Source organism: Nicotiana tomentosiformis, chromosome 7, assembly GCF_000390325.3.
Source record: "Nicotiana tomentosiformis chromosome 7, ASM39032v3, whole genome shotgun sequence".
Taxonomy (NCBI): domain Eukaryota; kingdom Viridiplantae; phylum Streptophyta; class Magnoliopsida; order Solanales; family Solanaceae; genus Nicotiana; species Nicotiana tomentosiformis.
Genome location: NC_090818.1, coordinates 18,157,984 through 18,302,162, shown reverse-complemented (window position 1 = coordinate 18,302,162; position 144,179 = coordinate 18,157,984). Strand labels below are relative to the sequence as shown.

Below are 144,179 nucleotides of genomic sequence, written 5' to 3'. Positions count from 1 at the left end.
TTAATATAACAACTTTGGAGAACCCGCGTTCAGAGCTTGATAATTCTGGAAGTGGAGAAAATTCTAGTGAATCTTATGATGGAGGGTTAAGTACTCCAAATAATTCTAATTTACAAAGTTTAGTGCTAACTTTGCAGAAACAGTTGAAGGAACAGAATGATCTTATAGAGCAGATACTAGGTATACCACCCATAATCAAAGGGGTGGATATTGACAAGTATTCACAACAACCCTTGCCAAGTGCGGTACCTTTACCAATTTTTAAAAGTTTAAAATGCCTGATATTCCCAAATATGACGGAACAACTAACCCTCGAGATCACATAACTGCGTTCACTACTGGTGTGAAAGGCAATGACTTAACCAAACAGGAAATCGAATCGGTTTTAGTTAAAACATTTGATGAAACACTCACAAAGAGAGCGTTAATGTGGTATTCTCTTTTACCCAAAAATTCTATTGATTATTTTACTGAGCTTGCACATTCATTTATAAAAGCACATTCGGGGGCTCAAAAAGTTGAAAAAATGATGGAATACATCTTTAAGGTTAAACAAGAGAGTACAGAATTGCTTATGGAATTCGTAGATAGATTCCAGCGGGAGAGGATGATGTTACCTTGAGTACCTGATAATTGGGCGGCTATGGCATTCGTGAGCAACTTGAACGAGAAAAGTTCAGAAGCCACGAGGAGGCAGAAAGAAAGTTTGCGAGAATTTCCAACAACAACTTAGAACGATGTGTACAACAGGTACAGTACAAAGTTGCGGATATAAGAAGATATGGTCGCACAGCCAAGGGCCGATGAGAGGCCAGGATCGAGACATTCAGAATCAGAAAGAAGGCCCGGTAAAAATAGCTATGAGCCATACATGGGACCCGCAGGGCGAGACTCTCGATCTAAACAGGAGAGTGCATGATTCGATTCAAGACTAAGACAAAAAGACACGAGTTCTTCATCTAAGTTCAAAAAGGAATGAGATGCCCAAAGCAACGATTCCAATACGCAAGCAAGAATATGAGATTACAGTTTTAACATCAGTACCTCCGAGTTAGTGGCTGTTTTAAGAGGTATGGGGGATAAGGTGCGATGACCTAAAGAAATGATATCAGATCCAAGCAAAAGAAATCCAGATTTCTGGTGCGAATTTCATAATGATCATGGCCATAGAATAATAGATTGTAGGCTTCTGCAAGGAGAGGTCGAGCATTTGTTGAAGCAGGGTTATCTTACCGATCTGTTCAGTGAGAAAGGAAGACAATCATACATGAAGAACAGACAAAAGCCCCAAAAACCTCCATCACCAAAAAGAACAGCCAACGTAATAACTGGGGGAGATGAGGTCAATGGAGTAACATATACAGCCGCAAAAAAGACATCAAAAGTCACGGTCTATTAAAACATAAAACTTCCTCAAATTATCTCTATTTTCATGTCTACTTCATGTTTTATATATTTGCACCAATATGAAGATGAGATGTCATCTTCATCAGTGTCGTTAATATAAAAGGGCCCTCTTTTATAAAAACCCATGTATATCGAAGTCACGATCTATTAAAGCATTTTTAAGTACAAGAGAAAGCTCAAATACTAAAAGGGCAGAAAGCATAATATGCGGCAAAAGAAATAAATATATTTATATCATAACCCAAAAATACATGGGTAGAAAAAACAAACCTTCCAAAAAAGTTGTCCAAAAAACATAAGGGAGTTCCAAGCAAAAACCAACAAACAAACACTTTTGACAAAAAGTCTAGAAAAGAGGAAAAGCTAAGGAGCATCATCAACAGTAGAAGAAGGATCAACTCGGGGAGAAGAGGGTTGAACATCAGCTTCACCAGGAATAAATCCATCTCCATTACCCTTAGAACCTTCATCTTTAGGTCTGGAAAAGCTTTGACGTTGCTGAGTTTGTTTAATTTCTTCTCTGGCCTTAGCAATCTCAGCGTTAATGTCAAAACCTTCCTGATTGGCTTCAGTTAAAGTCTCGAGGCGAGTGTTCAAAAAAGCACATCTAACATCCAGGGATGACTTATCCTCGAGGGCTTCATATTTTTTCTCCCACTGATCAATTTCAGCTCTCAGCTCTTCTTTTTTTACTTCCGAGGCTTCATAAGTTGTCTTCAAAGGAGCAAGAGAACTTTCCAAGAAATTAATTTTATCTGTAGAGGTGCGGAGATCTTCCTGATCTTGGGTAAGAATTTAAACCAATTCACCCGCGTAAACCTCTTTTTGATTGAGGAGTTCTTTCAAACCTCTTATCTACTCAGTAGCCTTGGAAAGTTGTTCAACAAAAGAGGATTCTAGTCTATCCTTATCCTTCTCAACTTGACTAGAAGAAGCTTTTAGAACTGCTAACACAGCAGATATCATTCCCATTTGATGTTCCAAAGCTTTTTTCTCTTCTGCAAGAACGTCCTTTTCCAGCTGAAGACCTTCAAATTGTTCTCTCCAGTTATCAGACTTAGTACGCAATTCAATTAGTTGTTGATCAGTCCAAGAGACCCTTTTCATAAGCTTTGTGCCTATCAAATTAATATATAAAAAAGAAGGAAGTTACGAATGAGGTAAAAGAAGGAAGGGAATGTAAGTAAATTTATACCTTAAAAGAAGAATGAACAATATCATTCATTAAGGTTAAGAAACTGTGACCCTCTAACTTCTTCTTCTCCACGGGTCCTAACAATGGCTTCAACCACATGTCAGCTTGTCCAGACTTCCTCAATAAATTTGCACCCTCGGGGACATCAATCACAATTTTTTTCATTTCCCGCCTGCTCCTAGAAGGCTCAGCTTCTACATGAGAAGTGGCAGCGGGAGAAACCACTAGAGTAACACCGGGAAAAGACATAGGGGTTTAACAGTAGATAAAACTGGAAAGGAAGCAAGTGGCAATTCTTCAAAAATAGGCCTGAGGCCTTCTTCACCCTCAAAGCCATGGGAGAATAACCTTTCAACAGGACTTGATAGGGGATTAGCTGTGTTACCAGCATCTTCATCAGAAATTTCTAAAGGGGCATTCTCTGGCTCATCAATGAGTCTGAAGGGAATTGAACTTGATGGGGGATCATGAGAGACAGGGGTTTGATCATTAGAAACCACGCGTCTCCTGACACGCGGTTTTCTCACCAAAGAACCTTATTCTATATCCTCTTCATCATCAGACCCACGGGCGTCGATAGTTTTCCTCTTGGAGGAAGAAGCACTCAAAATCCGTTCTTGAGCAAGACTTACAAAAAGCCTGGTTGATGGAACAGATGCGGGACTAATGCCACGAATAGAAAACCCTAATAAAAAGGGGGGAATGATGAAAATTTTATGTATAAGCAAGTAAAAGAGGAGAGGAACTGCAAAGATAAAGAGTACCGTGAGTCTTCACTTTCCAAGATCTTTTGTCCATAGGAGCAGCAGTCAACATTTTTTCTACCCAAGTACGGAAGTCAGGAATTTCGTCGAATACTTCCATGGTTGCTGAAAAATAAATATGTGGTTACATAAAGGAATTCAAGGTAACAAACAAAACAAACCTTACATGCAAAGTTCCATTTTTTCTGAAAAAGGCATGTTTTCTTCACCCACTAGTGGGGGCAGCAACAAAGCAGACGTACCAGCCATGGTCACGGTCATCCTTGGAGGTGACTAAAACCCTTTTAATTCTAACCACGAGGGAAAAGATTCATTCACGAAACAACTTAGGAGAGTTAAGATGAAGTGAGTGACAGAAGTTAAAAGGAGCAAAAACCAAATCCGACAAATAGCGAAAGCATGCCACAGCCCTCCACACAATGGGACCAATCTGGCCAAGGCAAACATTAAAATAGCGACAAAACTCGATGATCACGGGATCAATGGGAGGCTTAAACACTAAAGTGAAAGGGTAGGTATAAACGAAAGAAAAGCCAGCATAGTAAGAGGTGATTCTTTGATTGGCACCAGGAATTAAAATTGGGAAATTTGGTTTCCAATAACATTCTCGTCGAACTAAAAAAAGAAGACTAGGAGTGATTAAACTTGGGTAACGTTCAGCAGGGTTAAGGGAAGCTATAGAAGAAACTTGATTGTTCATGGTCTCACAATCTAACACAAAGAAAGCGCTTAAGGAACAATCTAAGAAACCGTAGGCTAACGCATAGTTTCATTCAGGTCCCACCCAAATTTTAGAAGAAGATCTAAGGGTCAAAGGAGCCCTAGGTATAGAAGAAGATGGCCTGGCAGAACTACTTTGAGAAGTAGAACCATGAGTAGATAACGAACCAAGGCTGTGAACTATACCACCTCTCCTACTCCTAGTAGGGGCAGTAGAAGGAGCAAGCTCGTCAAGGATCACAACTTTGCGAGGGTCTGGTATTGAAGAAGACATGTTTAACAAAGAAAATACAGAGGAAAGGTACAGAAATACGAAGAAGAGTTAAGATGGTGGATAAAGAGAAGAAGGAAGAAGGTTTCAAAAAATCAAAAAGGATGAAGTATATATAAGGAGATACAACCGTCGTTAAAATTGGTCATTATGAAGTGTCATAATGGAACCATCACTTCATGACTGATGCAGCCGCAGAAAAAACCCTAAAAAGCATTGAGAAACTACAGAACCAATCATAAGAAGCCATGTAGCATGGACATTAAATGAATGTGACATACGTCACATCGATTCTGAATGAGACATAATGATACTCGAGAAACGGGGGTAAAGAATTCCCGCCATAAAAACTTACCACTTCCCGAATATTCAGTTGAGAATATTCAGAAAGTGGGGGGAGTATCTATATTGGTGGAAAAAGACATTACATGTGGACTATCAATAAGTTGACGGGGCATGGTATGTGGAACATCGATGTAAGGACAAGTGGTGTTCTTAATAGACGAGTTAAAGAATGCGAAAAAGGCACAAAAGAAACACCCACGGGGTTACACTGAGAAAAAAAACGGACCTGACAGATGTAAAAGGAGAAATAGAAAAAATGAATAAAGACTGTGAAGAAGTGAAGATACACCAACCGGTCATAAATAAGTAAGGGAAATCGGTGCAGTTACAGGGAATCTTTAATCATAAATGTTTCCATTACGGTTGTACATGGTAACAGGCAATCAAGGCAATTAATATCGTTAGTGATCCCAAATTAAGTAAAGGAACCGTTACAATTGTATGCTCCTATATAAGGAATGAAATCTCATTCGTAATGGAAAGAAACAATTATTATTGAAATTTATACAGCTATTCTTTGCTTTACTCTCAAATTTCTAAGTTGTAATTTTGGGAGTGATTATCTGTTCATTTCATATTTTCTTTGTCAATTATTTTTATTCCTTGATCTATTTTTTCAAATTTTTGGGAAAGTGAAGTAAATCTTGGTTATCAGTAGCCCGATTCCTTCTGGATATTGACTTTGACCGAGAAATCTATTTTTGGGTTAAATAGATATAAAATAACTATATTAAAAATTATGCAATTTGACTATGTATACGGATAAAACCGAGGCTAATGAGCACCCTGATTTCCCGATGAAGCAAACGAAGCAAGGACATGACTGCAAGGAATCGGAATTAGACCCAGGAGCCTCTCGTATCAGGGCTTGAGAAAAACACCTGTCATCGGAGCCATCGAGACCACGCCCTCGGGTCCGGTTCAAGTTCCAAGACCTCGGAGAGCATTACCGAATCACCACACACGATTAACAAAGGGTCGTGATATCCGTGCCCAATCAGATATCACGGTGTGAATCTTGGCCCGTATCGGTAGTAAAACAGTGATTAGCGAAAAGGAGGATTTTTATCTTTCTTAGAACTGTACTTAGGGTAAAACTCCCGTACTATATAAAGGGAAAGCTGATTATTCATTAGGGGAATTGTAACACGCATACCAGGCAATCCACATCTATTTTCTCTGTTTCTAAAGTTATTCAAGATTCTTAATTTTGTTCAAAGTTCTTCACAAGTGTTTGGCTCCTAACCGAAAGGCAGATTAATTGTTAAGCTTATAACCGATCCCGAATATAATATTGCTACTGGTTTGGTCATTTATCGTGTCTTTAATTCGCTTATCTAATGTTATTAATCAATTATATTGAATTATTCCACATATTCTTAAAATCGCGTATAAATTCAATTTTTATCCATTTTTAAGGGTAAACAGTTTGGCGCCCACCGTGGGGCTAAGGATAATAGTAGTAGTTTGATATAAATTTCCATAACACAATATATTTTATGCTTGTTCTTTGAGATTTTAATTTCAGATCTACCTAAGGATGTCAAACTCTCAGTCTGCTCACTTCAACATTGATGTTGAGTCTGGTCATCATGGCGAAAATAACAATATAGCACCTAGCAGCGAGGTGCCCCCTACTGATCCCAACGGGGTCCTAGATGCAGATCCGATCGATGCCAACTTGCATATGACCATCGACGCCAACCTGTCAACCGACCCTGAGAACAGCGTTCGTGGAGGAGCCCGACCAACAACTCGAGGTACGCACGAAGGTGAAGGCGACGGGATCAATTTGCGGGTGATCTTCAAAATGTTATAAGCCCAACAGGTGGCAATAGCACAGCTGCAGAACCAAAGTCGCACCCCTAGAAAAGTTGAGTCCTAACAATCCCGGGAAAACACCCGAAGGAATGAGCAAGTCACGGAAATCCCGGGAGAAGTTGAGCCAGGACCAACCCCAAAATAATAAAGATGCTTGAGGAACTGACAAATCGGGTGGAATTGGGGGAGAAGAAAATTGAGGCCAACGACAAAAAAGTGGAGACCTATAACTTTAGAGTTGATCAAATCCCAGGAGCGCCCCCGATATTGAAAGGCCTGGCCTCCAAGAAATTTGTCCAGAAACCTTTCCCTTCGAGCGCGGCACCAAAGCCAATCCCGAAGAAGTTCTGTATGCCCGATATTCCGAAATATATAGGAGCCATGGATCTAAATGAGTTCGTGACCTCCTACACATGTGCCATTAAGGGAAATGACTTAGAACTTAGAAGATGACGAAATCGAGTCGGTTTTGCTGAAAATATTCAGACAAACCTTGTCAAAATGAGAGATGATATGGTATCACAACTTGACCCCAAATTCTATTGATTCATTTCCTATACTTGCAGATGCCTTTGTAAAAGCACATGTCGGGGCTATCAAGGACGAGACCAGAAAATCGAACCTTTTTAAATTAAAACAAAGAGATAACGAAATGCTCAGGGAATTCGTGTCGAGGTTTCAAATGGAACGAATGGATCTACCTCTGGTTGCGGACGATTGGGCCGTTCAACCATTCACTCAAGGACTCAACCCCCGAAGTTCCTTAGCTTCACAGCACTTGAAACAAAATTTGATAGAATACCCGACGGTAACTTGGGTTGATGTCCATAACAGGTACCAATCAAAAATCAGAGTCGAGGACGAACAGCTCGGGGCCCCCTCCGGGTTCGTTTATACCGTCAGAACTAATGAAAGGTCTAAAAGAGTCGTCGATCATGAACCAAGACCGAACAGAGAACAGTATCAACTGTATAATGGAGATCGAAGGGGTAGCGGATATGAGCGTAACCCTACGAAAAGTGAAAAAAGGAACGATCGAGGCTAGAGTAGCCGGAGACTCGTGAGCAAAAACGATTTCGATAGGACACTCCGGGCCAGGGAGGCACAAAGGTTATCAGAATACAACTTCAATGTCGATAATGCTAGCATAGTATATGCTATCGGGCACATCAAAGACACCAAGTGGCCACGACCATTGCAGTCCGACCCTACCCAGAGAGACCCTAACTTAATGTGTAAGTATCATGGCACTTATGGCCATAGAACCGAGGACTGTCAACAGTTAAGAGAAGAAGTGGCCCAGTTATTCAATAACGGGCATCTCTGGGAATTTCTGAGTGATCGAGCCAAAAATCACTTCAGGAATAGGGACTCCAACAAACAGACCAAACAAGAGGAACCTCAGTATGTCATCAACATGATCATTGGTAGAGTCGACGTTCCCCATAGACCAATGCTAAAGCGCACCAAGGTGTTCATCACAAGAGAAAAACGAACCCAAGATTATATCTCGGAGGGAAACATTTCGTTCAACGATGAGGATGTCGAAGGCATCGTAGAACCGCATAGTGATGGACTAGTAATATTCATACTTATAAATAAATCTCAAGTTAAACGTGTGTTGATTGATCCAGGTAGCTCAGCCAACATCATCAGATCGAGGGTCGTAGAACAGTTGGGTCTACAAGACCAAATAGTGCCAACAGTTCGAGTTCTAAATAGATTCAACATGGCATGCAAAACTACCAAAGGAGAAATAACCCTGCCAGTAAATACTATCGGGACAGTTCAAGATACCAAATTTTACGTGATCGAGGGAGACATGAGGTATAGCACCTTATTTAGAAGGCCTTGGGTTCACAACATGAGAGCAGTACCCTCGACACTACACCAGGCACTAAATTTCCCCACTCCGGGAGGAATCAAGACGGTCTACGGAGAGCAGCCGGCCGCAAAATAAATGTTTGCAGTCGATGAAGTGATTCCGATTTCCGCACTCTCGACATAAAAGAACACGGAGCCGGTCAGGAGAAAAGAAAATAAATAGCAATCACCGACACCGGCTGGAGCAAGTCGTATTGATCAAACACTTGCCCGATCGGAAGGTATACTTGGGCACGGGGTTAACTCCCGAGCTCAGGAAAAAACTCATTAAATTCCTTATAGCTAACATAGATTATTTCGCTTGGTCCCATCTTGATATGATAGGTATCCCGCTGGAGATAACCACTCACATGCTGAATTTGAATCCGAAGTTCCTCCCGCTTAAACAGAAGAGGAGACCTCAGTACGAAGTCAAGCATGCATTCATCAAAGACAATTTGAAACATTGACGACATGTTAGTTAAGTCTTTGCGAGGAAAGGACCATTTGAAGCATTTGTAGAAAACCTTTGACATATTGAAGAGATACAATATGAAGCTGAATCCCGGTAAATGCGCATTCGGAGTCGGGTATAGAAAATTCATTGGGTTCATGGTGTCCAACCGAGGGATCGAGATCAATTCTGATAAAATCAAAGCTATAGAAGACATCACCGTGGTGGATAATGTTAAGGTCGTTTAGAGGTTGACCAGGCATATAGACTCCATGGTCCGGTTCATATCGAGATCCTCAGACAAAAGCCATCGATTATTCTCATTATTGAAGAAGAAGAATAACTTTTCTTGGACCCCGGAATGCTAACAAGCTTTGGAAGAACTCAAACGGTACTTTTCGAGTCCACCCTTGCTCCACACTCCGAAGGAGGATGAGCAGTTGTACCGAAGGAGGTAAGTGGAGTCCTAGTCTAGGAAGAGGAAGGTACGCAATTTCCTATTTACTATGTTAGTAGAACTCTAGGTGAGGCCGAAATAAGGTTTCCTCACCTGGAAAAATTGGCGCTCGCTTTGCTAAGTGCCTCCAGAAAGTTAAGGTCGTATTTTCAATGCCACCATGTATGTGTCGTAACTTCTTACCCACTAAGAAATATTATTCGCAAATCCGAGCTCTCGGTCCGGTTGGCCAAATGGGCCGTAGAAATCAGCAGGTACGATATCGAATATCGACCCTAAACCGCCATCAAATCATAAATTTTGGCAGATATCGTGGCCGATTTTACACCGGCCTTAATACCTGAAGTCAAAAAGGAATTGTTGTTATCCTAGGGGACTTCCTCGGGAATCTGGACCCTCTTTACGGATGGTTCTTCGAATGCCAAGGGATCCGGACTTGGCATCGTATTAAAGTCGTCTATGGGTAACATAGGCAGTTTATTAGAACTGTGAAACTGACTAACAACGAGGCCGAGTATGAGGCCATGATTGTAGGTCTCAAACTGGCTAAAAGCCTTGGGGCTGAGGTGGTCGAAGTTAAGTCTGATTGCCTCCTTGTGGTAAATCAAGTTAATGGGATGTTCAAAGTAAAAAAGGAATGAATGCGAAGGTATTTAGACAAATTGTAGGTAGTTCTGCATCAATTCAAGGAATGGACCCTTGAGCACGTGCCTCAAGATCAAAATAGTGAGGCTGATGCTCTGGCTAACTTGGGGTCATCAATTGATGATGATGAATTCAGCTCAGGAACATTCGTACAACTCATAAAATCGGTAGTGGAGGAAGGCCACGCCGAAATAAATTCAATAAGCTTAACTTGGGATTGGAGAAACAAGTACATAAACTACTTGAAGACTAGGAAGCTGCCCTCGAATCCTAAAGAATTGAGAGCTTTATGCATGAAGGTGACCAGGTTCAGCCTGTCCGAAGGTACTCTATTCAGAAGAACATTCGATGGCCCACTCGCCATATTCTTGGGGCCGGGAGACACCGAATACGTCTTGAGAGACGTTCACAAAGTCACCTGCAAAAACCATTCGGGCGTAGAATCTTTGGTTCGGAAGATAATCAGGGTTGGCTATTACTGGATCGACATGGAGAAAGATGCAAAGGACTTAGTACGAATATGTGATGGCTGCCAAAGATACTCGCCGATGATCCATCTACCTAGAGAGCTACTACATTCAGTCTTGTCCTCACGGCCGTTCATGAAGTGGGAATGTACATCGTCGGTCCCCTGTTGTAGGCACCTGGTAAGGCTCAATTCACACTGTTTATGACCGATTATTTCTCTAAATTGGTCGAAGCTCAAGCGTTCGAGAAGGTCTGGGAAAAAGAAATCATTGACTTCATTTGGGACCATATAATATGTCAGTTCGGGATACCGGCCGAGATAGTGTGTGATAACAGGAAGCAGTTCATCGGCAGCAAGGTAAACAAGTTTTTTGAAGATCAAAAAGATCTTGTCAATACCCTATAACCCTAGTGGGAACGGACATGCGGAATCAACAAACAAGACCATACTTCAAAACCTAAAAAAGAGATTGACTGATACCAAAGGTATTAGAAGGAAATTCTGCCCGAAGTCTTGTGGGCAAACCGTACAACCTCAAAATCTAGTACCAGGGCCACTCTCTTTTCATTGGTTTACGGTGCCGAAGCACTAATATCGATCGAAGATGGAGAACCGAGCCTCAGGTTCCGATATGCGACCGAAGAATCAAATGGTGAGACCATGAGCGTGAGCCTAGAATTATTGGATGAAAGGCACGAGGCCGCCCAAGTCTAGTTGGCCGCCCAGAAACAGCGGATAGAAAGGTATTACAACCGAAGAGCCAACCTCTGAAACTTCAATATCGGGGACTTTGTGTTAAGAAAAGTAACACTATACACCCAAAACCCGAACGAGGGGAAGCTGGGGCCAAATTAGGAAGGACCATATCGAGTCATCGGGATGACCGGCAAAGGCTCATATAAACTTGAAACAGGAAATTTGGTGCACAGCTACCGAACAACTAGAACGTGTCGCACTTAAAGCGGTACTACTGCTAAGGTACGATCTCATTTACCTTTTATAATATTATGAATCACACTAACACTTGCAAGCAACAACAAATAGTGGAGTGCCTATTAGGTCTGAAAGCACGCGTTGCACTCTTTTTCCTTGAACCGATTTTGTCCCAAATGGGTTTTTGGCAAGGTTTTTAACAAGGCAATAGTAAATCGTGCTAACTTAGATTCAAAGATCGGTTTTAAATCGGAGTCAATGGTCGTATCAATAGTATCTGATCCCTCTCAAGATCGACCTCGAGTACTGGAGGTTGTCACCCTCGAGTTAGACTTCTTAGCAAGGAAAGAAGGAAATTCTATACTTGAACAGGTTAGGCTCAGTGGTTAGGATTTATTGTAAGGGACAAACGGTCAAGTGAACACTAACGCTTGCAGGCAACAGCCAACAGTGGAGTGCCTATTAGGTTTGAAAGCACGCGTTGCACTCTTTTTCTCTTGAACTGATTTTGTCCCAAATGAGTTTTCTGGCAAGGTTTTTAACAAGGCAACAGTAAATCGTGCTAACTTAGATTCAAATATCGGTTTTAAATCGGAGTCAATGGTCGTATCAACAATATTCTAGCCCTCTCAAGATCGACCTCGAATACTAGGGGTCGTCACCCTCGATTTAGACTTCTTACCAAGGAAAGAAGGAAATTCTATACTTGAACAGGTTAGGCTCGGTAGTTAGGATTTATTGTAAGGGCCAAACGGTCAAGTGAACAGTGCCCGCATAGGCCACCTTAGCCATAATACAAGCTTTTACACACTTTCGATCATGTACTTTACTCACATAAATGAAAGAAAGTTCCCACCTTGCTATTACATATCTTTGCCTCTTAAAGCATCGAGCCTAAGGGTTATCCCTATTCGGGGACTATCAAACCCAAGGGCTACCCCTATCCGAGCCTAAGGTCTATCCCTATTCGAGGACTATCAGGCCCAAGGGCTACCTAGCTCGGGGACTATCATCCGAAATAAGTCCAGACAACTTGGGCTATTAAATCCCAGGGGCGCAAAACCTATTAGGTAGTGCCAAAACCCAAAAGCCTACGGCCACACTAAAAAATGGCTCGGAGACGTCCGAAGCCCATAATCAAAACATAAGGCCTTCATAAAAATCCAAAACCTACTATGAGGTTACCCTTGGCAAAAACATCGTCTAAAAATACTTAAGCATCTTAGAAAACTTTTGTTTACTCCGAGTTATTCAAAGCCTCAAGCAAACAAAAGTTGCATAAAAGTCAGGCTCTGTTCGGACCTCTGAAAAACAAATGACTTATTACTACGTTTGATTTTATGTTAAGGCATTAGAAATATTTCCAAGAACAGAAAAGATGCTAAAAAGTGAAGACTCGAAATTGCCAAAAAGGGAAAATTTATATATTCCGGAATGTCTTTACAAATTCCCAAAAAAAACGGCCTCAAAATAAACAAAAAATATACACAACACAAAAACAAAAAAAAACAACAAAAACAATTTCCTAAAGCATTCATGCCTGATCTTCGCCGGGGCCCGATTCGGCACCAAAATTGTCGGAGCCTTCGGATTCCTCAAAACCTTCGGAGTCCTCTGCACCCTCGGGCTCAGAAAGTTTCTTTGCCTCGGCCTCAAGCTTTTTATCCTCCTCGATCTCGGCCGACAGGTCGAAGCCTCGAACATGGATCTCTTCGAGGGACTCCCTTCGGGACAACTGCCTCATATATTCAGCATTGGTCTTCAGCCGAGCCTCGGTTGCTTCGACATCGGCCTTATACTGGGCCACCATCTCTTCGGCATCAGAGGAAGTCGTGTCCAACTTGGACTTTATTGCCTTATATTCCTTACTGAGGGCGTCCCGTTATGTTAGAGCACATCTCAGTTGTGCTCGGAGTTCGTCATTCATCCGAGACTGCTTGTCGGCTTTCTCCGTCACTACCTGAAGTTGAACCTCTACTGATGCCAGCTTTTCTTGGGCGGTTTCCTTCTCCAAAGCCCGCCGGTCCATTTTTGCTCTTCCAACCATCATCCATGGCTTGGACCTTGTTCATTTCAACTTGGAGTTGGTCAATCAGGTCGATCTTCTACTGGACCTGCAAGGTTTGGACGTTAGTCGCCATGACTAATTCCTTGTTCCTACCTTCAAAAACCTTTACCTTTTCGACCAGGTAAGAATGCTCCCGCCTCAGGGCCGAAGCTTCCTTCTGAGCTCTGTCAAGCTCGGCCTAAAGGTCCTTGATGGCCCCACCTTGTTGCTCATTAAGGAGCTTATACATGTCCCTTTTTTGGTCCTGCTCCTTGACCTCGAGCTCGAGCTGATTGACCTCGACCCGATACTGGAGAAAGCTCTCATGATGAAGTACTGAGGCCTACAAAATAATGAAAGACGTGAGAGACATCAAAACTTAAGTAAAATTCAAAAAGGCATAATAATGCCTTACTCGGTTCAGCGCCTACTGCACCTCATTGAGAAGGAACGACATATTTACCCCGTTCATTTTTGCATAGTATTCCTTGGTCACCAGGCATCACAGGTAGCTGGCTATCCCCACGGGAGCAAACAAAACCTGGGCATCCTCTATAATGGTAAGAATAATCGATCTCTTGCGACTAAGGTCCACACTCGGAGAAGGGAACTGATTGATTAATTTTGGGCTCGAACTCGACCCACCAGCTTCCGAGGATGACTCATTCTTCGGAACTTCCAGGTCGCCCAGCCCAAAAAAGTCTTCCAAAGCGGACGAGTTCATACCATCATAAAAGGAATGAAGGGGATCGTCAGTGCCATGGACCCTTTTATTGGACTTCTCCTTTCCTTCTTGGGCCTCTTCGAGCATGGACTCGGTGTAGGAGGGTGTCCCTATAATTTCTATTACACCGAGCGCTTCCTTCGGAGAGAATCCGGTGTCCCAGGGGGTCTCAGCCCCAGTCTCCACGACAATCTCCCGAGTCTGAGGGAGGTCAGCCTCACAAATCTCCCCCTCAGCTGCCGCCCGCTCCCCAGGAAGGGTCGATCCATCTGCAATAAAAATGTCGTCTTCTTCGGACTCGTCCCTGAGCCAAAGAAGCGAATCAGAATCCAGCACCCGGGAGCTGGAACTCTTCTTAGGCTTATGAGCCAATCTTTTCTTTGGCTTCACCACGGGGCTCGGGGAACCCGAAGCCTTTCTTTTCTTCTTCTTCTTCCCTACGGAAGCCAGGGGATGTCTCGTGACAGAGGGATCAACGGGCAATGACACGTCTTCGTCCCCTTCCAAAAGCCTAAGTTCGGTGGTCTTTTGCCTTTCCATTTGTAGTCCTCTCGGACCATGGGAAAGACGTCCTCGGTAATGGAGCATATGTATCTCGATGCCCCATCACCCCAGTCCTGTTTCGATGAGGGCTTCTCAATCTTGAAGTCGTCCACAATAGAATAACCCCCGGGAATAAACACTTTCAAGGGGGCTCGGGAACCGGTTCGACGGCTTCTGACTTGGTGGCAGCCACTTCGGGAGTAGCCGCCTCGAGGACAACTATTTCGGGATCGACCGCCTCAGTACTAGTGGCCGGTTGGGAAGATGAAGAAGTATCATGTTGGGGAACTGATTTGGAAGTTTTAGATATTGTTGGCTGGTAAAATTTGAAGATTTGAAGAAGAAGTATAGAGATTTGGAAGAAAGAGTTTGAAGGCTGAACATCGGAGTATGAAGAATTTAAGAAGATCTGGGCAAGAATCTAAGAACAATTATGAAGATTTGAAGATCAAACGATGAAAGTATGAAGGTTTGAAGGAAGATGATGACAGTTGGGAAGCTCGAAGGTAAAAGATTGATCGAAAAGTGGAAAAAAAACTAAGGATGGAAGATTTTATAGGGAAATAGGCAACGCTTCGCATTCGGGGGCAACCAGACGATGATTGAGATGTGTCCGAAGTCAGAACGGTGCGACTGATGGGGCGTTTTGGCTCCTTCGTTGTAACGTACGGTGGAAGGAACCGGAGAACATCTTTAGTTTCACATCGTTCCGGCAAACCTACACTTTGAGAAACGAGAGGACTATCTGTATACGTGTAAAACCGAGGCTAATGAGCACCCCAATTTTCCGATGAGGCAAACAAAGCAAGGACATGACTGCAAGGAATCGAAATCAGAGCCAGGAGCCTCTCGTATTAGGGCCCGAGCAAAACATCTGCTCTCGGAGCCATCGAACCACGCCTCCGAGTCCGGTTCGAGTTCCAAGACCTCAGAGAGCATTACCAAACGACCGTGCACGATTAACAAAGGGTTGTGATATTCGTGCCCAACCTGATATCACGGCGTGAATCTCGGCCCGTATCAGCAGTAAATCAGTGATTAGTGAAAAGGAGGATTTTTACCTTTCTTAGAATTGTACTTAGGGTAAAAAAACCCTACTATATAAAAGGGAAGTTGATTATTCATTAGGGATATTGTAACACGCATACCAAGGCAATCCACATCTGTTTTCTCTGTTTCTAAAATTATTCACAGTTCTTAATTTTGTTCATAGTTCTTCACAAGTGTTTGGCTCTGAACCGAAGGCAGATTACTTGTTAAGCTTATAACCGATCCCGGACACAATATTGCTATTGGTTTGGCCATTTATCCTGTCTTTAATTCGCTTATCTAACGTCATTAATCACATGTATTGAATTATTTCGCATATCTTTAAAACCATGTATAAATTTAATTGTTATCCATTTTTAAGCGTAAACAGACTATATTATATTCTTCTTCATATATGAATGGATTCAAATCTTGTGGGAGTTAACAGGTAACCCATGGAATTAGTCGAGGTGCACACAAGCTAGCCCGAATATCATGGTTATCAAAAAAAGGAAAAGAAGAAAAGATTCAAATATTAGATTTTACTTATGATCTAGGAAAGTAGAATCTGTCTCGCTTCTATTAAACTACTAAAAGAAGCAAAAGCACATTAATTAATGGATATGTTCTTGGGATCCAAGGCATAAGGTTGCAGAGAATAGGAAAAAACAAACAAAAAATCTAACAGAGATGTAGAAGTAATATGTTTGTTTTCCAAACTCGTTTTACTTTTTTGTTTGTTTATTTGGAGGTTTTTGGGACTCTAAAAGTGTTAGTGAGGAAGGATTTGTTGACTAAACCCGGTTTTTTCTGCAAATTCAGCAGTTGAAGTAGAGCACGACTCACGTGATGGATATTTATGTAATATTTGATTCCACATCAATATAGTATATCACTTTAACAGCTGACATTGATACACGTGACAATCAATCCAAAGCAGTGCATAAAGGGTGTTTGGATGGGCTTAAAAGCTGGTCAAACTAGTTTTTAAGTATTTTTTTATTTTTTAGAGTGTTTGGCAAAAAAAGGCTAAAAAGTGCTTTAAAAAAGTCAAAAGCAACAAGTTGGCTGACCCCAACTTTTCCGATTTTGGCTTAAAAGCCATTTTAGTTTGACCAATAAAGTTACTTTCTTGTCCTTCATAATAACAAATTACCCTCAGTCAAAAAAACCCTAAAACATTTTACTTTTCCTATTTCCTTCACTTCTTAAGACAACCGTTCCTTTTCTTTCCTTTTCCTCTCTGCTTCATCTTCATTTTTCTGCACTTTTCCTCAAGCATTTCAGTGGAAATCAATCCTCGTTATTTTTTGACTCAAAACATGACGTTGAACAGCCTACCTTCTAAATGAGTTACTAGTTAGCAAAAAAACATATTAAAAACAAGGACCCATTACTGCTGCTAATTATCGTATTGGAATCAAGGACCCATAACTGCTTTTTCCATTCATCACGCCCAATTGTATTCACTCAAAGCCGATTTTAAATGCATATTGTCTTTCCTAAATCACTTAGGACAAAAGAACAAACATGACACAGAATATTAACATGCCCGAAATCCACAGCTTTTAGTATATATTTGTTTAATTTATTGAAATATTTTTATTAAGAGAGAAATTTCTTCTATGTATTTGTCATGAGTAAATGGACAAAAAGTATCACGACCCAAAATCCTACCACAGGAGTCGTGATGGCACCTAGTCTCTAAGACTAGGTAAGCCGATTTCCATTGCATTTTTGAAGCCATTTTTTTTTGAATTAAATAAGTAACCAAAACTAACAACGGAAATAATTACAATATACAACCTCCCAAGACTGGTAGTACTGAGTCACGAACTCTAACTGAATACATAGAATAATTATGAGGACCGAATATATAATACTGTTTTATTACAAGTTAACAGTACAATGAAATGAAAGGACTCCAAGGAACTGCGACGACCAAGCAGCTCTACCTTGAATCCTTACGATCCCGCTTTAACTCTGCTCAAGTCCGTTATCTTCAATACCTGGCTCTGCACAAAAATGTGCAGAAGTGTAGAGTGAGTACACCACAGCGGTGCCCAGTAAGTATCAAGACTAACCTCAATTGAGTAGAGACGAGGTACAGTCAAGACACTCACTAGTCTAATAACATGTACAATATAATATACAAAATAATAGGAAACAAATAATAATAATAATAAGGGCAGGATAAAACAACCAGTGATATGCACAACAGACAACAAGAATACCATTAATATCACTCAACAATTAATAAACACAATTACATCCAATTAAATCAAGCCCTTCAAATAAATATATTTCACATAGTTCTTCCAGATAACTCTCTTTCAAATATAATTTTCTCAAATAATTATTTCTCAAATATAGTTCTTTCAATAAATTTTTTTAAATACAATTTGCTCAAATAAATATCTTTCAATATACAATTCTTTTATATAATACTTTCTAAATAAAAATTCTTCCAAATAAACATTTTGAATATAATCCTTTCAATTAAAAAGTCACCATGTGACACCTCATTTCAAAATTATAAAAAAAAAATACGAGTCTCAGCCCATTTTTATATTTTTCGTAAATACGGGTCTCAGCCCATTTTTATATTTTCACGGCACCTCGTGCCCATAATTAAATCATCATATTTGCCCGGCACCTCGTGCCCTCATTTCATATCACAACTGCACGGACAATTCACGTGTCAAATATCATTATCATTTTATCACAGCACCTCATGCCCACATTTTTATATCACAACTGCACGGACAATTCACGTGCCAATATCTCTATCTCATATCACAATTCACGGCACCTCGTGCCCACATTTTATTTTATAAACCGCCTGGCAATAGCCACAGGCTCCCAATTTCAATATAAATCAGATTATTATCAATTTACTAACAACTAGACAAGTTGCACAAGGTATAAAAATAAACACAAGAAAATCACATCACATGAAAATTGTCAACACCACAACCCCACATCATCACATATCGTCCCTAACAATAGCCACCCTTATCGCTCCTATTGCCACCCTTATCGCTCCTATAGCCACCCTTATCGCTCCGCCCAGGCAATATCAATAGCAAACCCTTATCGCTCCTATTGCCACCCTTATCGCTCCGCCCAGATAATATCAATAGCCAACGAACACAACAGTGAAATGCCACCCTTATAACCATATAATATCAACGATGAAATGCCACCCTTATCTTCCCAAAATAACAACTCACACAACATAACAATTTACACAGAAAATTATCACAACAACATAACAAAAATTAATTCATATCACAATTTGCCCAATGGACACAACCAAATTTCAAAGCTACAACCAAGTCAATTAATTTCACAGCAAATAGTCAAATACTCCACACAATGTGTACAACACCCAAAAACAATCAATAGAGATAGAAATTACTCAACATAAAACAAAGTCTTCATAAAAGATCAAATTTTTAATAATTATATAAACACCTCTTCTTAAGCTCATTTAATTAATTATTTGCAGAGGGAAAAATCCAAAATAAAATTAAATTCCAATAATTATCAAACCAAAAAATTCACGAAATTTCATAAATAATCAAATAACAATCACATCATATTGTCATATAACAACAGAGTCAACAACAAGGGTTTAGGCACGACAAGTAGATGATTAAATATATGCCAATAATTATTTAATTTACTACACAATATGTTCAAGACTTTAACTCAATAAAATTTACACATATAAACCAAGTACGTACTCGTCACCTCGCGTACATGGTTTTCAATTACCCAAGTTGCACATAAGACTCAATGCCTAAGAGGAATTTTCCCCACTCGAGGTTAAGCAAGACACTTACCTCTTTGAAGTTATGCCGATATTCCAAAATCGCCTTCTTGCTTGAATTGACCTCCGGGCCATTCAAATCTATCCAAATTAATTATATAACTTCATTAAAATTCATCGAAAATAATTTCGGATAATAATACGTCGACTTAAAAATTTATTCCAAAAAGTCAACAAAAGTCAACGCGGGACCCACCTCTCGGAACCCGACATAATTTTCATAAAATCCGAACACCCATTCCGATACGAGTTCAACCATACCAATTTTATCGAATTCCAATAACAAATCGACCTCCAAATCTTAAATTTTCGTTTTTGGAAGATTTTACAAAAAACTTGATTTTTCTTCCATTAAATCCGAATTAAATAATGGATTCAAAGACATAATCATGGAAATTAATCAAAACTCGATAAGAATCACTTACCCCAAACACCCACGCAAGAATCTCTCCAAAAATCGCCTTCTACCAAGCTCCCAATTTGATTTTGAGTTATGAACTCAAACCCCCATTTTTGGGACTTTTAATTCTGCCCAGATACACCTTCTTCGCGTTCGCGACTATTCCTTCAAGTTCGCGAAGGCCAAAAATCCAGCTGCCTCCAATCCTTCTTCGCGTTCGCGTGACAAGCGTCGCGTTCACGAAGGCCAACTGCTTCTGTCCCATCATTTCCTCTTCGCGTTCGCGAAGTCCTCGTCGCGTTCGCGATGACTAGCTGACCAACTCTTTCGCGTTCGTGCTCCAAGCTTCGCGTTCGCGAAGGCCAAACGACCCCAGGCCCCTATCTTCCTTTTCTTCTTCGCCTTCGCGTTGCCTGGGCCGCGTTCGCGAAGGCTTGCCCTGCTCCTTCTTCGCGTTCGTGTTCACAACTTTGCATTCGCGAAGGACAAATCATCAGCCCCTCAAACTCCTCTTCGCGAACGCTGGACTTCCTTCGCGTTCGCGAAGAAGGAAACCAGACTTCAGCAACAGTAGTCCAAACAGCTCCAATTTGGTCTTAAACCACTCCGAAACACACCTGAGCCCCTCGGGACCCCGTCCAATCATGCTAACCAGTCCCATAACATATCACGGACTGGCTCGAGGTTTCAAATCACATCAAATTACGCCAAAAATACAAATCGCACCACAAATCGAACTTATGAACTTCAAAAACTTTAAACTTCTAAAACTCGTGCCGAAACCTATCAAACCAACCCGGAATGACGTCAAATTTTGCAGGCAAGTCCAAAATAACATAACAGAGATGTTCCAACTCTCGGAATCACATTCCGACCCCGATATCAAAAAGTTAACCCCTCGGTCAAACTTTCCAAAATTTTGAGTTTCGCCATTTCAAGCTTAATTCCACTACGGACCTCCAAATGATTTTTCGGACACGTTCCTAAGTCCAAAATCATCATACGGAGCTAACGGAACTGACGGAACTCCATTCCGGAGTCATCTTCATACAGTTCCAACTACGGTCAAAATCCTAAGACTTAAGCTCTTTATTTAGGAACTAAGTGTCCCAAATCACTCTGAATCATCCGTAATTCAAACTCGATCACACACGCGGGTCATAATACATATTGCGAGACTGCTCGAAACCTTAAGTCACTGAACGGGACGTAAATTCTTAAAACGACAAGTCAGGTCGTTACATTCTCCACCTCTTAAACAAACGTTCGTCCTCGAACGTGCTAAGAATCTTTCTGAGGACTTTAAATTACTAAGTATATTCTTGCACACATACTTGTGAGTGATTTTACATTCCCGCAATTTAACACGGGTCCGAAAACACCGTCTCAATTGATATTATTTCTTTTCTCCATTCTTATAAGCTTTAAAGGAAAATCCCTAACTCTCCAATCATTTCCAAAAATGCCTGAATTCTCACAACAACGCACAGTATTAGTCTCAACTGGCTATAGCAACTCGTGCCTATGCACATATAACTTTTCTCAATAGTGTTGAAGTAATTCAAAACTTCCTTTAGGGTGCTACATTATTCCCCGCTTAGGATCATTCGCCCTCCAACACATAACATAATTTATCTCTTCCTTTGCAAATCTCAATCCCCCAAATTTTTACTAACTCCCAAATTTTTTAGAAATTTCGGCAGAGTCTCCCCTGTAATTGGGCCTATCCACCTGCCAGAGTAACACCCATATAACTCCTAACAACATATCCACAATCCAACAAAATAGCACAGGGTATATATCAATAACATTAATCTCAGCATTGCCTGATCATAATGATATCAGGACATGAAGCACATTATATGTATGCTCATCACCACATCTCTGGTCTTAAAAGCTGTTCATAATTAATTCCAACATCATCAATTAATCTCATATTAATCATCACCTCGTTTCAAATTTTTACAACACTGACAACAGAACGTAAGGCATAAAGACCTCATAATTACTTACTCGGATTAATGAGTCACACTTAACGCCACCTGGGCACTCACCTCATAGGCTAAAACTCAATATTTACAACACAAAAATGGATGAATATGAACAGAAAATATACAAGCATTATCAAATAAGCCTAACATGCATGACTCCCTATTAATATTATTGCACAAATTAAATTTCACAAGGGAGAATTTTAAACTCATAAATATTTCACCACAAGGACCTCGTCCTTACATAACTTCCACCGCCGTTTGTAGCCCGGTTTAATTATTTTACATCATATATAAAATGTGAGGATCTCGTCCTCAACTTCGAATCACAAGTATTTTGCACATTGTGCCAACTGAAATTTCAACTTTCCTTTCTTTCTTCTTTTCAATATATTTCATAAAGAATTTTTACAACATATAATGAACCCAAATTGAGCCCAAGTTGGTGATGTGGCATCGGCTGGTATACCTTCTTCATTAGTTTGCCACCACCGGTACGCTGCGTCTGATAGTTAAAATATAGTAAAGGAAACTCCGCTCACTTTCACAATACCCATGGTGCGGAGAATACGGTGATGATTTTCCAGAAATCCTTGGGCATTCTCTGTAGTTGTTCCACTGAAAGTTGGTGGATCATATTTCTTAAACCTTTCAAGTCTCTTTTGTTCTTCTTCTGATGCCTCAGGCCTGACCTCAGGCCGAACCGAAATAACAGGTTGTACTGGTACTACACCCGGAACCTGACCAACGTGAACCTGCTGCTCTGGAGTTGTGATAGGAGTCTGAGCTACTCCCCCAACCCGCGGAATATTTGGTGCAACAGAGATCAATCCCGCCTGAGTTAATGTACCAAACACACTCAGGAACTGTGCTAAAGTCTCCTGAAGTCCTAGGGTAACAACAGGTACTTCTGGTACCTGTCCCCCAACTGGAGCTACTAGTGGCTCCCCAAATGTTGTTCTGACAGGTGCTCTAGTCGCAGAACGTGCCCTTCCTCGAGCTCGACCTCGGCCTCTGCCTCTTGCAGCCCTAGCAGTATGTGTGGATGCTTGCTTAGCTAACCCAGTAGCACGTGTCCTCACCATCTATGAGAGAATGGAGATACAAAGGTTCAAATTCCAAATTCAACAAATTCCGTATGACAGGAATGAAAGAAAAGGAAATTTCCTAACAGATCCGTAGCCTCTCGAAGATAAGTACAAACGTCTCCGTACCGATCCGCAAGACTCTACTAGACTCGTTCGTGACCCGTAGAACCTATGAACCTAGAGCTTTGATACCAACTTGTCACGACCCAAAATCCCACCACAGGAGTCGTGATGGCACCTAGTCTCTAAGACTGGGTAAGCCGATTTCCATTGCATTTTTGAAGCACGTGAATTATCCGTGTAGTTGTGATATAAAAATGTGGGCACGAGGTGCTGTGATGAAATGATAATGATATTTGGCACATGAATTGTCCGTGCAGTTGTGATATGAAATGAGAGCACGAGGTGCCGGGCAAATATAATTATTTAATTATGGGCATGAGATGCCGTGAAAATATAAAAATGAGCTGAGACCCATATTTACGAAAAATATAAAAATAGGCTGAGACCCATATTTTTTTATGATTTTGAAATGAGGTTGCACAAGGTATAAAAATAAATACAAGAAAATCACATCACATGAAAATTGTCAACACCACAACCCCACATCATCACATATCGTCCCTGACAATAGCCACCCTTATCGCTCCTATTGCCACCCTTATTGCTCCTATAGCTACCTTTATCGCTCCGCCCAGGCAATATCAATAGCCACCCTTATCGCTCCTATTGTCACTCTTATCGCTCCGCGCAAATAATATCAATAGCCAACAAACATAACAGTGAAATGCCACCCTTATAACCACATAATATCAACGATGAAATGCCACCCTTATCTCCCCAAAATAACAACTCACACAACACAACAATTTACACGGAAAATTATCACAACAACATAATAAAAATCAATTCATATCACAATTTGCCCAATGGCCACAACCAAATTTCAAAACTACAACCAAGTCAATTAATTTCACAGCAAATAGCCAAATGCTCCACACAATGTGTACAACACCCAAAAACAATCAATAGAGATACAAATTACTCAACATAAAGCAAAGTCTTCATAAAAGATCAAATTTTCAATAATTATATAAACACCTCTTCTTAAGCTCATTTAATTAATTATTTGCAGAGGAAAAATCCAAAATGAAATTAAATTCCAATAATTATTAAACCAGCAAATTCATGAAATTTCATAAATAATCAAATAACAATCACATCACATTGTCATATAACAACAGAGTCAACAACAAGGGTTTAGGCATGACAAGTAGATGATTAAATATATGCCAACAATTATCCAATTTACTACACAATATGTTCAAGACTTTAACTCAATAAAATTTGCACAAATAAACCAAGTACGTACTCGTCACCTCGCGTACATGGTTTTCAATTACCCAAGTTGCACATAAGACTCAATGCCTAAGGGGAATTTCTCCCACTCGAGGTTAAGCAAGATACTTACCTCTTTGAAGTTATGCCGATATTCCAAAATCGCCTTCTTGCTTGAATTGACCACCGGGCCGTTCAAATCTATCCAAATTAATTATATAACTTCATTAAAATTCATCGGAAATAATTTCGGATAATAATACGTCGACTTAAAAATTTATTCCAAAAAGTCAACAAAAGTCAATGCAGGACCTGCCTCTCAGAACCCAACATAATTTTCATGAAATCCGAACACCCATTACGATACGAGTTCAACCATACCAATTTTATCAAATTCCAATAACAATTCGACCTCCAAATCTTAAATTTTTGTTTTTGGAAGATTTTACAAAAATTTTGATTTTTCTTCCATTAAATCCGAATTAAATGATGGATTCAAAGAAATAATCATGAAAATTAATCAAAACTGGATAAGAATCACTTACCCCAAATACCCACGCAAGAATCTCTCCAAAAATCGCCTTCTACCGAGCTCCCAATTTGATTTTGAGTTATGAACTCAAACCCCCGTTTTTGGGACTTTTAATTTTGCCCAGATACACCTTTTTCGCATTCGCGACCATTCCTTCGCGCTCGCGAAGGCCAAAAATCCAGCTGCCTCCAATCCTTCTTCGCGTTCGCGTGACAAGCATCGCATTCGCGAAGGCCAACTACTTCTGCCCCATCATTTCCTCTTCGCGTTCGTGAAGTCCTCGTCGAGTTCGCGATGACCAGCTGACCAACTCCTTTGCGTTCGCGTTCCAAGCTTCGCGTTCGCGAAGGCCAAACGATCCCAGGCCTTATCTTCCTTTTCTTCTTCACATTCGCGTTGCCTGGGCCGCGTTCGCGAAGGCTTGCCCTGCTCCTTCTTTGCGTTCGCATTCAGAGCTTCGTGTTTGCGAAGGACAAATCATCAGCCCCTCAAAATCCTCTTCGCGGACGCGGGACTTTCTTCGCATTGGCGAAGAAGGAAACCAGACTTCAGACACAGCAGTCTAAACAACTCCAATTTGGTCCAAAACCTCTCCGAAACACACCCGAGCCCCTCGGGACCCCGTCCAATCATGCTAACCAGTCCTATAACATATCACGGACTCGCTCGAGGTTTCAAATCACATCAAATTATGCCAAAAATACAAATCGCACAACAAATAGAACTTATGAATTTCAAAAACTTCCAACTTCTAAAACTCGTGCCGAAACCTATCAAACTAACCAGGAATGACGTCAAATTTTGCACGCAAGTCCGAAATAACATAACTGAGCTGTTCCAACTCTCGGAATTGCATTCCGACCCCGATATCAAAAAGTCAACCCCCCGGTCAAACTTTCCAAAATTTTAAGTTTCGCCATTTCAAGCTTAATTCCGCTACGGACCTCCAAATAATTTTTTGGACACGCTCCTAAGTCTAAAAGTATCATACGGAGCTAACGGAACCAACGGAACTCCATTCCGGAGTCGTCTTCATACAGTTCCGACTACGGTCAAAATCCTAAGACTTAAGCTCCCTTTTTAGGAACTAAGTGTCCCAAATCACTCTGAATCATCTGTAATTCAAACTCGACCACACACGTGGGTCATAATACATATTGCGAGGCTGCTCGAAATCTTAAGTCACTGAACGGGACGTAAATTCTTAAAATAACAAGTCGGGTTGTTATAAAAAGGGAAAGAGGAATTCAATAAAATAATTTGGTATTTTAAATAGATTGAGACTTTTATGGAAGTTTACTTGATTGAAAGTGGTGAAAAATGAGCATTCAAGAATTATATTTATAAAAATTATCTAAAGTAATCAATTAAATTGAAATTAAATTAAAATATAAATTATTTTTTTCATTAATTCATAATTAAATATATTATAGTAATCAACTCCTTTATAATGTTAACAGCTTTAAGGATATTTTTATCTTTTTAATAGAAAAAAGTGCTTACCATCACTTGTTTACCAAATACTTCAACAGCTTTTTTTAAGCTTCACCACTTTTATCCAAACAAGTAACTGCTTATTTATAAAACAAGCTCCAGCACTTAAAAGCTGCTTTTAAGCACTTGTGCTTAAAAGTCACTTTTTTTAAGTCAACCCAAACGGGATCTTAGCTCTCTAGCTTTTAGATCGCGGAATCTTACAATGCAATGACTACTTGGACCAGTGGCACAGCGACGACACTCTTTAGTAAAGGTGTCATATGACACGGTATTGCAAAATGTTTTGGAAAAATACATAAGTATCCCTGACCTATAGCCGGATTTTTAACTATACACTTAAACTTTGCGGGGTGCTATTATCTCCCTGAACTATTTTAAAGTAAAATAAATATCCCCTTGAGAGATGACGTAGCACAGAAAGTATGTTAAATTTCTTTAAGGTGTGTGAGAGCATAAAACTGCCTTAGAATTTTATTAAATGTCTACATATGTCTTTTTACTATTGGATACTTTACATTTAGTTATATTTTATTAGTAAAACAATCTCTAACACATTTCACTATTTCCGGTCACTGTAAGGGATTCCCACAAGAACTTCGGCGAACTCCTCACCGGAAAAAATGGAGTCCGGCTCACCATATTTATCTTCCTTCACTTTTATTTTTACCTGTACATCCCCATTTTGCACCAACAATAAAAACCCAGTAAAAACTACCAACTATTGAATTAAATATGAAGATAATAATGGTTTAACAACTCTAAAACTTGAGAGTAACAAAACCACCGGCGACGGTTTTGTCTCCGGCATGTAATATAAGATGAAGAGTGTTTACCTACAGATGCCTTATTAGTCGACTTGAAACTTCCCTTAGCCAACCTGTTTGAAATAGAATGTCTACTAGTAAATCCCTCTTCAGTCGACTTATAGCTGTTAAAATTGGGAGTCAACTTTGATCGATCAAAGTAGTGACCGGAGGATTTGTGAAAGTCGATTATTTATTTGCGAAGCTCATAATTCTCTTCTTGAAATAAGTTGTTATTCACCAGATTTTCTTCAAGCTGAATATCCTAGTCTTTCTTTTTATTTCACAACTTGTTATATTCTTCAAGTTGGATCTCCCAATCTTCCTTCTCTTTTCTCAGCTTATTATATTCATTAAAAACTTTTTCAAGGTCGTTGAGAACCAATTCAATATTTTCCTACAATTCATCACATTTATCGCAATACGTAATAGGAGTAAAACATACCTTGTCAATTTCTCCCATTTTCATGAAACATAGGTTCTCCATTCTTTCGTGATCATTTTCTTCTTCAGATTCATCCTCGTCACTCCAAGTTGAGATTTTATGATTCTTCTTCTTGAACTTAGGACATTTTAATTTTATATGTCCAGGTTTACCATATTAGTGGCAGTATATGTTCTCTTGTTGTTGAACCACATTCTTGTGGTTCTTTTGATGATTCTGGATGAATTGAGATTTTCTATTCTGCTTCTTTCCACTCTTCTTTTTTTCATCCTGGGTATCAAGGCCAAGTCTTCTCGATCTTCACCATTTTAAGATTCTTTAAGAGTTAACTTGGATTCAATTTTCTTAACTTTGATGGTGTCCCCATGGATATTTTTCAATTTGTCCCATATAGCTTTAGCAGTCTCACATGTGGATATTTTCTTATATTCTTCTTCACTGATCGCACAATAGAGCATGTTGATTTCTCTAGCATTTGTTTGCATAATATCCAACTGTTCTTTTGTGTAGTTGAATATGGATTCCCCTTTTATAGGCTTCTTTCCATCATTGTTGTTCGGAATAAGCCTTGGTCTATTCTGAATAACTAGCCAGGCTCGATAATCTATTGATTGAACATAAACCTTCATTCTTTTTTTCCAATGGCTATAGTATTGACTATTGAAGTACGATGGCCTTCTTGTTGAGTAACCCTCTTGAAGTACGGTTTCAGTAATTTGATGACCTGCCATGGATCTTTTCTCACTTATTGTTAAGCAAAAATAAAGATGTAAGACCTACTATGATACCAATTGAAAGCACAAGAGGGGAGGGGTGAATTGTACACCTATTAAAAGATTGGCCGACTACGGTATAGGCTTAGTAGACTGATACGAATATAGCCTGCATAAAATTGTTAGTCCTTTTGATTTAAACAAGTGTAAATCACAATAAACAGTAAAGGCACAGAATATAATATGAGAGCAATAAAGTAAATGACATCAGAAATTTTTATACTACTTTGGAACCAATGTGGTATCCTAATCCAGTCCTCTTGGATTATAAGAGTATTATAGTTTAGAGCTTTTTGTAAATTGAATTGAGTACATCCTTTGTGGTTTTCAGCGATCATCACCAACATTTATAAGGTTGGCTTTCACTCGCTCACTAACAACGAACAAGAGTTGATTTTGACACGCTCACCAATAACGTATAAGATTGGTTTTCACTTGCTCACCAATAACGACACTTTGGTTTTCACTCGCTCACCAAAGAAACGAACAATGACATAACCTCTCAGTATTTTCTCTTTCTTTCTATCTTTTATGACACTTGTAAACTTAAGAATATAGTGTTTGACTAAGGTGTAGAAAGAGTAGGAAAGTTGTCTGCGAAGCTGGTGTGTTCTTCATTGTCAAAAAGCTCCTTTTATAGAATTCTTGAATCTCTGACCGTTGCTCCATATGGTACTTCTCTGAGATATAAATCTCCTTGATTTCTGGACAATCTCTTCCTTGAATTCTTTGTAGTTGCTGCTATATTCTCACAGGAAGATTATTTCCATACCTTGTGTCAAAAATAACTTTTCCTTCTTTAAGGAATTTTGAGGAATCTTCTTTCATATATTCTTTCCACAAATTGTGTGAGTCAACATATTATCTTCTAATGTAGAGCCACTTTCCTTTTGATTGTCTTCCCATAATTAATGTTTTTTTTCCTTAATCTCTAGACTTTGACTAGTTATTCCCACTTTTTGAAATTGACACTCAATGTTGCAGATCCTTCTTTGTGCACATATCAAAATTTTTTGATTGACTTTCCATAAGTCTTGTACACTTCCTTATATTAAGTCATCCAGTTGTATAGCAAAAATCTTTCTAGATTATATTCCTCCTTAATAGCAGTACCAAGCCTCCTTTTAGTACTTTTCCTTATTAAGCATTGAACCATCTTTCTTGAATCTCCTTTTTATTCTTTTCCTTTTTTGAGTGTAGTACCAATCTTCTTTCCACTTCGGACTTCTTCCCTTTTTAGAGTAGTACCAATCATCTGTCCAATCTTCCTCTCATAAGGTAGTAGATCTTCAATATAGAAAATACTTTCTCCCTTGGATGTGTAGTAAATCAATACCTTAATTCCATATAGACTTTTCTTGTCTGAAGATTCTCACTTTAAATTTTGGATGGCTAGAGTACGTATCATGGACAAAAATCCATATATTTATTTCATACGCCTAGCTTCTTCTTCAATGCAATCAACCTAGGATAAATTTCAGTTTTCTTTTTTAAACAGTTCTCTTTCTTTGTCGTTGTTCCATGCATCCAAACTTTCCTTCCCAAAACTTGCTTCTAGAAATTGCAAAATATATATCGAAACTTTCCTTTATTGACTCTTGTGACTTTGATATAGAGAATTTCTATCACGTTCAGATCTTCTTGATTTTGGACAAATCTTAGTTGCCTTATACGTCTTCATACATCTTCTTTCCTTTTTGTCCAAATCCTTCCTCAATTAACAAGAATGTATAAAGATAAATTTACCGTAAGTAAATGTTCTTTGATTAAAACTTATGTGCAGTACCTCAAAAAATTTTGAAGTACTTAGGTGCTATTAAGAAAGTTGATGTGCGCTAATTATATTATTTTATATGTAGACGAGAACTATTAATATGATGGATATTAATTGGATATTATAATAAGTGTACGAGGCATATTATAAATGATGTGGGATCTAAGGATAGCCCTAAGTCCAAGTCAGGTTGAAAATTACATGATAGACTAAAGTTCCAAATGAGTACGCACAAGACTAAACTTTCAACGATCATATCTACACACACACACACACACATACATATATTTATATATATATATATATATAAAAGATCTTCGAGTCTAGTTTCTAATGCTTCAAACTGTTTGTCATTTGGACATTCCTACAAGAAGTTATGACCAAATTACCAAAGGCTGGCAGAGGAGTCTGCGGATGCGAAGCATCCGGGGCCGCGTCTGAAAGAAAGACTGGCAGTGAGGTGCTGCCATAGCATCCAGGTCCGCATCCGAGCTTCAAAGAGGAGTGAACTGGGGATGCGAAGCATCCGAGGCAGCGTCCGAAACCCAGAAATCTGGACCTATAAATACAAGGTCGGGGGAGGAGAGTATTTTGAGTATTTGGGGGTTAGGGTTCTTAAGGTGAAGGGGCGATTTTGAGCTCAAATCAAGTTCAACCAACTAAGGTAAGTTGTTAATGATATTTTGGGTTGATTCTTACTCAATATACATAAGTTCTAACATCATTCTTGCATCCAAATGCTAGATTTCATCATCAAATCCTCAAGAACGCTAAAATCGCCAAAGTTGTGATTTTTTAAGATTTATCTACTAGAGGTAATTTCAATGCTTCAAACTCGTTTATTATGAGTAGTTAGAAGCATTTGAAGCATTTGTTACAAGTTTTAATGGTTGAAAGATTGGATTATAAAACTCTAGTTTATGGCATGAATAGTACTTTTGAGAAAATAAGAGAGAAGATGAGTATTAATCTTGGCGATAAAATTGATGAATACAATGAACCTATGGAGTTATTTGTTAGCAAAATTTGGAAGTGATCAACTAAGTAATCACCCGAATTGTATATTTTGCAAGTGTTGATTATGAAAGGCGATGAATAGTAACTTGGTGGCATTGGACAATTGATGTAGTATCATTAATGATTTCGAATGGGTATTAAAATATAAGAATGAAGTTGAATGGTCTAGCTTGTAAATCTATTTGGAGATTTGGGTTGTTGGAGGCTTGTAGCCAACTTATGAGCCATATATGGATATTGATCAATATTTTAGGTCATATTTTGATGTAATTAGGATATCTAATTGTAGATATCGACTTGTTGGTGATGTTTGGATATTTTAATTAATATCGGAATGATGGAAGATGATTGAAAGCTTATGGGAGTTAATAAAGCGAAAGCGAGGTAAGTTGATTAAAACTTACTCTTCTTGAGGGACTTTCTCTAAAAGCATGTTTCAAGTTAATACTTAAGTTGTTTGCAAATGTGCTTCCGTGCTTGTGGGGACAAACAAGTACGGATGTCTCCATGTACTAGAATATTATGTTGCATATGTAGTGTCATGCCGTTTTATAAAATTTTATTTTAAACCTTGTTGGCAAAATGACACTCAAGGTAAATGTTATAAGTTTTTATCAAAACTTATGTATTGACAAGATTATACATATTTGAGTGCTAAAGATAAGTTTTCATGGAAAATATTTCTTTTGGAAATTGACGAACAGAATAACACTTGTGATATCTTTTAAAAATTATGTTAAATTGTTAAAGGCTTTAGCATGTAAAAGGTTGTTTATTTAATTTTTGTTCAAATGATTTAGATTTTATATAAATGTTATGAGTTGATAAAAATAGATCCTTTGAAGCTACTATGCTATGAATCTATTTTTGAAGTATCAAATATTTTGGGAGTTACTTGTGTTCACCGAGATTGACTTCGGATATATTGTGTTCGTTATCATGAAACTACATATGCCGGTATAGGCGTAGATGGTCACTTTGTGGTATAGACTACGGCAGAGTGCTCTCCCTCGAGAGAGTACTATTTTGTGCTATTATTAGCATGGCTGAGTCGATTCGTACGGCACTACGATGAGACGACCTAAGCAAGTAGGGTATATGATACTTACCGCTAGGTACATAACCTAGCTGACCTCCTTATGTCGGTGATGGTATAGTACTCCCACTAAAAGGTAAGGATGATTTTCTGATGTTTAGGCCTAAGGAGCCGAAAGTGATTTCAATGACTTAAAACAAACAGAATGATTTTGTATGATTTTATCCAAAATCTTGGATTGATGTAAATATTTTAAAAGTTTATATTGTGGGTTATATTTCACTTGGTTGTTATTTAAAATGACAAGGGTCATGAATTGATAAAATTTGTTATCGTTTTATATCAAATATTGGTGCATTATTTTTATAAAGTTTGTCCCGAGAACTTAAGTTAGAGAGAGTCTATGACATATATTGAGTATCAATGTGGTGTACTCAACCCTTAGGGGCCCCCTCCAGGGTCCTAATTACTTTACATGTTTCAGAATGAGATATGATACGTGGCATACGGTCAGGGATATGATGACTCTCTTTCCGAGGTATTATGAAGCACGACTTTTATTTCGTGATAGCTATCATGTATATTCTTATTTTCTTTGTTGGAATTACTCCAAGTGTTGGTTCTGTTAGAGGCTCCATAGATAGTTGTGTTGGATTGTAAAAATTAGGATTGTGGACGTCATGCATAAAGGAATAATCATTAAATTTGATTATTATTATTTTTTTTATGAAAAGTTTCATGTATGATTTTGGAAATGAAAACTATGTTGTTACTTGATTTAAAAATGTATAAGATTTTTAATTGGCTTCCACAATTATACTTGGTCTTGACATATGGGATGGTTCGCTCGGGTCGGGTAGTGTGGCGGGTGCCGGTTACGTGAATTTGGGTCGTGACATTATGTTGGTTTGATATCATCAAAATCAATATGTAAATCCTTAGTTCTAACAAGGTAAAAATAAAAATGGTGAAAGTCAAAAAAAAAATTGGAGAAGGTAAAAATATTGTATCTGATGAAGCAGGTATGATAATGGTGATTTTTGGGGTTGTTGATAATGGAGGCGAGAGAAGGAACAGAGAAAGAAAGGAAAAGATTGCAACAAAACTGGAATTTTTTTTAAATTTTAGTGGTAACAAAAATTGAGGCGCGTGTACTCCACCACACAATATAGATGTGGTTGTGACATTTTAATGGTAAATTTATTCCGTTTTAAAATAGTTTAGGGGGTAATAGAACTCCCATAAAATTTAAGTGTATAGTTAGAAATCCGACTATAGGTGTAGGGTACTTATGCATTTTTCCAAAAGTTTTTCTTTTAATGTTGCAAATAGTATTCCTATAGTGAAGTATTTAGTCTGACATCACTTGTAGGTAATACACGTATATATCGATTTTCAAAGAGAAAGTAAAACTCTAAAACCATCAATATCACAAACCAAGCATACAAGTTCATTTATGACAGCAGGCAATCCCATACCCAAATAGGCCAAATAATGACAAGGGCTCGTAGCACTTGCACAAAATCTATCTTACGCTCTAACTTGAATTTGTGCACGATAAAGTAGGAATTACTCAATGATTATGTGAGGTTATACTGTATGATGTTGTTGTAGTTTCTTTTTAGTCTAATTGGTCTTTGTAGGAATACTAATAACAAACTTGCGAAAATTCTACAATGCTAATCTTTTAATTAGTGTTTTGTATTCACAAGGATATCAATTTCTATAAAGTGTAAACGAATACTCCTCATCTACCTTAGATTATTTCATTTCATAGCTCAAAATACCCTTGTACAATAATTAATCATTACGGCCCGGCCCCTTTCAATTTTGAGGTGGGAGACAACATAAGTTTCATCATGATATAGTTATTAAACTTCAACATGGTGTAATAGCTAAACGTAAAAACAAAGGAGACGATAATGAAAACATTTGAGATAAGACAAATCGTTGAACCCACCCCATTACTGGTTACTGGTTAAAGGAAAAACTTTTGATCTAGGGCCTCTTTTAGCATAGTTGAACTCATGAATTGAAATGGCTGTTTTGCTTCATACAATTTGTTTAGAAAAATTATTCGTAAAATTTTCTTTGTTGGTCTCTTCATCAAGAGCCCGTATGGACATAAGAAAGTTTTTTCTTTTTTTTCAAAAAATTTTTACTTTTTTACGAAATCAGCGTTTGTTCATAAAATTTTCAATTTTCACTTGAAAATATATTTTGAAATTCAAAATTTTGAAAATCTCCAAAAACCTGTTTTTCAAAAATTTTACACAGATTACTCACAAAACTTTAAAAATAACCCAAAATTATATTCATGTCCAAACACAACTCTAATTTTCAAATATCATTTTCACGTGAAATTTTTTTTTCACTTTTTTTTTGGAATTTTACAATTCTTATGTCCAAACGCCCACTAAATATACTCAATTCTCTTACTTATAATCTCTGCCTTTTATTTGTTTGTCGTTCGTGAAGTATTTGAAACTTTTAGTTTTATATATTTAAAAGGAAAATAGTAAATTAGATTAAGCAGCATGTAGTACGTCTCAGTTTAAGCTCTTTGTAATTACAACTTGGTTAATCTGCTTCTCTCTCTCTCTCTAATCATCGTCAACTCCAGAAGAGGATATTAGAGGATAAATTTTACCACATTAGAACTTAAATGAGAAATTGTAATAAAAAAGTTACTGCAAGTCTGAAACCCGAGATTCTATGACAACCATATCCACGACTACTTGTATATCTTCTAGTTTTGTTTTCATTTTGAGGTGCATTTACTAATGAATGATACACAACCTAAGTATTGTCTTATTCAGTGACACGTGTCCAACACCCCACGATGGAAAACAACTCAACGAGATAACGCGGGATCGAATTCTATCCAATTAAACAACCAAAGCCGCAGTCATGAAATTTCCTCATGAAACAGTACGCGGTTTAGATGCTAGACGAGGGCGGCAGCGACGAGTTCCACCGCCGGCCAGAGCCGCCGAGCACCGCCATCGACACAACCACTCCCAGGGTGCTAACCATCCTATCCTACGTTCTCGAAAAGCTGGTGGCACGAAATGACCAGCTAATGCTCGACCACCACGATAATGGACTCACCAGCAACGGCGGCGAAGGCGGCCCGGTACTGGGAAAGAACTTTAACGCATTTCACGGAGTGAGAGCGCCGAGTATAAGTATACCGAAGTATTTGGAGAGGTTATACAAATACACGAATTGCAGCCCGTCTTGTTTTGTGGTTGGGTATGTGTATATTGACAGATTGGGGCATAAGTATCCTGATTCTCTTCTCGTTTCTCTCAATGTTCATAGGCTGCTTGTCACCTGTGTCATGGTTGCTTCCAAAATGCTCGACGATGCGTAAGTGTTCTTTCCTCTCAATAATAAATATTCAATGTCAGATATATTTACACAGTTACGACACTTTAACGTGCTAATTGGTAATTTAAAATAAGTAGTTTAAGTATATACTATAAAAGGTTTAATTTATGTTGATGATGTAACAAGTTTCTATTTATAATATTGAATTCGTTCTAATTTGGATTTAAGTTATTTTTTACTTCCTTTCATTTTGTACGATTTTGCAACTTTCAAAAATTCATGTTCATTAGATTATTTAGACGTTAAACTTCATTGTAATAGTTCAATAGCAACCTACCTTGCAATCATTATTTTTGCATTTTTTATACAAGTTATTTTAAAATCTTGAATTTAATGTCCATACAAATAATAAAATAGAGTAGTAGAGTACTTAATTATTAACTTATGTTTCCTAGAGTAGTGTTAGTGGAGGCAGCAATACATTGGAGAACCAGGTAAATTATATCAAAATCTCAGTAACTAGTTGTCTTTTTAGGTAGTGGAATGTAACAGATATGCATAGCACATCTTAAATATAGTGTGTCTATGTGTGGAAGTGGAGTGACAAGAGGGCTTGATCTTCCTTTTCAGAAACAATAGGTAAACTTATGATTAAGAGTGCAAAATGATGCTTACTCCATCCGACCTATTTTATGTGATGTTGTTTGACTGGACATGAAGTTTAAGAAATATAGAAAGACTTTTGAAAGTTATAACCTAAAAAAGTTAAAATGCTTTTAAATATAAAAATTAATCATTCTTTTTTAGACAAACTAAAAAGGGAAAGTCTGCCGGTATTGAAAAGCTTATTAATTATTTCCTGATATCTTTATTGTTGAAATGTACATCAGACACTACAACAACGCATTCTATGCCCGGGTTGGAGGAGTAACCAATGAAGAATTGAACAGGCTAGAATTGGAACTTCTTTTCTTGCTAGATTTTGGAGTTAATGTGAGTTCGCGAGTTTTCGAAAGTTATTGCCAGTATTTGGAGAAGGAAATGTTGAGCAATGGACCAAACCTCAAGATTGAAAGGCCAGTTTCAGTTAGTAGCACTAATGTTGATGATGCAACTGAAATTTCAGTTGAAGATACTAACATTTCTTCACCATCCCAAATCCCAGATTGACTACTTGAATCTGTGATGAAGTTAAAGAAATTCTAACATGGTTCAGAAAAAAAGGAAGAATGTCACACCCGAAATTCAATCCAACCCCATTTCGGACAATGTAACTCTGCTTTTGTTTCAACCTTCATATATCCGTGTAACTTATCTTGTTACTGATATGAGTTTTTGTGCATTAGGAGAAACCTATTGTACCATAACACAATTTAGTGATTTATACCATCGCACATACAAGTTCACAAAAAAAAAAAAAAAAAAAAGGATCATACCATTGTGTTTTGTTTTTCATTTAATCTGTGTTAAAAACATATATTGTTCGAATACTAGTTAGATTGGGGTAATAATTGCAAGAGTTGAATAAGAGTTTACAAATTAACAGCTTGGTTACTAATTAGTTGCAAGGATTAAGGTTCAATATGTTAATGGCCTGTTTGATTTAATTATCAATATTTTTTATGGTTAATTAACTAAAGGAGACTACACTAGCCAAACAGCCTTATTTTGTGTTTACTTTTTTTTGAAGTAGCTGATTTTAGTAATGGTGTTATTATATTTGTCCACTTATTCTGTATTTATTCAAGTGAAAAAGTAGTATATACAGTAAAATAATTGAGGTACACTCAAATTAACTTGAACAATATTGTATTAAAAATATACCTCTTAAATAGTAATAGTGCCGTATAATGTAGAGTTAAGAGTATATAAGAAGGTACTTTATCAATTACTTAATTGTTATCAAAATGAAAATAGAGTAAAGGATCAAGTTGCTTATATACTATTCGAAATTGCTCAGTTTTGTTTTATAATACACTTTTGGTTCATTCGTATTGTTGTTATCCTTAGTAAATCATCTCCAATTTTGCCTTGCAATTAACATAGCTCTTGTATGAAATAAGTGGACTCCATAAATCCAGAAATTTCTAGAAAAAAGTTCAAACTTATTTTCAACTTTTAACTATGATTTAAACTTTAAACTGAAACTTTATTAAGGGGCACGGATAAAAATAAAACTCCTTTCCTAGACACAAAGTAATACTATTTGATTAAAAAATTTGCTCAACTTCAAATACTAAATAAAATAGTGACTCATTTATTTCAAGAAAATAAGATACTACCTATGTTTTAGTTCATACTTATCAATTTTTCTTTAATTGCCAGAAAAATAAAAAGAAACTAAAAAGGAGAATATGCTATCCCCATTCTCCTCGAAGGTTGTGTTTTTTTTTCTTTTTATTTTACCTGGAAATTTCATATTCACCGTTTTTCTCTTTATTTCGATCAAAAACTTGGACTATTAAGTCACGGTGGAGACCACCGGAAAAGCTGAAAGCTTGATTTATCTATCATCGGAAAGCTCAACCCGACGACGACGAAGAACCAAATTTGCTGAATTGATATAATAATAATTACTAGTACAAAATAACATGGCTGATAAAGACGATTTCCTTCAGCTCATCAAGCGATTCGGCGCTTTCTTGACCGTCAAGATTTCTAATCTCCTCCACTCTCTGGTTCTTCCTCTTTCTCTTTCTCTCTCTCCAATTTTAATATGTTTTGCTTGTGAATTAAGCATTGAATAATTTTAATTGATAAAAAGTAAGGTTTTAATATGCTTGAAATCCAGTTATTTATCTTCGATTTCTATAAATTTTAGAAATTCTATCTGGAGTGTGCTAGTTAGGTCACTGAAGTTCTGTTTTGCTTAAGGTAGTTTTGTCTCTTTTGGATGAGAAGTACTACTTAGTATGTACGACCAACGTGAGGAGTGCCTGTCTTATTCTATGAGTTAATAGACGCTTGAATTGGGGAATTCAGATTACGAAGGGTTAATTTTGAAGTGATGAAGAGATGATTATGATCAAATATCTCTAACAATAGTAGCTCAAATGTTATAGGAGTAATATTAAGTTACTATATAATTGCGATAAGGTCGTTTGTCATTTCAAGCTTAGACTGATGTAGATTTGGAAAGCGACCTGTTCATTGAGTTTAGGAGCCAAAGGGTTGGTAGTTAAGCGGAGAAGGGTAGAGGAGCAGGCTCATTATTTCATACCGTACGCTAGTGGCCTGTGGAGATTTCTAGTTAACAAAAGAAAAAATCTTGGTTAAATGTAGTCCCCAAGTTTCTAAATTGATTAAGCTTGTCTAGTGAAAAGTTGCTCCCTATTCTTGATACTAATATTGCTTTCTATTCTTACTGCTAAGTTGTGATTTCTGGTTACAGACTTACAGTTCCAATAGAGTTTCTCCCATTTTTTTCTTAAAAATAAAATGCATTTCATTATTTGATGGGTGTTTGTTTTTCTTTAATTTTGTGTTTTTTTCTCCCCAACTATTGGTCTTTCCATTGTCTTCTCTTCTTCCAGTTCTTGTCTCACGTTGTTCTCTACAGTACTATTTCTTGTTCATCTTCACACGTTTTTTAAGCAGTTCTTTCAAATGCCAAATCCGTTCTTTCTTTATCTTCATGACCTCATTATATCCCTATGCATAACCTCTCCGCTACTTGCGTTCTGGCAATTTAATTAACCTTCCACAATGACCTTGATGCTGGCCAGGCTGATTTGGATGCAAAGATTACGATTCTAGTAGCTGCTAAAGGCAGTTTAAGCTGCCGAAGCTGAGGGTGGAGGAGAAAAACAAGTGAGGGGAAAAAGTTGAGAGACTCGGGTTTCTAATCGTGTGTCACTGGCCCTTGGGAATTTCCCGGTTATAAAAAAAGGAGGAAAAGAAAAAACGGAGAAACACGGGCTTATCCGATAACATTGCTGGTTTCTGGTTTTAGTCTCACAGATTAAGAGATTGGGTGAAGTTATGATTACCAACTATTTTCTTGACTATGACACTTATTGTAGCTTTGTTTGTTCATCAGATTGCAAATAACTTCTTGTTTCCGTTATCTATTTAATTACCATATCCTGAGGTAACCCAGAGAATGATGCCACTCAACGAGGACTCTCTAGTATGTTCAATTGAATTTTATTTTCCATTTTCAATTGCAAAAGTATAGAACTTCAGTTCTGCAATAATATTATGAAATTTTGGTTTGGGCCAATGTGGATAGCCCCCTATTTATCTTTCCAGAGTTTCTTTTTTCCTGGACCGTTTCAATTGTCCTTTTTCTTTTGGGTCGTGGTTTCCCTGTTAAGTGCATTCTTTTGCAATTCTCAGATTGAACATCATCATTAAATGAAATAAAAATGATAGATATTGAAGGGTCAATTAAGCAAGTTACAAATCAAATGGCATGAAGAGTTTTAACTCTAAGCTACACTTTTTAAAGTGTGACTCGCCAAATCGTTCATACATCTTGCAGCATTCTCGAAGGCAGTGCATGTAACATAGGATGCAGAAAGGCAACACTTCTAAAGTGTGGGTGGCCAAATCATTCACACCACTTGCAGAGCTGGGGAAGGCTGTGGGTGTTAACTTAGCAATTTGTGTTCTCCACAATCCAATAATCTGTTATTTCCCTAATTTTTTGCAAATAAAGACTTTCTGGATATAAGTTGCTGTATAACATTTAATATACTCTTCTCCTAGCATTTTGAATAGGTTGGTCTGTTCCTTCATCACATGAAGGATCTATCAAAATGTTGTACTGCTTTTTTCTGTAATATGATGGTAAGAGCTATTTGGTAAATGCAGGATTCAAGATCCGTAGGGGCTATAGCAGGTCTTGCATTTGCAGTAGTTTTCACCTGGAGACTGTGGAGATCACCTAGTGGACCACAAAGGAGGTTTCCAAAGCGACAAGCTGCTACGTCTAGTAGTTCTGGTGTAAGAAATCATTCAAGTGCAAATGTAGCAACTTCAGGAGTTACCCCTTCTTCTGAGGATTCAAATGCTCAAAATGTTATTGATGAGTTCTTTCAGCCAGTAAAGGTAGATAGCAACTGTTCTCCACAATGCCGCAGTATTAACCAATTGTAATTGGTGTATAACTGACTTTTCCTAGTCTTTTTGCAGCCAACACTTGGGCAGATAGTTAGGCAAAGGTTGAGTGAAGGGAGGAAGGTATATTTCTTCATTTCTTCTATTGTTATGTATTAAGTGATTGGATTGAGTACCTCATATTGCATTCCTTCTTTTGTATCCGCAAATAAATAGAAAAATGTATTCGAAATTATTTAATGCATCCAGCCCTTTCAGCTAGCATACAGGTGAGAATACATTACTCTATTGGAAATCCAGGTTTTGCTTGCTTATGATGGATTGGTGATGACAGATTTTTTATGTAACATACATAATATTGATTAAAGAGAGAGTCGGGATTGAGGAGCACATTCTAAAATAATAGCAAAGAAATATGGGATTGTGGAGGAGGAACGGCTAGAGGACTAAAAACATCACACCCCCTTTCGGGTGCGGCCTGTAGAGAAACATTTCGAACGGGTGGGAAGAACTTAGAGGTGACACCACTCTCAAGGTAGAGGAAGGGAGCAGGGTCAATTTTTGGGGACACATGTGATGCTGGAAAAATTCGGAGACTTCGCTTTCGAGCATCTGTAAAATTTATGCCAGGAGGAGATGACATTCCAACAGTCTCTGAGGTTCCAAGGAGAGGAAGTCCAGTGGGACTTAACAGGAGTCTTCAAGGCTGTAGTAGCGGAATTCTGAAATGTTGTTGAATTGCCGAATTAATTAAAGTTTTTCCCCCATGACAACCCAGATTCTTGGAAGTTGGGGGAAGGGTTATGGACTGTTCTGTGTCATCCTTTATCTTTTTGTACCCTTATAGGTACATTGATAAGAATGCTTATATAATTAGCGAATCTGCTCCTGTTACATCTTGAAGTATGTGGTAGGATTGGTCTGTACTTCAATTTGAAGAGAACCATATATTATGCGACCTAATTTTTGGAGAAAGAATCAATCCAGGAGTTCTCTTCAGGCTTAAGTAGATAAGAATCTTTCTTAATAATTTGTTTGGTAATGGTGGATTCTAATGGCTTTCTAGATGGCAGCACCAATAAGACACGTGATTTGGATATGGTTTTTAATTACAGGTGACATGTAGGTTGCTTGGAGTGATCTTGGAGGAAACTAACCCAGAGGAGCTTCAGGTAATTATTACTTCAGGTATTGATTATGGACCGGTGTATAGATGCTGTTGACGTTGTTTATACTATGTCTTGACAGCAACAAGCTACTGTACGATCCTCTGTGCTCGAAGTGTTACTCGAAATCACCAAATTTTGTGACCTTTATCTCATGGAAAGAGTTCTTGATGATGAAAGTGAAGTAAGTGCTCACTCTATATATTATATTTGTTAATTTCTGATTGTTACTGATGTAAACCCTTATTATATCCTGGTTGCCTGTTTCAGAGCGAATAATATTATGGAGAGATTAGAGATGCCATTTTATGTCCTTTTTTCAGAAGAAATGGGTTTGGGGGGGTACCAACTTTTGTGGGCATGATTCATTAGCTTTCTGCACAGAACAAATTAGCTCTCTAAAGTCATCCTAAATTGAAAATCTGAAGAGATGCAATTAGTTTCTTTCAGCAAGATAAAAAAGACTACAGTTCGACAATGGTATAGATCAACCTAGAATCATCCTGCCGTGCCTTTATAGTGGCAAAGACTTCACTTATTGGTCTTTGTTAATTTTCATAAATTTCTTTTCTAGAGCTCAAACTCGAGACCATTTTGTTCTTGCCTAAGTGCCTACCATGAAGCACCGTGCAAGATTTGAGTCAGAGCCAATTGATTCTGAGATGGCATTGTATTTGGCTTTCCTTTTGGGATTTCTCATTTGCAAATTCCTGGTCATGCAACTTTTCTATGTCTGCTCGGAGTTTGGAACATGGACCAATTTTTTTTTTTTTTTTTGATAAGGTAATAAAGTTCATTAATAAGGGCGAAAACAAGCCCGTATACAATAAGTATACCCAAAAAGTAGAAAACCTTACAAAAACATGGACCAAATTCTTAAGAGTGAGACTTAGAGAAATCCTAAAAGGAGAACCAGAACTCAAACTCTAATGTGGGGATGCACAACTTAAGTTTTTCCAATTAGCAGGTACAGTACGTTGTGACTTTCAGTATTTTGCTTTGTTGAACTTGCATGAATCCTCAAACTAGAATTTTAAGATTTATGTTCCTTTTTTAGGATTTCCTCAAGCAAAAGCTTAAATTCATGTTGGGTTGTATATCTTGCACTATGCTTGCTAGCCACCTTGTCATTTTTAGCAGCCACAAATTCTTAAACATGTGGGCATTATTTCAGAATGTGTAAATGCTGTGTATGATGAATCTGCATGTCTATCAACATTTACATTGTTTATTTCTATACATATTCATGGTATGAGCTTATATGTGCAGAGAAAAGTCCTCCTAGCTTTAGAGAATGCTGGAGTATTTACATCTGGCGGCCTGGTCAAAGACAAGGTAGCAGCTAAATAGCTTTTAACCATCTGTAAGAAGAAGCAAACCGTGTTGATACATTGTTAACCTTTCGGTTTCTCTTACGAGAAAAGATCGACTTGTTCCCTTTTCCAACTGTTTGCTGCACATTTAGGGATGCATAGTTGCTTGTGAATGTATGTTCTTTCTCTAATAACCTGAGCTCATCGAAGTTTCATCTATGGTGTGGATAGGTGAACTTTTTTCCAGTTTTGTTTGGCTGGTCGCAATCTATTTTTCCTGTTCTCTTTTCCTTTTTCATCTGAGGGATCTTTTTCTAGCTAGGCAGACATGTTACCTGAAATCCAAGAATGATGAAATCCCTTTATGATCCACCCAAAAAAATGAAAAATGAAAACAAAAAGAAAGAAAGAATAACAGAATCCCATGAATATAAATGAATTCTCTTAAAAAATGTTGATGATGGTAAGTCACACATTCAACTTATGTGGTGTTTCTCTTAAAACTTTTTAGTGGACTAGTGTGAGTTAAACTTTACAGAGTAAGTGCAAGAAGAATATGAATTAACATGAAATTGAAATACCCTCCAGATGGCCCATAGGGCTTTGGTCTAGTGATACGAGCGCAGCGTATGATGTGTGGGTTAGGTGCAGGTCACGAGTTCAAAACCTACTGTAGACATATGGCAGGTATTTAAGTGGAGATGGATAGATGGATGGGTCCATTATCCACCGAGTTTGCAGATACTACATTTTAAATGCAAGGGAATATGTAGAATTGATTACTAAGAAGAAAATGTGTCCGTCTATGTGTGAGTGAGGATTGAATATTTGCAAATTGAATCATCTGAATAGTAATTGATGGCTATTGGCTCAGATGCCATAGTAACTTCTAACGCAAAAGTTAAGGCGCCATAACCTAATAAATGATTGTCAACAGAGTTCATTGGACATCCTTAGTTGGCAGGTACGTACCATTACTCATGTGAATATGTTGGTTTGCAGCTAGGAGGAAGCAAAAGAAAAGGAAGTCTCACAATTTTCACCATATTAATAGTTAAAAGAAGCTCAGATTTTGCCTTTTTTCTTTTTTTTTTTTTTTGGTGTGGGGAAGGGGAGAGCTAAGTGCCTTCACGTCTATCAGTCTTCATTCACAGCTAGTGCCTCTGTTTGTGCCTTCTACTGTTTGTTTTAGTTCCATGTCAAGTTGGCTTTTGTATAGACTACCCTTTTTTTTAACTTCTGTATAGACTACCTTCAGTGATTTTTATTTTTTTTATTTTTTTTTTTTCTGTTGAACTGCCCTTCATCTCCCCAGTAATGACCTAGTGTGATGCAGATTAAGAATAAATGTTCTAATTGATTATCATGTCAAGTTTGACATAGAAGAGTTAAAGATATTGGTTTGAAATGTGAAGAGGTGCAAAAGTAAGTCGGCAGGATGTCACATCAAGAATGTAAATTGCGAGGGAAATTCCATTTCAAAAAAGATTTCTTTTTTCCATTTGAAAAATGTAGATTGCGAGGGAAATTCTGATTTCCTGTGATGCTTTCCATTTTACAAATCTCTATCTTCTAATTGATAGCCGAGGGTCTTTCGGAAACAGCCTCTCTGCTCCTTTGGGGTAGGGGTAAGGTCTGCGTACACACCACCCTCCCCAGACAGTGGAATTTTACTGGGTTGTTGTTGTTGTATCTTCTAATTGATGTCCATCAAGTTCTTGGTCAAAGTAGACTTATTTTTGTCCTCATAATTTTTTTGTCTAGTTTTATGCATCGTATGTTACTGATAAGACTGGAAATGCAGGTTCTATTTTGTAGCACTGAGATTGGACGCACATCCTTTGTTCGACAACTAGAACCTGATTGGCACATAGATACAAATCCGGAAATCACTTTTCAGCTAGCGGTACTCTTCATTTCCTTTGACTAAGAACTTGATCAATGAGCTCATCATCATGTTAATTGTTTGTTCTTTCAATAAAAGTAATTAATCAGCTGAAAAGTGTAAATAGATCAGATGATAAATCCAACCATTGATCTGTTATGTGTTTCTTCTTCTCCGCTTCTCTGTTTGTAATGGTATCATTCTACTACTGCTCTAATTAATTTTGCAATCTCTTTCTACTATTCTACTACTGCTCTAATTAATTTTTGCAATCTCTTTCTACTATTGCTCAAATTAATCTTTAAATTTTCCTTATCCTTCCATACCTTCTGTTAAAGACGCAGTTTGCTAGCAATTTGGATTCAATTCATATTGCAATTGCAGAGGTTATCCATTAGCTATAATTTGTGCACCATGCTGGTTGTAAATGAAATATGTCAGTGCGGGATAAGTATAAAATTTCGAGAATCTCTTTTTTTAAGAACCTCTAATTTGTTTTAATGGATAATTATTGAGTACCGGAATGAAATAGTTCAAATGTTATGGAATGGATGCAGGGATCTATAGCCGATCCTACTAATTTGAGATCAAATAAAATGTCAATGCAAGGATAAGTGTAAGATTTAGAGAACCTCTAATATTTCTTGGAAGATAATTATTGAGTATTGGATGAATGGTCCAACTAGAATGAAATGAATATAGGCACCCAAGGGTATGGCCTAGTGGTCAATTCAGTGGGTGAGAAGTCTCAGGTCCAAATCCCAGCGGAGGCAAAAAACACTAGGTGATTTCTTCCCATTTGTCCAAGCCTTGGTGGTTAGAGTTACCTGGTATCTGTTAATGGTAGAGACGACAGGTATCCCATGGAATTAGTCGAGGTGTGCACAAGTTTGCTCGGACACCACGGTTATAAAAAAAGAATGGAATGAATGTAGAGGATTTGTATAGTCGATCCTATCTAGTTTGAGATTAAAGTGATAGTTGTTGCTCATCGTAAATGAGGAGACCATAATGAAGGAGATATTGGGACTAGATGAGAGGGATAGAGTAGTGGTTTTTGCATTTGAGTATCTTCATTTACGGGAGTGCATGCTGACCAGCATGTGTGCGCAGACAGAAATGTTAAGATTGGTTCCTCAACGTGAAATATTTGAAGACTCAATTTTCCATTTTCTTCCCCTTACCTACTACCCGAAACTTCTTATGCAAATAATGGCACTTTTATACATGTAAGATCATTGATATCAAGTGTGCATGTGTAAGGCATGCATCCATAATCAATATTTTAGGTTGGGAGAAACATGGTTTTATTTTGGATGTATTAAAAATAAAGCTGGTGTTGGTGGAGCAGAAGCAATTTGTTTAGTCTTACAGCGTTCCATGGTACCATTGCTAATGCATTGGTGGGGCAGATAAGCTGCTTAGAGTTGAAACATATTGATATTTTCCGTCTCGACGGCTTACAAACTATTTTGTGACAATGTGAATGCCACATTCGTGTACGAAGTTACTTGTCTTGCTTCTTTACAAAGCGCGTTTGTGATCCAATGTATCTTCTGTTTTGTTCTACCTAATGATGTTTAATTCTTTACTGGTTGCAGAGATTCATCAAATATCAGCTACACGTTTCAGCTACCAAGCCAGAAAGAACAGCAATCAATGTCTTCAACTCAACATCATTGGAGCAGTTCTTTGGAACTGTTTAGATGCAACCAACAAGAGCTCTAGCAAATTTCGTTTATTTTAGTTTTTTTTCTTTTTCTTTTTCTTTTTCCTTTTCTTCTCCTCTTAACTCTCTTCGGCATGTGAGAAATTTCCATATGTTTGACTTCTCATTTTTAATTGTTTTTCTTGGTACCTACAGCTTCATAGTTTGAGGTTAAAGGGCACTATTTGTAACACTGGTATTGTCTGAACAAATCCATCAATTTGCTGTGTATCAATATCTCCTCTTTTTTCAAGCATAGACGTGAGTGCCATTATAATGTACTAGTATTTGTTTTCGCTTACTCTACAAAGTCCCGAACTCGCGCCTACGTTGCTATCTATCCAAATTATTTGGAGATCGTAGGTCCACCCCTACAACTTTAATGTTTTTCTTTTTAAATTCTCACTTCTAAAAAATGATTCCAGTATAGTATTTTAGTTCCGTTAGATTCAGGAGCCAAATCTGTATGTTTAAATTAACTGAAGAAAAAATGTATTTAGTTGAATAATGCAATTAACAAAGCTGACATAAAGAAATAGTTCGATTGTTATTTCGTGTAAAAAGAATTGATCAGCTAGAAAGCATTGAAGGCTAAATGGTACAAGCATAATGCGGTTACCTGGCGTCGGATAGTAGCATTTGCAATTTTGTATGTACCACTAGCGCCAAAAACATTCAGGTATTTATTTTATTTTAGCCACTATAAATTGGAAAAATCTTATCTTCAGTTCCAAACGACCAACTGAATTCACTCTGTTCACTGAATCGATGACCAGCTGCAACCTTATTCCGCTCCCCTCAAAAACCAACCTAAAACATCCTCCAAATTCCCAAGACCCTCGCTCTTTTCGTACAAATAATGTAAACAATCTACGATTCTCTCGTCACTTAAAAGAACAACATTTGCCCAACAAATACCCAAAACACAGCAATTTGCCCAACTTATTATCAGTCCACACAAAGAACCCACATGCCATTTACAAAGACATTCAAAGATTTGCCCACCAAAACAAGCTCAAAGAAGCACTTACCATTCTTGACTATTTAGACCATCGTGGTATTCCCGTAAATCCCACCACATTTGCTTCCCTTATAGCTGCTTGTGTTCGTTTGAAATCCTTAAGTGCTGCTAAAATTGTGCATACCCATATAAGAATTAATGGCCTCGGAAATAATGAGTTTCTACAAACTAAGATTGTCCACATGTATACAGCTTGTGGGTGTGTTGAAGATGCGAAAAAGGTGTTTGATGAAATGCCTGTTAGAAGTGTGTACCCGTGGAATGCATTGCTTAGGGGCAATGTGGTATTGGGTGGACGTAACTATCGTGATGTCCTGGGTACATTTTCGGATATGCGGGTATCGGGAGTGGAGTTGAATGTGTATAGTTTCTCTTGTTTGATCAAGAGTTTTGCTGGTGCTAGTGCGCTTTTTCAAGGTTTGAAAACTCATGGAATTTTGATCAAGAATGGTTTTTTAGGAAGTGACATAATTAGGACTAGTTTGATTGACATGTATTTCAAGTGTGGCAAGGTTAGGCTTGCTCATCGCATGTTTGAGGAGGTTGAGGAGAGGGATGTAGTTATGTGGGGTGCGATGATAGCTGGTTTTGCTCATAATAGGCTGCAAAGGGAGGCATTGGAGTATACAAGATCGATGATAAAGGAAGGGCTAGAGGTGAATTCTGTTATTCTAACAACTATTCTTCCGGTTATTGGAGAAGTATGGGCAAGAAAACTTGGCCAAGAGGTACATGCTTATGTGATCAAGACAAAGGAATACTCTAAGCAGTTGTTCATTCAATCTGCCTTAGTTGATATGTATTCCAAGTGCGGAGATATAGTATCAGGAAGAAAGGTGTTTTATGGGTCAAAAGAGAGGAATGCAATTTCTTGGACTGCTCTAATCTCGGGTTACATCTTAAACGGGAGACTCGAGCAGGCGTTGAGATCAGTTGTGTGGATGCAACAAGAAGGTTTTAAGCCTGATCTTGTAACTGTCGCCACCGTCCTCCCTGTTTGTGGGAAACTGAAAGTATTAAAGCAAGGGAAAGAGATTCATGCTTATGCAGTGAAAAATGGTTTTTTGCCTAATGCATCTGTAGCTACTTCCCTAATGATGATGTACTCAAAGTGTGGTTTGCTTCAATATTCATCTAGAGTTTTTGCGAGCATGGAGAAGAGGAATGTTATATCATGGACAGCCATGATGGATTCATATATTGACTCTGGGTGTCTGGAGGAAGCACTTGCTGTTTTTCGGTCAATGCAGTTGTCAAAGCACCGGGCAGACTCTGTTGCAATGGGAAGGGTTTTAAGTGTTTGTGGAAAATTAAGACTTTTGAAACTTGGGAGAGAAGTACATGGTCAAATTCTGAAGAAAGATATAGCATCTGTACCTTTTGTTTCTGCAGAACTTGTGAAGATGTATGGGGGTTGTGGTGCAATTGATAAATCGAGGATTTCCTTTTATGCGATAGCTGTCAAAGGATCTATGACTTGGACTGCTATTATTGAAGCTTATGGATTGAATGGCCAATATGGAGAAGCAATAAGCGTGTTTAAGCAGATGATATTGAAGGGGTTTAACCCAAACCATTTTACTTTTAAAGTTGTTTTCTCTATTTGTGAGCAAGCTGGATTTGCTGATGAGGGATGTCAATTCTTCACTATGATGACACGAAAATATAAGATAAAGGCATCTGAAGACCATTATACTAGCATTATTAACCTTCTGCATCATGTTGGTCGCATTGAGGAGGCTGAAAAGTTTGTGCTTCTCAAGCAATCCTTGACATGAGTTAGAGGGGAAAATTGTCTTTATTGCATGTTGATGAGACGTGGTTATGCATAAAGTAGACACAAACCATTGGCCTGCAGTAGATTCTGCTGTTCTCTTTCAATCAACATTGGTGGGAAGACTAATAGTTCCTCAAACTGAAAGGTTTCACATAAGGAGCATGAGAAAGGACCTTTGAAATGAGATGCTGTGTTTGGGAATGTGCCACTTCTCATGGCAGTGATTACTTTGATATGTATCTAGTGGAAGATGTTAATGCAGATTCAAATGGTGCTGGTCATACCCTTCCATAGCGCCATTCTAGCAATTCTAGCATAAGCTTTGTTGTATAAAACTCTGTATTTGTAAATCTACTGTCAGCTTCTAAACTTTAAGCCACTTAGTGAGTGACGGCTTAAGGTCAAGAGAAGCAAGCTTAGAAAAATCAGACAGCACCATGATCATATTCGCTTAATTTTGCTGTGAAAATAGCAGGTTGTATAATGTTTGAAATCCACAATGTCATTCATCAAACTAGCGGCGACATCTCTATCATTTTATTCATGCACAATTGTTCATCTATCCTCATTTTTGTGTGCTCATTTGTGTCATAGCGCGAGAAATTTCAATATGCGTAACTTTTATTTTTACTATTAATTTTTCGGTCAAACAATGTGAAAGTACTACGGTTTTTCTTCTAGATGGAGCAAAACTCTAGAGATTACTAAATTACTCCTTTTAATTTTCAACAATAGTGCCAAGATGACTAAAAATATAAGAGAATTCAATTAAATCTCAAAATGATATACCTATTAAAAATAAAAAGAATAATTTTACAGGAAAAATGAAAAATAAAATGAAGTAGAAGGTCACACCCAACACCCTAAGGTGGGTGAAGAACTGTGCTAGTAGGGGTGTTCGTCGGTCAATACGGTACGGCCTTTAGACATTTCGGTTCGATATTTTCGATATTTGGTTTCTTAAAATGCTATACCAATACCGTACCTAATTAAATTCGGTATGGTTCGGTTTTTCTCCTTTTGATTTTGTTACATCACGTATTTTCGTATGTTAAAGTTTCGTCAAAAGTTAATCGACGAAAGTTCGGAAATGGGATTATTTTGAGATTATAAGCATTATGCTATTTCAAACAAATGATGAGTAAATTCGTGAAAGTGAGAGGGGAAGCAAGTCAAAAAAAGTGAATTTTTGTCCAAGTTTGGCATGTTGGGATAAAATACGGTCCGAGCTAAAATACTCGGTATTTATGGACTAGTGTCATATAAGGTACCACATGACCATGATAGTAAGGTGTATAAGGTATGTGAAAAGTGAGAAGTATTTTAAGTAAATGGAAATAATTCTTAATTATATGGGTAATTGGTTATTATTGGAAAATAAGACATTACCTAGTTAATTAATAATTAAGTAGCGGAGTAATTGGAGTTTTGACTAAACTCAAAAACGTGGCAGCAAGCCACTCTTAATCAAATGACTCTTAGTCATTGATTGATTAGGTGGCAAACAAATACAAAATACCTTACTCTTAGTCATTGTTGATTAATCATCTCTAACATCTTCAAATCTAAGACTTTCAACACAACACTTAAGACTTTCACTATAACACAAACAGACGTGAACCTTTGCACCTTAGCCAACGTGATTTCTTATTAATTTCCTACAAATTCCTACAAAAAGCACTACAACCAGACATGATTTCTTCACTTCTAACGCTACAACGTGATTTCTTCAAACAATAAGATTTCTTAGCACAGTAGCAACGTGGGATTTTGTGATTCTAAGGGAGTACGGTGCATGGTGCAACCTTTTCCAAGAATATCATACGGATTTTTTACCTACTCCAGGTATGTTAAGGCTATCCCTTCTTTCTTTTTGGCATGATCTATACGACACAAGCGAAACGAGCAAATACATAACTTTCATAAATGACTCTATTTATAGAAATACTAGGGGTGTCTATATTCTTGATTCCCCATGTGAATTAGTAATTAGTCACAGCACAAGGAAAAAAGAGAGATAACATATAAATATAAGCCATAATTGAGCAATCTATCGCTGAAATAGAAAGAGTCCAGTAAGCTAGACTGTATGCAAGTATACATGATTGTAAAAGCCTTTAAAGCTGTAGAGAAAAGGTTGAATGTACCATCATGTATCGTCTTGCTTCGCTTATATTCTGTTATTGATTCTCTTATCATTGAAATATTTGAGCAGCAAGGCTTAACAACACTAACACAATGGTTTTCCCATATGAAAAAAAATATTATTATCTCTTAATTATTATTATAGCTTTTGTTCATGGGTCTCAGAAAAATACGTATTTGATAAAGTTTATCCGACGGGCATATTATTTTTATGACATTCTGAGAAATCTTATTAACGTATTTCTTATGCATTTCATGCATTTATACATGTACATTGACACATGACCAAATGGCGTTATATACGTGTATATTATATGTATATGGGATATGGGAAAAGGTAATGGCGTTATATACGCACCACCACCTGATCAGCTGGTATACGTTAATGATTTTGCCCACAGTGGCTGAGATGATATGATGGGATGCCCTCAGAGGCCTGATGATGTTATGAAACATGTACATATGCACGATTTAACATTCATACGCATATGCATGACACTATAATTATTTCATGATTTACAGAGTTATCCAGACTTATAGATTGAGTCATTTACTCTATAATTCTTCCATGTCTGTTATGTGCCTTACATACTCGGTACATTATTCGTACTGACGTCCCTTTTGCGTGTGGACGCTGCGTTTCATGCCCGCAGGTCCTGATAGAGAGGTCGAGAGTCTTCCAAGTAGACTATCAGCTCAGCGGAAGGTGTTGGTGCGCTCCATTTGCTCCGGAGTTGCTTATGTGGTTAGTATGATTAGGACATGTACTGATTAGTATGGCGGGGCCCTGTCCCGACCTTTATGATATTTATATACTCTTAAAGGCTTGTAGACATATGTCGTGTACGTGAAAGATTGTACGGACTTGTCGGCCTATGTTTTGAGTTTATAAATGATCATGTTGGCCTATTAGCCCCGTATGTCACGTGTATATGATGATGTAATAAGAAAGATACGTTACGTTAGTACTCGGTTGAGTAAGGTACCGGGTGTTTGTCTCGCCCCCAGGTTCGGGGCATGACAAAAGTGGTATCAGAGCAGTTCTGTCCTAGGGAGTCTACAAGCCGTGTCTAGTAGAGTCTTATTTTATAAGTGTGTTGTGTACCACACTTATAAGCAGGAGGCTACATGGCATTTAGGACTGCCACTCTTTCCTCTTACTCTAGATCGTCACTTATAAGAATTTAAATCCCAAACTTCTATTCGTAATAAGACGATGCCTACATTCAGAAAGACGATCGATAAGAGATATAGCTGTGGAAGTGTTGAGTTAGAGGTAACTCGATTTTGCATCTTGCTTATGATGAGTAAATGAGAGGTCTTCAGCAGATCATGCGTGTACTAAAAGGTATACGGTTCTTGATAAGGAGCTTTTAGGAAAGAATACTTATCCACTCTTACGGTAAAAAGGAATAACGGAATCGAAAGTTAAACACGAGTTGCAACAAGTAAAAGAAGCAAGGTGAAGAAGGGTACGAGGTACCCAGTTAATAAAGATTATCCTTATTTACCATTCAGGAAGAGAGATATAAGCATTTTGAGTTACATTTAACAGTAACAGAGGTATGTATAATTGGCCACACCAATCTGAGTGGGTTAGAGTGAGCTAAAATGGTGGATAAATTGTTTGCGTTAGTTGACATTTCAGAAGGATATTTCAAATGTGCTAATAGATCTCCTTGTGAGACACCCAGATAGTGCACACTAAAATAGTACAGCTAGATATGAGTACTACAAAGATAGGAACTAAAAACCTTGAAGGGATAAATATTACCTTAGTATGGCTCCCGTCCCTAGTAGAGGGAGAATGTTAGGCAGCCCGAAGAGCCAGTAGATAGAGCAAGGGAAGGTAAAAAGTGAAAGAATGTCTTGTTAAAGTTTTCAGGATAAAGTGATAAATAAAAATATTAGCAGGGAAGTACGAAGAGGGATAATGAAGCATTATGAGTGAGATGTGATACATGGATGGCAACAGTAGAGTGTTACAAAATCTATAGTCAAATGAAAAAAGGAGACGGGAGGTGATGGTCCTTAAGACAACAAGAGAGTATAGGCTATACAGTCACATCCTCATTTCGAGAAATAAGTTCGCGACTCTAACGTGATTAACAGAAGAAAAAGTTAGACCCCAAAGTAATAGAAACCAGTATGGATTGGTGAAAAAGATAAACTAAACATGAATTAGGAACTGAGTGATTTGATAATAGTCGGCATCATGAGAATTTTAGATTTAGTTCCGCAGATAAAAGAATGGACAACAGAAGAATATTCATGAGGAATTCAGAGAAAGGTCATTCAGGAGGACGCTTTCCTAAAAGGAAGCAATGTGAGCAAAGTTAAGCTTAAAGGACTAAGTGTGCCAGTTACATTAAGTGTCACCCTCGTGGGTAAGGAATTTTGTTGTCCTTAGTGTAGAAGGATTACCGCAAGGCGGGTAAGAGTCGTAGATAATGTGAAAAGATGACAATGAGGTAAAACATCTATACATAGATCATCGTAGCGCTAAATCCTAGTACTTCCCTAAAGGGGGGATTCAGCCTCGTAGTTATGACATTATAATACTCGAGATATATTCTATTCATATGGGGGGAGTTAAAAAGGTACCGTATGAGTATTACAGAAATAAAAGAGAATGCCGCTGGGAAGACAGTAAAAATATCAAGTTTAGAGGCAAACCTACAAGCACAAGGGCATGGAGGTAAGTAACTATAGATAATTATAGGCGAGGAAGGACATCAAAAATTCCGTCGGGTAAACAAGGTAATAAGCTCGCAGCCTTGCAAGAATCAGGTGGTCCTCCCTAAGTACTACAATGGAAGACCAGTTGAGGAAATAAAGCAGAAGACTCCAACCTAAGCATAGTAACTTGAAGAAGAAATAGCCTTGTAAAAAAAAAAAAAAAAATCACAACAACATTGTATGCACTCCATAAGAAAATGGAACCTACCATGGCTAATGAACGAAAAGTAAAATCAACAGTGATATTCAAGGTCATATGAGTTGTATGGAATTTCAATATCCGTGGACACTAAGATAAGTTAAGTATGCACGCAAAAAATGGGCAGAAGGACTAGGAAAAGTAATTGCTTACGTTTGAAGAAAGCTGAGATGGAACAAAAAGATTTATTCGATTAATGATCCAGGGTTAGTTACGTTATGGATGCACTTAAGAGTTTGGAGTTTTATACATACAACATATACAGCCGTAGAAGATTTTGGTATACGTTAAAAGAAAGAATTGAGCCCAGGTCATAGACAAAGGATTGAATTGTTAAAGGATTGTATCATGAATATTCCTCAGCGCCCATGAAAGGCTAAACAGAATAACTAATACCATGAACCGCAGATCGGGAGACAACTTAAGCCTACATAAAGGTCGATCAGAAGAAGGAGGAAACTAAAGAGTTACATCGACGAGGTAAATCGGGAATCTGATTATTGGACCCAGAAGTTATAGGAGTCATGATTGAGAACATAGCAGAATCACTCTTAATATCAGAGGTGCAAGAGAGATAGTACAACAACCATATTCTATAACGGCTCTACGATAAAGCCAGTTAGGAAAATACCAGCCTCATAAGAATTCAGTATGGAGCTCCCACCGACTTGTGTATGTACCAAAAGTGCAAGTATTATAATAGAGCTTCAGGTTGTGGAGGTAAATTATACCTATGTGGAAGGGAGGTCATGAAAGAGATAGAAGATACGATGCAAGATTTTAAGGTAGTAAGGTAAAGGTGAACAATGTACGAAATACTCAAGTGTAGAAGGATGTGAATGGTCCATACTTTAGGTAAAAGACTAGAAGCGTTGGGATTCAGTATCCAGGAATGATAGCAGCGTCGTCAGTGGCATATCTTCCAGCCTATGGTTTTTAGGTACTGAGAGGTCTATTTAAGAAAACAAAGAAGAGTTAGAGACGAGGTGATGTCTCGCTTGATATTCCAGAATAAAACAAGGAAGTCTATGGTGCAAAGAAGTTGAAGGAAGGCCGCGAGTAGTATAAATGGATATGTATGGGTCGCAAGCTAAAAGTATGGTAGAGCGACAAGGTTGTAGGAAGACAGGAGTAAGGATAAGAAATAGCGAGTGAGAAGGTGACAAGAATAGATAAGTCCTCAGGATTAAACTCATGAAAACATGAAGAGCTGATAGTTTCTCTAAGTTATATAAAGCTCAGTATAGCCTGAATGAACTCAAAGGAGTCTAAGACCAGTAGCATTTAGAAGAGATGGAATACTGCCCTGATAGTACAATGAGGGTGTAATTGTGTTGGATAAATGATGACCTTTAGGCCTTCGATTGAGTAATGATTTGAAGAGGATTCCATGGAGTGTACAAGATTAAAATACCCACGTAAATGAATCGCATTGGGATGCTATAAAATACGGTCATTGAAGTACAATATCACCCCTAAGTGGATCAGGAAAATCACTTCAAATATTCCTCGATGCAATGTACACTCTAGTGGCAAGGTATAACGTAAGAAGTTTCAAGTTATCAGTAGTATATTGTAGATTAATATTGAGGTGAATTAACAATGGATGGATAAAAGTTCAACAGTATGAGATGAGATTAGACCACCAGTCTTAAGGATAAGCAACGATAGTAACCTGGAGTTGGTTGCAGACATTAGTAACGATAAATCGAAGTAAGAGTTATGGTATAGTATGACCTACATAGATGCAGTAAAGTCATACGAAAGGTTAACCAGGTCTATGAAATAAGATATAGCAATATTCGTAAGTTCGACAAAATACCGAGCGAAGAACTTCAGTAATGGCTAAAAAAAATCGGAGGAAAAAGGAAAAAAGAGACGCATAAGCGCACTTGCAAGATCAGAGTCGTAACGGCTGCATGATAGAAGGTAACCACAGTTACGAGATTGGAAGGATTCCGATCACAAGCCATGGTGTGGGAAAGAGGCCTAAAAGATGGAATGCCCTGACCTTTGGATTTAATCACAGAACAGTTGCCTAGATGGCAAGGAGAGTAATGAAGTATTCGGAAGACAAGCTATGAAAATGATAAGTGCACCAATCAACATTCGAGGACGAATGTTCCAAAGAGGGGAATGATGTTACATCCCGTATTTTCGTATGTTAAAGTTTCGTCGTAAGTTAATCGACGAAAGTTCGGAAATGGGATTATTTTGAGATTATAAGCATTATGCTATTTCAAACAAATGATGAGTAAATTCATGAAAGTGAGAGGGGAAGCAAGTCAAATAAAGTGAATTTTCGTCCAAGTTTGGCATGTTGGGATAAAATACGGCCCGAGCTAAAATACTCGATATTTATGAACTAGTGCCATAAAAGGTACCACATGACCATGATAGTAAGGTGTATAAGGTATGTGAAAAGTGAGAAGTATTTTAAGTAAATGGAAATAATTCTTAATTATATGGGTAATTGGTTATTATTGGAAAATGAGACATTATCTAGTTAATTAATAATTAAGTGGTGGCATAATTGGAGTTTTGACTAAACTAAAAAACGTGGCAGCAAGCCACTCTTAATCAAATGACTCTTAGTCATTGATTGATTAGGTGGAAAACAAATACAAAATACCTTACTCTTAGTCATTGTTGATTAATCATCTCTAACATCTTCAAATCTAAGACTTTCAACACAACACTTAAGACTTTCACAATAACACAAACAGACGTGAACCTTTGAACCTTAGCCAACGTGATTTCTTATTAATTTCCTACAAATTCCTACAAAAAGCACTACAACCAGACATGATTTCTTCACTTCTAACGCTACAACGTGATTTCTCCAAACAATAAGATTTCTTAGCACAATAACAACGTGGGATTTTGTGATTCTAAGGGAGTACGGTGCATGGTGCAACCTTTTCCAAGAATATCATACAGATTTTTACCTACTCCAGGTATGTTAAGGCTATCTCTTCTTTCTTTTTGGCATGATCTATACGACACAAGCGAAACGAGCAAATACACAACTCCCATAGATGACTCTATTTATAGAAATACTAGAGGTGTCTATATTCTTGATTCCCCATGTGAATTAATAATTAGTCACTGAAATGGAAAGAGTCCAGTAAGCTAGACTGTATGCAAGTGTACATGATTGTAAAAGCCTTTAAAGCTGTAGAGAAAAGGTTGAATGTACCATCATCTATCGTCTTGCTTCGCTTATATTCTGTTATTGATTCTATCATTGAAATATTTGAGCAGCAAGGCTTAACAACACTAACACAATGGTTTTCCCATATGAAAAAAAATATATTATTATCTCTTAATTATTATTATAGCTTTTGTTCATGGGTCTTAGAAAAATACGATTTTGATAAAGTTTATCCGACAAGCATATTATTTTTATGACATTCCGAGAATTCTTATTAACGTATTTCATATGCATTTCATACATTTATACATGTACATTGATCCATGACCAAAAGACGTTATATACGCGTATATTATATGTATATGGGATATGGGAAAAGGTAATGGCATTATATACGCACCACCACCTGATCAGCTGGTATACGTTGATAATTTTACCCACAGTGGCCGAGATGATATGATGGGATGTCCTCAGAGGCCTGATGATATTATGAAACATGTACCTATGCACGATATGACATTCATATGCATACGCATGACACTATAATTATTTCATGATTTACAGAGTTATCCAGACTTACAGGTTGAGTCATTTACTCTATAATTCTTCCATGTTTGTTATGTGCCTTACATACTCGGTACATTATTCGTTCTGACGTCCCTTTTGCATGGGGACACTGTGTTTCATGCCCGCAGGTCCTGATAGACAGGTCGAGAGTCCTCCAAGTAGGCTATCAGCTCAGCGGAAGGTGTTGGTGCGCTCCATTTTCTCCGGAGTTGCTTATGTGGTTAGTATGATTAGGACATGTACTGATTAGTATGACGGGGCCCTGTCCCGACCTTTATGACATTTATGTACTCTTAGAGGCTTGTAGACATATGTCGTGTACGTGAAAGATTGTACGGACTTGTCGGCCTATGTTTTGAGTTTATAAATGATCATGTTGGCCTATTAGGCCTGCATGTCATGTGTATATGATGATGTGATAAGAAAGATACGTTATGTTAGTACTCGGTTGAGTAATGTACCGGGTGCCGGTCTCGCCCCGAGGTTCGGGACGTGACAAATTTCGGTTTATTCGGTTCGGTAACTTCGATTTTTTCGGTTTGAATACTAACAAATGCATAAAGTCATAGACTATAATATTCTTAATTAAAAACGTTTGTTGACAAAAGTTTTATCCAAAACCAGCAAATATCAACCTAGTGAGAGAAAACTATATAAATTTGATCACTAGAAATGTCTTCTTACTTGCTCAGAGTTTTTTGATGAACTTAGAAAATAAAGGAAATTAAATTTTTTATGTTATAATTAATAATATATGTTTTGTGTAATATAATATATATTTCGGTACGGTATCAGTATTTCGATATTTTATTTCAAAATACTAAATACCATATCTAATAGTATCATATTTTTTAAAAATATAAACCAAATAACATACTAAATACCAAAATTTTCGATTTGTATATTTAACAAATTATGCACGGCCGTGTGTCTAGTATAGGGTAGGGTATCCGGTAAAATAGTCCCGACGAGACAAAAAAAAAATGTTAATTTAGAGGAAGTCTACTCGATTTTAGTGGGAAAAACGAGTGTACAGTTTAAAGAGGAAACGGCTGAGACGCCGCCATAGCATAGCAGCCGCTAAAACTAAGACGCTGGTTTTTCTACAAATTCCACAGTTCTCTGCCAACAGTCCAATCAATGGAAATAATATGCTCAATCGATAAGCAGTTCTCCGACCAAATTGCCGCACTTCTCAAGCCTCCTCCTCGTCATGAAGTCCAGGCATCAACTCTCGTCTCCTTTTTCACTTTCTTTTGGAGTAAATGTTCAGTTCAAGTGTGTTTTAGTCTGTTAACTGTTTGATAAATGTTCACAGAAGTATTTTGAAGAGCTATTAGCCACTAGACAATGCCGCCGCCTCAAAGTTAAACCTACTGCATATCACGGGAAGGGTAATTTTTTTTCCTTTTCTTAGATTACCGCTGCATCAGTTTTATCAACAGAAAGACTGGATAAAAAAGTTGCATTTAGTGTTGAGACACCTGTTTTATCTTTTATGTGTGTTCTTATGCTAGTAGAAAATATAGAGAACTTCTAGTACTTTTCATTTTTATTTTTATTTTGTACAATGTTGGCATGAGATGAAATTAAATGAGGAAACTGTTAAGTATTGAAGTTTACAGGGAGATTGGAAAAATGTAAAGTAGGGTTCATATTGTTTGAGAAGGTTCGAGAGAACCGACCTCTCTCTATATCTGATGAAAAATGTTTTATCTATCTGTCTTATTACAAAGAATAGGGATGCCACTTATAAATAGTATAGTGGGCCTGACCCGGTGGCCCAACTAATACAGACAAATGGATTCTTTATCTAAGTTACAAGAATGGCCCAAACACTTTAGCCTTTATCTAATATTCCAACAGCCGACCCAACTTGGGAAGATGAAAATGATGAGCAGGTCCAGGAAGGGCCTTGGTAAGAATATCAGCAACTTGAGCATCGCTGGGAACATGATCCAAGCGAATCAGCCCATCACCAATTTTGCCTCTGACAAAATGACAGTCCAGCTCTATATGTTTAGTCCGCTCATGAAATACTGGATTGCGGGCAATGTGCAAGGCTGCCTGGTCGTCACAAAATAAAGGAATGGGAGAAGAAGAAGGAAGGCCAAAATCAGACAACAACCTGGAAAGCCAAGTGACCTCAGCTGCAGCTTTACTCATGGCACTCAGCTTCAGCATAAGAAAGAGAGACCACAGACTGCTTCTTGGATTTCCAGTTCATCAAACAATTACCAAGGAAAACACAGAAACCAGTCACAGATCTTCTACTATCAGCACAAGAAGCCCAATCACTATCACAATATACTGTCAAGGAAAGATTAGGTGAATGACTGAAGAAAAGTCCAATATCAGAAGTGCCCTTCAAATACCTCAATAAGTGTAAAGCATCCTGCATATGGGGAACACAGGGAGTCTGCATGAACTGGCTGAGATGCTGAACTGCAAAGCTAATATCAGGCCTTGTATCGGTCAAGAAGTTCAACTTACCCACCAAGCACCTATACTCTTCATGTTTGGGTAAAGGCTCACCAACAGAAGCCTTCAATTTCTCATTAATAGCAAGAGGATAAACAACAGCAGAAGAAGCAGAAGAAGTAAAAGAATCCAATAAGTCATAAACAAACTTCTTTTAATGAAGAAGAACCCCAGAATCAGAATAGAGAACCTCAATCCCCAAAAAATAATTAAGATAACCAAGGTCCTTAATTCTGAACTGTTCATGCAGAAAGCCTTTTAAGGAAGAAATCTCAGACAAATCAGTCCCAGTAAGGATGATATCATCCACATACACTGCTAAAATGACCAAAGAAGCCCCAGAACCCCTAGTAAATAGGAAGTAATCATTTAAAGAATGAGAATATCCTCTAGAACAAAGGGCTTGAGACAATTTAGCGTACCATTGTCTGGAAGCCTGTCTCAAACCATAGAGGGACTTAAGTAGCTTGCAAACCAAAGGAGAAGAAGAAGAACAAGAAGAAAGAACAGATAAACCAGGAGGTACCTTCATAAAAACCTCCTCATCAAGATCCCCATGTAAGAATGCATTATTAGCATCAAGTTGAAAAATAGGCCAGTGTTGCTTGACAACAACAACAATTAAGGATTTCACAGTGGACATTTTAACAACAGGAGAAAAAGTTTCATGAAAATCAACCCCCTCAACCTGAGTATCACCCCTAACCACCAATCTGGCCTTAAACCTTTCCAGACTCCCATCAGCTCTATATTTTACTTTGTATACCCATTTGCAGCCTATAGGCTTTTTACCAGAGGGTAGCTCAACAATATCCCAAGTTCTATTAGCCTACAAAGCCTCAAACTCCTTTTTCATAGCATCCTGCCACTCAGGGATAGCAGCAGCCTGAGAGTAAGTGTAAGGCTCAGGGATGTGGAGCTGTGTAGTGGTTGCATTAAAGGAAATAGACTCAGAACTAGAAGGAACAGGGACAGATGCAGAAATGGGAAGGGTAGGACATACATAATCCTGAAGATAAGCAGGAACAATATGAGGCCTACTAGATCTTCTAATTTGAGGAGGAGATGAAGGAAGGACAGAAGGGGAAGATGAGCTAGAGGAAGGAGAGAAAATGAAATCAAGGGAACCTTTTTGGCAAAAGGGTAGCCAATGAACACAACATGGAACAGACCTAGGATGGAACTTGTCTCTATGGGGTTTGGGCACAGTTGAGTAGCAAAGGCAGCCAAAGGACCTGAGATGAGAGTATAAAGGGGCCTTGCCAAATAGTAACTCATAAGGACTCTTATGTTTGAGAAGAGGTGAAGGAAATCTGTTTATTAGGTAAGTAGCAGTAAGAAGACAGTCACCCCAGAATTTAATAGGAAGGTGAGATTGAAATAAAAGAGCCCTGGCAGTCTCTAACAAATGCCTATGTTTCCGTTCAACTACACCATTTTGTTGAGGAGTATGAGGGCAAGAAGTTTGGTGAATGATCCCTTTTTCAGAAAAGAAAAGAGAACCAGAAGAACTGGAGCCTAACTCTAAAGCATTGTCACTTCTCACAGTCTGAATTTTAGTGTTAAAGTGTGTTTCAACCGTAAAGATGAAAGCTTTTAACAAATCAAAAACATTGCTTTTTGCTCCCATCAAATGTGTCCAGGTAGCCCTAGTATAGTCATCTACTATAGTAAGAAAATATTTAGAACCAGAATGAGTGGGAGTGGAGTAGGGACCCCAAGTATCTATATGTATAAGCTGAAAAGGATGAGTGAACTGAATGGAGCTATCAGGAAAAGGGAGCCTAGTTTGTCTTGCTAAGGGGCAAATGGGACATATGAAAGACTGCTTGGAGGATAGTCCACAATAAAGACCAAAAATAATTTTCATTTTGGAAAAAGGAATATGCCCAAGTCTATAATGCCAAACAACATCAGATTTATTGATTTTATTTGAGTCACCCATGGTATTTACAGATGAAATGTCAATAGCAGCATTATTAGACACTACAGGTAGAGAACAATCAACAAAAGAACAAGATTTGACATTAACAGATTCAACAGGAGAGGTGACATGTTGGAACAGCTTGTAAAGTCCATTGTCCAGTCTACCAAGTACCACTGGCTTCCTCACTGAAGGGCCCTGGAAAGTGCAAGTAGACTTGGTAAACTGTACAACATCATCACAATGAGACAAAAGCTTGTGGACAGATATGAGATTATGTTTAAAACTAGGGATGTAAAGAACATTATGGAGGATTAAGTCAGGAAATAAAGCTAAAGAACCAACATTGGTAACCTTTACTTTATATCCATTTGGAAGAGACACAAGATAAGGAATAGGAAGAGTGATTATATCAAAAAGTAAACTCCTGATTGAAGTCATATCATCAGTAGCTCCAGAATCTATTATCCAAACAATGCCATTCACACTAGACAACATACAAGCTCCATAAGAAATACCCTCATAAGGCATAAGCTTACCACCAAAGTTAGCAGAAGCCAAGAGATGTGGAGAGTGTGGGGAAGCAGAGATTTGGGATTGTTGTAATAAGATCATCAGCTGAGAGTATTGATCCTTGGTAAGGCCAGGTATTACAGAAGGCTCCCCATTCTCAACAGGGCCATCAGAACCACCAGGCACATAAGAACCACCAGAGGATTCAAGCTCAACATGTGCAGCAGTTCTGCGAGGGGGAGGTCCTTTGTTGAACTTGAAATTGGGAGGATATCCATGCAATTTATAGCATTTATCTATAGAATGCCCAGGTTTCTTGCAATATTTGCAGATGTGAGAAGACCTGGGAGCCTCAAAAGAAACCTTGGAAGGAAATGATGGCTTAGAAGTTCCAACATTGAATGAAGCAGACTGTGTGGAGAATTGGGAGGCAGAAGACACCTGCCTCTGCTTCTCATCAGACAATAAGATGCTTTACACATTTCCAACAGATGGAAGTGGTTTCATCATTAAAATGTTGCTGCGAGTTTGCATGTAGGTATCGTTCAGACCCATAAGGAACTGATAAACCTTCTGCTCTTCATCCTCAGCAGCCTTACCCCCACAAGTACAAACTCTGACCTTATAAGAAGCTATTTCATTCCAGAGTTGTTTGATTTTATTAAAATAAGAAGCTATGTCTAAAGACCCTTGAGAGATATGTGCTAATTCTTTCTTTAGCTCAAAAACTCTGGCCCCATCAGCCTTACCATATCTCTCCTCCAATTCACACCAAATATCTTTAGCATATTCAGAGTATTCTACGCTACGAGATATTTCTTTTGACAAGGAATTAACCAACCAGGACACCACAAGGTCATTACACCGTTGCCACTGACGTGTCAGAGGAGATCCTGGAAGTGGCTTTGTATGGGTGCCACTGATAAAATCAAGTTTATTACGAATGGAGAGAGCAACTAAGATGTTTCTTCTCCAGCTGCCATAACAGCTTCCATCAAATGGGCTAGAGACCAAAGAAGTTCCCAGCACATCTGATGGGTGTACATATAATGGATGACAAGGATGTGTAAAATCATCTTCGTGAAACACGGCACGAGATGCAGTAGATGAAGAAGAAGGTGTAATTACAGGATTATCATTCGTCATTTAGAGGAAGTATATCAACAAGAGACAAACAACGATTCAACAAACAAGTTTATGAAATATGAAGAGAGAACTGGTTTACCCCCTTCTTTTGCAACTGAAAAGAGAACAGCCTTGTGAACAAACTTCCAGCGGCTCAGCTAAACACCGACGAAAAAACCCTAACTCGAATCAAATGAACAAATCAACCAGGTACAGTCAAATATCCAGAGAAATAGTAAAATCCAGTAGAAACGGACGACAATGAGAAGAAATCATATGAACAAACTTCCGGCGGCTCAGCTAAATACCGACGAGAAAACCCTAGCTCGAATCAAATGAACAAATCAACCAGGTACAGTCAAATATCCAGAGAAATAGTAAAATCCAGTAGAAACGGACGACAATGAGAAGAAATCATCTAACGAAACCAAGCAAAACCCTAATCCAGTGCGAATGCAGTCCAAACGAAAAAGTTGATGAAAACTGAAGAGGCTAACATAGATCGGAAGCTAATGATACGATCTACCAGAATCTACGCTCTGATACCATGTTAAGTATTGAAGTTTACAGGGAGATTGGAAAAATGTAAAGTAGGGTTCATATTGTTTGAGAAGGTTCGAGAGAACCGACCTCTCTCTATACCTGATGGAAAATGTTTTATCTATCTGTCTTATTACAAAGAATAGGGATGCCACTTATAAATAGTATAGTGGGCCTGACCCGGTGGCCCAACTAACACAGACAAATGGATTCTTTATCTAAGTTACAAGAATGGCCCAAACACTTTAGCCTTTAACTAATATTCCAACAGAAACATGGTCAATGAGGATTCATATAGCCGAGCCCAACTTGTTTGGGACTGAGGCATAGTTGTTGTATGGTTGTTTGTCCATGGGCACGAATAGAGCAGAATGGATATAGGGGGTTCATATAGCCACGCAAACTAGTTTTGTATTGAGGTGTATTTGATTGATTGATTGTCTAATGTTTGATATACAACTAAAGTTAACTACTTGATAGGGAATTTCAAAATGTGAGTTTGCTTACTAATATTTGGTTTGTCATCTGCTAGTAACATGATTTGGTGGTTACTAAAGTTCAGTTCTTTTGTGAGTTTTATTATTAATGAGCACTATATTGAGACTAGTGGCACTGCAGGGGTTTATGCTGAGACAGACTTCAAAGAGTCGGACCTTGTTTTGAAGGATCAAATACTTGCTGGCGCCCAACATTCTTCAAATAAGGTATTGCTGATTGAACTAGCAATACACATGTTCTTGCTCACAGTAATCATCCAACTTATGTATTTTTTCACTCCCCTTTTGGTTGACAAGCTTCACCTTGATCTTTTGCACGTGGCAGGTAGACTGTTTGGTATGTAGTTATTGCTTCTGCTTTATTGGGTCAATAGAACTTCAAATTGGGAGGAAGCTTTATTTAGAACAGCTGGGTGTCTCCCCAAGCAGTGAGTCTCACATGCAAAAAGATTGTTATAACTCTGGTTCATCTGTTGGTGAAGATGATTCTGATGTAGAAGATCAGCAAGTTTCTGGAGAATGTGCTTCTAGCCCTTCAAAAGATAAAATTCCTCTCCCTAAGGATGTGGTCGAGTCATTGTTTAATGGTGAGATGCAACTACCATATTCTGAGAAGTTCCCATTGCCTCCAATTTTTTCTTGTCCTGGTGGATGTAAAGAGAACTACTATTGCAGGTAGACATTCAGCTATTTTTCCATAATTTGCATAAAAATTTCATTGAATACTGCAAAGCATCAAAATTTCATTTTCTATTGAAATTTGAAATCACATTCTCAGAAGACAATATATATATATATATATATATATATATATATATATATATATATATATATATATTCAGTCAAAACTAACTGTAATATGCCAATGGCGCTGCATGACATGGCATAAAAAGTTCTCGACACATTTTTTTGTCTTGTTGAAGAGGATCTTTTCAACATCATAATGCTGCCATCTTGTGTCAATTGAAGGTTTTTTCTCTCTTCATTGTGTTTCCTTTTCATCGGCTACATTGAGGAACAACTTGCTTTTTTTTTTGAAATAGGTAACAGTATTATAGATCTTCGGCACAAATGCTGCTCTGATAGGAACAACTTGCATGTTGCTATATGAGAATCATTGTTGCAGGGTTTTCTCAGGTGTCTGCCTCAGCCGCTAAAATTGGAATATTGAACTGTAACACTAAATGATAAAACAGATGAACACCTTGGTGCTACATTGTCTCTGGTTGTAACCATATGCTATTCAAAATGTTAGATAGCTTTAGGTATTGAAAACCTCTTCTGTGAGATGAACTTGTTTCTTCATGTTTTTGCTTCTCATAGCACCACTAATGACTCTGTTATTAATTTACTTGACCGTCACTGATTGAATAGTGTGCTAACCTTTTTTTCTTCATTTTCGCAGCAAATCATGCTCTGAGGCTGATTGGGAGTCTTTTCATTCTTTGCTATGTACAGGGGAGGGGTCAAAGTCATTAAGCACAAAAGCGCTTCTGAAATTTATGGAACATGCTAATGGTAAGGCTCTAATGTGGCTGCTACCTGTTATGTAGTCTAGTTTATAACCTGCCTACCCGTATATCTTGTTGTTCAAGCTGTTTCCTTTTCTGGTTTCTTCTGCCAGATACAAACGACATTTTCCTTCTTGCAGCAAAGGTAAGTCCTTTCCTTTTCTTGTTTCCTTTTCCTGTCAATCTGCAAAGCATTTTAGAAGAATAGATCATTTCCAGTCTTTCTTATGTCTTGCATTTTTCCTCTTGTTAATTTTTCATGTTGCAATTCTCCTTGGGAAACTGAGGTGCATATGTGAAGGCATAGATCTCTGTGTTTGTATGTCTTACTACGTGCTGGAAACCTGCTTAAGCAAGTGTTTTGCAAACACGTTCTTGTGTTATAGGTGATTTCTTTCACCATCTTGAGACATAGGAAGTTGAAAGAAAGTCGTCATGAGGGAAAAGGGAAGCAGGTTATTTCAGAAAGCAGGGATTTTTCTTTACTGCTGGAGGCATGGAAGCCAGTGTCCATGGGATACAAGAGAAGGTACTTAAATCTTTTTGTCACTCTTCACAAGTTGCTATCAAATGAAGCTTGACCCCTTTGATGCAAAACCTATGCGGTCGTAATGAAAGTGCGAATTGTAGTCCAAATATTAATATCTTATTTGTCTTCCCCGAATTACATCCTGCATGATGACGGCTAGCATGACTGCAGAACTTGCAGCTATATCAATCCACTTTATGGACCACCTTTGCTAAAAGATTGACTCATAGTCTCCTGTTGCAACAAAGTGGTGAAGAATACTATTCTCACCGTTGATGGTAACATTGAAGTAGGTAAAATATTGCAAATTTGATATAGCTCAAAATTTGGTCAAGTCTCTGAGGGATTAATCATATTTGGTAATGAAACCATTGGCTCTTTTAGTCGTCTTTTTCAAGAACTTCTACGGTTTGCTAATATTAGACCCTTGATGGGCTTTTTCCCTTGGTTTCCCTTCTATAAATTAGGGCAATTACAGATGTCTATACTGGCATACACTTGGTGCTGATACAACAACAAAAACAGCAGCAACAACCCAGTGAAATCCCACAAGTGGGGTCTAGGTCTGCGTACTCACTACCCTCCCCAGACCCCACTTGTGGGATTTCACTAGGTTGTTGTTGTATCAGCATCAAGTGTATGCCAGTATAGACACTTGATGCTGATACATATATATAAAATTTACCTTCTCAAAAAACCAAAATTGGCCCCGACATGAATCAACGTAGAAGCCCTTCCTAAAATGTTGCAGTGCTTCACAAGGATAATAACAACAATAGCCTATAAGCTCCAAGTTAAAATTACTTGTCTTTTAAGGCTCCTGCATTTTTGCCTATGATGAATAACTTGAAATTTTGTGGTGTAACTGTGTTATAAGGGTGACACGTTTATTTTTGTCTTTTGAAATGCTAAAATGTATAAGGGTGACACATTTTTTGTGAATATTATTATAATAAGGCTCAGAGCGCCACAACTTTCTAAAACTGAAAAGTTTTGTTTAACTTTTTGAAATAGTATAATTCTTCTATGAGGAATATCGGGGTTCTGTGCCAGGCTGATGCATGATTATCCTACTTGTCAAGTTGCTCAGTGTAAAGTGACTTTTTTTGTAGGTGGTGGGATTGCATTGCTTTGCCAGGCGATGTTGATGGTTCTGGTCAAGCATCATTTAGAATGCAAATAAAAGAGCTGGCGTTCACGGTAATCTTCCTTGGTAAATTCTGACAGCAACCTGCTTCCGTTTTTAACCGTCACTTCGATCTGCCAGTAATGTGCTGAAGTATCTCTAATTTGTCAGCTTCAGCCTCGTAGGAGTAGTATTGCTACCTGTCATCGATCATCAGTAAATATTGTTATACTGCCCTTCTTGGGGTGGCAAGTGAACTCTTATAGTAGACCAAAAAAGGGCCTGCTTTCTTCTATTTTGGCTGAAATAGATGTATGTGTTGCAGCTCTCCTCTTTATAAGGTCTCTTCCATCTTTGGCCTTCAGGGATCAGTTCGAGCAGGAAAAACCTTCTTCCTTAATTTTATCTAGATGTGAAGAATAGACTGGTTTTTTGTTCTGGAAGATAATGGAGCCTACTATTCCTACAGTAATTGATGTGAAAGCTGCGTGCTACAAACCTCATTCTAAATAAATGTGCAAGATACAGAGAGAGCAATCATAAGCTAAAATTGCATCAATGAATTTTCATTCTGATTATCTCATGCATCATCAGTTTTCTCCTAAGAATCAAGATTGTTCAGATGTTGCCTGGAGTAAACTGTGTATCGCCTAATCTGAGTGCCAGTTTTGACAGAATTATTGTTCAATTGCTTTTCAAGGATGTAATATCACTATGGTCTTAATGTAGCAAGTTAATTGGAAGAAAAGGCTATGTTGTATAAGTCCTGCTTAGAAGTTAAACTTTTGTGCTCTGTTACTGCGTTATAATATGAACCTTAGTACCTGTATATTTTTTTTTCTATTATATCGGCATTTCATTGGTCTTGCTCTTTGCTTTCTATACTGAAATTTGATTTATCAGTTTGTATTATCCAGTCTCTGCAGCTCCTCAAGGCAGCTATCTTTGACGAGGAATGCAAGCCATGTATCCTGATTACTTTTCAATCAGTTGACTGCTCCTCTTATCTGCAGCGTTGTTCTCGATACTTATGTGGTTCAATATGGAATCCTTGACTCTTACCAGTACTCTCCCTTGAAATGTATGGTCATATTATTGGCATGTTTGAGCTGAATAACCTGTAAGTTCATGATCCATCAAACTACCACCTTCATGTTATTTTCAGCATGCATGCAATAAACCTGATGATTGTTTCACTTTTCTGCAACTCGGAAGCATACAAAATAATATTTTACCTCTTCCAAAATGAATGTCCTAATTTGAGTTGCCAAGTTTATTACTATGGCAGGAGAGTTTTTGTTTTTTAATGTATTCTTTGAAATTAGTAGGGCTAGAATAATTAAAAGCATACAAGCCATCTCCAGATAATGTTTGGTTTATATAGTTTGCTCCTCCTCAAAAAGTGGACATTAATTTGGAATAGCGTAAATAGACGGATGATGAGCTTGCAGATATGATTTTTGACTTCTACATGCCCTTTGGAATGCTCTGCGTTTTTATACTTTTTTTTATTCCGTTTAAAGTTTGTTCTTTTATAAATTGTTGTGAACTTACTTGTTAAAGCCTTTGCTTGTTAATAGTGACCTGGTGGTAGAGTCACCAGTGGAGGATTACTTTCTCTACATTGATGATCTTCCTCTCCCTGGAAAGGTTAGAACCAATTTTTTTATGTGCTTGTGAAACTTAGTACCATGCAGAAATTTGACAGCATTACTTTTACGATAATTTGGCAGGAAGAGGCTGAGCAAACTACAAAGCCTATCCTGGATGCTCTTGGTGATGACTATTCGATTTGTTGTCAAGGTAAACTATGATGTGTGACATAGAAAGTAGATATAGAGTTTTTTTCTTTTTTTCTTTTTTCTTTTAATATCTGGGCATAGGAACTGTCATTTTAGGTCCATATTTGAACACAAACCTGCCCCTGGATATCTTCCATACTTTTTTTTTTCTTTTTGATATATAAAAATATCGTCCATCGTTAATATCTAGAAAGGACAAAGTTGTAGTTGGAAATAAATATATGGTGCCAGGGGTGGAGACTGGAGATAATGTACAATTACAGATAACTGTGATTACACAAGCTTAAATATCTGAGTTCTATTTAGAAAGGAGACATCATGTTTTGGAACTGTGTCTGGCTCTTGCATTTTGTGGCAATCTCTTAGCTGATAGGGTGCATTTTCTCTGAGCTGCATTGGTTGTTGAGTTGTGCATTGCTTTTGAATTCTGCAAGATACAAATATTGTTTGTATGCCCTAGGCAATCTTAGAAGTTCGTCCGGGAGAAGGGGTAGACTTTTGCTGCCAGCATTTCAATTGATACAGAAGTTGACAAGGCATGATTAGTACAATGGCGCTTCCTTGCTCCTTCTGCAATATGATAAAGAATATGAAACCCGATTTTCTCTATTTATTAATTTGGAAGTGTTTATACATGTTAGTTGCTTTATTTAGAATAATTATTTGTTGGAAAGTATGTAACCTGCTGCAGGGAATCTTTTTTCAAAGTTATGCGTCTAATTGTGTCAATTATTTTGCTCACCATGCCTACTCTTTACTTTTCTAGTTTGGTTCTACCTAGTTTTTGTGTACTTCTCTGAATCATAACCACAAGCAATCTTTGATAAAAGGTACTGCATTTTTCCCCTTGCAAAGCTGTATGAACCATTCGTGCAGACCTAATGCAAAAGCTTTTAAGCGAGAAGAGGTATGTTCTGATATCTGCAAATTCTGACTTTCTTTTTCTTTTCTCTCAATGGAATAACCTCTTCAAATAGGAAGAAAGAACTAGACGTACAAAAGAAGACTTGATTACAGGCAAAAAATGAAACCTATGAAGCAGAGAAATTGTTAGTGAATTTAATTTTCTGCAAGCAGGCATTGCGTTTGCAACTTGGTTGGGGCCTGTTGCCCCTGTTTCAGTGTTGTTTCCGACATTCTTGAAAGTAGAAAATTTATGGACAAATCATTTTCTGAACACATATCGAAGTAAATAGCAGAGGGTGGAAAGTTATTCTTGGATTACAGTACTTTGAAAATACCTTTAATTTCTCTTCTATTTAGTCAAAATCTGGCTGGATCTTTATAAGCTATGCTTAAATAGGCTTCAAGTTACCTAACCCTTTGCAGTTGATCTTGCTCAATAACATATTCTGCACATATCGGGAAAACATATTTATAAGACAATTGTGAAAATGTTTGATATTGCATTATTAGGATCGGGATGGCCAAGCAACTATAATTGCTCTTCAACCAATTGCCAAAGGAGAAGAGGTAGCTTTAACTTGTTTTTATAGTTACAAATCTCTTATGCTTTGGAGAATTTAATTGTGGATGCACTTCTTTATAAACTCCGCAGTCCGCAGGACAAGGGAAGAGAATTCTAACTATCAAAAGGTGTTGATATATGCAGATAACTATTTCATATATAGACGAGGACCTTCCTTTTGAAGAGAGACAGGCATTACTCGCAGACTATGGTTTTAGATGTCGATGCTCCAAGTGTCTAGAGGAAGCCTAATTAAAGATTAAAGGCAGCTTCTTTGAGAGAATTTCGTATAGTACAAGGGTATTTTTTACCCTTTCCCATTAAACAATTTGTCCTTGATATAACTAGTTAAGCATAAAACTTGATTAACCTATTGTTTGTTTCCTGAGAAAATTGAAAGGGTAGACTGAAGAAAATTTTGTCGAATGAGTTGATTGCAGGAAAGCATATTGGCTAGAAAAATTCCATGAAATTGTAGTAAAACTGTCCGGCTAAAGTTGTTAAGAGAAGATTACAAAGATGTAAGACCCCGGATTTCGTGATTCTTTCTTATGAAATGCATTATTTTTTCGTCACTTGTACTAAATGAATAAAAACTACAGTTTAGAGGCGCAAAATAATAGTTGACAAATTATTTAAGGCACAATAGCTTAGTAGACACTCATACTTGCACCGTTTTGACATCCCGGTCCTCATACTTTACGAGTTTTCATCTAGACACTTTCACTTGATCAAAACCAATTCTTTAAACACCTCTAATCGAGTGTGTTCCTCAATTGCGCCGAGTGGATAACACATTAGCATCCACCTCAGAAAAAAATTATGCCATGTTTAACCCAAAAATAGATTTCTCGGTCAAAGTCAATATCTAGAAGAAATCGGATTATTGATAATCAAGATTTACTTCACTTTCTCAACAATTTGAAGAATAAATCGAGGAATTGAAATAATTGACAAAGAAAATATGAAATAGATTGGTAATCACTCCCAAAATTACGGTTTAGAACTTTGAGAATAAAGTAAAGAATGATTGCATAAATTTCAATAAATGTCTAATGCCATTACAAATGAGATTTCAGTCCTTATATAGGAGCATACAATTATAACGATTTCCGTACTTAATTCAGGCTCACTAATGGTATTAATTGCCTTGATTGCCCGTTACCATATACAACTGTAACAGAAATATTTATGATTAAAGATTTCTTGTAACCGTACCGATTTTCCTTCCTTATTTATGACAGGTTCGTGTATCTTTCCTTCTTTACAGCCTTATTCATTTCGTTCATGTTTCCCCTTTTACAGCTGTCATGTGGTTTTTTCCTTAGTATAACCCCGTGGGTGTTTCTCCCGTGCCTTTTCCGCATTCTTTAACTTATCTAATTAAGAATGCCACTTGTCATTATATCGATGTTCCATGTACCATGCCCTGTCACCTTATTGATAGTCCACGCGTCATGTCTTTTTTTCACCAATACAGATAGCCCCCCCACTTTCTGAATATTCAAGAAGTGGTAACTGGTAAGTATTTATGGCGGGAATTCTTTGCTGCCGTTTCTCGAGTATCATTATGCCCTCTTCAGAATCGATGCGATGTATGTCACATTCATTTAATTCACATGCCACGTGGCTTCACATGATTGGTTCTGCAGTTTCTCAACGCTTTTTTAGGGTTTTTTCTGCGGCTGCGACTGCGTCAGTCACGAAGTGACGGTTCTATTATGACACTTCATAATGATCAATTTTGATGACAGTCGCATCTTCTTATAAATAATTCATCCTCTTTGATTTCTTGAAACCTTCTTCATTCTTCTCTGTATCCATCATCTTAACCTTCCTTCGTAGTTTTGTACCTTTCCTCTGTATTTTCTTTGTTAAACATGTCTTCTTCAACACCAGACCCTCGCAAAGTTGTGATCGTCGATGAGCTTGCTCCTTCTACTGCCCCTACTAGGAGTAGGAGATGTGGTAGACTCCGCAGCCCTGGTTCGTTATCTACTCGTAGTTCTACTTCTCAAAGTAGTTCCACTAGGCCATCTTCTTCTAGACCTAGAGCTCCTTTGACCCCCTAGATCTTTCTCTAAAAATAGGGACCAGAATGAACCCATGCGTGAGCCTACGGTTTCTGAGATTGTTCCTCAAGAGTTTTCTTTTGTATCAGATCGTGAAACCATGAAAAATCAAGTTTCTTCTATAGCTTCCCTTAACCCTGCTGAACTCAACCCAAGTTTGATCACTCCTGGTCTTCTTTCTTTGGTTCGTCGAGAATGTCACTGGAAACCAAATTTTCCCTTTTTAATTCCTGGTGCCAACCAAAGAATCACTTCTTACCATGCTGGCTTTTCTTTTGTTTATACCTACCCTTTTACTTTAGGGTTTAAACCTCCCAATGACCCAGTGATCATCGAGTTTTGTCGCTATTTTAATGTTTGCCTTGGTCAAATTGGTCCCATTGTTTGGAGGGCAATAGCATGCCTTCGCTATTTGTCGGATTTAGTTTTCGCTCCTTTTACCTTTTGTCACTTACTTCATCTTTACTCTCCCAAGTTGTTTCGTGAAGGGGTCTTTTCCCTCTTGGCTAAAAGTAAAAGGGTTTTAGTTAGCCCCGAGGATGACCGTGACCGTGGCTGGTGATAAGTGGGCATTTTGGCTACTTATTAGCACCTTTTTGCTTTTGTTTTAGTCCGAAAGTATTGATTTATGTTCCCGAAACTAATGAAAGTGTGCAAATTGCATGAATGTTGGAAGTTTGGTCTTCCATGATGAATTCCGACTCAAAAAAGAGTATTCTTAATCACAAGGCAAGAAAGGGCGCAATATTAAAGAAGTGCGGTCCGCAAAAGAAAGTGTGGACCGCAGAATTCCATCCGCGGACACAGATCAAGTGAAAGAGCCCAACAGGAATATGGCCAATGTGCGGACCGCACATGAATTGTGCGGCCGCAGAATAGGGTCTGCACTGACAAATGATTCGAAGTTCAAAGAGTGTGCAAAAGACCAAGTCCTGAAGCCTTGTTGAAGTGCGGATCGCACAAGAATTGTGTGGCCGCATAAGATGCTTCGCAGCCGCAATCCAGAATTGTGCGGCTGTGGAATCCAAGATCTTGCAACTGAAGAAATCTGCGGACCGCACATGGAATTGTGCGGCCGCAGAACCTCCCGAGGGGCATTTTTGTTAGCAATTTTGGGCCACTATAAATAGACGAGTTTCACATTTTTAGGTCGAGTTTCGAAGTTTGAGCTGCTGTAGCCGTTACATTTTTCCATTTTAGGAAGTTTGTGACTATTTTAGTATTTAAACATTATATTTTATCAATTTAATCTTAGATTATGAGTTTAATTAGCATTTCTTCTTTATTTTCTTCAATTCCACTATGAGTAGCTAGATTTTTACTAGGGTTTTGACCCAACGCTAGTGTGTAACTCTTATGGGTACTTAATTTAATGCTTGTTTATGATTGGGTGTTGATTATTTAGCTTAGTTTATGCTTCAATTTTAGAATTAATGATTGAAAACATTGATTCATGCCTTTTTGACTTAGTTTCTACTTGAGAAAGAGGGACCCAGTCTAGGATAACTTGGCTAATAAGGAATTGGGCTAATTGAGGGTTTGATTAGCATAATTAAAGGGTTCAAACTAGAGATAGTGAGAACCCGACTTGACCTCATATCAACTATTTTGTTTGATACCCATTTGGACTTAAGAAAGCCAAATTGGGCAAAATCACTTTGACCAAGAGGTATTGAGCGGGTAATGTTGAGTTGAGAGCTATACACCCCAATCAACAAAACAAGTATTAACGTATTTTACCCATTAGGCGAGTACCTAGGTTACGGTCACATCCCTAGGCTTTTTAATTATTTGAAAAAACATCAAAAATACTGATTCGCTTCTAGTTTCTTTTCTTAGCTTATAATTGCTAGAGTAAAATTAGAATTAGAAATCAAAACCTTTTGTGGATGTGCAATTTAGCTATTCCTTTCTCTTTCGTCAAGTGTATACTCCTAACACCCCTAGTAACTCCCTGTGGAAATCGACCCCGACTCTTGTTAGGTACTATTCTTCCAATGACCGTTTCCACTCATTATTGAGTGCGAATTGGACGTGGATCAGCTGGTACACCCATTTTGTTACTGCCCCCACTAGTGGATTAATGGGTGCAAAAATATGTCTTTTCCAGAAAAATGAAACTTTGCACGTAAGTCTTTTTTTTTCTTTGATATCTTGAGTTCCTTTATGTAAACACATATTTATTTTTTCAGCAACTATGGAAGTCTTTGAAGAAATTCCTGATTTCCGTGCTTGGGTAGAAAAAATATTGACTGTTGTTCCCATGGACAAAGATCTTGGAAATTTCTTTCACAGAAATTTGGTTGGAAAGTGAAGACTCACGGTCCTCTTCATTCTCGCACTTCCTTTCCTTCTTTACTTGTTCATGTATAAGTTTTTTCATCATCCCTTTTTTTGTTAGAGTTTGTTATTCGTGGCATTAGTCCCACATCTGTTCCATCAACCAGGCTTTCTTTAAGTCTTGCTCAAGAACGGATTTTGAGTGCTTCTTCCTTCAAGAGAAAGATTGTTGAAGCCAGTGGGTCTGATGACGAAGGAGATGCAGAAGAAGGTTCTTTGGTAAGAAAACCGCGTGTCAGAAGACGCGTGGTTTCAGCTGATGAAACCCATGTCTCTCATGATCCCCCATCAAGTTCGATTCCCTTCAGACTCATTGATGAGCCAGAGAATGCTCCTATAGAAATTTCTGATGAAGATGTTGGTAACTCAGCTAATCCCCCCCCCCCCCATCAAGTCCTGTTGAAAGGTTATTCGCCCATGGCTTTGAGGGTGAAGAAGGCTTTGGGCCAGTTTCTGAAGAACTGCCACTTGTTTCCCTTCCAATTTTACCTGTTGTTAACCCCCTTGTATCTTTACCTGGTGTTACCCCAATGGTTGCTCCCGCTACTGCTCCTTATGTAGAAGATGAGCCTTCTAGCAGCAGCCGGGAAATGAAAATAATTGTAATTGAAGTCCCCGAGGGTGGAAATTTGTTGAGGAAGTATGGACAAATTGATGTGTGGCTGAAGCCGTTGTTAGGATCCGTAGAGAAGAATAAGTTGGAGGGTCACAGTTCCTTGACCTTAATGAATGACATTGTTCATTCTTCTCTTAAGGTATAAATTTACTTACATTTCCTTCCTTACTTTTCCTCATTCGTGACTCTTTTTCTTTTGCCTTTTTTGTTGATTAATTTGATAGGCACTGAGCTTATGAAAAGGATCTCTTGGACTGACCAACAACTAATTGAATTGCATACCGAGGCTGTTAACTGGAGATAACAATTTGAAGGTCTTCAGTTAGAAAAAGACGTTCTTGTAGAGGAGAAAGGAGATTTGGAACAACAAATGAGAATGGTATCCGCTGAGTTAGCGGTTCTAAAAGCTTCTTCTAGTCAAGTTGAGAAGGATAAGGGTAGACTGGAATCCTTTTTTGCTAAACAACTTTCCAAGGCTACTAAAGAGATAAGGAGTTTGAAAGAACTCCTTAATCAAAAAGAGGTTTACGCGGGTGAACTGGTTCAGACGCTTACCCAAGGTCAAGAAGATTTCCGTGCCTCTACAGGTAAAATTCAAATCCTGAAAAGTTCTTTTGCTCCTTTGAAGACAGCTTATGAAGCCTCAGAAGCAGAAAAAGAAGAGTTGAAAGCTGAAATTGAACAGTGGGAGAAGGATTATGAATACATCAAGGATAAGTCATCACTGGATGTTAGTTGGGATTTTTTGAACACTCGCCTCGAGACTTTAACTGAAGCCAGCCATGAAGGTTTTGACCTTAATATTGAGATTGCTAAATCCAGAGAAACAATTGAACAAACTCAGCAACGTCAAAGCTTTTCCACACCCGAAGACGAAGGTTCTAAGGGTGATGGAGATGGACTTGCTCCTGGTGAAGCTGATGTTCAACCCTCCTCTCCCCAAGTTGATCCTTCTTCTCCCGTTGATGATGCTCCTTAGCTTTTCCCATTTTTAGACTTTATCTGTTGAAAATGTTTGTTTGTTGGTTTTTGTTTGGAACTCCCTTGTGTTTTTTGGACAACTTTTGGAAAGTTTTTCCGCCCATGTCCTTTTTGGGGTTATGATATAAATAGCGTCCATGTTCGTTGGGGTTATAAATATCTTTATTGCTTTTGTCGCATATTATGCTTTCTGCCCTTTTAATATTTGAGCTTACACTTGCACTTAAAGTGCTTTAACAGACCGTGACTTCGATATATATGGGTTTTTATAAAAGAGGGCCCTTTTATATATACTGATGGAGATGACGTCTCATCTTCATATTGGTGCAAATATATGAAACGTGAAGTAGATATGGAAAGAGAAATAATTTGAGGAGGTTTTATTTTTTGAACTCTCAAATGAAAAATTTTGTACATCATTTTCATAATTGTTCATACAACACTTTCATAACTGCTTTCATTATAGCAGGTTTACAAATTCGGGTCTATTTTTCCACTACTAAATTTATGGACTTAACCTAGAAGCTCGTGGGAATATCTTGCATCCTTTTTGCGAGTTCGAACTCTTTTGAAAACTTTTCAAGGGTTTCTTCAAGGTTTTGATTCAGGCTGAACTATGCCCTTGATATACATTTTCCTTCCTTGTGTAACCTTTTATATGCATAGTCCCCCCCAGTGTTGGAGTATTGAAGTATGAAATCTCGAACATTGGATCAACTTATTTCTTTTGGTCCTTTCCCAGAAAAGGAAAATACAAACAGAACTCGGAGATAATTTCTTAGATGATGACTGCATAACCCTTTTTCCATCAGAAAAGTTGTAACCTAGACCGAAAATAATTCAGTATTCCGCGTGTCTTTCAGGTCTAATATCATCATTTGTTACGAGCCAGATTTTTTCCTATCATCTAAAATGGTTAGTAAAATTCAAAAGAACAAAATAAAATTGAACTTGCGTGATACCTGACCGTGGGTATTATCCTCGTTTAGAAGTAATACTTCTTCAAATGGACTGTATTCCAGTTCGACGGTAATACCTTGCCATCCATGGTTCTAACTCGTATGCTCCTTTTCCAGCGATGCCTCGAACCCTATATGGGCCTTCCCAATTTGGACTCGATTTTCCTGCATTTGCCGCTTTTGTTGACAATAACACCTTTTTGAGGACGGAGTCCCCGATCTTGAAATATCTCAAATTCGCTTTCTTGTTATAATATCGTTCAATCATCTGTTTTTGAGCCGCCATTCGAAATAATGTTGCTTCTCTCCTTTCTTCTAACAAATCCAAATTTACCCCTAGCTCTTCCTCATTTTCCGCTTCAGTGGCATGCGTGTACCTCGTACTTGGTTCACCTATCTCCACCGGAATCAAAGCTTCTGCACCGTATACAAGTGAAAACGGAGTCTCACCCATACTAGTTTTTGCTGTTGTTCGGTAAGCCCATAGCACCCTAATAATACCTCTGGCCATTTGCCTTTGAATCTTCCAATCTCTTCTTTAAGTTATTTATGATAACTTTATTTGTCGATTCGACTTGTCCGTTGGACGCAGGGTGATAAGGTGTGGAAGTAATTCGTTTTACCTGCCAACTTTGGAAGAACTCTGTGATTTTTGCGCCTATGAATTGTGGGCCATTGCCACATACAATCTTCTTTGGAACTCCAAATCAACATATAATATTTCGCCAAATGAAATCCCTAACTTCTTTTTCTCGCACATGTTTATAAGCACATGTTTCTACCCATTTTGAGAAATAATCTATTAAAACTAACAGAAACCGTACCTTTCCTTTAGCTTGAGGCAACGTACCTACGATGGACATGTCCCATTTTATGAAGGGCCATGGTGAAATAACTGAATGCAACAGCTCTGCCGGTCGGTGCATATTATTGGCATATTGTTGAAATTTATCGCACATGGCTACAAAGTTTTCTGCTTCTTCTTCCGTTTTTGGTTAATAATATCCTGCCTTTATTAATGTTTTCACCAACGATCTTCCCCAGGCATGATTTACGCAATGCCCCTCATGTAGTTCTCTCATTACATACTCTGTTTGTGATTGATGTCGCCCAAATTCACACCACTGATTGGGATTGTGAAGCGGTCGATGCAATTATAATTACCCAATGTGAGTCGGGGTCGATTCCACAGAGAGCTTATATTGTATTAGGTATATATCTAGACTAGGTGTATGACGTGCCCAAATTGCACTTCCACATAATTGGTTGTTTCTTCCTACTTCTAAAAAGTATACTACTGTTTGTAAATGAAAAGCTAAGGAACGATATTTTTGGTATTGTTGTTTTTCAAGTTGATAAAAGATCTAGGGTCGTGACTTCCACCTAGGTGGTTACCTAACGGATTGTGGGCTTTAGGGAATGTTTGATTGATCGGGGTGTAATATAGCAATCACACGCAATTACCCACTCTATACCTCTCTGTAGTTTGAGTGGTTTTGCCCAATTTGGATTTCTCAAGTCCAAATGGGTAATTCACAAAACTAATGATAGATGCTCAAGTCGGGTCTTACTATCTCTAGATTTGACCCTTTAATTGGGGCTATCAGTTTCTTGAGTTTATCCCAATTCCTTGTTAGCCAAGTTTTCTTAGACTTAGTCTCTCTTTCTCAAGTAGAGACTAGGTCAATTAGGCTTGAATCAATATTTGCAGCCATTAATTCTTAAATTCAAGCAAGAACTAGGCTAAATATCATACACCCAATCACAAATAAGCCCCAAATTAAACACCCATTAGGCACCCATACTAGGGTTGGGTCAGAACCCTAGCTAAGAATTTAGCTACTCATAGGCAAAATTGAAGAAACTAAAGAAGAAACTAAGATTAAACTCATAATAGATGATTCAGGGAAGAAAATCTAATGTTAAAATGATAAACTATTACAAAGTTACCCAAAACAGTAAGGAAAAAACAGCTATCTACTTTCAGGTGTTCAAACTTGACCTAAATTTGACAAAAAGATCTATTTATACCCAGCTGAAATTATCGGATAAAATTACCCCTGCGGAGATTGTGCGGCCGCACAATTCTATGTGCGGTCCGCACTTTGAAGCTAGCTTGACAGGATGGACTTCTGCGGCCGCACAATTCTGGGGTGCGGCCGCACTTCTTCAGATTTTGCGGACCTCACATTTCTGAGTTCGGCCGCACTCTTGGACTTGAGCTGGACATGGGAGATTTCTTCGGACCGCACACTTATGAGTGCGGCCGCACTTTTGCATTCTGCGGCCGCACAATAATAGTGTGGTCCGCACTTCTTCAGGGTCCCAAAACACCATCTCTCTGAACCTCGTCTTCTGCGGCTGCACAATAATTGTGCGGTCCGCACTTTGCGAAGGGAATTTGTCAGTGATTCTTCATAGTCTGCGGCCGCACACAGTATTGTGCGGTCCGCACTTTGCTCTTTTCTGCTTTGTTTTGGTCCTTGTCCAATTTTACTCCTTCTTGAGTTGATTTTCATCTCTTTGGCTCATTTCCCAATATTCCTGCAAGAAAGCACATTTCATTAGTTCTCGGGAATACCTTTAAGCATTTTTTTTAGCTAAAACGAAAGTAAAAGTGTGCAAATAAGTGGTCAAAATCCCTACTAATCAGTGATGGTCCGAGGCACCATACTAAAGGTCCACCAAACATTTTACGATATAAATTTCCATGAATTAAACTGTACCAGGCAGCTTTCAGCCGCATCAATTGTGATTTCTTCTTATCTTCAGGCAGATACCATACTGCAAAAATTTCACAAATTCGTTTCTCCAATCCCAAGTTAAATTATTAAAATTTACCTCACTCTTGGTTTGATCGAGTGCTGAATGAAACAAATGTATCACAATGGCATTTTCTACATTTGTTACATCCACGACAGACGCGAGATTTGCCAACGCGTCTGCTTTTGCATTTTCCTCCCTGGGTATGTGCACGACTTTCCATGTTTGAATTTGTCTAGGCAATGCTCGTACCTTTTCTAGGTATTGCTGCATTCACGTCTCTCTTGCAACGTAATTCCCCTGCATTTGATTAACCACCAGCTGCGAGTCACTTTTGATCACAATTTGTTAGATACCAAGTTCTCATGCCAGTTCCAAGCCTGCAATCACAGCTTCATACTCTGACTCATTGTTAGTGATGGGATAATATTTTATTGTTTGTCTGATGACTTCACCTGAGAGTGGAATTAAAATAATTCCTAAACCTGCTCCTTTAACATTTGAGGAACCATCAGTAAATAGGGTCCAAGTCCCCGGATTAGCTATGGTAAACACCTGCAGTTCCTTCTCTGCCTCAGGAACTAAATTCGTGCTAAAATTCGCTACAAAATCTGCTAACACCTGCGATTTTATTGCAGTTCTAGGTTGATATATGATATCATACTCACCGAGTTCTATTGCCCATTTAGCTAATCTACCTGATAATTCATGTTTATGCAGTATGTTTCTTAAGGGGGAAAAGCAGTTATAACAGAAGTAGGATGACATTGAAAGTAAGGTCGTAACTTCCTAGATGCCATAATTAACGCTAAAGCAAGCTTTTCTAGGTGCGGATACTATGTCTCAACATCTAGTAAAGACTTACTAATATAATAAATTGGGGATTGTTTACCTTTAGCTTCTCGTACCAACATCGCACTCGTCAGTCCATTCAAACTAATTTTGCATTTTTAGCACTGAAAAGAATTTAAAACCTTTTTCTGATGACTTTGATATAAAGCTCCCCAGAGTTGCTATCATGCATGTTAATCTCTGCACCTCTTTCTTGCTCGTGAGTATATCTGGTATTTCTTCACTAGCTTTGATCTATGCGGGATTCACTTCAATACCTCTGTTAGAAACAAGAAAACCTAAATTCTTACCTGATGCCACGCCAAAAGCATATTTCTTCGGGTTTAACTTCATATTGTACTTGCGGAGAATCTCAAAAGTGTCTGACAAGTGTTGAAAATGATCCCCCGTCTGTGTTGACTTGACCAACATATCGTATATGTAGACTTCCATGATTTTTCCCATATGTTCTTGAAACATTTTAGTCACCAATCTTTGATATGTGGCTCCAGCATTTTTCAAGTCAAATGGCATGACTTTGTAAAAATAAGTCCACATGTCTGTGATAAATAAAGTTTTTTCTTCATCTAGAGGGTCCATTTTTATTTGGTTATATCCTGAATATGTATCTAAAAAACTTAAAAGTTCATGACCTGCAGTAGAATCAATTAATTGATCTATATGCGGTAAAGAAAATGAATTTTTAGGACAAGCCTTATTTAAATCAGTATAATCTACGCAAACTCGCCATTTTCCATTCTTTTTTGGAACCACAACGGTATTAGCTAACCAGTCAGGGTACTTTACCTCTCGTATTAAACTAACTTTTAAAAGTTTTTGTACCTCATCCTGGATCACTTGATTTTTGAAGGACCATTGCTTCATTTTCTTCTACTTGACAGGTGGGTGTAATGGATCTTCATTCAGCTTCTGAGTCATCGCCTCCGGTGGTATACCTGTCATATCTGAGTGCGACCAAGAAAAGCAATCTATATTAGCACGTAAAATTCAATTAACTTACCTTTCAATTCTGGGCTCAAATTTGCTCCGATGTAAACTTTTTTGTCTGGCTAGTGGACAAATAATATTATAACTTCGAGCTCCTCGGTAGTTGTTTAATATTTTAATTTTATTATGGCTCTTGAATCATATCGGGTCTCGAGTCGACATCAGTCTGTCCTTGCGTGTCTTCAGTTGAGGTTTTCGCAGTAGTGTCCTCAACTAAATTCTGTAATTGTTATTTCGCATCTGCATTATAGGCTACCTTGCTTGCGATCACCATTGAGTTGATACTTCATGAAGCTTCTTGATCTCCACGGATTTGACAGATTCCCCACTATGTAGGAAATTTGATAACTTGATGCAATGTGGATGAGACAACTTCCATATCATGAATCCACGGTCTTTCCAGAATTATATTATAGGCCATGTCCGCATCTATCACCTGTTGTATCCTTGATGACCCCTTCTGCAAATTTGGTAAGTACAACTTCCCCTTTTGTAACAACGCTTGAATTATCAAACCCAAAAAAGGACCGTGCTGTGAGACCCCAGGTGTTTCTCTCTTCTCTTACGTAATATACGTAACGTGGCGTGGTTATATTAGGTATATATAATTGGGTATAGCACATTAGGAGAATAAGACTGAAAATGTGTGGTAATATCAAGGAACTAAACTAAATCTTTAAGTCAAAGGAATCCCTTAAACAAAGGTTCATGGTTAAAGAAATGGCTCGGGTAGCACCCCGCGCGTTCGGAAGGTTTAAGTTAACTTGCACATGTGGGATAAGACTAAGAGTGTATAATATGATAAGAATAATATGTTATGAGGTATTATAATATCACACTGGTCACATGTTAAGTTTTGGAGTCAAGCAATTTGCGAAATAAAGGTCGGCAAAAATTATCGTAAATTTCTCTAATAAATTTTTTAAACTTTGGGTCAAATGTATCAGATCATTTCTCCTAATATATAAAGAGTTATGGGACCCACAACCTACCAAATCGAAGGTCTACGAGTCTATTTTTCAACCAAAGAAATCTCACATCAAACCGATATTGGAGTAAAGAGTTATGACTGTTTTACCGCGGACTGTCCGGGCTGAAATCGGATCGCGAACCGGGTCGGGTCAAACAAGTGGTATAAGTCGGAAAATCCGACTTTTAAGACCTCAAAATATTTCATCTTCGTCCCAAAACAGTTAGAAAGCTTAAGATAGGGTTTCATGGTGTTCTTGAGTGATTAAGGTGCGTTTTTAACGATTTCTATCGTTAAAGTTTACCCCCGGTGCCTAGAAGCGCAATCTCTACGCTTTGCAATCGTTTTTCTCCTTCTATTAGCTGTGTTTGGAGCTATTTTCGGAAGATAGGAAATTGTTGTTCTTGCTGGTTCTTCAGGATGCCAAGGTAATCATCTTGGGACTCTTTTATGATTATTTTTACAAAGTTCTACGGGCGTTTCGTCAAGTTAGGGTCATATGGCAAATCTGCCGATTTAAACTCATTTATGAACTATTTATAGGTGCGTATAAGCTGCATATATATAGTAGTTTCGAAGCTTAGGACGTAAGGAAAAAATTTTGTGAAGGAACTACAGGCATTCGGACGTTCGTTGGAGAGGTATGTTAAGGCTAAGCTTCGTCCTTCCTTTTAGCACGAATTTTGGGAAATTCCTAAGACGCCAAATGTGATATTTTACTATTCTGTTGCTAGAAAGACCTTCTGTGAAAGGCATTGGTATCGTAGCTGAAGTATTTTCATGATGCTATTAGGTTGATATTCCACTCGTTCGGTTAAAAAGGGTATTCGACATCTATATATGTCATTTTGTCGGCTTTCTTAAATATATGTCCATATATATGAATTCTTATTCGTCTTTGGGTTGTGTGACTTAAAAATAAAGGCATTTAGTATTTGCGATCAGTCCTTCTTCCTTGTTAAAGTGTATTTTAAAATCTCTAAAGTGACACGTCGATTTCAAAATTTTCAAATATAATTTTTATGTTTAAACTACTAAAACATTTGATTTTTTTTTTGAAATACTTTCTTTTACTAATTATCAAGAAATCAGGTATAAGGACTAAGTGAAGCACCTTAAGCTTTTTATGAACATATTCAGAGATAAGTTATCTTTCTAAAAGTCGAGTTAAGTTTTCAAACTTATTAAAAAAGATATGAGGTTCCACGAGACATTTGTATGCGATACGAAGGTGATTATGAGATTATGAGAATAAGAGTACCAATGAGCCAAGGTTGGCTAAGTTCTTGTTATGGCCTATTATGTGCATTCAAAGTTCATATCATACATGACATATTATGCATGGACTTCAAGCTATAATCGGAGGTAAGGGGCCTATTTGCCCGAAAGACTATATATATTGTACAGATGGCCACAGGTTGGCAATGTGATACCGGTTAGCTACCGGGAGAGATCGCCATTGCTAGAATTTGGTTGGGTATGTCATGCATTTACATCAATATATATGTATTCACGACATACAATTACACGAGCATACCATGCATATTTTATTACTATGAGGTCGGATGTCGGCCATGGAGGCTATCAGAGTTTCAGTGTCAGGTGGTATCTTTATTACCTTGTTATATCAGCTATGTATGATTCTACTTTCTGCCTTACATACCAGTATATTTTTATTCGTACTGATGTCCCGTTGCCTGGGGACACTGTATTTTTGTTTCGTGCGTGCAGGTCCAGGTAGGGACTCTGATCGACCCCTCCGCTAGGATTTCGGGGTTCACCTGTGAGTTGGTAAGCTCCACCTCTTCCTGGAGCTTTCATAGGATGGTTACTTTTGTTGTACAGTTTGGGTATAGTTGGGGCCTTATCCCGACAGTGCTTATGACACTCTTAGAGGCTATTGTGGACACAATATTCTGGGTTTCTTTTTGCTGCTTTCAGTCTCCAGCCCATAGGCTTGGCATGTATATATAGGTGTGTAGGCATGTATGTCTTCAGTCGCGGCCTCGTCGGCCAGCTAGTATTTTATTATTTTGGCTTGTCTACATATGTTTATATGGCTTATTGTTATTCATGTCATAAGCTTACGGTCCAGGCTTAGTATTTCAGATGTTGTGTTGCCCGATCTGTTGGGCCCCCAGTCTAGTTAGCTAGTATATTTAGTGGCTAACTCGATCGAATACAGTATCGAGTGCCAGTTGTGCCTCCCCTAGTTTGGGGCGTGACACGTGCTTTTGGTATGACCTTATCATTAGCTTGAATTTCATTCAACACCCTCATTAAAATGATGTTCATTGAGCTACCTGGATCAATCAAAACTCATTTTACATTCATATTATGTACAAGTAAAGATATTACTAGTGTATTATTGTGAGGAATCATCAAGCCGTCCGCGTCTTCATCGTCGAATGTTATGCTGTCGCCATCCAAGACTTGGCGAACTCGATTTCCATGAGTGACTGTGACTTTTGATGTCTTTTTCGCGGTTGTATATGTTACTCCATTGAACTTATCTCCTCCAGTTATAACGTTGATTGTTCTTTTTGGTGATGGAGGTTTTGGGGGTTCCTGTCTGTTCTTCATGTATGATTGTCTCCCTTTCTCACTGAACAGATCAGTAAGATAGCCCTACTTCAACAAATGTTCGACCTCTCCTTGCAAAAGCCTACAATCTGTTGTTCTATGGCCATGATCATTATGAAACTCGCACCAGAAATCTGGATTTCTTTTGCTTGGATCTGATCTCATTTCTTTTGGCCATCGCACCTTATTTCCCATACCTCTTCAAACAACCACTAATTCAGAGGTGCTGATGTTAAAGTTGTAATCCCCTATTCTTGCTTGCGTATTGGAATCATTGCTTCGGGCATCCCGCTCCTTTTTGAATCTGGATGAAGAACTTGCGTCTTTTTGCCTTGATCTTGAATTAAATCGTACATTCTCTTGTTTAGATCAAGAGTCTCGCCCTGCATGTCCTATGTATGGCTCGTACCTATTTTTACCGGACCTCCTTTCTAATTCTGAACGTCTCAAACCTGGTCTTTTATCGACCCTTAGCTGTGCGACTGTATCTTCTTCTATTCGCAGCTTCGTACTATACCTATTGTACACATCGTTCTAAGTTATTGCAGGAAATTCTTGCAAACTTTCTTTCAACCTCCTCGTGGCTTCTGAATGTTTCTCGTTCAAGTTGCTTGCGAATGCCATAGCCGCCCAGTTATCAGGTACTCGAGGCAATATCATCCTCTCCCGGTGGAATCCATCTACGAATTCCCTGAGCAATTATGTACTTCCTTGTTTAACCTTAAAGATGTCTTCCACCCTTTATTCAACTTTTTGAGCTCCCAAATGTGCTTTTATAAATGAATCCGCAATCTCAACAAAAGAATCAATAGAATTTTTAGGTAAAAGATAAAACCACGCTAACACTTCTTTTGTGAGTGTTTCACCATACTTTTTAACCAAAACCGATTTGGTTTCCTGCTTGATTAAATCATTGCTTTTCACGCTTGTAGTGAACGCAGTTATGTGATCTCGAAGGTCAGTTGTTCCATCATATTTGGGAATATCAGGCATTTTAACTTTTTGGGAATTGATAAAGGTGATGCACTTGGCTTCCAGGGTTGTTGTGAATACTTGTCAATATCTACCCCTTTGAACATCGGGGGCACACCAGGTATTTGCTCTATACGATCGTTTTGCTCCTTCAAATGTTTCTGCAAAGTTAGCACTAAACTTTGTAAATTAGAATTATTTGGTGTACCTGACCCTCCATCACAAGATTCATTAGGAATTTCTCCACTTCCAGAATTATCAAGCCTTGAACGCGGGTTCTCTAAAGTTGTTGTATTAACTGGTGGAGGAGTTTGCGCTGCATTGGGTAATCCTCTGACAAAAGACTGTAGTGCAATCAATTGCTTTAGAGCATCCTACTCCAAGATTTGGCCGTCTCCCTACTGATCATCAGCGCGCGAAGCAGACCTTTTAGGTGAACTCCCACGGGACTGCTGAGGGGATCCCGTAGATGTGTGGTGTGGTGGAGTTTCACCTTGTTGGTTCAGCTGGTTGTTGTCGTTAACGGTTGACATACTTGGTTGTTAAAAATAGAGTTTGCAAAGTGAACAGATTATCAGATTCCCGGTAACAGAACCAATTTGTTTAACCAAAAATAAATTTCTCGGTCAAAGTCAATATCTAGAAGAAATCAGATTATTGATAACCAAGATTTACTTCACTTTCTCAACAATTTGAAGAATAAATTGAGGAATGAAAATAATTGACAAATAAAATATGAAATAGATTGGTAATCACTCCCAAAATTACGGTTTAGAACTTTGAGAATAAAGTAAAGAATGATTGCATAAATTTCAATAAATGTCTGATGCCATTACAAATGAGATTTCAGTCCTTATATAGGAGCATACAATTATAACGGTTCCCTTACTTAATCCAGGCTCACTAATGGTATTAATTGCCTTGATTGCCCATTACTGTCACGACCCAAATATCACACCTGTCGTGATGGCACCTATCTCAGTACTAGGCAAGCCGACAACAACAATAACCCAACATAATATTGAATTTCATAGAAAATCTCACAATTACTGACATAGAAATTCACTCCCAAAATCCAGTGTCACTGAGTACATGAGCATCTAAATGAATACAAAGTCTGACATATTAAAAATACTGTCTGAAAATATAGAACAGTACAATATCTGCGAGGAAGAGAGGCAAGGTCAGCGGATGCCAAGCAGCTACTTTGATAGTCTCCAACTGGTAACACACTGAGGTCTAACAGTCGGCGTGTCCGGAAGCACCTGGATCTGCACACGAGATGCAGAGTGTAGTATGACTACAACCAACTCAATAAGTAACAAGACTAACCTTTAGGCTGAAAGTAGTGACGAGCTCAGCAGGTACAATCCAATATAGAAATGACAGTACAAAAATGTAGGCATGCTTTCAAGTTCACAGTTAAACTCAGTACAAATAAAATAAATCAATTCTGAATGATATGAGGAATATGACATCTCTGTATCTACATGCCCATATACATATCGTCTGTGATGCACCTTAGTGAAAACTTCATGTACTCACAATCTAAAAATACTCAATCACTCAGTACTATATATGGTCAATCCAACCCAGGGAAGATCCATCCCAAGTATGTATGTATATCCATCAACTGACAGTCAGTCACTCAGTACTGTATAAGGTCAATCCAGTCCAGGGGAAGATCCATCCCCGAATATCAATGATTTAGACAAGATCCATGTCTAGGGAAGATCCATCCCTCAATATATATATATATATATATATATATATATATATATATATATATATATATATATTCAACTGCAATCACTGTGGGGGTGCAGACTCCGGAGGGGCTCCTTCAGCCCAAGCACTATAATAGCCAGATCCGGGCATAAATAAATAAACTTAAATATCACTCAGAATCTCCAGTCTCTCGGGTTCTCAATGACATAAAAATCTACCCGATATGGTGATATGATGTATCAATAAATGACAACAGGGACTGAGATATGATATGCAAGTGACAGATGTGACTGAGTACAAAATTATATTTCAAACAAATAATAGTTCAACAATAATACGACCCATATGGGTCCCAAAATATCCGCACGTAGCCAAATCATGATCTTTAATACGAGTCTCAGCTCAATTTCCTAACACGTGGAGAATATGCGAATAATAACATGATTCTTTAATTTTACAACTTCATAGAATTTATTCAAGTCATAATTTCTACGGTGCACGTCCACACGCTCGTCACCTATCGAGTGCGTCACCTCCAAACAATTTATATAACACCAAATTCGGGAATTCATACCCTCAAAACCAAGTTTAGAAGTGTTACTTACCTCAAACCGTCTAATTCTTTATTCCGCTATGCCTTTGCCTCGCGAATTGGCCTCTGAACGCCTCGAATCTAGTCACAATTAATTCGATTCAGTCAATACAAATCATTGGAATTAATTCCATATGAAAATACTAATTTTTCAACAAAATTTGAAATTTAACTCAAAAATCGCCCATGGGACCCACGTCTTGGAACTCGATAAAAGTTATAAAATATGAATACTCATTCAACCACGAGTCCAACCATATAAATTTTACTAAATTCCGACATCAACTCGACCCTCAAATCTTCGAATTAAACTAAGAGGGTTTTCTAAATTTTCCAACTTAATTACCCAATTAAATGTTAAAAACAACCATGGATTCGGGTAATTTGACCAATATTGAGTTAAGAACACTTACCCCAATATTTTCCTTGAAAATCTCCCGAAAATCGGCTCTCCCCGAGCTCCAAATCGGTAAAAATAGAAAATTTCAGAACTTAAACATTCTGTCCAGACTTTTCTTCTTCGCGAACGCGACAGGTCCCTCGCGTTCGCGAAGCACAAAATTGTGCTGCCCAAAAATTGCTCTTCGCGGACGCGAGACCCCAGTCGCGAACGCGATGCTTTACCAGGCGAACCTTCGGGAACACGGCCTACACTTCGCGAACGCGAAGGCAAAAATCCTCACCAGCCATTTGCCCTTTTGCCAACGCGATGCGCAATCGCGAACGCATAGCCTCACCTCCTTGCCTTACGCGAACGCGAGCCCCATGTTGCGAATGCAATGAACAACCTCGCCTGCCTCCAGTTCCTCTTCGCGAATGCAAGACCCCTCTCGCGAACGCGAAGAAGGAAACCAGGTGCAGACATCAGAAAAATTCCAGCAGCATTCCAAGTCCAAAAATTGATCCGTTAACCCTCCGAAACTCACCCGAGGCCCCCGGGACCTCAACCAAATACACAAACAAGTCCTAAAATATCATACGAACTTAGTCGAAACCTCAAATCACATCAAACAATACTAAAATAATAAATCACAAATCACACCCCAATTCAAGCTTAACGAAAATAACGAATCCCAAATTCTTCATTCGATGCCGAAACCTATCAATTCAATTCCGATTGACCTCAAATTTTGCACACAAGTCATAAATGACACAACAAAGCTATGAAAATTTTCAGAATTGGATTCCGACTCCGATATCAAAATTTTCGGTCAAACTTCCAAACTTAAATTTCTATTTTAGCCATTTCAAGCCTAATTTAGCTACGGGCTTCCAAATAATTTTCTGGACACGCTCCTAAGTCCAAAATTACCATACAGGGCTATTGGAATCATCAAAACTTTATTTCGGGATCGTTTACACATAAATCGACATCCGGTCACTATTTTAACTTAAGCTTTAAACCTTGGAACTAAGTGTTACAATTCATTCCAAAACCTCACCGGACCCGAACCAATCACCCCGGCAAGTCACATAACAACTGTAAATCATAAATTGAGTAGTAAATAGGGGAAATGAGTTGTAATACTCAAAACGACTGGCCGCATCGTTATAGTTACCATATACAACTGTAACGGAAATATTTATAAAAAAAATTTCTTGTAACCGTACCGATTTCCTTTCCTTATTTATGACATGTTCGTGTATCTTCCCTTCTTTACAACCTTTATTTATTTCGTTTATGTTTCCCCTTTTACACTTGTCAGGTCCGGCTTTTTCCTCAGTATAACCTCGTGGGTGTTTCTCTCGTACTTTTTTCGCATTCTTTAACTCATCTAATTAAGAACGCCACTTGTCACTATATCGATGTTCTACGTACCATACCTTGTCACCTTGTTGATAGTCCAAGCGTCATGTCTTTTTTTCACCAATATATGCCACATCATTTATTTTCTCAGCAAGTATTTTCTTGTACCGTGAACCATCCATAACCCCACCAAAGATCATCCTTCCATATCTCACCAGGCAGAACTCTTCTTCATTCATAAGTACACCCTCACCCATTAACTTCTCCCCAATGTTACGACTGGTAACCAAACAAAAAAAAAATTAGTCGCCGCAAAAGTATTTCTTCATTGTAACCAAATAACAGGCAACCACCACCTCCCTGGATAAATCACCAATCGGAATCACCATAAAATCCTCCATCTCATCTTAATCCCTTGAAAAAAAGGAAAAAGAAAAATCCAGATTGGACTTCCAACATCTCAAAATCATCTGAAAAACTTATTAGTTGGAATTTCATTGCCTCCGTCATTATTTTTAGTAAAGAACTGATCAATTGGTTTGAGTTAACAGAAAAAGGAAGAAGAAACAAAGGTACTTCTAGAAGTTAAGTGGAGAAATCAATTGGGTTTTCATTGTATAGAAAATGAAATAAGAAATAAAAGATTATTTTATTAAAAACAGAGAAAGTCAATATATTTCTATTTGATTTTGAAATTTTGAAGCCTTAGCCATTGTTTTTGGTGGTGTCGAGGAAAAAAGAAGGAGGAGGGCAAGGGGTTTGGAACGACATGGAGGGGGGAGAAACTGAGGAAGAGAAGAAAATGGGAGGGGGGTAGGGGGAGGAAATTGGTTAACTTTATCTTAACTTTATTGCTTTTCATTTTTTTTTCCTAATTTAATCCTTCAAAATTAGTAGTATCACTTTCTTTGCATGCGTGAATTACACGCAATTTGTCCATCTCAAGCTCTTATTGACGATACGTGCGGCGGGGTTAATGTTAAGCTGGAGGTGTGGCGACAGACCCTGGAATCTAAAGGTTTTAATTTGAGCTGGACAAAAACAGAATATGTGGAGTGTAAGTTCAGTATTGGGACGCATGAACCAGAAGTGGAAATGAAGCTTGATACCCAAGTCATCCCCAAGAGAGATAGTTTTAAATATATTGGGTCGATTATACAGAGTAACGGGGAGATCGACGAGGATGTCACACACCGTATAGGAGCGGGTGGTTGAAATTGAGGCTTGCTTCTGGTGTTTTGTTTGACAGGAATGTGCCACCTAGACTTAAGGGCAAGTTCTATAAAGAAGTAGTTAGACCGACCATATTGTATGGAGTCGAGTGTTGGTCAGTCAAGAAATTCCATGCCCAGAAGATGAAAGTAGAAGAAATGAGGATGTTGCGATGGATGTGTGGGTAAACCAGAAAAGATAAGATTATGAATGAATATATTAGGGACAAAGTGGGTTTGGCCCCTGTGGAAGAGAAGTTGAGGGAATCGAGGCTGAGATAGTTTGGTCATGTGAAGAGGAGAGACGTTGATGCCCCAGTTAGGAGATGCGAGAGGTTGCCAGTGGCGAGTCAGAGGAGGGGTAGAGGGAGGCCTAAGAAGAACTGGGGTGAGGTGATTAGGCAGGACATGGCTCTACTCCAGCTTACCGAGGACATGACCTCGATAGAAAGGTGTGGAGGTCGAAAATTAGGGTGGTGGGTTGATAGACAGTCTAGAGTTTGCCTTGTCTTACGAGTAATAGTTGTACTAGTCGGGTACCTTCCTATTCCTAATCCCTTGTTTATATACGGTATGTCAGTATTAGCAGTGAGATTGACATTATTCTTGTTGTTTCATTTCCTTGGATCTCTGTCATTATCCGTTGTATTATTTGCTTATACTGTCTTATTACATTGTTGTTGCTATTATTTCTCTATTGCTCGATTTTTTTATATTTTTTTTTTACGTTCTTGAGTCGAGGGTCTTTCGGAAACAGTTTCTCTACCTTCATAGGTAGGGGTAAGATCTGCGTACACACTACCCTCCCCAGACCCACTTATGGGATTCCACTGAGTTGTTATTGTTGTTGTTGTCCATCTCAAGCTCGGTCAACCGTCAGAGGGGTTTAAAAAATTGATTTTGATCAAGTGGAGATGTCTAGATGAAAACTCGTAAAGTATAAGGACTGGGATGTGAAAACGGTGCAAGTAGAAGTGTCTATTAGACTATTCTGTCATTATTTAAACGAAAAATATTATAATAAATTAGAAATACCTTGAAAATCAAAACTGACGACATACGAAACCAAGATTGACATTAATAAATAGAAATCATGATTCATGGTTTATAACAAATTGCAAGGGGAAAAGTATGTCATTTAACATTTTTATATTGGCAAAGTTAGCTTTCCTTGATCGGAATAAATCATAGGTGAAATGGTAAAAATACCTGCCTTTGTTAGTGGAAATGATACAATTGAGTTTTTTTTTTTTTTTTTTTTTAAAACAATAGGGTCAGATTAGATCCAAAGCTTCAAAAGTAAGTTGCTCGTTTTTCAAATGACTAGATGGGATTGGCCAGTGCAAGCATGGGCCCAACTATTTGCATTATACTGGGATAATATTCAGCTGAACATGAATTATACATCTTAACAAAATAAAACAGAGGTGCTCTCACAAGTCTTCTTCTGCAACTAAGAGCGAAAGCGAAGACTAACACCTATATAACTCAATCCACCACAGAATTACAACAAGGTGGTTTACTTTCTTGATGGCGCAAAGAGCAGCACCATAGCCACCAACACCAGCTTGAATAATAACCAAATCATAATCAAAAGCCTTTGAAGAAGCTCTAACATGCATAAAAAATGAAGTAAAAAGCTGCACAAAGTACTCATCCCATTTTACCTGTCAAGGTAACATAAACACTGAAAAAATTTGGTGAACTTCACTATTTTTATGTCTTTAACATCATATGCAAAAGGAAAAATCTACATGTTTTTGACATTCATACCTCTTAGTTTTCTAAGAAAATTTTAGATAGCACTATAACAAGTTAGAATTTATTTGAGAACATTTTCATGATAAGGAGTTTGTTTACTACTTTACTATCCTTAGCACTGCTAAGAAACTCTAGTAATTTGAAAAAAGTACATGTCAAATAGTAGAACAAAATTGCAGTTCCTGATAAGTAAAAACTTGTTGCGACCAAACACACTCACGCAAGTATACGCGGTCGTCAAGTAATAAAGTGACTCAAAGTCGGATGTCGAACCCACGAGGACTTATGATTAGCTATTAACTAAATTAGCCTATCTTAATTATCTAAATAAGAATTAAATCTAAAAATATTTTATTCTAACTAATTAAATAAGAAAAATATAAATAATAAACTTTGAACAGAGGAAGAGCAGATTTTAATGATATCAATGTAATGAAAACGATCTAGGGTTATGGTCTATCTAACAATCCTATTGTATTCTTCAATTGAATTGACCGACTAATTTATCTAGCTTATTGGTTGACAGGGTTAATATTGCTCATAAGAATCTGTCGAGTTCTTACTCGCCTATTCAAGCTAACCTAACGCCTATATGTCTATGGAGTTAGAATCAACAAGAACGCATTTATAATTCCTGTAAATCAACCAAGCAAGGTAATTAGGTATATGTCTATCCTAACCACGAATCCGTTCCCCGATGCCCGAGTTCAAGAACTTGCCCTACTCAATCCTATATGCAATATAGAATTCCCACTTTCGAGTTCAATTCTAGATTCGTAGATAATATTCAATTGGTGATCAAGCAATTAAATAATTAAGTGCAAGATTGAATAAATAAACTAATATGATAAATCAAGAAGTCAAAATCAATATCCGAATAACAATAGTCATGAAAGAACCACAACCCTAGAACGTGAAGTTTAGCTCCACATAGACATGGTAGCCAAACAACAAATCATACAAAGAAACATAAAAATTACTAAGTTTGGTGGGAGAAAGATGAAACTTGATGAATTCCGGCCTCCACAGCTTTGTCGTGGCTTTTTCCCTCTTCCCAATATGTTCGATAACCTAAAAGAGGCGTTTTTAGCTTATATATTGCGTACAAAAGTCGTGGGCCAAAGCTCTCCTATTCCTAGTCCAATTCGGCTTCAGGGATTGATGCTAAGGTGGATGCGACGCATCCACCTTGTCCTCCATTTCAATTTTTGCCTGCGAAGGCGGATGCGACGCATCCACCTTGTCCTCTATTTCTCAGCTTCGCATGCGATGGTGGACGCGATGGCACAACTTCACTGCTAAGGTTGCATGCAGGATGATGTTTTCCTAGGTTGGATGCGACGCATCCAACCCTTCTTCCTCTAGCTAAACCACCTTTTCTTCATATTTTGCACTCCGAACACCTTAAATCGTCACACATAACTTAATTAGTCATCAAACCAATAATTACACCATGTTGGGTGTTTTAAAGATTAAATAACATCAAAAGGTGGTTAAAGCATGGGCAAAGTAACATCAACACATATCGAAATATGCCAAACATCACTACCCCACACTTAAACCTTTGTTCGTCCTCGAACAAACCATCCTATAGTAGACGAAACAAAATTAAGCTCTGATCATTCAAAGCACACTACATCTATGACCATGGTTATTTGCTACAATTAGGCTCTAGACTATGCATCAACACACTTCCCTTTTCTTAGGCCCTTCTTTAAACATATTCGAACAAAGACAACATGCTCATAACAATCCTAACCTCAAAAACCGACTCAATGTCACAATGCACTCATGGCTTGAACAACCAACATCATAGAGAAGTCTAATAACGTTACCTATCCCTCGTGAAACCATGTGCCCTCACAACAAAAGCAGAGAGAGTAAAATCAATCCACACATTCGAATCTCATGCTCACAAAGAAAATCGCTCACTCTCACAAAAGAAGTCACATGCATGTAGTTGGTACCATAGGCATGCCCTTAATGTAAATCTCTACTAATGTAAGCTCGCTCGATCTAAAATCAATTAGGACTTTTTCATGGTTGTAATGTGGGCTAAGGGACGGGTAGGATATATTTTAGGAATAGTGACTCAACTTCCTAAGCACTTTAACACATCATCAAATAACTTAAGCGCAAATTCTTCAACACCACTTCAATTTCACAAATAATATCACCCTAACAATATTTCCTCTTTCTTTAAGCACTACTTTAATTCATACCCACTAGCAAGAATAAGACAACAATTTATTCCTCTATATTTTTCTTTCTTTTTTTTTTTCTTTCAATTTTTGCTAGTGGCGTATTATTTTACAAAATAAGTGCACCCTTCTTTCTTTCATTGGTTCCACTCAAAAGTCACCCCACACTTAGTCCCTTCTTACTTCTTTTAGCGCTCATCTAACAATTAAAGTGCTTTAAGAGGTAAAAGGATCAAAACAATGTCAATTAAGAATAAAAAGGGTATAGGCTTGTAATGTGGGTACCAAATAAAAGGTCTACAAGCTCAAAAGGGTTAACTAGGGATAGATTTTATTTGTGATAAGCAATAAGCTCAAAAAGATCAAAGAAAGCCTAAAATTATTTTTCAAACCGAGCATCACCTAAAATTTCGCTTCAACTCACATACAGGGCAAGTTCTAGACACAAGTACAATACATGGACAACACAAAAAAAACTCACCACACATGGCACATGACTCATTAAGGACGATCACATTCCGACTCTCAAGCAATGCAAGTATTCACGGAGCCACGAGATATTAAGTATTAAACACAAGGTGAACATAAGTCATGTAAACGAGACATAGGCGCCACAAAACATGTTATCCAATTTAACAAGGCATCATCAATAAATTCAAATCATACAGAAGATACTACACATGCGAAAGTATAAATATGTTACTATCAAACAAGTCAAGGGCGCCTAGGTTCATCATTCTTGCTCCTTTTATTCCCTAAATTCCTAATCTACTCGGAAAGAAAAAAATTACTCGGTTCAAACTACATCCCATGGAAAAGAACCGAGGCACAAAGAAAAACCACAGGGGATTATTACTACCTAAAGAAAGCTAAAAGATATATTTTGAATTTTTGTTTAGACTTTAATCCCTCAAGAAAACTGTCTAGGAGATCAATCGTCGGGAAAAGTCCAATTTTTCTACTTTTTCGTTTTTTTTTTTTTTTTTTTCACAAAAGCTACTACACTTAAGAATGAGTACTACAACTAAGCTAAAATAGCACAGAAACTCATCCAAACGATCTTCTCACCCCACACTTAAAATTTTGCAATGTCCTCAATGCACATTATAAATAATAAGAGGGTAAACGAGACTCCCTGGTAGGCCAAAGGCCGAAGCAATAGCGGCTCACGAGGTACTCAGACTTCCCCCAGACATCGTCCTTTGTGTGGGCACCCCACACTTAGTCCTCACCATCTAGCTCACTTTTGCACTCTTCTAATGGCTTTGCTTCCTATGCTCATAATCCTACAAAACAAAAATAAATACTACAAAATAATAAAAATAAAATAAAATAAAAAGTAAACAAAAATAAAAGAAAGCAGTAACGCTGGGTTGCCTCCCAACAAGTGCCTGATTTAACGTAGCGGCACGACGTGAACCACTTTTTGCCTCCACCTCGAACTTATGAATTGAGCCCCTAACATGGCATCCAGTTTGCGGCTATGCTCCAGTGGTGGGGCTACAAAGATAACCAGGCCAAGTAATAAATTTTTCACTCTACACTTCTCGGCCTTTAGATGAGGAATGTATTTTTTGCTTTTTGGCATGACAAATTCAAAAATATAGGCATCATGTTCCTCTTCCATTGACTCCTCCAAAGGCTTAGATGACTCGATTTCCATGTCATCATCCAAATACAATGTCGAAAAATATTTAGAATGAGGACCAACACGCCCCAACTTTAGAATTGTATTACTATTTATATCCTCATATGTGCACACATTAGAGTCTTCAAATATAACATTATCTGCTACCTCGCATGGCTCTAGTGTACTTTTCTCAACATGGGCATCATCAACAGAAATATGCTCGAATGATTGGCTCTCCACTTTTAGCTCCTCAATTTGGCGTATAAGCTCCTTTTCAGCTTCTGACAACTCATTACTATTTTGTTGGGCGATAGACGCAACAACCTTTGCATTTAATTTATCTTGCAAGTCGTGAATAGTAGTGACAAATTTATAGATCCCTTGTCCCAGTTTAGATCTTCCCTCTATAAAGTGTCTCATCCCATCAGTAAGTTCCTCATGTTGAGTTTCATATATTTCTAACTTTTCAGCCTGTTCTGCCAGCCAAGTTTGGCTCAAAATCTCCTCTTTTTCAAAAATTTTCTCTTGCTGGTACTCGCTCTCTTCATTCAATTCTTCCATATTGGCCTTCATTCTTGTGATTGCTGCCCTCATTCTTTTCATATCTTTTTTGAGTTCATCCTGTTGCTCTGCTACTTGCCTCAGAATATCCCTAATATATGCATCAGGCTCCATATCCTGCACTTCATTGCCCCTATCAAACTCAGAAATATCATTAGAAAGATCATAATAAGGGCTCAGAGAAGGATGAACAAAATTAGGACAACCATCCCAATGGCCATCTTGACCACCACACATATTACAAATATTCCACTCAAAGGATTGAGATTGTGCGCACAACTCGCTCCTGGGAACATTCTGACAATTTTTCCACCAGTGGGGTCCTCCACAATATGGACAAGGATCATCAAAATAAGAATAACCATCATTCGAACAATTTTTATTCCAAGATGCCATGCTAAAATAAATAAAAAATACTAACTAAAATAAAATAATAAAAAAAACATGAATAGATAAAAAAAATGTCTAATCTAGAAAAATAGCAAATTTCTAAGTCCCCGGCAACGGCGCCAAAAACTTGTTGCGACCAAACACACTCACGCAAGTATACGCGGTCGTCAAGTAATAAAGTGACTCAAAGTCGGATGTCGAACCCACGAGGACTTATGATTAGCTATTAACTAAATTAGCCTATCTTAATTATCTAAATAAGAATTAAATCTAAAAATATTTTATTCTAACTAATTAAATAAGAAAAATATAAATAATAAACTTTGAACAGAGGAAGAGCAGATTTTAATGATATCAATGTAATGAAAACGATCTAGGGTTATGGTCTATCTAACAATCCTATTGTATTCTTCAATTGAATTGACCGACTAATTTATCTAGCTTATTGGTTGACAGGGTTAATATTGCTCATAAGAATCTGTCGAGTTCTTACTCGCCTATTCAAGCTAACCTAACGCCTATATGTCTATGGAGTTAGAATCAACAAGAACGCATTTATAATTCCTGTAAATCAACCAAGCAAGGTAATTAGGTATATGTCTATCCTAACCACGAATCTGTTCCCCGATGCCCGAGTTCAAGAACTTGCCCTACTCAATCCTATATGCAATATAGAATTCCCACTTTCGAGTTCAATTCTAGATTCGTAGATAATATTCAATTGGTGATCAAGCAATTAAATAATTAAGTGCAAGATTGAATAAATAAACTAATATGATAAATCAAGAAGTCAAAATCAATATCCGAATAACAATAGTCATGAAAGAACCACAACCCTAGAACGTGAAGTTTAGCTCCACATAGACATGGTAGCCAAACAACAAATCATACAAAGAAACATAAAAATTACTAAGTTTGGTGGGAGAAAGATGAAACTTGATGAATTCCGGCCTCCACAGCTTTGTCGTGGCTTTTTTCCTCTTCCCAATATGTTCGATAACCTAAAAGAGGCGTTTTTAGCTTATATATTGCGTACAAAAGTCGTGGGCCAAAGCTCTCCTATTCCTAGTCCAATTCGGCTTCAGGGATTGATGCTAAGGTGGATGCGACGCATCCACCTTGTCCTCCATTTCAATTTTTGCCTGCGAAGGCGGATGCGACGCATCCAGCTTCACTTCTACTTCCCAGTTTCGCACGCGATGGCGGACGCGATGGCCCAACTTCACTGCTAAGGTTGCATGCAGGATGATGTTTTCCTAGGTTGGATGCGACGCATCCAACCCTTCTTCCTCTAGCTAAACCACCTTTTCTTCATATTTTGCACTCCGAACACCTTAAATCGTCACACATAACTTAATTAGTCATCAAACCAATAATTACACCATGTTGGGTGTTTTAAAGATTAAATAACATCAAAAAGTGGTTAAAGCATGGGCAAAGTAACATCAACACATATCGAAATATGCCAAACATCATACGTCATACTTATATTTTATCAGCAGAAACACTTAGATTTCTGTCGTGCTCGTGCCATGAATTGTATTTTACATAAAAAAATTTGGAGATAAGGGGTTAAGCAAGAATCGACTTGACAAAGATAATTTTCAGCAAGCACTAAAGTTTTTAATCACATCAACATCAACAAGCAAATGAACTTCATCGAGAAGAGAAGCACATGAAGAACTGGGAAGCAATCAGGGATTAAATGACTCCATTATCTATATAATGTAAATGCACTTGCACCTTGAGGTCCAAAATCTATATCAAGTATTCTAACAATGTATACCATAGAGTAGTATGAACCAAGTAAACATATAATGGAATTCCTTAAGGTCATGAAATAATACTTGTTTGTAGCCTAAACTCATATTAGCTACCATTAAATTACTTTCTAATGGGTTTTCTGGAAAGAGTTGTCATTTTTGATAAGTTTTGGTAGATAAGCAGTATGACTAACTATACAGTGACAAATTTAAGGGAGGTTGTATGACTTGGCTTTTTAGGCGGTAGCTGATGATGATGCAGTTGCTTTTGAGGTGTTGAAGCATTTTTGCAACTTCAACTATATCATTAAGATAGTATTAGGCCATACTTGGTTTCTGATCAACATTGGATGCAAACACTTGTACTTTATCAAGCAAAAAGAGGTTTGGTAGATGACTTGCAATTCTCTCAAACATGTCTTTGTCGAATATGCCATCGCTTATGCATAGAAAAAAAAGTGGTGGCTACCTTCTACTCTTCACTGACGCCATTAGACTCCGAACAACTATGCCTCAGCTTAATCCTGCAATAAATGAATAAGGTTAGTATCCACTTTAGTTCATCGAGTTTGAAATATTATTCAACCATCATCCTTTTTCTCATACATGTGGTTTCACCTCAACCATGTGTTGACAAGCTCATTATCCAGTACACTCTCCAAATGATGAAGAAGCTCTTTTGCTTGCCATATACCAAAGTCAGAATCGGGTTCTTGATGATGTTATGCCAGAGCACTTTCCTTTTGATCTATTGACTAACCATCTCTTGCTTCTGTATAATGCTCCATAATAGGTAATGTTGCTTTTTTCAGTCCATGTCTGCAGCTGTTGGGCGTGATTCCCATTGTAAATCATATTCCACATATATAAAGGATTAAATTAAAGAGATACAAACAGTTAGTTGAAAAAGACAAAAGAAGATAATAATCTAATTTGTGTTAATGAAACCAAAGTAGCAACAATATCAAACCTTTTAAAATAACCATGTTCAGTTGATAGCCGAGTCTTGGACATGGAGATAACCAGTGGCTCAAAGAATCCTTACCCCTGCGACTCATTGTAAAATCCCTACTCACATCCACCAAATTATATGAAAACTATCTATTGTAGAAGCTATAGGACCCATGGTACTGTACCAATTCCAATTTTTTTTTTGCTTACTTTCGTGTTCTTTCAATAGTATACATTCCTCTTTAAGTATTGTAAACCCAGTTGTATTTGTTTTACATTTTTCAACACTACAAAAACATAGCATGCTTTTGAAATTTTTTCTGGAATCGAAATTAAACAAAATGACATCAAATTTGGAACTAATGGTAGAACGTTATATTGTGTATAATAACCATTTAAAACTGAGATGACTTCTTTACCAAGGGATTTGTTCACCTTATCCTCAGGCATCTTAGTACCATCGTAGTCAAGCAAGATAGGCCTTCTATTTGTCTTGTTATAAGCAAAGTAATGTGTTACACCCGAAAGCTTCCAGAAATTTGGACAAAAGGCAAGAAGTATTTCTTAAATCTATCCCTTTCTAGAATTAATTCATTTCAAGATTCCTACATAAGTTCAAGTGGATTAGCTTAATCCCTTCCTAGCATAATGCTAAATATTTTGCGAATTGGCAGCGTCTTCCAAGTTGTTCTTCCTCTTAGAAGTCTCATTCTTTGGTTAATTTGCCTTTTCATTTGAAGCACATCATTTATATAGCTAAATACTTGTTGCTTTACTGACAAAGCAGTCCATCCAAGGGAAGACAGGTAAAACATAATCCATAATGATGTGAACCATTTGGAGAAGGTAGTTCAATAAGAAGATCTGAAGACAGTTAAGGCATATGTGGAACACCACCAACAACAAAATATAATTCTTTTATAGCATGATTAGCGAAAACCATCTCTTTCCCTGGCCCTATCAGATTTACTATTATGTTAACATGTGTCAATGTGCAATAACCAACAAAAAGTGTTCATCACAGTAATCCAATTTTCCCTGTCTTGGAAATGAGTGCATTCTAAAGCTTCATTATTTAAAACTTAGATTTAGAGGTTTGCCCTACCAGTTTATTACCAATAAAGTTGAAAAAATTGTACCAAAAATTAGAGATTGAAACACACAGTTTTAATGCAAATACCAGAAAATCTTCAACACATAGAGTCCTAAGTACGTAACTAACCTCCCCTCCTGACACAAAGAATTATAAAAATAATTTCTACATACCAATTTTCACAATAAAATTTCTGTAAAAATCCTTAAATCCACACCAATATTCACAATAAATTTCCGTAAAAATACTAAAATTCAAAGCAAGCACCATTGTGAATACCCCCCCCCCCCCCCCAGTTCCAACGAAGCAGCAAAAACCCATTTATTCAGAGTTTTGGCAACTATGCAAATTCAAAATAGGGGAAAGTCAAACAGATTTTTTCTCTAAAATGAAAATTCCTACCAGATGAAGAGCGGAGATGAAATAGTACAGATCAGTGAAGTAAATTGAAACGAAGTGATTACCTTGATGCAACAAAGTTAGAGCAGCGAAGAAGTCCAAACCCCAATTTATCTTGTGAAGAAGATGGTAGAGCATCCACAAATGGAAGTATTTTTTGAGTTTCAAAAAATCAAGATAAAATTAGAAAGACATTTCGAACACAAAAGAAAATAAAACAATCACAGTACTGATAAAAGAAAATAAAATAGAACAGTAAAAACTAACCGTTCGACTATACGATCTTAATGAAACTGTGAAAAGAAGCAGTAGAAACCCTAATTTAAGTATCACTTTATATTTTCAGTTGTAGACACAAAGAGTTTAAACGATGAAGAAGGAGAAGCCAAGGTAATTCTAGACAAGCGAAGAGCGAGAAAAGCAAATTATTAAGAGGTTGCCGTAAGAGATGGAGCGGAAATTACCTATTTAGAACTTCACCGAACAACACAAAAGAGTAGACATAGGGGCATAACAGAAATTCTACCTAGCATAGAATTGTAAAAAGACCAAGCTGCCCTCTGTCGGCAAGCAGGGATTTCCTAATAATTCAAATTTAAATTTTTTATTTTATCCGTTTTACACTTTTATAACTCAAAAAATATCATGATATCATAAAATTTTTATTGTTAAGCGTTTAAGACCACAGTTTCAAAACTATTTTTTTTTTCTTAAATTTCGTACCGACTCACGGCCAATATTTTGACCTTAACTTTTTTTTTTTTTCCTAAAGAAAACTTTCTTTAATTTTCGATTCAAAAGAAAACTTGAGACTCTGGTAAGGTATGAGAGCACATGATCCAATCAGAATCGGTTGCCACGTGTCGTGAAAATCCAATCGTACAACGGTACAAGTAAGGCACAATAAGATCCCATCGACGGTTAATTTCATTTTAGCTAAAAAACCTCCATATGCATCGATTGACTCGTTATACACTCACCTATCTCAACTCGTCCGAGTCACAACGATTCTACTCATTCATCGGCGATTCCCGCCTTCGCTTTTCAACCGTCAAATATCTCGTCGCTCCATTCTCCGTCACAAACCCCGGCCACAAATCCTTATCAATTGCCTCAAATTCCAAAACTTTCTCTGCCGTACCCGGCCGCTTTACGCCGGCAGGAATGGATTCGGATCGGCTTGCGGCGTCCGGATTCGAGGATTTTGTTCGAGTCGATGGAGAAATTGTTAATTCTACAAATTCAGAAGGTTCTGATGAGAGCGTAGTGGAAGAACGAGGGGTTGATGAGGTTTCTTCGGTGAATGAAGAAGGTGAAGGTCAAAGTCAACCATACGAAAGGAGGGTTTTGCCGGAGGAACTTTCGAGGAATGTAATGACACTCACTTGTGAATCTTCTGCCGATGGAGGCATTTGCGATGTGTATGTTGTTGGCACAGCTCACGTTTCTGCGGTAAATTTCGCGTTTTTCTTCCCTATGTTTGAGTAAGAGAAAGTTATCTTGAAGCTTGAATTTAATTTATTGTATTTATGCGAATTTCTTCTTGAGAAAAGAATTCTCAGAAGTTAGTAATTTTGAACTAATATCGATCAACTTATATTTCTCGAATAGTTTGTTCATATTATTATTACTTGGCTCATATTGGCAATTTATTGTATTCATCGAATTATAGAATAGAATGAGCTTATGGAGGGTTGTATAATCACATAAGTTTTCAATGCATGGTCACAGGAATCCTGCCAAGAAGTCGAAGCCGTGATCAATTTTCTGAAACCGCAGGTGCTTCTTTTGACTTTGTATTGACTTTAGCTGCCAACTTTCTCCTCTTTTAGGCTTCCATATTATAGTTTTTGTTGATTCTGGTTTATTGATGATAGGTCGTTTTCTTGGAGTTATGCTCGGGTCGAGTGGCTGTACTTACACCTCATAATTTAAAGGTTGAACTTCCATCTCTAACTTATATACTTATCCCTCTCCAGATAAGTAAGAGTTTCTCTTGGGCCGAGCCAAACATGAAGTTTCTATTTTTTGAGTTTCTTTTACCATGTATGGAAGTTTTCTCTGTTATTTGTTTTTCTTCTCGGAATTTTTACTAGTTTTCGGTTTGATACAGACTGTTAGTGTGCTTTTGGTACCTTTTGCCTTCTCTTTATAATTCAGTCCAATTGTTTGCTTTCTGATTGCAAGGAACCTACATTGGTTGTCTATATTTTTATTGTGCTTTGGCGCTTCAAGATCTACAAGTTAGTCATAATTGAGGATCTGTTTCATATTTTTGAATAGAAAGAAAAAATCTGTTATAAAAGTAATCAAGGTCCAAAATACAAAATTCCTTGAATGGGGAAGAGGAGTTTTCTCGGTGCACTACTAATACTGGGAATGGGAGGAGATTGTGGAATTTCTTCACACATCGTTAAATGGGGCGCCTATAAATGATGAAGTGGAAGATAAGATGGCATGGAGGGGGAGAAGGGCAAAGTCATTTATGGTATGTTTTTATTCTAAGGAGCTAATTGGTATTTAGGATATGGAGCGTTTGAAGATAGCATGGGGTAATAAAGCACCAGGAAAAATAGCTTTCTATAATTGGTGCATATGTAAAAATGCAATGTTAACTATGATAGTGTAAGACAGAGGAGGAGAACTATGGTGATTCGGTGTTGTTTGTTAAAGGAATGGAGGAGGACACTCTAGACTTATTATAATCATTGCAAGTATGCGACACAGTCTTGGAATCTTGCACCACCTTTTTTGTTGTTGCTTAGGTGATGCGAGAGGCATATCCATGATTTCAAGAGGATGAATGCACTATTACGAAAAGGTGGATCCGGGATTTACATTTGATAGGTTCAATCTTTAGAATTTTTTTTTTTTCATGAACTCATTACACTTTTGAAATTATAAGTTCAAAATTATAATTTTTACATTCTATAAAAGTTATTGAGATCAATTGAACCCATTGACTCTATGCTACATCCATCACTGTTGCCAAATTTAATATTCCGTTCCAATTTATGTGAACCTATTTGACTGGGCACAAAGTTTAAGAAAAAAATGAAAACTTTTGGAATTTGTGGTCCTAAATAAGTCAGAATATTTGTATGGCTATAAGTTTTTTAGAACTTGTGGTGGTAAACATGCCAGAGTATATGTGTGGTTATAAAAGCTTCTCATTAAGGGTAGAATTGGAAGTTTAAGCTAAATTGTTTCTAAATTTAGAAAGGGGTCATTCTTTTTGGAACGGACTAAAAAGGAAATAGGTTCACATAAACTGGAACGGAGGGAGTATAGACATACGGTTTAAAAAATATAAAATTTAATGATGATGATAGAAGAAGAACAAGGATTTCAATGTGTCAGGCATGGGGATTTTGAAAGAAAAAACCAAACAAAGAAAGAAAGAAAAAGAAAAAAGTACCTCTTTTTCAAAAACAAAAAAAAAAGTACTTAATTAAAACGCAAAAGGGGGACACAAGACATGCCCATCCCTCATGAGTGGTAGAAAAAGAAAAGAAAAAGAACAAGATATACATGAGATTTAAACCTTCAGGCTCAATTTTAGAAAAGAAAGGAATAAAGTAACAAGATAGACGTGGGATTTAATTTTCCGACTTCACTTGTAAACAGGGGCGGATCCAGCCCTTTAGGAAGGGTGGCATGGCACCCGCTGAGATGATAAAAATTTTATACACATATGTTGAATTTTTTCTTAAACTAGGTTAAATATCTGATCCTGCCACCCACAGTTGAAACTAGACAACGGTACCATGGCTGGTAGCCCTTTTTGAAAGCTTTTCTCGTGCGTAAAATTCAAGTTGGAATTTATCTTGAACCTTGTCCGACTTCTCCTTTTCGTTGTGCTTTTTATTTCCTTTTGTCCCAGTTATTTCCCTTTTCGGCTGCCTCTCCCAATTTTCTATTTGTCGTTTATTATTTTTTATATTTTTTTCTCTATTCTATTATTTTATATATGGTCTCTATCAAGAATACTCAAAAAAGAGACTCCAAAACTTTTAAAATATATAAAATAAACATTCCTCTTAATCTTAAATTTATGAGTTTTCTTCTTTCAAATTTGAAAAACTTGGGTCTTAATGGAAATTTTGGATTGAGATCAATTTTTTTCCATTTTTTTATTATATCATAAAAAATTGTGTTATTATATGGTTTTTAAATATAATTTAAATCTCTTTACTCTTAAATTACAATGAAAATTTCGTAAACATTACTTAAAAATATGAGATTTATGGTTTTGATTTTTGGGAACTTATAGTTTATTTAATTTTATACTTATGGGGTATAATTTACCTATTGAAGATATTTTTTAAAAAATATTTCTTATTCTGATCGATATAATTCTCTTATTGAAGATGTTATCTTACTTGTGTAAATTTATTTTTAGTATACAGAAAAAGATGTAATTTCCTAGTGAAAATATTGATTTTACTTGTGTTGTTAAAATAAAGGTGTTATTCCTTATTTAAAATACTAATTTTGATATCTGAGATGTAATTTTTATATTTGCGAATAAAAATACCTATTAGATTGACCCAAATACACTCAAAAAATCCGTATAAATATTCCTAATAAATTCCGTATTAGTCGTTACATGATATATATTAAAGGAAATTATGGCACCTGCCACCTTCAAATCCTAGATCCGCCTCTGCTTGTAAAGGTGCGCCCAATAGTTATTGCACCATAGGACTTTTTGAGCTTGAGTGCACCCATATATATATTTAAGTAATTTTGACAAAAAATATAGCATAGTTATACATGGTCTAGGGAGAGAAACATGGGTTCACGTGAACCCATACTCATACCTATAGATACACCTCTGTGTGAGAATGATGACAAAGACACCCAGTTAGAGATCGCATGGAATTAGCAAAGAGAAGACCGTTTATGCATTTTTTCATAGGTTATTCATTTAATGTATATTTTTTCAGGTGTAAAGAGAGAATACTAGTATGTATGGATTTGTTTCATGTATTTTTAGTCGGTGTAAAGAGAGGATAGTGGTGTGTATGGATTTGATTGTTGTGGTTGAGCCAATCAAACCCTCGTTCGAACTGGAGGAGTACGCCATTGTGTCTTGGGTGGTCCAAATCTCAGGGTTAGGTGTCGATTAATACATTTGAACTATCCATGTGGCTGAGAGCCTTCACAGCCCAGGCATAACGCGCAATTATTAGGGGCAGTCGTATGCAGTACATGTTTTGGTATAATGATGGTGTCTGGGCAGGTTATGTACCTCGACTATTCGATTGGTTACTTCCTATCTCTCACTAGCACAGGTAACGGGTAACTCTGTCCCCAAGGCTTAGATGGGAAGAAGTCACCTAGTATTTTTTGTCTTTACTAGGATTTGAACATTGGTCTCTGAGGTTCTCACCCACTTCATTGACCATTAGGCCACGCTCTTTGATCAGTTGAATATAGTATCTTTGATACAATTTTGGTATTTTATTAACTAAATGAACTTCATTTATCAAAGTAATAAAGCTACTCTTGTAATTCCCTGTGTAAGAGAGTTAAAGAAGTGGAATAAGTCAAGTTTAGCATTTTATACATGTCCTAATTATTTGGTTATGCCCCACTATAAGAATGAACAGGAACTTGGAATTAGTAATCTAAATGCCCACAACAAATCCTTCTGTTCAAGTGGTTGTGTCGATGGTGATATACAGAGGAAGAATGTTATGGAGAAGAGTGGTACATGCAAAATAGGATCATAATCATGGTGCACAAAGTCAATATCATGTTCCCATAGGATAGGTGTGTGGAAACAAAATTGATCAGTGGCAAAATAGAATCCTTTGGGTGAGCTTTCCTGCAAAACTCGTTTTATTGTTTGGAATGCGGAAGGATTTATGGATGGGATCATGGGACATACTCATATAAAAGATAAATTTCCTGATTTGGGTAAATAAAGTAAAAAATAAATATACTGCCTAGAAGAATTAAGAGGTCCTACATCTATCAGTAAAATATACTATAATTTAATAAAGCTAAAAATGATTTATGTAAATGCCAGTGGACACTAAGAAGAATTTTATCATCTGGTCACTAAAGTAAAGAGCATCTTCTTCTTTTTTAAGTTCTTATATGTTGGTACTCTTATCCTGGGATTTTTAATATGAATCCCCTTGGAATATAGTCCTGTATATTAGGGTAACAGAAAGCATAGGACGACTGTTGCTGGTCATCTTTCACTTCTTTGGATTAATTTCTAATACTCCCGCTCCTAATTGTGCCAGGTACCAACTATGGTGGAAATGATGGATATGTGGAAGAAGAATCAAAATCCATTTGGGATACTCTATAGCTGGTTTCTTGCTAAGGTATCCTTAACCTCTAAATGTGTTGTACATGGTTTGAAAATTTTACTTTACTTCCTATGTAGTGCCTTTCATCTTGTACCCCCCCCCCCCCCCCCGAACCTCTCTCTCTCTCTCTCCCTTGTTTCCCCTCTTGGGTTGGCATAGGGATCGTTAGTTTGACTTTCTTCATGTTTTAGGTTGCTAACAAGCTTGAGGTTGTGCCTGGGGCTGAGTTCCGTGTAGCCTATGAAGAAGCAATGAAGTATGGGGGAAAGGTGATACTTGGTGACCGTCCTGTACAAGTAAGATGCTTTGCATAATTCGAATGTTTGAAGATATTGTTAAAAATTCTGGTTCGTTCTATAATATTTTAAGTTTGTCAAGTGTATGACATTCTCTGGCGGACAAATGACTTTGCATCAAATCTTAAAATATATCCCTAGTAATCATGATCTAAATTGGTTGCTGTCCTTTTCATTTTAGTGATATCAGAACTAAAATAAAATACGAAATGCTCCATTCATGTCTTTCGGTCTCTTTCTGTGGATAATACAATTGAAAACCAAGTAATTTAGTTTCATATAATTATTTGATTTTATACTAGATTGATTAAGGGCAAAACTTAATTTACATTAAGAGGTTTTGGCTTTCACCGGAAGAATGCTGTGTGGGCTTTTTGGCATTGTTGCTTCATTGGGGATTATTAATTTCGGGGGATTACAGTTATGAAAGTCTTTCAAATGGTTATTGATGTTTGGCAAACTTATGGATCTATCTCAAAATAACATTCTTGATTGATTTCCTAGCAGTATGGTATCTTTTAGACGGTATTATCTGCTAGGATCATAGTTATTCATCATAAACTTAAGTAGTACTAATGCCTGACACCAACTGATAGTACTTTTTCATCAACAAATATCAAAACATTCTTCCTTTGATTGAAAAAGTAAAAGGAAGCTATTCCTTCCATCCCATAATTGTTGTCCTTTTCATTTCCCAAGAGTCTGGCAAGAAAATTAACTGGAAACAATTGTAACAACAACAACAACATACCCAGTATTATCCCCCACTGTGGGGTCTGGGGAGGTTAGTGTGTACGCAGACCTTACCCCTACCTTGTGAGGATAGAGAGGCTATTTCCAATAGACCCTCGGCTCAGGAAAGCATAAGCACCACATTGTTGAAAATATAGACAATAAGGGACAGTACCAAAAAGCCATATAAAAGCAGAATAAAAACAATAAGATAGTAAGGTGATCAACAATTAAAGAAAACGGGGTTAGTCATAAAAGCCTACTACCAACAGAAAGCGAGACTGCGTGTCAATACTACTGTTATGAATACTTTAGACTACCTACTCTACTACCCTAATCCTCGACCTCCATACTTTCCTATCAAGAAAAGTGTCCTCGGTCAGATGAAGCTGCGCCATGTCTTGCCTAATCACCTCTCCCCACCTCTTCTTTGGCCTACCTCTACCTCTCCATAGGTCCTCCACTGTCAACCTCTCACACCTCCTCACCGGGGCGTCTGTGCTCCTCCTCCTCACATGACCAAACCACCTAAGCCGCGCTTCCCGCATCTTGTCCTCAATAGGGGCCACACCCACCTTGTCGCGAATAACCTCATTTCTGATCCTATCTAACCTGGTGTACCCGCACATCCATCTCAACATACTCATCTCTGCTACCTTCATCTTCTGGACATGAACGATCTTGACTGGCCAACACTCAGTCCTATACAATATCGTTGGTCTGACCACCACTCAACTTACCCTTAAGTTTCGGTGGCACCTTCTTGTCACACAAAACACCAGAAGCGAGTCTCCTTTTCATCCATCCCACCCCAATACGATGTGTGACATCTTCATCAATCTCCCCATCCCCCTGAATAATAGACCCAAGTTACTTAAAATTGCCTCTCCTAGGGATGACCTGCGAGTCCAGCCTCACCTCCCCTTCCCCTCCTTGAGTCTCGCCACTGAACTTACACTCCAAGTATTCTGTCTTGGTCCTGCTCAACTTGAAACCTTTAGATTCCAGGGTCTGCCTCCATACCTCTAATTGCGCGTTGACACCGTCTCGCGTCTCGTCAATTAATACAATATCATCTGCAAATAGCATGCACCACGGCACCTCCCCTTGGGTGTGGCGTCCTCACTCGGGTCTTTACTCCATCATACATGTCCTAAATCAACCTAACATAGGCAACAGGTACACGATTAAAATTATAAAACCGAGAGAGTATAAACCTCGGGAAATGTAGGTACATAATCTTTTCAATAGTTAAAGCCCCAGTACCCTTAATAACTACCACGGTCTCTCCTAATTGGTTTCTCCAACTATTAATTTGTGCCACAAATTCTAGTTAATGTTAAGTTTAATGGAATGAGTACTATCCAACTCAATAACTAACCTTCTGATAATTTGTTTTTTCCAAAGACTGCAGAACCTGTTTGTTATTATTTACTATTATTTATTGCTTCTTGACCATCCTTACTATTTGGCGAGTCTAATTGTTTCTTAGATATTGCTTCTTGACCATCCTTACTAGTTGGGGAGTCTAACATTTTCTCTAACCAAGACTTGATAAAATTACTTTTCTTGGTCATTATATTCTAAGCATTGTTTTGGAAGTATTTTTTATGTAATTTCTTAAGTCTATAATTTTGTTTCCAAAAAATAAATCAAATACCAAAAGGAAAGAAAAAAGAAAAAAAGGATGTATGACTTATCTAATGGAATTGGAGCTATAAAAAGATAAAGCTTCCTGATACTTTAGTGCTCTTGCAGGACTACAATTACATTCTGTTTGATCGAGTTTTGCCATTTATAGTTCCTGTTCAATGTCTTTTTTTCTTGCAAATGTGAAACCCAGTTTTCATCTTCAGTTTTATTGAAGTAGTTTATCATATATTGAGTAGATTTCTCTTCTTGATAGTTCTGAATATCAGTTTGAAACCTAATCCTTAATCCTTGTCTGCTGCTATGACCTTGGAGTGACTCAATATGCAGTTCAGTGTTTTATTAACCTGTCAAATGTTACCAATTTTATGAACAGATAACATTGCGAAGAACTTGGGCAAAACTGCCGCTTTGGCACAAAACAAAATTCTTGTTCTCCTTATTTTTCCAAGCAATATTTTTACCAAATCCGGAAGATCTCAACAAGATGGTAGGTTTCCTCGCATAATATTTTATAGTGTTTCCCCTCTCTGCATGTTGGATTTGTGAAGAATATCTTATGTTACTTACATGATATTGAACTTATGCTGTTGAGCAGCTGAAGGAAATGGATGATGTCGACATGCTGACTCTTGTAATTCAGGAAATGAGCAAGCACTTCCCCACTCTTTGGACTACCCTAGTTCATGAGCGAGATCTGTAAGCACCTCTAACTTGCAAGAAAACTCACTGCTTGTGATTAAAATGCTCTTCTGCCCCTAGCTCTCTACCCCCACTCCATCTCCTTTTTGTCTGTACGGTCAAAATTTGTTGCTGCCTGCCTTAGGCTTATGCTATTTTCTTGTTTCTTTAACTGGCGTGGGTCTAAAATCAGGTACTTATCATTAAGTCCTGGCCAGTGTTACATCAGATTTAGAGAGCTTGTTGCATTTGTCATTCAAAACACAAATTTTCCAAATTTGAATCTGATTAGTTACTCCACGTACTCGGAAGTAAGTTATGTCTCTAGCTATCTGGCTTTCTACATGTAGTTTGACACTGATAGAAGTTGCAATATGTGTTTGGAGGTGGCCTATTTCTGTTTAGTAATCTATGGAACAATGATGATACATTTAATTATAGGCTTTTGGGAAAAGTAGCTTCACATATATTGGTGTTAGTCACTTTGTAAAGGTCGAAGAGAAAAGGAAGTTTTAAATAGGAGTAAGGGATACCCTAATATAAGCTCTGTTAATTTTCTGGTGAGTAGAAGTTTCTCGAGCAGTTCCTGATCTCAATATAGGTATAATCATCAGTTATTGCATATTATATCCTTTGTTCACTTTCAGTTTTCCTAAATAAATGCAAGCATTTAATATTACTCTCTCAGGCTTAAACAGAATTTCTGCTTTTGGTGGCTAGCTAGAGTAGAAATTAGCGTGAGAAGGTACGCTAAGTTAGTCAAATAAATTAACATGCTGGTTTAATTAAAATAGAAACTCCGTCCTATGTTGTTGTTAAGTGTAAAAATGTCTGGTCAATAATTAGCCAAGTGAAAAAAATGACTCCTTGTATCAAAAGTTTCATCACATAATGTTGGATTCAATATTGTCAAAAGCGCGCTTAAGTCCGGGCTCAAAACATATTGAGCGCTTCGCCTTTCTTAGCGGGCGCTTCAGTGCCAGCAATGTTTTAAGACATACTTTTCCTTGCCAATGAGCATAATCTTGAAGAGGCGGCGCTAAATAATTGATATTTCACTTTATCGTAATTCTTTTTGAATTTCTTTGTCCATGTATTTCTTATTCATGCTTATAATTGGTCCTGAACCACACATACATATTTGTACCTTTTTTCTCCATTTACGCCTTTCTTCGTTAAACCTCACGCTTTATTTGTGCTTTGTGCTTAAAGGCCTAACGGACCTTGGAGCTTTTATGCGCTTTTCGTTTTTAATAACACTAGTTGGATTATGTGTACCAACTGCGGGAGTTTTTGTAATTGCATTTAAGCTCAGACGCTGTACTGTTCATATGATTCAAACAGTAATTGTCTAGTCAAAATCTAGAGATCTGAGGTAATTTTAGTCTTCCTGGCATTTAAGTAAAATATTTGAAGGATGACATTGAACCTGACACTTTATTTTGTCTTTTGATGATCATTATAAATACTGTTTTACAAATCTGTTTTTCCACAGGTACATGTCATCGACATTACTAAGAGTTGCTGGTGAACACAACTCTGTTGTAGCAGTTGTTGGGAAGGGTCACCTGCCTGGAATCAAGAAGAACTGGAAACAACACATTGAGGTGATAGAAGTTGATAGTGTAGTTAGATTGAACTTATGCTTCCTCCTGTACATTGCAAAGCATCTGGAAGCAAAAACAAATTGGCTTTCCTCGTCGCATATTTAAAGTTCACACGCCGAATTTGAACCTCTTGCCTATTTATTGACATTCTTTATTTATAATTCGCTGCCACAGGTTAAGGAACTACTCACAATTCCTTCACAGAAACCTGCCATCTCTGTCACGAGAATCTTGTCAATATTCGGAGTTGCAGTCGCAGGAGTGGCCATAATATCTGGCATTTATACTTCAACCAAGAAATAACATCATTGGTTTCGGATCTAAGTGTCTCTATTTTCGTGTACTTTAGAGGTCATACAAGTTTCTTACGTTTTTAGGTGCTGAGGTCATAGATTCAATTCTGATATATCCTGCTGCAGGAAATGTAAAATATTGTTTTTGAAAATTTTCCTGGGCAGAGGGTGGTAAGCCACATTTAACTTTGAGAAAGATTCTTCAAATTCTTGAACAGCAACAGGAATAATGATGCTAAAATTTGCCATCTCTTTTATCTCTCTCTAGCTTCACTCGATCTATCGTCTCTCTCTTGTAACACACCTAACTTCTTTACGCATTTCCTGCTGTATATATTTTAAGTTCCGCAAAAGGACAAATATACCCCTGTATTTTCGAAAATGGTCTAAGAATACCCCTCTATATTATTGGGTTATCTATACCCTGCAGTCATACTTTGGGTTCAAATATAACCATCATTTTCTAACGGAGTGGCACGTGTCATCGTCACGTTGGCCAATTCTAAATATCTCTTAATTAATTAAAAAGACTTACGCATACCCGAAAAATAATTTTCTAAAATAATTTTTTTTTATAAAAACTGGAAAAAACTGATTTTTTTTTTACTAAACACTGAAAAAAACGTTAAAAAAAACAGATTTAAAAAAAACTGAAAAATATTTTCTAAAACAATGTTTTTGTAAAAACTGAAAAACAATTTTCTAAAGCAATGTTATTGTAAAAACTGGAAAAAACTAATGTTTTTTTACTAAAAACTGAAAATCGAAAATATGTTTTTCCATTTTAAAAAAAATATTGCTTTAAAAATAACTGAAAAATAATTTCTAAAACAATTTTATTTGTAAAAAAAATGAAAATCAATTTTCTAAAGCAATGTTTTTGTAAAAACTGAAAAAAACAAATATTTCCTTCTTTTTTTAAAGTTTTTGGTTTAAAAAATTTAGTTTTTCCAGATTTTAATTGCTTTAGAAAATTGATTTTCAGTTTTTTTTTTCAGTTTTTAGAAAAACATTGTTTTAGAAAATATTTTTCAGTTTTATTTAAAGCAGTTTTTTTTGTAAAAACTTGAAAAAAAAATATTTTCGTTTTTTCAGTTTCCAGTAAAAAAAATTCAGTTTTTCCAGTTTTTACAAAAAATAATTACTTTAGCAAATTATTTTTCGGGTATGGTAATAGGTCTTTTTAATTAATTATGAGACTTTTAAAATTGGCCAACATAACGATCACACATGTTCCTTCATTTAAATAAGGAGTATATTTGAACCCAAAATATAACTGCATATTATAAATAACCGAATAGTATAACGAAAGATATTTTTATACCATTTTAAAAAGTATATAAGTATATTTGGACCTTTGCCATTTTAAGTTTGATTTTAGTTGTATTCCCATTGTTTAGCCACTGGTTATCAGGCGTTTCCAATCTCATTACGCAGTTTTATCAGTCTTTGAAAGACATGGTGTTTTATAGGAGTTTCTTTTGATATAGTTAGTCGACTTGTTTTGCATGGAGGTTTAGCTGGTTGGGTACTCAAAAGGACTCGTAAAATAAAGATAGTTAAAAGCTTATTATCCAATAGAGATTGTTGAGGTTTTATTTTTAAGATGAAATAGTCTTAAAATGAGGGTGAATGGGAAATGGAGGGAAAATAAAATTTTTGAATAAAATTTTAAGTTTTCCCCTCTTGACAATAAGACATTATCCCATATTGGAAGAGGAAAAGATTTTTGGTAGATATATATATAATTGCTCTTCTTATAGCTCTTAAAGAGTTAAGAAGAAAGCAAGTCTCGCGCCGTCATCGTCGTCGCTCAGCTTCGGTCAAATGATTGATTGATTAATTTTTTGAACCAAATTTATTTGTTGCTCTTCCCACCATGATTGTGAATTCAGTGGACTCGAATTAATTACTGTTTCATTACGTTAGTTTATATTTTGCAAAATTATTATTTATAAATACAGCAATATTGACAACAGAATTTGCTAGTCATCTAACTTGCTTGCTCGGGAAACTTGAGATCTATAGTTCAAAGCGAGACTATACAATGACTACAGTACCATTATATGACAGAAGCAACCCAAAAAGGTTCGTTTACACAAGAGGATACACCAAGTCACAAAGAACACAACGCGTGATTATACATTTTACGTATTTTTTATAATAATATTGGGAAAAGATTTACAGTTTCAGAACCTACTGTTATTTTAGTATGGATAGACTTAAATTAAATGTGACAAAGAAGCCTTTTACCTTTTTACATATTTATTTTTAAATCATGTATTGGAAATTCATGTTTTACCTTTTTTCTCACAAATTTTTATCAGTTAGATTTTCCTTAAGTTGCGAGATAATTCTTCTATTCTTGCGCAGTTGTTCCACCATATTCTCTAGCAGCTTCAGCATTAATATATACTAGTTTTTATGAGCTTGTTAGAGCTCCCGATTTTTAAATTATAACCTATTTCTTGTTAAATTTAGGAATATTCTTAAATTAAATTTTTGGTAAAAATAGGATTTTGGAAACTGTAAGTGATTTGCATGTTCGTCAAATTTTTAGCTTTAAAGTTTTATTGTTTTGAAAATTGCTTATCAACAGCAGTCATTGTAAAATTAGCAATCCAATAGTAGGGAGAAGAAATGTAAGTGGCGTTTCCAAGATAGTACGGCACAGGTAAAAGAGTCCATCAATCAGGATATAACCACTCTCATAATATGGCTTCTAAGCCATTATGCCTGAGAGGAATTGTTTATCCCCCAGAATTGGTAATAGACGCATTTTATATTCTTCTAATAATTCCAAAAACAATATGATTTTGGAAATAAAGTTATGCTCAGTGGAAGGAGAAGTCGTTAATTAAATGAGCTCACGGAGAAGGCTTTTAAACCTTCTTCCACTGCCCTATTACACCCCTACGGTGCTTTGTCTCATCACTGCATAATTATTCCCATTCAATCTCTTAATTCAACAAATAATGATTTAATACTTGAAACTCTAAACAGATATTGTTAAATATTTTCAAGGGCTTCAGTGTGTGTAACAATCAGATCATTGATAATTAAATCTCACTGAAATCCGCTAAGATAATTTAATTTATCATCATAAGCCCCTACTCAATTAAAACAATTACCATATCAGAAGATGAATCAACTAATACAGGTTTTAAAACAAAATCTTCGAATCGTTGCAAATTTAACATAAACATAAAAATATATTTCAAAAAATACATTTTTTTGTTAAAAAAAACAAATAAGGATGAAAAAAGAGTGTGCTCAGACAGCCAAGGGTTTGTCTTCAACCAAAAGGGATTGAATCCCCAGGATCAGAAACTCTAGTCCACATAATTTGCTTCCTCACCACACACATATTTAAGTAAAAAAATAAATTATAAAAAGAGATGAATAAAGGAAAAACGAAGTTGAAAATACAAAATCACATGACAGAGGAACTGAATCGAGAATTAATCTTAGCTAGAAGGAAGAAGGAGACCAAGCAAACACCAATACCAGAGAAAGGCCAATGAAAGATGTATAGGAGAGGATATGTATATATAGGAGGAATCAGTATTAGACGCAGCTAGGGTTTTATCTAATTTGGGGCTGGGTGGACTTTCGCTAGGGTTTTGAGGGAATTCAGATGGGCCTGTGGAAATACGAGCTGCGTCTGGAGTTTGGATTGCCATTTAGTTGTTGGGTCAATTGGCTTCGCAGCACTGGGCCAACAAATTGCAGAAATGTGACATCGTCATTAACTTTTGACTCTCGCTTGCCCATAAGCGGAACTTCAATGTTAAAAGTGAAAAGTACTGCCCATGAAGCAAGGGAGAGACGACGACGACAACAACAACAATAACGACGACCTAGTAAAATTTCACAGGTGGGGTCTGGGAAGGGTAGTGTGTACACATACCTTACCTCTGCCCTGAGGGTGTAGAGACGATGTTTCCGATAAACCCTCGACTCAAGAAAACGAAAAGAGACAATATATCAGTACCATCAACAAAAATCATATAGAAAATAATAACAATATCACAAGAACCAGTAAATAGATGGAAAGCAAAAATAAAAACCAGTAAATAAGGCCCGACACTAAAAAAAAATGGAAGAGTAGTATGAACACAACATTGACCACTAGCAGTCCAAGATAAAATCCTATTAGACTAGCCTCACACTGATACGGGTTAGAAATATGCTCAACTACCTTCTAACCTACAACCTTAATGTTCGACCTCCACAGCTTCCTATCGATGGCCACGTCCTCGGAGATCTGAAGCCTCGCCATATCCCGCCTGATCACCTCTCCCCAATACTTCTTAAGCCGTCTTCTACCTCTCCTCAGACCCACAAACGCCAACCGCTCGCACCTCCTTAACAGAGTATATGGGCTTCTCCTCTGTACGTGCCCGAACCATCTGAGCTCCGCTTCCCGCATCTTGTCATCCATGGGAGCCACACCCATTTTCTCTCGAATATCTTCATTCCTAATCTTATCCATCCTAGTATGCCCGCATCTCCACCTAAACTTCCTCATTTATGCTACTTTCATCTTTTGGATAAGTGAGTTCTTAACTGGCCAACACTCAACCCCATACAATATAGCCGGTCTAACCATTGCTCTATAAAACTTACCTATAGAGCGGTGGTTAGACCGCTCAAGTGAGAGACAATACTTGTTAAACTTGAAGTTCTACCTATGAGGCAAGCGTGGAGCAAAAATACAAGATCATCCTCTTTGAGGGTTATTTGTATACTTTACCTACACTAGACGGCCTATCATTCAAGTATATTTTGGATTAAAAAAATTGCGGAAATTTGATACTTTTTGGGGTGGTTTTTAAATTTTTACACTCGCTTGGCCCATGAGCAGAACTTCATGATCAAAAGTTAAAAGTGTTGCTCATGGGGCAAGCGAGGGCAACACTTATTAAATTTGAAGTTTTATCCATCGGGCAAGAGGGAACAAAAGTTAAAAGATCATCCACTTTTGAGGGTTATTTGTGTACTTCACCCTATTTTTGACTTACCATTCATATTTTGACCCCGTTAAGAAAAGATTTGATAAAATAGTCCCCATCAGAATTTTAAAGCTCAGTGCTAGGATTTTAAAGCATGCTGCCAGATTTTTCAGTTTTAGCAAGATGCTTCAAAATTGAGATTTTTACCTTCTTATACACTATTTGAAACCTTATTACCCTCCCTACTCAAGTTTCAATTTAATTACATGGTCATATACAATTTATTAATTATATACAAATAAGTTTTAAATGAGTATCTCTTTATATTAGAAATTGAATAAGGAATATCAGTTATTTCCTTATCCCTTTATTATTGCACATCCTCTCTTTCCGTCTCCCTCTCTTCATCTTTCTTTCTCTCCCTCTCTTGCAAAGCTTGAAGATTCACTTCGCTTTAGTTGGTCATATGCCTCTCTCTCTCTCTCTCTATCTCTCTCTCTCTCTCTCTCTCTCTCTCTCTCTCTCTCTCTCTCTTGCAAAGCCTGAAGACTCATAAGGAATATCAATTTATGATTTGAAAAGGCGAATACTCAAGGAAGTTAAAATTGCAAAGCCTGAAGATTCACTTCGCTTTTGTTGGGCTATAATATATGCGGAGACTTTAATCTCTCCTAATTCTTTGTAGGATTATAAATTTTGAATATGTTTGACTCTCCACCGTTGACAACCATTAAAAAATTTTGAAGTTTTGAAATCGAATTTGGGTTTTCAAAAGCCAATATTTGTTTGGATTGGGTATTGTTGCAAACAATTGGGAATATTGTTTGGAGTTTATATCTCAATTTTGAGGGTATTTTGGTAAAGATTAGACTTGATTTTGGCTGAAGAACACATGACATACAATATACTTACGAAATTGTAGTAAAGTTGTATTATAATTGTATGTAAGTTTTATTCTGTTGTAGTTATACATATTTTTTAATTTAAATGTTGTATGAAAATTGAAAAATAGTTGTATAATGTATGAATCGTTGTATAAAATTTTTATTTAAATTATCAAAACTATCTTTTTACATAAAGTTATTGATATGTATCAAAATTATATTAAGAGAGTAAGACTTGAATGGAATTTAGAGAGGAAGAAGCACACACCACAGACAAAATATATACGAATCAGATATAAAATATATACAAAAGATATATTGTATAAAATTTGTATAAAAATTGTATTTAAATTATATGATAGTGTAGCTGTATTTAACTATGTAGAAATAATGTATGAAAGTTGTAGATAAGTTGTAAATAAGTTGTATGAAATTTATTTTTACTATGTATAATGTCACGACCCAAAATTCATTAAAGTTCGTGATGGCGTCAGACACCGCCGTCAGGCAAGCCAAAAATAAATACTTGATTTTTTTCTCATTTTAATATTTTTAAAATTATATTTTCCTTCGATTAAATAGTAAAATATGGAATTCATAGTGTAAATAATAATATTCTTAATAATTTCAATACATAACAACCCATAATCACCCCAAAACCCGGTGTCACAAGTACATGAGCATCAACTAGGAATGTAAAATAAAATACAGCATCTGTCCGGAATACAAATTTGGACAGGAGAAATATAAATAATCTGAAGGAGATTCTGCCGGCTGCGGGTCGTAATATGGAATGCAGCTCACGTAAGTCCCCGCATGCATACACGCTTCTGCTTTCACAAGACCACTAGTCACATATGTACCTGCACAAAAATGTACAGCAAGTGTAGTATGAATACGTAATCAACGTGTACCACTAAGTATCTAGCCTAACCCCGGAGGAGTAGTGACGAGGGTCGACATTGACACTCACTAGTGGTCCAATAACATCATGTACAGTAAAGAGGTAAGTAAATATGAGGCAGAGTAAATCAATGAGATAAACAAGTATAAATCACGTGGTACAAATCCCCCTCTTTACGAGAAACTCAAGCTCTCCGTTAGAAATTCCCTCCTTAACCGGAGTATGTATATATATATATATATATATATATATATATATATATATATATATATATATATATATATATATATATAGTGGATCTCATCAGTAGATTTTCATAACTCAAATCGGGAAAACTCACAGATACACTGGCTTCTTGTCAAATATTACACACGATTCCATGAGGATGTGATATAGGAAATGCCGAGGCGTACGGCCCGATCCAACATAAATATTTAAATTGTGCATTGCCGAGGGTCAAACGGCACGAACCATAGATGTATCTGTCAAACTGCCGAGGCGAACGGCCTGCTCGCATGAGAGTATGGTACATAAATCTTGCCGAGGCAATCGGCCCGATCCCTTAAGAGTTAAATACATAATCCAGCCGAGGCGAACGGCCCGATCCCATAAGAATAAGAAGCTTTGACGGATCCTTGACCCCACTCACGAATAAACGTGCCAGTTGTAATTTCTTTAACAAAAAACTTTCAATAAAATATATATATCATGGAAACATATCGTAAGAGGAGTAAAACTATTCAGTTACTAATCATGAACTCGTGAAGTCTCTACAATAGCAAGTCTAGTCTCAAGTAGTAATGTAAAATTAAGGAATTTAATAGGCGAGAGACTGCTCAAATAGTATATCTATAGCATGACGTGAACCTAAGCCTACCCGAACAATAATATGAATGTAGCTATGTACGGGCTCTCGTCACCTCGCGCGTATGTAGCCCCCACAACAAGTAGCACACATCAATATACAACACCTAGGGGTAATTTTTCCCTCACAGAGTTAGACAGGAGACTTACCTCGCTCCGAAATTTCATAACCAGCTCCAAATCCCTCTAACACATCAAACCGTTTCCGTCGCTCCAAAACTAGTCAAACAATGTGCAAACCAATAAAAATATACTATAATACTCATAACAATTCAATTTAGACAAATTCCCAAATCCGCTCGAAAAGCTGATAAAGCAACCCTCGGGCATGCGTGCCCGGATTGCGAAAATTTTTGAAGATAAACATTACCCATAACATTACGAACTCAAATATATGATTTATTCTCAATTCTATGCCCAAAATACGTGGTCAAAATCCAAAAATACCAATTTCTAGGTTTTTCTTCAAAGTCCCAAATTTCTACTAATTTTCATGCTTGAATTCCTTGTATAAATCTTGTATTTAACTCACAACACACGGGAATCACTTACCTTGACATATATTATGAAAATCCCTCCTTGAAGCTCTCCAAAATCGCCCCAACCAAGTGAAAAATGAGAGAAGAAGAGCCAAATCTCGCTCATTAAAACGATTCTGCCCAGCAATTTTTCGCACCTGCGGTGCCTTGGCCGCATGTGCGGTCCCGCACCTGCGACAAAATCCTCGCAGGTGCGCATTTCCCTTACCTGGCCAAGCTCTGCATCTGCGGACAAAAGGGACCGCTTCTGCGAGCCCATTCGCTCCTGCGACTACTGCTCTCGCACATGCGGTGGCTGGGCTGCCCTCACTCTTTCGCTTCTGCGGCTCGTGGCTCGCACCTGCGGCTGGCCAAGCGCAGGTGCGATTATGACGGCAACTGGGAGCTTCAGTTGTTGCTCCCAATTTCCAACTTGGTCCGAGCCTTGTCCGATTGCCACTCGGGCCCCCGAGGCCCCGTCCGAACATACCAACAAGTTTGGAATCATAAAACAGACTCGCTCGAACCCTCAAATCACGCCAAACAACATCGAAATCATGAATCGCACCCCAATTCAATCTTAATAAACTTTAGAACTTCAAACTTCTACATTCGATGTCAAAACCTTTCATGTCACGTCTGATTGACCTCAAATTTCGCACAAATGTCACATTCGACATTACGGACCTACTCCAACTTACGAAATCAGAATCCGACCCCGCTATCACAAAGTCCACTCCCGGTCAAACTTTCCAAAAACCTTCAAATTTCTAACTTTCGCCAAACGACCCCGAAATGACCTATGGACCTCCAAATCCACTTTCGGACGCGCTCTCAATACCAAAATCACCATACAAAGCTATTCCCAAACTCGGAACCCCAAACGGACATCAATAACATTGAAATGTACTTCAAACCGAATTTATGAAATTCTTCCAAAACTCCAACCTTCCACAATAGGCGCCGAAACGCTCCCGGATCATCCAAAACTCGATCCGGACATACGCCTAAGTCCAAAATTATACGAACTTGTTGGAACCTTCCAATCCCGATTCCGAGGTCGTTTACTTAAAAAATACACTTTAGTCAATTTCTCCAATTTAAGGCTTCCGAAATTAGAATTGTCTTTCCAAATCAACTCTGAACTTCCCGAAATTAAATTCCGACCACGCGTACAAGTCATAATACCTGAAGTGAAACTACTCAAGGTCTCAAACCGTCGAACGCCATGCTAGAGCTCAAAACACGGGTCAGGTCATTACATTCTCTCCCACTTAAACATATGTCCGTCCTCGAACGTGCTAAGAAGTGCTCTTGAGTTATCCAAAATTATTGTTTAACACCTCGTGCACCAACCCGTGCTACCACAACCTAGTTGAGCACATTAGCTCGAGCAAATCTGAAGATTCTCCCTTTTATTTAGTTAAATAAGCCTTAGTGCCGAATTCCAACATCCGGAATTCTCTACCAGGCCTGTTTCCAACATACAAACACCGTATCAATCACTACACACTGCACCAAACACGATTGTATACCCTTACTGAATTCTTACCATGCACCGCGTAACTCATTTGCCTAAGGCAATATTTCCAAGGCACAACAACTAAAATTTCCACTGACCCGAAGCCCGTAGTGTCCCTCACGACCAATTAAGCCTTGCTTTAATTCTCGTAATACTGCCACAACAGAGAAGACGTGTAGAACTCATAACCACCTGTCGAATTACAATTTGTGGTGTCTCTCCTCCCGACAAGAACCATTACCTCATTTTGGACTGAATAACAATATTTACTCTTTAATATGCTTCATATAAATCTGATCGCACTGATCCCAGGTCCAATAATCTCGTCTCACCCAATACAAGTTGCTCAGGCAATATGCCACCTCAGACACTGCCAAAAGTCTCATATAATGCCACCATGTAACAACAATCTAAAACTCAAATGTGATACAGAAGGAAACGAACTCTGGGAAGATCTACTCAACCCACGTAACTAATTTATACAACGGAAAAGATGTTATGAACCTTCCTTAGGAAATGAGAAGCAAAACACACAATAATAGATATGGGAAACTGTACTCAATGCCACACTATTACGGCGTGCAACCCGATCCACACATGATACCGTTGCGGCGTGCAACCTGATCCAACCATGATACCCGTGGAGGCATGCCACACGATCCAAACAACATATCTGTGGCGGCGTGCCACCCGATCCAACCATATACCCATGGCGGCGTGCCACTCGATCCATATATAATAATCTAAAGAAAACACGCACCGAGCCATAACGTTTATACTCACGAAATGCCCGAATATCAATCATAAGCACGCCAAATGCATAATACAAATCCTGGGGAGACGGGTAGCGTCACGTGCTATAAAACTCAAGCACAACTAAGGTGCGATATATGATCTGCATCTGGAGAGCCATCTTGCTCACATAACACCACAAACTATACGGGTTCTCAATACAAATGCGAATAATCAAACCGCCTCATAACCCACATGGCACAATAAAGACTACATGGAAGGGCCGATAAAAGAAATATCATCCAAGGCCTGAAGACCCTTCCGAAAATAACGCTATGCTGAAATGAACACATCTGGCATGATATAGAGCCCACATTCACATTTAGATCCATCCATGGACCCCAAGTCGATTCTGATCGTACCACATTAGGCTAATAACCTTTCAAGGATCCAGAATAAACTTTTTTTCCCATGACACACAAAAACAACCGTCAAATCCGGAACAGACTTCCACAATGCACAACCAAATGAACCGAGCGCCCTTCAGGCATAAATTCTCACATTAGCGATAGTACCACAATCTCCATACTTGGTTTTAAATCTTTAATCAATCAAGTGACTACATGTCACACTTATACAATCTTCCCGTGGGATACACTCCCACGACCTTCCGCACCAGGTAACAAGTTTGCACGTCCATACCACCGGCCACACTAGTGCTGTAAAGCAAATCAAGAATCCGCGATCAGTACGTAAAGCCTCTTATACATAACACCAATCTCGGGTAACTCTAAAGACAATACCAACTTACTCTAACCATTTGAATCCCTTCCTACTCATCTGAGATCTTGACATTCTTGTCGACACCAAACTGTAACCTTGATCCTCAGCTTCCAATTCCCATGCCGCTTACTGCACTTAACGTGCCACTACGCGAGAGTACAAGAATTTCATTATAACTCCTAAACCACTAATAGAATAAACACTTCATCATATAGAAACCTTTCACTTAACTCATTTCAGTAGGACCATTGCATCACATGACTGAATTCCCATAACCGCAGAAAATACAATCCTCAAGTAGTGGTCTAAAGCACCATAACTCTTTCGGGACCCATCTACACAAAACATGCCATAATACTCGAATGCCTCCAAATAAAATCAATTACGGTGGTCGTCAAGCCTCGCACGTACCGCCACAAATCATATGTATAACTTAACACGCTGAAGGAACTGATCATTGCCACCATCATGCCAATTCAACCATTGCTAACCGATCCGACTTCTTCTAATTTACTCTGGACTTGCCTTAGGAATACTAATAGCTATATTCAAAACATCATGAACCCAAATCCGCACTTATCCTAAGTGACCTTATTTCACGAGACCACATTGTCTCCAAAACCCACGAACCATCTCATACCCTCCTTATGCGCACATTCACATCTTCAACTGGTACACCCATTCTGATATTTCCTTCTATGAATCCGAAGTTATTATCTCCCATTTCTCCAGTGCTACACCGCAGACCGATGATAACGTAGAACACTCCAAGCCCATTTCATAATCCACTGCAAAAGCTCGATACTTGACCATACCACAGACTCGAAATCCTTAGGCATCACACTTAAATTTTGAACCTACCAGGACCATTGTTGAGAGTCACCCACTCTTACTTGTTCCCGAATACAATCAAACTCCAAGGCCTTGCTAGCACATGAACACCCTCTCGAAGAAGCAACCGGCTGAATTCCTTTCCTTGTACATCACATCCATACGAAGCATAGGCTCTGAGTCTTCCCAAAACCTGAACATGAACCGATAAGGCCAAATTTAGCATACATTCCTCAAATCCTTTTGCTCAAATTCCCACTGATGTTTTCTTTCCTTAGTCGTAATAACTCACCAATATATCGATAACCAGAAACCGCACAAGTAGACAACCACGCAATCCAATCATAGACGGTGGGCTCTCCAACTTAGCTTGAAGCTATAATTACATAACCCTGGGACCCACCGAGATTCCTTCTTCCCCATCGACATCAGCTAAAAGTCCAACAATGCATCCCAATCTCGAAGTCATGTTGTATCCAAATAAAATCCGTGGACCTAGTCTCTGCCTACCATGAATTTCCAAATGGCTCCAAACTTTCCTCAAGGCATGTGGCCATCCTACCGCAAAACCCATATGTTACTCTGCCACTCTTCCACTTTGGTTATGACCTTCTAGAAATTCAACCATCGCAAAACGCCTCCCACATGACCTTTCTCGTCCTTCGCTGCCCAATTGTTGCCTCAAATCCGAATCCATCTCTGTAACGCTTGAGCTAATAAATTGCCACCAACTCCAAGCCTCTTAGAATATCATCCTTCTCGAGCCATCAATATTAGAAATACCCTTTCGATTCCGAAATCGCTACACCCCGCTATCTCTGACAACCGCTCCTCCGATACCATTTCGCACTACCCTACCCCAAAGGCAAATTGATGAAGACTATAACACCGGCGAACCTTAACGTGTTCAACAAGGACGATGACACCACATCCCAATTAAGAATTCTATCACGCTCGAAAATACCAAGTCTCATCATTTCATCAACCAAGGCCTGAACATCCATAGTCTAATTGCCTTTCCTCCGTCGGAACTAAATGCCGAACCTCTAGGTCGTGAACTTAGAAATCCTCCTTTCAAGTTATTCACTACCACTATCTATAAATAAGCACCCTACCATTACACCCACACTGTGCGATAGCAACGCACGAATCATCATAACAATCAGTGCTCAAATTCAAACCATGGCAATACTAATACTGAGGTGAAATGACAGAGCATCCTTCCGCCAGGCAATGACAATAGCCCAATCAAATACGCAGGGAGAAATATCTTGGACCACATCTGCAGTACCATTACAATTGCTCGATTCCCAATTGATAACCAGCGTTGAACATCGCATAAGATTGAGTAGAAGGAAATAAAGGCATAAACCTCAAAGGAATCAAATCGCACGATGAGGAATCAAGAAGGGAAGTGCTCCTAACAGCCATGTAGCCTCTCGAAGATAAGTACAGACGTATCTGTACAAATCTGCAAGATTCTACTAGACTTGCTCATGACTCGTGAGACTCAGTAAACCTAATGCTTTAATACCATGTTGTCACGTTCCAAAATCCATTAAAGGTCGTGATGGCACCGGACACCGCTGTCACGCAAACCAAAAATAAATACTTGATTTGGTTCTCATTTAAAAAAAATTTAAATCATATTTTCCTTCGATTAAATAGTAAAAGATGGAATTCACAATGTAAATAATAATAATCTTAACAATTTCAATACAGAACAACCCATAATCACCCCAAAACCTGGTGTCACAAGTACATGAGCATCAACTAGGAATGTAAAATAAAATACTGCATCTGTCCGGAATACAAATTTGGACAGGAGAAATATAAATACTCTGAAGGAGACTCTGCCGGCTGCGGATCGTAATATGGAATGTAGCTCACGTAAGTCCCTGCATGCATACACGCCTCTGCTCTCACAAGGCCACTAGTCACATATGTACCTGCACAAAAATATACAGCAAGTGTAGTATGAGTACGTATTCAACGTGTACCTAGTAAGTATCTAGCCTAACCCCGGAGGAGTAGTGATGAGGGGTCGACATCGACACTCACTAGTGGTCTAATAATATCAGGTACAATAAATAGGTAAGTAAATATGAGGCAGAGTAAATAAATGAGATAAACAAGTATAAATCACATGGTACGAATCCCTCTCTTTTCGAGGAACTCAAGCTCTCCATTAGAAATTCCCTCCTTAATCAGAGCATATATATAGATATAGTAGATCTCATCAGATAGATTTTCATAACTCAAATCGGGAAAACTCACAGATATATTGGCATTCTTGCCAAATATTATGCACGATTCCATGAGGATATGATATAGGAAATGTCGAGGCATACAGACCGATCCAACATAAATATTTAAAATGTGCATTGTCGAGGGTCGAACGACACAAACTATAGATGCATTCATCAAACTGCCGAGGCGAACGACCCGCTCCCATGAGAGTGTGGTACATAAATCCTGCCGAGACGATCGACCCGATTCCATAAGAGTGAAATACATAATCCTCCCGAGGCGAATGGCCCGATCCCATAAGAATAATAAGCTTTGACTGGTCCTTGACCCCACTCACGAATAAACGTGTGAGTTGTAATTTCTTTAACAAAAACCTTTAAATGAAACATATATATATCACGAAAACATGTGGTAAGAGGAGCAAAATTATTCGGTGACTAATGATGAAATCATGAAGTCTCTACAATAGCAAGTCTAGACTCAAGTAGTAATATAAAACGGAGGAATTTAATAGGCGAGAGACTGTTCAAATAGTACAACTATAGCATGATGTGAACTTAAGCCTACCCGGACAATAACATAAATGTAGCTACGTACGGGCTCTCGTCACCTCGGCATACGTAGCCCCCGCAACAAGTAGCATACATCAATATACAACGCCTAGGGGTAATTTCCCCACTCACAAAGTTAGAGAGGAGACTTACCTCGCTCCGAAATTTCATAACCGGCTCCAAATCCCTCTAACACCTCAAACTGATGCCCATCGCCCCAAAACTAGTCAAACAATGTGCAAACCAATAAAAATATACTCTAATACTCATAACAATTCAATTTAGACAAATTTCCAACTTCGCTCGAAAAGCCGATAAAGCAACCCTCGGGCCTACATGCCCGAATTCCGAAACTTTTCAAATATAAATATTACCCATAACATTGCGAACTCAAATATATGATTTATTCTCAATTTCATGCCCAAATTCGTGGTCAAAATCCAAAAATATCAATATTTAGGTTTTTCTTGAAAATCACAAATTTCTACAAATTTTCATGCTTGATTCCATGTATTAATCTTGTATTTAACTCACAATACGCGAGAATCACTTACCTTGACATAGATGATAGAAATCCCTCCTTGAAGCTCGCCAAAATCTCCCCAACCAAGTGAAAAATGAGAGAAGAAGAGCCAAATCGCAGGTGTGCATTTCCCTTACCTAACCAAGCTCCGCATTTGCGGACAAAAGGGACCGCTTCTGCGAGCCCATCCGCTCCTGCGACTACTGCTCTCGCACCTGCGGTGGCTGGGCTGCCCTCACTCTTTCGCTTCTGCGGCTCGTGGCTCGCACCTGCGGCTGGCCAAGCGCAGGTGCGATTATGACGGCAACTGGGAGCTTCAGTTGTTGCTTCCAAATTCCAACTTGGTCCGAGCCTTGTCCGATTGCCACTCGGGCCCCCGGGGCCCCGCCCGAACATACCAACAAGTTTGGAATTATAAAACGGACTCGCTCGAACCCTCAAATCTTGCCAAACAACATCGAAATCACGAATCACATCCCAATTCAAGCTTAATGAACTTTAGAACTTCAAACTTCTACATTCGACGTCAAAACCTTTCAAATCACCTCCGATTGACCTCAAATTTCGCACACAAGTCACATTCGACATTACGGACCTACTCCAACTTTCGTAATTGGAATTCGACCTTAATATCACAAAGTCCACTCGCGATCAAACTTTCCAAAATCTTCAAATTTTTAACTTTCGCCAAATGACCCCGAAATGACCTACGAACCTCCAAATCCACTTCCGGGTACGCTCCCAATACCAGAATCTTCATACTGAGCTATTCCTAGATTCGGAACCCGAAACGGACATCAATAACATTGAAATGCACTTCAACCCAAATTTATGAAATTCTTCCAAAATGCCAACCTTCCAAAATAGGCACTGAAACGCTCCTGGTTCATCCAAAATCCGATCCGGACATATGCCCAAGTCCAAAATCATCATACGAACCTGTTGGAATCTTCCAATCTTGATTCCGAGGTCATTTACTCAAAAATCACACTTTAGTCAATTCCTCCAATTTAAGGCTTCTGAAATTAGAATTTTCTTTCCAAATCAACTTCGAACTTCCCGAAATTAAATTCCGACCACGCGTACAAGTATCATAATACCTGAAGTGAAATTACTTAAGTCCTCGAACCGCCGAACTCTGCGCTAGAGCTCAAAATGACGGGTCGGGTCGTTACATAAAAATCAGATGCAAAATATACAAAAGACATATTGTATAAAATTTATATAAAAATTGTATTAAGTTGTATGATATTGTAGTTGTATTTAACTATGTAGAAATAATGTATAAAAATTATAGATAAGTTGTAAATAAGTTGTATAATATATAATTAGTTGTATGAAAATTATTTTTACTATGTATGTTGTTGTATATATCCAAATTTGTACGAAATTTATTTTTAACTTGTATGCTGATGTACCATACATTGTTATTTCTCTTAATTGATTTATTAAGGAAATAAAAGTAGAGAATGAATTCCATATCGACTTATGTGCACTGATTCATATTTGTTTGAACGAAAAAACTTGAATATTAATGGGAACTGAATGATTTGGGTGGAGAAATTTCGAGTTTCATATTAAAAGCGCCCCAACTAAATTGAAATATTGCCATAAGTTTGTAAAGGAAGGGGAAAAAAGCATGCCCCAACTAGTCTACCAAGTATGTGTACCCCCAATAAAATCCTCTAGTTCTTTATAGAGCATGAAAGCTAATACTCTAAAATCTATACTATTACTACTACTAATGTAGCATGCTAATGTATATACAAAATATTTTGTATGAGTATGGAACATTAAGGTACTGAAATCTACCATACTACAATTATATGCATAAAACCAACCTACCTATTTTGTTTATGAATGATCCAACTGTAATACTAATGTATGAATGTATTATTACTTGCTGGCTGCTGCTATAAAAAAACAAAACTCTGCAGGTAGAAGACTAGTCCTCAGCAGCATGTTAAATAAATCCATAAACCCTTTAATTTACTTATTTAATCACTTTGCTCTCTTTCTCTATTATGATATCATACTTAGTACGAAGGACCTCGATTTTGCCTAATTCTTCTGGCTTTTTTCGAGCACTGCTGTTGTTTCCTATGTTTGGAGAAATATCCAATACTTGATTCATTACTAGTGTCCTTTGAATTATGATGGTATCCTCAATTTTCAATTTGTGGCGAGCTGCATACTTCTTCCATCCCCTTTTAAGATATATTCCCTTCTTATTTTCTACAAGTTCCATCACCCATACTTCTCCAAACTGATTATTTAGAGTTAGTGTTGCATGTAATGCAATATAAGGTTTGAGTCTCATAAAGGATTTTTCGAATACACGTAAGCCATCCCCACCGTAAAGATCAGATTTTTAAAAAATCTTTTGATACATATCAACTCAATCTATTTTGATACATATCAACAACTTTATGTAAAAAGATAGTATTGATAACTTAAATATAAATTTTATACAACGATTCAAATATTATACAACTATTTTTCAACTTTCATATAACATTCGAATAAAAAAAAACATATAACTACAATACAATTTACATACAATTATACTACAACTTTACTACAATTTCATAAGTATATTATATGTCATGTGTTCTTTTTCTTCTTCTTCGAGTTTCAATCTGAAATTCAGCCAAAATCAAGTCTAATCTTCACCAAACACCCACAAAATTGAGATATAAACTTCAAACAATATTTTTAATTATTTGCAACAACACTCAATCCAAACAAATAATGGTTTTTGAAAACTCAAATTCGAATTCAAAGATTCAAAGCTTTTTAATGGATGTCAATGGTAGAGAGTCAAACACCTTCAAAATTTATTGAGTCGGCATCTATACCAGTCCTTGTTGTCTCACTGCGACACAATGCAAAAGGCTTCAATTTCCATAAAACGTATGACAATGCAACTTATCTAGAACCTCTTATATTGAAGTTGGGGTAGTCTGGGTAAGAATTCAAAAACGGTTAAAGTGACGTAATGGAGCCTTAAATACTGCTGCGCTCTGTTTTCTCGCGAAATCGGGTTTCGACATGTGACAACTCTTTTAAGGAGGTATTAAAAGAGGAGAGTCGTCACCTAACGGTTTAAGGTACGTTAGGGCACCTATTCTACAAATGACTCTGTTTTACTAATCAACGTCATCGAAGATCGGGTAAGGGCTCAAGTTACCTCAAAGAGAAGGTGTTAGGCACTCCTCGAGGTCCACAACTGTGGGTCCCGGGCGAACTTAAGATTATGTGGATTACGATTAAGCTAAGTGATCAAATAAACAAAGGGAATTCAGAAGTCAAAGAACTTTATTACAACATCAGATCTTAGTGCGAGTATATGGATATAACTATTTAGATCTAATAACAACATACAAAGAGGAGGGGGGTCCTACATTTTTTAGCCTTAAGGATCACCCGTGCAACATAAATAATACTTCGTAACTCCCTTAAGATGGGGTCTTACTCGCATTATTCAGTGGGCACAGACTATCATCTCCTACTACCCAATTACTATGTTAAAGTTGTTACCTAAAGCGCACTAATTCAATTATAAGTCGTACCTTATGCATGCACTACCCATCCTATACCTATGGTCCAGGTGGGAATTGGACCTCTATTTAGGGTGGTTTTAGACTTAAACTTAAGCTGATCAAAATGATAAAACTAGGCGACATACAAAACATATTGGACTTTCAATATGACAATAAAGGGGGTTCATTGCCTCCGCACTTAAGCAGTAAATGCACGCAAACATATATGCCAATCAGGAATCTGCAGAATTCTATAGACATGCTTTCTAGGCGATTAAAGCATACAAGTAATTTCGGATGTAGGATATAGCTTATAGATAGAATCACGCGGGTATCATAAGTTAATTGTTGAGAGTTTTAAGTTACCAATCCTATATGTGCGATGCCTAAGTGATCTACGCGGTTGGGTACAATAGAATCTGCTAGGGAAAGAGTCCCAGAATTATTCATACGACGTGCATGAAGCAGTGTTTGAATGGTCTAGCATTAACCAATTATAACGAGCAATTATTTCCTATAGGCAGGATCTCTAATGCATAGTACTTCAGAGCTTGTTTTATTTATACTTAGTCCCATAAACAAGATTTCTAATGATCAATGTGGTACAATAGCAAATGAAGTGATCAAAAATCCTATATACATAATTTCTAGTGCATAACTGAAGCGAATTGAAGGAAAATTCATCTGTTCCTATAGACAGATTTCTAGTATATTCGAAAGTAATCATGCAAGTTGAAGGGGTGCTCACTTCCTATAGGCATGCTGTCTATAAACACGTAGCAGTAGACATAACATTTGAACTCATGTTTAATGGTAAACAGGTAGTGTGTGTGTAACGACCCGACCGGTCGTTTTGAGCTCTAGCGCATCGTTCGGCAGTTTGAGGCCATGAGTAGCTTCACTTCAGGTATTATGACTTGTGCGTATGGTCGGAATTGAATTTTGGAAAGTTCGGAGTTGATTTGGAGAGAACATTCTAAGTTCGGAAGCCTTAAGTTTGAGGAATTAGCTAAGGTATGAATTTTGAGTAAACGACCTCGAAATTTGGGATTTGAAGGTTCCAACAGGTTCGTATGATGAATTCAGACTTGGGCGTATGTTCGGATCGGGTTTTGGATGATCCGGGAGCGTTTCAGCGCCTATTGTGGAAGTTGGCATTTTGGAAGAATTTCATAAATTTGGGTTGAAGTGCATTTCAATGTTATCAATGTCTGTTTCAGATTCTGAGTCTGGGAATAGCTTTGTATGGTGATTCCGGTATTGGGAGCGTGTTCGGAAGTGGATTCAGAGGTCTGTAGGTCATTTGGAGACATTTGGCTAAAGCTAGAAATTTGAAGGGTTTTGAGAAGTTTGACTGTAAGTGGACTTTTGATATAAGGGTCAGAATCCAATTCCGGAAGTTGGAGTATGTCCGTAATGTCAAATGTGACGTGTGCAAAATTTGAGGTCAATCGGACGTGATTTGATAGGTTTCGGCATCGAATGTAGAAGTTTAAAATTCTAAAGTTTATTAAGCTTAGAATGGGGTGCGATTCATGAATTCGACGTTGTTTGATGTGATTTGAAGGATCGACTAAGTTTGTAACATGTTTTGGGATGTGTTGGTATATTTGGTTGAGGTCCCGAGGGTCTCGGGTGGGTTCCGGAAGGTTAACAGATCGATTTTCGGACTTAAGAATTTCTGAAGCTTAATGCTTCTGGTGTAATCGCACCTGCGTGACTTTGGCCGCAGGTGCGAGATCACGGGTGCGGCAAATTGCTCGCATAAGAGAGAAGGGACTGGAGCTGGGGGATCCGTAGAAGCGGACTGGAGAAGTGCACCTGCGTGTGCGCAGGCGCGAGGAAGCTACCACTGGTGCGTAAACTTTGCGCAGATGCGCATAGCAGGTCGCACCTGCGAAGCTCGCAGAAGCGAAGAAACTTCTGCAGGTGCAAGGTCTTGGCTGGGCATTGAGGACCGCATGAGCGGAATTTGGACCGCACCTGCGGAGCCGCAGGTGCGAAGGTCGAGCTGGGCAGTGTGTTTCTTTAAAACGGGACTTGGCCCATTTTTCTCCCATTTTCATTTGGTTTGGGCGAATTTGAAGAGCTTCAAGGGGAGATTCTCAGCAAGCAACTCAAGTAAGTTATCCCACGTAGTATAAGTTAAATACATGGTTTGTATAAGGATTTAAACATGGGAATTTGTAGAAATTTGGAATTTTGAAGAAAAACCTAGAATTTGGTATTTTGGGTTTTGACAACGAATTTGGACATAGAATTGGGAATAAATCATATATTTGAGTTTATATGGTTATGGGTAATGATTATCTTCAAATATTTGCGGAATCCGGGCACGTGGGCCCGAGGGTGATTTTATCGACTTTTCGAACGGAGTTGGGAATGATTGTAAATTGAATTGTTATGAGTATTAGATTATATTTTCATTGGTTTGCACATTGTTTGGCTAGTTTTGGAGTATTGGCCATCGGTTTAAGTTATTTGAAGGGCTCGGAAGCCGGTTATGGAACTTCGGAGCGAGGTAAGTCTCCTTTCTAACCTTATAAGAAGGAATTTACCCCATAGGTGAAATAAATCACTGTGTGCTCCTGTCTGTGGGGGCTACGTACGCACGAGGTGACGAGAGTCCGTGCGTAGCTACTATTATGCCTAAGTTCGGGTAGTCTAGGACCCAAAAACATGCTTTACTTATAATATTTGAAATCTTGTTGTCAATTTAAAATGCTTAAATCATATCGAACTGTGTTAATAAATTTCTAAAAGGCTAGACATCATTTTCTTGATTTTTAAAAGAGAAATTGCCTTTCCCATGGATAATTGCCTCTTGATGAATTCTTGATTGATTATTTGAATGTGTTGTCTTTTGTGGAACGGGCCTAATGCCTCGGTAGATTAAATAGATGCATCTATGATTCGCGCCATTCGACCCTCTGGCAGTGCACATTTTAAATAATTGTTAGATCGGGCCGTACGACCTCGACATGATTTGCGCATGCTTGTATTGCTTGCCTTAAAATTTATAAATAAAGATATTGCCTCCCTGGTCTGAGATAAACTGATAATTTGATATGGCCTCATTGGCCGGAGATATAATTGTTAAATAATGGGAAATCAATTTGGAGAGTTTTTAATTATAAAAGAACTGTTTACTTACTTCAGAATAATGGGCTCGCAACTGTATTAATTAATCCATGTCTAATTTAATGATATTATTCCAATTATTTATAGCCCAAAGTAAGTGTCGAAGTCGACCCTCGTCACTACTTCTTCGGGGTTAGGCAGGATACTTACTAGGTACGCGTTGATTTACGTACTCATACTACACTTGCTACACATTTTTGTGCAGGTACATATGTTTAGCGGCCTTGTGGGTGCAGATGCGCGATTATGGAGGGGACTTAGGTGAGCTGCATTCTATACGACGCACCGCAGCCAACAAAGCTTTAGAGTATTGTGTTTTCTTTCCTGTCCAAATTTGTATTTCGGACAGTTATTGTATTTTATTTTGCCTTCCTAGTTGATGCTCATGCACTTGTGACACCGGGTTCTGGGATGATTATGGGATGTTCAGTATTGAAATGGGAATTTTTTTTTATTCTGTAAATTCATCTTTTACTAGATAAATAGAAGTAAATTTATGATTTCAAAAATATTAAAATGAGAACTTAATTAACTATTTAGTGCTGGCTTGCCTGACAGTGGTGTACGGCGCCATCACGACCTTTAACGGATTTTGGGTCGTGATAGTATGTGTGCTTCTCCTAATGTCATGACCTCTATAGTGCCCATGCAATTGAACAACACATATGTCAAACACATTATCAAGTCCTATAGGCATGTCATCTACCCATCTTGCATATTGAATTCTACCCATTCCCTTTTTACTAACCCCCCAATTGTTTATACAAAGGTTATTACATGCCCAATAATGAGTAAAAGTGACAGTGTTACATAACAATGATAAGAGTCCCAACACATGCCTAATAAATACCCAGCATTGCTTGGGCTTTTAATAGCTCTTACACAGCATACCCAGGCCTTCAACAAAGAGCCATATTTAATATACGACTCAAGGATCCATAGAGGAGTCTAGAACTAGTTTACTTACCCATGGCACCAAGTGTTGCACCATTTAAATCAGCCAATTCAAGTACATATCACATAACAGGGGGAAGTAGAGTGAATATGAACAGTTTGAGATTGAGGGAGTGACTAAAGACCAAGCCCTAGTGTGTCAGAGTTCACAAGGGTCTCAATTGGACCTCGAGCAGTGCTCACACTAGGGAGGCCAACAATAGAACCTAGATAGCCTTGGATTTCAGCCTGCTAAGAATGAGAATTCAGAATAGCATGAGTGGCAAGTAAGGAGAGTGGATAGTGATAGAGGGACAGAAATCAAGTAATACACCAAGTTGAGCATATAGAACAACTAGTCAAGCAGGCCAGCAGGTTCAGCAGGATTTCACACATAGCAAAGTATTACATAGAGAACCTCATATTGAAAGAATTAGGGGAAGAACAGGTTTACAGGCATACATAGATTGTCATGTACAAATGCATGAAGTCAAACTAGTTGGGACCTAAATATCCAAATTAAGTTAAGTATACATCCTAGTGTCATGTTAATCCGTATGTAGACATGATGGGGGCACATTGTGATGTTTACTGAAAAGATAGGGTAGCAAATGATCCAAAGGCATACTGGGGAAACATATTAGCATAGAAGCAAGGTCATAGTTGATAAAAATGGAGTATTTATCTTAAAATCAGGATAGTAAGGAAACATATTTAGAGCAAACTTTGAAGCAGTATTCCATATAGTTGGGACTAATACACAAAGAGTAGTCAAGCAGACACATGACTTAGCACTAAACGATCCATTCAAGTGGGGGTGGCTTCCATAGAGTTGGGGTGGTATCCAAAACAAAATATGCAGAAAATTTGTAACTAACATCATATGGTCACAATAGTCAGATTCATATCAAAATGGATTTGCATTGAAACTCAAAACTGAACATATTCAGATGCTAGAGGTACTGAACTCATTCCAGAAAAACAAAGGATCAACATAGAAGTGCAAACCGTAGTGAAGATTACAGATTAGCCTAATACAAACTAAGGACAAAGCAGTAAACTATCTCACGCATTCAACCAACACAAAATGACAAAGAGTATTGAGCATTATCACAGTAGTGCGATATTAGGGACTCACAATTAAATCATGCTTATGTAATTCAAACACATATAGACAAGCAGAAGGAAAGAAGGAAATTTAACATTGTGAGGGTTAAAAGCACTAACCAGTAACAAAATCAAAAGAGTAATAAAGAGCATAATAGCAAGTACCCCAGATCTCTGATGCTTCAAAGTTCACAAGAGCCTCGAGAATGGGCTCCGAGCAGTGCTTGCATCGGAGGGGGTCATTTAATGGCCTTGGCTTTCAGCCGGCCAAGAATCAGAGTATAGAATAAGAGAATAAGAGAGAACAATAGAGTAATAGCTTCAATTTTTAGTGAATCCGGGTGAAAAAATCTGTCTTAAAGGGGAATGTGGAGGGGTTTATATAGTAGTAGGAATTGAACGAACAAACATGGAAAATAGTCAATCAAGCGCAAATAAGGAAATAAACTATCACATGAAATCACTAATAGAACGGGTAAAAGGAAAAGTATAAAATTTCGAACCCTAATTCGACATAAATCAAGGAATCGACCAAAGGTTTCGGTGAACCGACCTCATATCGCCTTTCCATGAATGTATATAGACGGAATAACATCTAGATCTTGAAGATTGAAGTCGGTTTTCACCTGATTCAGGCATAGTACTTGCCAAAAATAGGCAAGTACTAAGTGATACCAAAAATTATATAAGTAACACGGAGATGGAGCAGATATGGTAGGTAAATTGTGGAGAGATTCCGTATTAGAACTGGAGTTGGGAGATTTAGAAGAGGCGACTGCTAGGGTTTGAGAGGAGAAGAGAACACAGATGGAGGGAAATGGGGCGACGGTCTTTAGGGAAATGGGGATTAAGGTTAGAGGGTGAGAGGTAATATAAAACGGGTGGGTTAATTATGGGTCGTTGATCATTTGAGATCAACGACCAGGATCACAAGGGAAACGGGGCTGGTTATTTGAGATGGGTTCCGTCCGGGTTTGAGACTAAGTGTCGTTTGGCTTTGGGCTGGGATGGATTGGGCTAAGGTTTGGGTAGTTTTGGGCCACCAATGTGGTCCAAAATTGGTTAGAATTGTTTATTATTTAAATACCCAAAATTGTATCAAAATAATTTATAAAAAATACTTAATAAATAAATAAAAATACTATTTATGCACCGAAATGCTTAAAATAATAACTTAGTATTATAAAAATATAAAATATTCTATTTTGACATAAATAATATAAAATAAAGAGCCTTATGTATGAATATAGGCCATTATTACAAAAATGGATAAATTGCTTAAAAATGCTACTGTAATTATATGGAATGAAATAAAATATTTGAAACATATATCATAGGTGCAAAAATAATTATTTTAGGTAACTAAGTCATCACAAAATAATTAAAAAGTATAATTTAAATACAAGAAAAAATTAATTTAAAGCTCTAACAATTATGCAAAATTATAGAAAATACTTGTATAGGTTTGTATACTAAATAATGATGCAAATATGCTATTTTGAAGGTGTATATATATATATATATATATATATATATTGGAAAATATGAGGGCAAAATTGGATATCAATAGCTGCCCCTCTTTTCTTGAGAATGATGAAAGAGTTGTCGGGTAAAGAAAAATGATGACCGATTTTGACCGAATGAGGTGATTTAAAAATGGAGCTCGAGCCCTGGTTCCTGAGTTGCCTACATATCCCTGGTGTTACGGGAATCAATCCGTGTGTAGTTATGGATCCAACGGTGAATTGAATCGATGTAGTTGTTATAGGAATGGTCGTGTGTTTCGGAAAAGGGTTCCTTTGGGTTGGACAATATCGGATGAGTTTACACGAAATCGTGAATGCGAATATGAAACGTTATGGATGTGTCTCAAAACGAGTATCTGAATAGTTATCAAGTAAGAGTGGGCAACTGATGGTGATTGGTTGCGTTTTAAGTAATTGCAAGATATGAACGTTGAACGGAAACCGGAGCAAAGATTTCTCCCATTAGGAGAACGGTTACTTCCTCAATTACATGCAAAACTTAAAACACGATGCATGCAAATATATATGGGTTATTGCGAAAATTCAAACTTGATGCAAATTCCCTTTGGACCATGAAGATTGTCTTCGGATGGTGAGGATGATATCCTTAGACCATGGCGTCCTGGGCTATGAAGTGTATGATAAGGGATTTGCAGGCCATGAAATGATGTCCCCGGGCCATGAGAATGGTGCCTTTGGACTATACCTGTTAATCGGGTCGGGCTGACCCGTTTACAACCTGGTTCAGCCCGGTAATGTAGCGTGGGGGGCGGGCTGGGACGAGTTGGGCAGGGAGTGGGTTTCAAACGAATAGTTTTTTGATACCAGTGCACCGGAACCCGCTAAGCCCGTTAACGAATTTTTAATGGGCTACAGCCCGGTTCAGCTCGATTTTTAACGGTTTTTTTTATATAATTTTTTTTTGAACGTTGCCAAGGGTCAAATTCAAATATGACCGTTGGCCAACGACCCTTCTTTGCAAAAATAGCCATTTTGGCCTACCCCTTAAGAAAATAGCCCCTCCCAGCCCTAATATTTGATAAATTATAATTTTAACCTTTTAAAAACTATAAATAGCCCCCCTTCTTCTTCATTTTTCCTCACAATTCACTCTCTTACTATAATTCTCTCTCAATTCTCTCTTGATATTATTGATTATTGTTCTTAAATTCTCAATTACTTATTATTTCAAGTTTCATCAAATATTTAGTTTATCTATTACAAAATTATTATTATTATCAAATATCAAGTATTCAAGTGAAGTGTGGTATCAACTATCAAGTATCGATCTATCAATTGAAGTTTGATTTTTGATATCAAATTTAGTGCGGCATCCGGAATCCCGGTACACTCGTTCCATATCTTTCTCTTCTTTGGTGTATACTTATTTTATTATTTAGAATTATTAATTTAATTTACATAATGGATATATTTAGAGAAGCCAAAAAAGTGTGCATTAGTAGAGGTGGTAGTAAGAAAACTTTCAAAAGATCAAGAGGTGGTGCTTGTTCTTCTAGTAGCTTTACACATATTTCTGAAAGTTCACCTAAAAATTTAAATATAGATTATGAGCGACTTCAAGAAAATTATGGTATAGATGATGATTTAGATGATAATTTAGATGATATTCCATCATCTGATAATCTTGAAACACCACCAGCTACACTTGATAATGCTAGTCAAACTCAAAATATTAGAGGTGGAAGTCATGGCAATACAAGTAGATCTTCCCTCCCTATTAAGAAGAATCGAAGATTAAGAAGTAAGTGTTGGAATTTTTTTGACAGACTAGAAGAAGATAAAAATTATGTAAGATGTAGAATTTATAAGGATATTTATAAACATGAGACCGGTAAGGGAGGGGGAACGGGTCAACTTCGTAGGCACATAGTAGACAACTACCCTCTTGATTGGGGAGTAGATGAGAAAGATGGGCAACAAAAATTTAACCCGGGTACTGGAGGGTTAATGGGTAAATACGATATTAAGAAAGATCGGGAAGAATTAGCTAAAATGATTATTTTAGGTTGTTTACCTTTTAGTTTTGCTGCTTCACCATATCTTGTTACTTATATTCAAAGAATTTATAACCCTTTGTTTAAAGGTATTCCTAGAAATACTTGTAGAGCTGATATCTTTAGGCTTTTTGGACAATATCAAACATATATACGTTATTTGTTCGCCAGTCTTTCTTGTAGAATTTCTCTTACTTCTGATATTGGTCGTGCTGTAAATGGTAATGATTATTTGACTGTTACATGCCATTGGATAGATGATAATTTTTGTATGCAAAAACGTATTATTGCTTTTAAATATAATGAAGATCAAAGTCATACTGTTGCATTTATAAGTAATATTATCCATGAAGTTGCTATATTTTATAATCTTACAGAAAAGATTTTGTATGTGTCATTTGATAATGCTTCTAACAATAATGTTGCTATTACAATATTAAAATTGCATCTACACCCACCATTTCCTGAAATATTTCATGTTAGATGTGCATGTCATATTTATAATTTGATTGTGAAGAGTGGTCTTGAATTATTTAGAGATGATATCACTTTAGTTAGAAGAGATGTTGGTGTAATTCAAGGAAATAATAGAAGTGCTAGATTAAATGAATTTAAAGAAAAATGTGTACACTATGGACTAAAACCAAGACTCGTGCCTGAAGAAATAGTTACTAGGTGAATTATACTTATTTATTCTTAAAATGTTGTTATAAATATAGAATGCCTATAACTGAAGTTGCTAATTCTCATTCCACCGATCTTAGCCGTTTGTTAACATCTAGAACTTGGGATGTCATTGAAGATGTTGTAAAGTTTTTACAAAAATTTTATGTGGCTACACTTGAGTTTTTTGGAGCTTATTATCCTACTATTGCAAATAGTTTAGTTCATATTGCTGAAATTTCTCTTTTACTACATAATTTGAAGAAGAAAGAAGGATATACTTCTGTTGTTGAATCTATGCTAGATAAGTTTAAAAAATATTTCTACCCAATTCCCCTATTTACCTAATTGGTGCTATTTTAAACCCTTCTATCAAGATGGCCACTTATCGCCAATTAATCACTGCTTTATATTCTTATATGGAT

At 37.7% G+C, this 144,179-nt stretch overlaps 7 protein-coding genes, 1 long non-coding RNA gene and 4 other non-coding genes across 18 annotated transcripts; 5 read left to right on the top strand and 7 right to left on the bottom strand.

The window, feature by feature from the left end:
• Nucleotides 1–27,924: 27,924 nt before the first annotated feature.
• On the bottom strand, nucleotides 27,925–28,347 carry LOC117276888 (uncharacterized). The gene has a single exon (XM_033656291.1). The coding sequence runs from the start codon at nucleotides 28,345–28,347 to the stop codon at nucleotides 27,925–27,927; it is 423 nt and encodes a 140-aa protein (XP_033512182.1).
• Nucleotides 28,348–35,108: 6,761 nt separating this feature from the next.
• LOC104096800 (cyclin-U1-1) lies at nucleotides 35,109–36,901 on the top strand. The gene is made up of 2 exons (XM_009603230.4): nucleotides 35,109–35,588; nucleotides 36,440–36,901. The coding sequence occupies exons 1-2, from the start codon at nucleotides 35,161–35,163 to the stop codon at nucleotides 36,717–36,719; spliced, it is 708 nt and encodes a 235-aa protein (XP_009601525.1). The 5' UTR covers nucleotides 35,109–35,160; the 3' UTR covers nucleotides 36,720–36,901.
• Nucleotides 36,902–37,927: 1,026 nt separating this feature from the next.
• Nucleotides 37,928–46,938, top strand: LOC104096801 (peroxisome biogenesis protein 22). Its single transcript, XM_009603231.4, has 8 exons — nucleotides 37,928–38,227; nucleotides 40,365–40,601; nucleotides 40,686–40,733; nucleotides 41,726–41,782; nucleotides 41,859–41,960; nucleotides 43,046–43,111; nucleotides 44,894–44,995; nucleotides 46,576–46,938. The coding sequence occupies exons 1-8, from the start codon at nucleotides 38,141–38,143 to the stop codon at nucleotides 46,678–46,680; spliced, it is 804 nt and encodes a 267-aa protein (XP_009601526.1). The 5' UTR covers nucleotides 37,928–38,140; the 3' UTR covers nucleotides 46,681–46,938.
• Nucleotides 46,939–47,353: 415 nt separating this feature from the next.
• On the top strand, nucleotides 47,354–50,004 carry LOC104096802 (pentatricopeptide repeat-containing protein At1g71460, chloroplastic). The gene has a single exon (XM_033656290.2). It carries the CDS (start codon nucleotides 47,451–47,453, stop codon nucleotides 49,479–49,481), a length of 2,031 nt encoding a protein of 676 aa, XP_033512181.1. The 5' UTR covers nucleotides 47,354–47,450; the 3' UTR covers nucleotides 49,482–50,004.
• Nucleotides 50,005–59,283: 9,279 nt separating this feature from the next.
• LOC104096803 (histone-lysine N-methyltransferase ATXR2) lies at nucleotides 59,284–72,375 on the top strand. Of its 2 annotated transcripts, none has more exons than XM_009603234.3 (15): nucleotides 59,284–59,508; nucleotides 59,603–59,678; nucleotides 65,486–65,571; nucleotides 65,690–66,039; nucleotides 66,770–66,882; nucleotides 66,989–67,020; nucleotides 67,262–67,404; nucleotides 68,517–68,604; nucleotides 69,448–69,496; nucleotides 69,596–69,650; nucleotides 70,111–70,180; nucleotides 70,264–70,333; nucleotides 71,163–71,239; nucleotides 71,749–71,805; nucleotides 71,945–72,375. In XM_009603234.3, the coding sequence occupies exons 1-15, from the start codon at nucleotides 59,425–59,427 to the stop codon at nucleotides 72,050–72,052; spliced, it is 1,458 nt and encodes a 485-aa protein (XP_009601529.1). In that variant the 5' UTR covers nucleotides 59,284–59,424; the 3' UTR covers nucleotides 72,053–72,375. The 2 variants fall into 2 exon arrangements, with proteins under 2 accessions (XP_009601529.1, XP_009601528.1); XM_009603233.4 differs by having other exon boundaries at nucleotides 68,517–68,617; nucleotides 69,434–69,496.
• A 6,436-nt stretch (nucleotides 72,376–78,811) lies between these two features.
• Nucleotides 78,812–79,279, bottom strand: LOC138895307 (uncharacterized). The gene has a single exon (XM_070179985.1). It carries the CDS (start codon nucleotides 79,277–79,279, stop codon nucleotides 78,812–78,814), a length of 468 nt encoding a protein of 155 aa, XP_070036086.1.
• A 15,205-nt stretch (nucleotides 79,280–94,484) lies between these two features.
• Nucleotides 94,485–104,342, bottom strand: LOC104099135 (uncharacterized). Of its 5 annotated transcripts, none has more exons than XR_011409566.1 (5): nucleotides 103,988–104,183; nucleotides 102,450–102,526; nucleotides 102,086–102,304; nucleotides 101,949–102,003; nucleotides 94,485–94,840 (listed from the first exon to the last, which is right to left on the bottom strand). It is a non-coding gene; the product is annotated as an uncharacterized lncRNA (long non-coding RNA). The 5 variants fall into 5 exon arrangements; XR_686935.4 differs by lacking the exon at nucleotides 94,485–94,840 and adding an exon at nucleotides 104,190–104,342 and having other exon boundaries at nucleotides 101,411–102,003; nucleotides 102,450–102,547; nucleotides 103,988–104,036; XR_686932.4 differs by lacking the exon at nucleotides 94,485–94,840 and adding an exon at nucleotides 104,190–104,341 and having other exon boundaries at nucleotides 101,411–102,003; nucleotides 103,988–104,036.
• A 403-nt stretch (nucleotides 104,343–104,745) lies between these two features.
• LOC104099152 (uncharacterized) lies at nucleotides 104,746–115,758 on the top strand. 2 transcript variants are annotated; one of them, XM_009606065.4, is made up of 9 exons: nucleotides 104,749–105,374; nucleotides 105,654–105,701; nucleotides 105,800–105,859; nucleotides 110,183–110,266; nucleotides 110,443–110,547; nucleotides 113,306–113,419; nucleotides 113,528–113,628; nucleotides 115,106–115,217; nucleotides 115,392–115,758. In XM_009606065.4, the coding sequence occupies exons 1-9, from the start codon at nucleotides 104,874–104,876 to the stop codon at nucleotides 115,518–115,520; spliced, it is 1,254 nt and encodes a 417-aa protein (XP_009604360.1). In that variant the 5' UTR covers nucleotides 104,749–104,873; the 3' UTR covers nucleotides 115,521–115,758. The 2 variants fall into 2 exon arrangements, with proteins under 2 accessions (XP_009604366.1, XP_009604360.1); XM_009606071.4 differs by lacking the exon at nucleotides 113,306–113,419 and having other exon boundaries at nucleotides 104,746–105,374.
• Nucleotides 115,759–118,148: 2,390 nt separating this feature from the next.
• Nucleotides 118,149–118,278, bottom strand: LOC117277531 (small nucleolar RNA snoR80). Its single transcript, XR_004507831.1, has one exon. It is a non-coding gene; the product is annotated as a small nucleolar RNA snoR80 (small nucleolar RNA).
• A 61-nt stretch (nucleotides 118,279–118,339) lies between these two features.
• LOC117277529 (small nucleolar RNA Z152/R70/R12) lies at nucleotides 118,340–118,451 on the bottom strand. The gene has a single exon (XR_004507830.1). It is a non-coding gene; the product is annotated as a small nucleolar RNA Z152/R70/R12 (small nucleolar RNA).
• An 82-nt stretch (nucleotides 118,452–118,533) lies between these two features.
• LOC117277527 (small nucleolar RNA R11/Z151) lies at nucleotides 118,534–118,620 on the bottom strand. Its single transcript, XR_004507827.1, has one exon. It is a non-coding gene; the product is annotated as a small nucleolar RNA R11/Z151 (small nucleolar RNA).
• A 155-nt stretch (nucleotides 118,621–118,775) lies between these two features.
• On the bottom strand, nucleotides 118,776–118,877 carry LOC117277525 (small nucleolar RNA Z157/R69/R10). Its single transcript, XR_004507824.1, has one exon. It is a non-coding gene; the product is annotated as a small nucleolar RNA Z157/R69/R10 (small nucleolar RNA).
• Nucleotides 118,878–144,179: the final 25,302 nt, after the last annotated feature.

Bases quoted from the DNA above. Each gene is read 5' to 3' on its own strand.
- LOC104096800 (XM_009603230.4), top strand. From the start codon at position 35,161: ATGCTAGACGAGGGCGGCAGCGACGAGTTCCACCGCCGGCCAGAGCCG. The intron at 35,589-36,439 runs GTAAGTGTTCTT...AATGTACATCAG, and splicing joins TCCAAAATGCTCGACGATGC to ACACTACAACAACGCATTCT.
- LOC104096802 (XM_033656290.2), top strand. From the start codon at position 47,451: ATGACCAGCTGCAACCTTATTCCGCTCCCCTCAAAAACCAACCTAAAA.
- LOC117276888 (XM_033656291.1), bottom strand. From the start codon at position 28,347: ATGGCAGGTCATCAAATTACTGAAACCGTACTTCAAGAGGGTTACTCA.
- LOC104099152 (XM_009606065.4), top strand. From the start codon at position 104,874: ATGCATCGATTGACTCGTTATACACTCACCTATCTCAACTCGTCCGAG. The intron at 105,375-105,653 runs GTAAATTTCGCG...GCATGGTCACAG, and splicing joins GCACAGCTCACGTTTCTGCG to GAATCCTGCCAAGAAGTCGA. The intron at 113,420-113,527 runs GTAGGTTTCCTC...GCTGTTGAGCAG, and splicing joins CGGAAGATCTCAACAAGATG to CTGAAGGAAATGGATGATGT.
- LOC104096803 (XM_009603233.4), top strand. From the start codon at position 59,425: ATGGAAATAATATGCTCAATCGATAAGCAGTTCTCCGACCAAATTGCC. The intron at 59,679-65,485 runs GTAATTTTTTTT...GTGGCACTGCAG, and splicing joins TACTGCATATCACGGGAAGG to GGGTTTATGCTGAGACAGAC. The intron at 70,334-71,162 runs GTAAACTATGAT...CTTTGATAAAAG, and splicing joins CTATTCGATTTGTTGTCAAG to GTACTGCATTTTTCCCCTTG.
- LOC104096801 (XM_009603231.4), top strand. From the start codon at position 38,141: ATGGCTGATAAAGACGATTTCCTTCAGCTCATCAAGCGATTCGGCGCT. The intron at 40,602-40,685 runs GTAGATAGCAAC...GTCTTTTTGCAG, and splicing joins AGTTCTTTCAGCCAGTAAAG to CCAACACTTGGGCAGATAGT. The intron at 43,112-44,893 runs GTAGCAGCTAAA...CTGGAAATGCAG, and splicing joins GCGGCCTGGTCAAAGACAAG to GTTCTATTTTGTAGCACTGA.
- LOC138895307 (XM_070179985.1), bottom strand. From the start codon at position 79,279: ATGGCCAGAGGTATTATTAGGGTGCTATGGGCTTACCGAACAACAGCA.